The sequence below is a fragment of the Pelobates fuscus genome, chromosome 12, assembly GCF_036172605.1.
Source record: "Pelobates fuscus isolate aPelFus1 chromosome 12, aPelFus1.pri, whole genome shotgun sequence".
NCBI classification, from domain to species: domain Eukaryota; kingdom Metazoa; phylum Chordata; class Amphibia; order Anura; family Pelobatidae; genus Pelobates; species Pelobates fuscus.
Window position 1 is genome coordinate 73,088,819 of NC_086328.1, and position 144,179 is coordinate 73,232,997.

The 144,179-nt window shown below is 41.3% G+C and overlaps 1 protein-coding gene across 1 annotated transcript; it reads right to left on the reverse strand.

The window, feature by feature from the left end:
* Positions 1-17,707: 17,707 nt before the first annotated feature.
* LOC134578343 (serine/threonine-protein kinase D3-like) lies at positions 17,708-104,607 on the reverse strand. The gene is made up of 18 exons (XM_063437329.1): positions 104,278-104,607; positions 58,069-58,207; positions 55,659-55,787; positions 55,040-55,218; positions 54,128-54,314; positions 50,472-50,558; positions 47,381-47,528; positions 46,108-46,219; positions 43,955-44,032; positions 40,646-40,892; positions 37,551-37,579; positions 36,744-36,816; positions 26,027-26,133; positions 25,407-25,568; positions 24,022-24,120; positions 23,426-23,693; positions 21,418-21,503; positions 17,708-18,504 (listed from the first exon to the last, which is right to left on the reverse strand). The coding sequence occupies exons 1-18, from the start codon at positions 104,419-104,421 to the stop codon at positions 18,319-18,321; spliced, it is 2,460 nt and encodes an 819-aa protein (XP_063293399.1). The 5' UTR covers positions 104,422-104,607; the 3' UTR covers positions 17,708-18,318.
* Between the last annotated feature and the right edge of the window lie 39,572 nt (positions 104,608-144,179).

The following is a 144,179-nucleotide window of genomic DNA, read 5'->3' on the forward strand; positions in this document are numbered from 1 at the left end:
AGGAGCATTGCAAAGCCCAAAGGGCATTACCGTGTATTCATAGTGGCCATACCGGGTATTGAAAGCCGTTTTCCATTCATCACCCTGCTGAATTCTCACCAAGTTATAAGCTCCCCTCAGGTCTAACTTGGTAAAAATCTTAGAACCTTTCAGGCGATCAAATAGCTCAGTAATCAGGGGAATCGGATAAGCATTTCTGATTGTTATCTTGTTCAAGCCCCGATAATCGATGCAAGGCCGTAGTGTGCCGTCTTTTTTATCTACGAAAAAGAAACCGGCTCCGGCTGGAGAAGAGGACCTCCTAATAAAGCCTTTGTCTAGATTCTCCTGAATGTACTCCTCTAAGACTAAGTTCTCCTTAGCGGATAGAGGATATACATTACCCCTCGGGGGCATAGTACCAGGCAGGAGATTAATCTTACAATCAAAGGACCTGTGTGGAGGTAAAGTATCAGCCTTCCTCTTATCAAAGACTGCCTTTAAATCCTGATACTGGGAAGGTATCTGTAAATCTGTGGCCTTGTTAGAGTTGCTAGGTGTGTCCACTAGGCACAACGGTGAGACTTTCTGTACACAACCTTTCTGGCAACCCTGACCCCAAGAGACTATCTCACCTTGTTCCCAATCAATAGTAGGGTTATGCTTTTTAAGCCAGGGATACCCCAAAACTATAGGAACTGAAGGGGATGAGATAAGCATGAAAGAAATCTCCTCCTCGAGTAAAATACCAATGGTTAGTTTAACTGGTAAAGTTTCACGAGAAATAACTGGATCTAACAACGGTCTACCATCTATGGCCTCAACGGCCAGGGGAGTCTCCTTTAACTGAGATGGGATAGCATGTTTCTTGACAAAAGTTTGATCAACAAAGCTTTCAGCTGCTCCGGAATCTATTAATGCCATAGCTTTAAGTGCTCCCTTTTCCCAAGTTAAAGAAACCTGTACTAGTAGCCTATGATCCTTGTAATCATATGTAGAGGACAAAATAGAAACACCCAAGGCCTGTCCTCTGGAGAAACTTAGGTGCGAGCGTTTCCCGGACGGTTAGGGCAATTAAGGCGTAGGTGACCTCCTACTCCACAATACATACACCGACCCTCCCTTTTCCTATTTTGTCTTTCATTCTCTGAAAGGTGAGTGTTACCAATCTGCATAGGTTCTGGGAGAGCTAGAATAGTAGATTCAGAATTCTGAAATGCGGGAGTTAGACTTAAGGAAGGTCTATAACCAAAATCACGAGTGTTCTGCCTCTGTCTCATGCGTTCATCTATACGAGAAATAAATGAAATTAATTCCTCTAAATTTTCAGGAAGATCCCTAGTGGCAACCTCGTCTAGGATCGCATCTGACAATCCGTTCAGAAATACGTCCATATAGGCTTGTTCATTCCACTTGACCTCTGCCGCCAAGGATCTGAACTCTAGCGCATAATCCACAAGGGTTAGCCTATGCTGTCTAAGACGTAATAGTGATCTAGCAGCACTGGCCTTTCTCCCTGGAGGATCAAAAGTCCTCCTAAACGTAGTAAGGAATGCATTATAGTTATAGACTACTGGATTATCATTTTCCCACAGAGGGTTAGCCCATCTAAGAGCTTTGTCAATGAGTAGCGATATTATGAATCCAACCTTCGCCCTGTCAGTAGGATAGGCACGGGGTTGTAATTCAAAATGAATTCCTATCTGGTTTAGGAAACCACGACAAGTATCTGGAGCACCGCCATACCGTAAAGGGGAAGTAACACGGGAAGAAATTCCCCCTGTGGCTACCTCTAGGCCTGTGTTAGCAAGAGAGATAGATGGAGTACGAATTTCCTCTGCTTGATTACTCGGATGGGATAGTAATGCCTGCAGCGCCAGAGCCATTTGGTCCATTCTATGGTCCATGGCTTCAAACCTTGAGTCAGGTGAACCAAACTGGGCGTTAGTACCTGCAGGATCCATGGCCCTGTCGTAATGTCAGGATCGGGACAGGGATCCAACATGCAGAGTACGAACAGTAGAGATGTACGTATACCGGACCTTAGAATGGCCGGACTAACGTAAGGAGAAAGCAGAGAATAGTCAGAGACAAGCCGGGGTCGAGGGAACGAGAGGACAGGTAAGCGAGAGACAAGCCGAGGTCAAAGGACACGAGAGGTAAACAGGAACGATAGTACGAGCCGAGTCAAAACCAGATAAAACGATAAACATAAGAGCACTGAGGGACCAGACAAGCTAGAACCACGACAGGGCAATGAACCATTAGCCACATCCCTCTTTTATACCCTGGTTCTCTAAATCATGGCTCCGCCCTTGCCGAGCCCTGATTCGTTGTTCCGAACCAGATTGACAGGTCGGGATGTGATTGCCGCCATGACGTCGGCTCCTGAGCGTCGTGTCATAAAAGGAAGTGGGGTTCTCGCGGCCGGCGTGGGAATGACTATGAGAGCTGTGAGGATTAGATGAATCAGCCCTGCTGAGAGAACGGACGTCGGGAAGTCTAACCTCCTCCGAGGTAGAGACTTCAGGTACCCTGACACATCGTTAATGAAATCTTGGGAAACCGCTGGAGCATTGCACAACCCGAATGGCATCACTAGATATTCATAGTGTCCACTTCTGGTATTAAATGCAGTCTTCCACTTGTGGTTTTCCTTGATTCTCACTAAATTGTAAGCGCTTCTAAGGTCAAGCTTAGTAAACACTTCAGCGCCCTGGAGTCTGTCAAATAATTCAGCAATAAGAGGTAATGGGGTAGGCGTTCTTAATGGTGATTTTGTTCAATGCCCTGTAATCGATACATGGGCGTAACTCACCATCCTTTTTAGATACAAAAAAGGATCCTGCAACAGCAGGCGAGGATGATTTTCGTATATGGCCTTTATTCAGTGAATCTTTAATATATTCCTCCATTACACTACTCTCCTGAAGAGATAGAGCATAGACTGCTCCCTTAGGAGGCATAGCGCCTGGTAGTAAGTTAATGGAACAGTCATATGGTCTGTGAGAAGGTAGAGTATTAGACTGAGTCTTGCTGAATACTTCTTTAATGTCTTGGTATTGTATAGGAATCTCGGGATTTTGAGGTGTACTAGTGGGTAATTCAATAGTGCCCACTCTTTTGGTGACATGCAATTTGCACCTTTCATTACTATCCTTACCCCATTCTAATATTTCCCCATTAGCCCAGTCAATATGAGGGTTATGCTTGCTAAGCCATGGGAATCCTAATATAATAGGTCAAGAAGGAGATGCAATCACCTGAAATGTAATCTCTTCCTTATGTAATGCACCAATGGAAATATTAATGGGTAAGGTTTCATGCGTTATCAATGGTTGTGAGAGTGGTCTCCCATCAATAGCTTCAACAGCTAGGGGTGATAGTCTCTCTTTGATAGGTATAGTATTACCTTTGACAAATTGAACGTCGATGAAGTTTCCAGCAGCACCTGAATCCATCAGGGCTTTGCCCTGAAAAGTTATTTTTGTCAAAGGCAATAGAAATGTCAAGGAGAAACCTATTTTTATTCTTTTCAGAGGACGTTTCCATTACACCTAAGACCTGTCCCCTTAAGGTGCCTAGGTGTGGTAGTTTTCCGCACGTATGGGCCAATTGTTTCTCATATGTCCCTTCCTACCACAGTATAAACATAGGCCTTTTTTTCTCCTATATTGTCTTTCTGCTTCCGACATTCTAGTGACCCCCAACTGCATGGTGTGGTTATATGTATGGGATAATAATAGTAAACAGTTGAGAATTGCCCACTATTTCAATTCTCAGATCCCAAAGATCGTTATCGTGTAAGTGAAATGTATTCCATATAAATAAAATCACAATTTGTTATAAAAATAGATACAATTTATTGTGACAATTTAAATAATAATATGTAACATGCATGATAATAATCAATGAATATTCAGTATAACATGAGTATGCAATACAATATGGTAATGTAAAAACATCTCCTAATGGCTAACACAGTCTTAATTGTCAAGACAATGATTTATGATGGGCTTCACAGAGAGACGAAAGTGAAACTTACACACAGACACAGAGCTTGCAGCTTAAGGCCATAAAACTTTAGCTGACAGTTAGAATAACCCTTTCAATGCTGGTTAGACCTCCTAGGTAATTAAGACCTATTCTCATGTGATTTTAAATAAAATAACATTTATACCAGCTCATTAGTCATTTCCTGGAACCATCCAATAAGAGTGATCTACCATGTTCTATAAGTAGAATTTTAACTTGCCTAAACAGATATTTTATCTTATTTTAGAGCAAATCAATACACCTGGATAAATATCGCGATATGCTAACATGTGATAAATCACATCACTACATCATTATTCTAATTCCATCTGCAGAATGGAATGGTTATAACTATGTACTTCTTATTTAACTAAGATTTCTAAATATCGAAATCTGATCGTGATTTATCCAGTCATATATCATGCTATTAGAACATTTTAATTAATTTAGATTAATTAAATGAAACCAGTATAATTACCAGTTAAAGAGATGTTCTCATCAGATGTTCTCAGGTATTCTCATGAATTTGAATGTCATGGGTCTCTTTCTCTGTTTTCTGACTTAGCCTGCTTCCAACTGCTTCCTCTGCATACCTTTGCATCATTTGCATACCTCTCTCTTCCCTTTGTCTTAACTTTTAAAGGGAAAAATTCTCTGTTCATCACGAGGTGATAGACCAATAGAAAACTGGAGGTGTGGTTACCTTCCAGATAGCAATTTAAGTATTTGGTCTATAAAGGGCAGTCTCGTCCCACTAAACATTCCTATCCAGGAAAGAGTTAACTTTTCCTGGTGGCTATTTTGACGTCATTTACCTTATCTTTATGGTTATTTATAACTTACGTTTTCTGTCAGTTCAAAGAGTTTTTTTTAAGTTTTGTCCAGACTATGTGTCTGGCAAATTCTGCTATCATTTCTAATATGACAGTTATAACTAAGTATGACCCCTAAACTTACAATGGGACGTTATACAATATCAAAAGTAAAATTAAATTATTTAATCTTCTCTGTCACAAATGTCTGGGTTTAGGATTGATTATATTCCATTAGCATTTAGACAGTCTGTCCATCCCCCGTTCTCATCTCTTATCAACAGGTTTGTATATACTAAGCATTCCTTTAGCTCTGGCAAAGTGGTTAGTTTTACAGAAAGGATAGAAATCTTGTGTCTTTTGTTAGCTTGAAGATAACAAAATGGAGTCTGCTCTGTTCAGAATGATTCAGGCAATATACACTTTAATTTCTATCATAGCACAAAATGTCTGCCGATATAAATACCCTGACAATGGGTTCGGGTTCGGACTGTACAGGAATTTCAGGGACAATAGGTCTGGAAAAACGGGGTGCTAAATGCATACTCATGCGTCTGATCTTGTTTCTAGTAGCTTCTCTGGTTCTTAATCTATTATCAATCAGCATGACAAAAGTGATAAATTCATTAAGCTTTTTGGGTAAGTCTTTGGCGGCAATCTCATCTAGCATAGTTTCAGAAAATCCCTTTTTAAATGCAGAGATTAACCCACTATTAGTCCAGTCTACCTCGGAAGCTAGGATACGAAATTCTATGGCATATTCCGAGATAGACCGGTTCCCTTGTCTGATGTGCATCAGGGCAGTAGAGGCGTCATCCTCTCTGCCTAAAGGTTCAAATATAAGTTTGAATTCCGTAAGGAACTCCTGGTAATTGTGTGCCACACTTCTATTACTCTCCCATAACGGATTGGCCCAAGCTAAAGCTTTACCTTTTAATTGATTCATTAGGTAACCAATTTTAGCTCTGTCTGTGGGAAAAGATCCCGGTGAGGCCTCAAAATGATACTCCATTTGGTTAATAAATCCCTGGCGGGGCGGAGCCTAACCACCGAGCCGACCAGACGTGTTGAAAACCAGCTCCTACAACAAGCGACGAAAAAATGGATATAAATCCCAAAAACGGACACGATCTGGAGCCAGAGTGCACTCACCGAGTCAGGGTGACCATGGGGCACCGAACGATCCGACAAACGAGCTTCACTTTGCCCGGGAACCCGAACCACGTATATGGGGCCTATCTGCGACGGAGCCAGGGAGAGGCGACCGCTCTCCTGGTTGGTAAAGCCAGATCTAGACTCCTTCACGCACTCACTTCCATCCCCCCCCCCTCTGGACCGGTGGGGGTTATCCCGGTCCACACTCGACTCCAACGGCACACAGCTGAGCATTTCACATAAGCACGACCGGGACATGCTTACCAGCAGGCCCTCAAAGAGCATAACCAAAATGGCGGCAGGCACAGCAACCCACATGGCGAGTGTGTCACAGTCTCCAGCACCGGGGACTGCACCACTACAGCGACTAGAGGCACTACTGCTCCAACTCTGGGACTCACTCAAAAGGCAGCAGCAAGCAGCTAGCCCCATGTCACCTTCACCTCAGTTGAAGGGTGAGCGGAGCCATGCAAGGCGGGAAACAGAGGGGATACCCTTGGGCACACATTTGCCTCATCAACCCTTCCACGCACAACTTAACCCACCCGGGCCGCAGGCCTTAGGGCGAAGAGCCCGCAAGCATCGCCCACATTGGCGGAGGAAGAAGCAACGCAAGCGACGGACAACGACCTACTCCTCCGTCCCTCCCACAAGTGGAGTAAACCCGGACCCCAGCGGCAACCGAGTTTGTGGCAAGAAGATGCAGGCCTGCACACCAGCCTGGGGCTGGGGAATCACCCTCGCCGACACCCGCACCGCGACGGGGCACAGACGCCCAGCAACAGATGCGCACCGCATACACACCTGCAGAATGGCTCCGAAAACCTGCATGCCAAGAATCGGCATGGGCTGAGGGGGACTGGTTTGTGGACACATAATATACTTAAACTTTACCCCCCTTTTTTCTTACTTTTTACTTTTTAGTTTGAAATCTTTGATGTAGAGGACTGCCTGTCACCTGGCTTTGCACTGCTAGAACTCTCTCCAGTTCACACTACTGTTATGCCATGCATCACTGATAATGAGGGGGATATAACAAGAAGCCTGTTACCTCTTATGTAGCCCTACTTATTGGAAGATATCGAGCACTAAACGCTACAGTTTATTAGCTAGACTAACGTGGGCTCATCTATATGCATGTACCTATCTTAAATGTCTTAGAGGAATGCTGGCAGATACCCGGCAAATACCACTCGTTTTTTCTGCTGTGACTTTACACACTACTTATCTACTATGTACCTAAGTTTTGCATAGCCTAATGTTAATCTCCTATAGTCTATCAGGATAGACGCTGATACTAGCTACAACACGCTTTTGTTACACGATACGTTAACATAATTAAAAAAAGAGGCATCATCACTCAGGAAATGTAATTTCGTAAGCTAACGATGTACGTACCCTTTAATGTAATTCGTTTTTGCATTTCCCTCTCTTTGTTTCTGTACCCCATCTAATATGCTTCAATAAAAGAAAGATTGACAAAAAAAAAATAAATAAATCCCCGGCATTCTTGAATATTACCATCACAATGCAGGCGAGGAGATAGGGAGATAGTAGGTGCCTTTTGTACTATAGCTGGAGGTACACAAGGTGGAGGTGAGGCCGCAGGTTGCAGATGCGCTGTTCGGGTAAGAAGCGTACTGAAGGCCTGGGCAAATTGATCCATGCGGTGATCATTATCCTCCAGTTTCCTTTCACAAGCAGCTATGTGCTTACACAATTCTACAGGATCTATGGCCATGTCGTAATGTCAGGATTACAGAATGATCCAGCACGTAGAATTGTGTAACACAGAGGGCTGATAGGTAACGTATACCGGACCTTAGAATGGCCGGACTAACGTACCAAAGAATAATCAGGAATAGCTGAGGTCAAGGGATACAGAAAGAGACACAACGATAAGAAAAAGCCAGGAGTCAGGGATGCCAGAAAACAGGGAAGTCAAAAACAATGCCAAAGTCAAATAACCAGAATAACCAGAATCAATAACGCGCTCTCGGACAACCACAAGGGAAACCATGACAGGGCACTGAGCAGGATGAGAACTGGGCCTAAATACCCCTACTCTAGATCTGATAGGCTGTAACCGGCCTTTGACCCTAAAGGCAGTTACCTGGTTCCCATTTGCATAATAGCTGCTCAGCATTAACCCTTCTGTGGATTTGGTTGCTGCTCGGCACAACTTTTCCTGTGTGGACAGTAAATGCCATTAACCACATTTTTATAAGCGGATGAATACATGACAGTTTGCTCCTCTACCTCACACTCTTCCAATTTGTGTCCCTGCGAAGCAGAACACTCTACATCCCACCCCTCCACTTCCTACACATCCCCCAACCTCTCCATCAGTCAGGCTAGGGGACAGAGAGATAAGCTGGACAGACCAGTAGTATTCCTGGGCAAGGCACAAATATGCAACAACTTTAATGCTGGAGCATGTAACTACAATGCCTGCAGGTTGTTGCATATTAGCTCCATCTGCATCAGGGCACATAAAGAAAGCCATGTGCCCTTCTAAGCTTTTCCCTAGGAAATGACTGACGGAGGAAAAAACACAGACACCTTAGTTAGCATTTACATACCAATCCCTCCCCTCACCTGGTGCAATATTCGATTTCTGGTTTTGCTGTGGGTTTCTACACCAGGTTAGTAGCACTCCCAACAGGCACTGGCAGTCCTAAAACGTTCTCTCTGCAAAGAACTACTCATCCGCCGTTGACAAGTTGCTAAGGAGAGAGACCACATCAGACTTTATGCTCGGTCCTTTCCACAAACACCCTGTTTCTACATGGCACTCTATCCCTATGGGTAGGGTTACCAACAACACCTCTAAAAAAACGCTTTTGATTATCGATTTGTCAGCTCCTCATTCTCCAGAGTAAGATGAATATAATTAATGTCTTTAAGATTACTACCGATCCATCCGTTTCTCTGGCATACCCATGGCATTCAATGGAGGGAAATTATTTCCTCACCACCAGACTCACGTTTCAGGTCCAGGAGCAGCCCAAAGCTGTTCGTTACATTTGCAGGAACTCTTCACTTGCTGCTTCTGAACACGGTCAGATGCCCCGCAACCATAAACAATTGGTCGAATTTACCAATCAAGGCAGGATCCCTCACCCCACGTAGTATCTTTAGCCACTGCACTGATTTCGGCACTAGGTGCCCCATTGTCCCCTGTCATACAACAGGCCACAAGACATTTGGTATCCCCGAGTATCTCACTTGACCCATTGTCCAGTCAGGCATGCCTCCCCGTTGTGAAGTTGGTACACATCAGTCAAGAACTGGACCAGTTCCTTCAAAGGTGCTGGTACACTTTGGGACCCCCAGTCCCTACTGGGATACCTAAGTTTGCGATGCATATCATTTCACAAAGGAGATCCTGCATTTCCAAGATACACTCACTCCTCCCCGGCAGGCCGGACGATGGCACCATAGTCCTCAACCACTTGCCATAAACAACTTAATCATGGGGAAGCTCTTTCCAGCAGAACGGAACAGCATAGCTATGTTCATTCCCCCACTGACCGAGAACTCTCCTGTTATTAAGTCCATGCAGCAGGTCACTTACCGGCCTTCAGGGAAACTTCTGCCTTTCGAGTTCTATCCTAGTGTAGCAGCCGCCATACTTGGGGGCATCTGTGGACCTGTTAGGCAGTCAAGCATTTTCTCAGATTTCGCATCTTGCATAATCATTAATAAGGGCACGCTTCCTCCTCAAACATTATGCGGTTAACACAGTATTGACATGGATGGCCGCCAAACTACAGTTCTTATAGCATGCAAACACATTGCCGGCATCCATTATATGGCTGCTGACGCTTTGTCCCATCTAACTTTCAGGCATTCTGCAATGTTCATTCCTTCACCAACCAGCTCCCATCCAGAATACCAATATTGCCAGAGTTAACTATGGATTGACTAGATTGTTGACCCACGCACGTCACTGTCACGTAACGCTTTGTCTACCAACACCAAAACAGCCTACGACAGGGCTTTGACTGTGTTTCACAAATTTTGTGGGGAGTTCCACGTTTCAGAGAATTATTCTATCGAGACCATGGTGGCTTTTGCCTCCTTTTGCCATCTAAACCTTAAACTAGCACATAACACTATTAAATTATATCTTACAGGTTTACAGCACCACGTCCTCACTACCTTTCCCAATCACCCACCTTTTCTTTCCACGTACCCCATCAAATCTATCCTCAAAGGCATCAACAAAATACATAGACCTCCAACTACCAATAGATTACCCATAGACGGTACCATATTCAGGAACATGTCAGACTTATTGGACACAAATCTATTTAACACCCTGGCCTGAAGTTGTGGAAGGAGCTTATTGGCCTTTAAAAGGGACTCAACACACCCCCCCCCCCTTCCCTACACTACGGTGATAAGTCTATACGTTCTGCTGCCTAGTATGCTACTGACCGCCATTTTCTGCTGCAAGGAACACGCTGCTCTCAAGTATCAGGGTCATCAGTTCCTAGCCATGCCACTCAGGCTCCGGGTAACAATGCTCACTATCTGACGCGGAAGCCGTGACTGTAGGCTGTCGGCGCCTCCCAGTAACGTCAGTGCAACCCGACCTGGATTCCAGCAATCCATAAGCATCAAGCCTATGCCGGCACGGGTACTCCCCCTTTGACTTACACGCACGGTTATGGCATTCTTATGGTCAGCTCGGCCGGAACACTGGCGGGTTTCTTAAGCACCAATTACGATAAAATTAGCACCATGACAGGCGACCTGAGTCACTCAGGATGGGCCAGGTACCTGAGTAACATGCCCTAAATTTCGTACGCTGCCCTTACAGTATACAGGACAACACTGTATACACTATCATCTCGATGTTAGGCGGTGCAGACACCGAGACTCTATGGCCATATAGAGCCTCGGTGTCCCTGGCTTGACAAATACTGTCTGCAGCCACACACTCACACACATACAGTGGCAAAGGCAGGTCCTGTAAGTTTCGTTTCCCCACACTCGAAGGGAAAATGAAACTCCTACAGCATGAATCATATCTACATACAGCAAGCTGCCGGTCTATTTATACCTGGCTAGAGTTAACCATTTTATATTCATACCTGGCTAGAGTTAACCATTTTAATTCCCGGCCCAGGTGATCTAAACTCTGTGAATAGTACATTTTAGAATGATTTTACTATGTAGAAGTATGTACAATATGTAGACAGGTGTATGTAGAAGTTAAGGTACCTGTCACTTATCTGAATATGCCCAATAGAATAAATCATGGTATTCCTCATACACCTCTCTGACTGGTCCGGTGACTTGATCTCACAATTCAGAGTTATAAGAATAGAGCAACAGGAGGTACCGTATATACTCGAGTATAAGCCGAGTTTTTCAGCACATTTTTTGTGCTGAAAAAACCCAGCTCGGCTTATACTCGAGTCAGTGTCTGTATTATGGCAATTTACATTGCCATAATACAGACTGGGGGCTGGCAGCGAGCGCTTACCTCTCCTGCAGCTCATGTCAGCTCCCTTCTCCTCCGCGCCAGTCCTTTCAGCACCTATGTCAGCTCCCAGTGTAAGTCTCGCGAGAGCCGCGAGGTCATGGTGCGGCTCTCGCGAGACTTACACTGTGAGCTGACAGAGGAGCTGCACGGACCGGTGAGGAGGAGAAGGGAGCTGACAGGAGCTGCAGGAGAGGTAAGTGCTTCCTGCCAGCCCCCTCCCCCACTGAACTGCCAATGCCACTGGACCACCAGGGAGTGAAAGCCCCCCTCCCTGCCATGTATCAAGCAGGGAGGGGGGACGAAAAATTTTTATACAAATATTAATATTAATAATAATAAAAAAATAAAAATAAAAATAAATAATAATTATTAAAAAAAATAATATAACAAAAAAAACTATTAAAATAAAATAATAAAAAAAATAATAAAAATGCCCACCCCCACCAAGGCTCTGCATCACACACTCAAACACTGCATTCATACACACTGCACTCTTACACACACACACTGCACTCTTATACACACACTGCACTCATACACACACACTGCACTCATACACACACTGCACTCATACACACACACTGTAAATAAATATTCAATTAATATAATTTTTTTAGGATCTAATTTTATTTAGAGATTTCCCAGTAGCTGCTGCATTTCTCACCCTAGTCTTATACTCGAGTCAATAAGTTTTCCCACACTGGGGACCTAGGGGGGCACACACCCATTTCACATGAGTAGCTAAGCAAGGCCCCAACATTAGACAACGGGGTCACGTTAGGGCCCCGGGGCGGAGGTTGGGGGACAATATTCCTAGCCATCAAATTGGCGGATACACACACGACCCCTGCATCAAAGAGTAGCCACTCAGCGTATGGGGGGACACCCGGGGTTAGCAGTAACAGCACCCGCTGACACAAGACTATCGCACCCTAGAAGACAGGCAAGACGCCCTAACACGACCACCGAGAAATCTACCCAGGCGCACTCACGCTCCCAAGACCACATCTCTAATCCCGAGACCTTTCAAGAGAGACTACAACGAAGGATCCCACTAGCTCGCAAAGCATACATCTAGCCCCACCAGGCAAAGCCCATACCCAATGGCTACCCATATACCCACATTGCTATCTGTCACAGGTGTGCACTAGAGACTAAGAGGAGGACAGGACACCCGAGACAGACCTAACCCTACCCTGGCTTTAGCATGACGGCCCTAACACCAGTACCACTAGATCAGACGCGGGAGGCTGGGCCTCCCCCCCTCCCCCCCCCTCCTCTCCCTCCCCAACCCATTGGGGCCGAGATGACCGACAAATCTGATATATGGACGTCGGGGTGAACCTAGTAGAGGGGGACGATGCTCCGCAGGACTAGCTGCTCCTCAAACACGACACCACACACACTGACTACCACAACTGGCGGCAACGCCACACTAGACCCCAAGCTGACCATACTGTATATGCTGATACCGACAACCATACATGTTTAACTAATGTTTAGCTGTTGAATTTACTACTGCATTACTCTTTACTAATGCTACGATCCACCTACTGTAGCCATGTTAACCTGCTCTCCTAGGGACCTTTGCGTCCCGTAATTCACTGACGATTATGTTGTTCTTAACCGCTTTCGTATTTGTATAATGATTAACTGGTCCCTATATACACCAGAAACATATTGAGCAGAGCAGCCATCCTCACGTTACATTCACTTGTAAGCCTACCTGCCGTGGATCTGCGTATCCAACACTCCTATCGCTGAAGTAACTTAATTGGAGACCTGCGTGTCCCACCGCTAAAATGTTTGACAGTTTTGTTTACTCCTTTATTTTGTCAACTGACCACAATAAAAAGTGACTTTACAAAAAAAAAAAAAATAAGTTTTCCCAGTTTTTTGGGGTAAAATTAGGGGCCTCGGCTTATATTCGGGTCGGCTTATACTCGAGTATATACGGTATATTTTTTATTATATTTTTAGTAAATGTTTAGCCTATTTTTTGCTATTTTTTTTTAGCCTATGATTTTTTAATATATATACATATATTTTAAATTATAGTGCTTCCATGTTCTGTATAAATTAAATATCATCTGTTATTTTAATACTCACAATACAATATATATGTTTACATTTCTTAAGTATCTGTTATACTCTTATTGGAAAGCCTCTGTATTGATATACCCCTCCTTAGTTTATTTACAACCTGTGTATTCTCTTTATTTGCATATGCCACTTCTGGGCTTTGAACTCATGTCTCTCTAAGTGTTTTTAAATGTTTCAGTGCCTGCCTGCTCTTAGCATGTAGACACTTTGACTGTGTTAAATTTCGTCACTCCCTCCTAGGAGATGACGATTTTTTAATCAGCCCTTTCTCTTGGGCGTCATCCATCAGCGGTATGCATGCGTCCCACTGATACAGGACGCATGCGTTCCATTCAATGTCACGTGATGCGGAAGTGTTCTAGTCGCGCGTCACGTGACTTCTTTTGATTTAATTTGATATATGTTCAATAGCTTAATTTTTCGTTGAAAATGGCCGTATACATCTAGTATTACATACTGCTTTACACCATTATGCTTAAAAGTGACTTTTATTATATGCATTATGTTAATGAGATTGTAATGACGTCATTATGGCGGGAAATTCAAATTCTATCAGTATTATTGTACCCTATATAAACTTATGTATGTCAGGTTATGTTCTTTTTATTATTATTATCTACTTGAAGAAGCCTCTTTAGGTGAAACGCGTTTAGATACTGTTTTTTAATATATATTGTAATAAAGGAATTATTTTGGCTCCAAATATTCTGTTTGCCATATTCCTTTTTATTTTACATTTTATTCATTTTTTCCTGGCTACACTGATATTCAGCACTTAAGAAAGAAGCACAAAGAATCCATAGGTGGGTATTATACCACCCATACGCTTACATCGAGCAGTATAGCCTGCTCTATATATTGTGAGTACATTTTCATCTCTTATTGTTTTATCCATAAAACAGAGAGCACTATATTTTATTTTAAAATTTTCGGCTGGATCGTACCAACGTTGGACTTCTGACTCACACTACATACCTGCTAACCAGCGCCACTTCACACATCCTTGAGTGGGGATTATTCCACTTCACGCACTCAATATCAGAGCTGGATTTTAGCTCTGTAAAGTGTGAGTAATACGAATTACTACTATTTTATTATTTTATTCTGTCTACATACTGTACCATTGGAGTCTTGTTTTTGTTTTCTTTCTGCATATGTTACACTGAACTACAAGTATATATACGTGAAGACCTACTCCATTTTCAAGTACCCTCCATATTTACGTGGATTGTATCATTCTGGACTTCTGATAAGTTTTTGGACTTATATGTATATTTTTCTGAGATTCAGGCGCACCCTTTCTTTTGTCTTGTGTTATTTTTTGTATTCTATCTACTACGAGGGGATTAGAGGGAACTCCCCTTCTCTGTTAAGGTGTGCAGCCGTTTATTGTGTATTATATATTTCTCTGTGGCACCTTAGCGCGGACTCTCCTTGTTTTCTCTCATTGCCGCGCATGAGCCTTAGGTCTCCCCCGCTGGCTGACAGTGGGGGAGGAGCCTGGGTGGAGCCTGACCCAGCATCGAGGTACATTGGTGCTGGATTCAGGTAAGTGGCTGAAGGTGTTTTAACCCCTTCAGCCCCGCTGGAGGGTGGGCGCGAGCGAGGGGAGCTCCTTAAAAACCTATTGTGCCAGGTAAACGGGTTAGTTTTCCTGGCACTATAGGATCCCTTTAAGTGTTGTAGAAAGAAAATCTTTTTTTTCCCATTTTCTTTTCCTGAATGTTCTGTCCAGTGTGTGTTATGCAAGTGTGAGTGTTTCTTAAAGTCACACACGATAATTTTACATAAATAATTCCACCAAGCACAGAAACACCTATATTTGCGGAATAAAGTTTTGTTAGTGGACACCTCTGCCGCCGTTGCCTCAACCACTACAGCAGCCGTCATCACCACTAGTAGTATTCAGCTTTAGGACAGTGGGATTAGCGTTGTGTCCTTTACATCTGATTCAAGAATTGCTTTTTTCTCAGCCTTTTCATGTTGTAATAACTTGTTTAAGCATTATAACGCATTTGTGCTCCCCTGAAAAGCAACTATGGGAGAGCTCAGCAGAATATACTTTGTGGAATCCATTAGAGTCACTATTAAGTGAAGATGTAGAGCAGAGTAGCAGAGAGGTGTCCCCAATATCTGGTCTTGGTAGTGGTGGTATTCCTCTCTTGCAACTGTCATTAGTCTAATACTATCCTTACCTTTTGTGTCACTTTACCCCACTCCCTCTGGCATGTAAGCTCATTGAGCAGGGCCCTTAACCCCTCTGTTCCTGTGTGTCCAACTTGTCTGGTTACAACTACATGTTTGTTTGTCCACCCACTGTAAAGTGCTGCGGAATTTGTTGGCGCTATATAAATAATAACATAATAATATTGAACGTAGTGATGATAATTCTGTGTCCCCATGACTGCAAGCGTAGCACTTTTACATCTGGTTCTGGAGCTAGTTGACTATGACAAGCCAGAGTAATTAGAAGAACAGAGTGTGGATAGGAGATAGCTTTCACATTTGTTAGCTTTTCACAGGCAAGGCTTCTAAACAGGATTAACATACATGTGATATGAAACATTGTCATACACGTAGTATTTGTAGAATGCTGCCGTACTAGTTACATGAGGAAATGCAAATGTTGGCCTAATTTATTCCTGACAGCCACATGGAGCTTTAATCCCTTAAGGACCAAACTTTGAGAATAAAAGGGAATCATGACATGTCACACATGTCATGTGTCCTTAAGGGGTTAAACTATGTAAACAACAAAGCAATGGGAGTTCAGGAATTGGGTAAATAATATTCACATGCTTAGCATATTGTGTCTGATGGGAAATGTGAGAATACATTTTAATCCAGTATCACATGAATGCACATGGCAAGTTTTCAGTCTTTTTTAAAGGGACACTGTAGGTTCCATAACCTCTTTAACTGGTAGAAATGGTTATGATGCCTGGAGTTCATGGGTGAAACAGTTTACTTACAGTTTAACATAAATGCTCTGTCCCGGGAAGCCTGTAGCTGACCCTTAAAGTCGAAATGGCAGATGCTCCGCTTCATGTCATACCAGGGGTGACAAGCAGTGATGGGCTGAGAGTTATCAGCCAATCACTGCAATAATAACAGGTATGAATAGATATGGCATGAGGCAGAGCATAACTCTGTCTTCTATAGATCATATTTGGGGCCTCTCTTGCAGGATGCTGGTGACCAAGCTTATCTTATAATTGGTGAGTAAGCAGTGAAGCAGTTCTTAAATTTGTTTAATATTTCATGGTGGGACTGCACGCGTAACACTAGAAGGTGCTAGTATATAGCAGCATGAGCTTGTAGAGAAGCTAGTCTTGGAAGTTTGCAGGATAGGAGCAGGCTGTTCAAGCTGGTAATGACTGTCGGCAGGGATTGGCAGAGGAGAACTCAGCAAACTCCTTTGTCCATGTAAGCATGTTACATATATTGTTTAAAACAATGGATGTACTCAAATGGGCACTGTAGTTAAAGGAACACTCCAAGCACCATAACTACTACAGTGTACTATAGTGGCTATGCTGCCTGAAGTGCCCTGACATGCCCCTAATGGAAATAGTCAAACCATTTGATAACAGTTTAACAATTTACATGGGGTCAACAGAGCACTGGTTACTTCCCCCACTGAGAGCCAGAAGCTCCAGCATGGAGCTTCATTAGCTTTTTTTGAGCTAAATCCTGCTGTGCAGGTCTTAGCTTATTGGCTAAGAGTCAGCTGATGGTTCTCAACCAATTAGATAAACTCTGCATTACAGGGCTTAGCTCAATGCAGAGAACGTATGGCTACCATGGAGGGGGTGATCTACACCCAGTGGATCCTAGTTAAGTTGCCAAACTGTTGGCAAATGGTTTGACTACTTACATTAGGGAGCACCAGTGAACTCCTGGCTCCGTAACCACTACAGCATGTTGTAGTGTTTCTTTAAACAAATGGTATCAGTCTAAAGATGGAATCCTGAGGTCTATCTTGATTTATACAGTTTATCCAGACAAACATTAAAAAACAAAGCAACAAAAACCAACAGCAAAATTGGTGCAATAAATAGTAATTAACATAACTAGTTTAAATAGTAGACTTAATAGTAGACTAGCAGGCATATTACACGGGATTATACAGCATTTGTTTATTTATAAACATAATTTTATAAAATGTATCACACCATTACATTTTACAGTATGATACAAGGAATAACTGACAAGACATAAATAATCTTAATTTCATTAGTACAAGAACAAAATATATTTTTATTAAGAAAAAATAAAATGTGAATAACAGAGCTGACCAAATACTGATATGACCAACAGTTGAATCATTATCCTTCACCATAGTACATCACATCTTAATTATACCACTGTGGTTTTACCTGCTGAATAACGTCCTGGAATAGTGCTACAGTCAGTTAAATGTCATTACTTTGAAAGATTGTGGTTAAGGATTGGAAGCAAAGAGGCAGATGTGGTTTGTTAGGTGGTAGAGTTATATCACGGTACAAGACTCGCAACAGTCCACATATCCATATAGATTGACATGAGAACACTATCATTTTCTCCTACTTATGCATAATCAATGCATGATCCAGAATCAAGATAGAATATGTAATGGATATAAAATAGTGTGAAACTTGTCTTGTCCACGTAGCTTAGAAGGTGACATTTTCCAAAAGTCTTCTGATGTTACAGTAGAATGCTGTAAAATATATTACCAGTAGTAAACACATTATTTCACCCCTGATCTTCATCTTCTTCTTCAGTTTCATCAAACTGGGGACCCATGACATAGTGTTGTGGGTACACAATACCGCATTCTTCTGCAAATTTTTGCCAACGTGCGTCATCGCTCTCATGGGTAATGTATCTCTGGCCTACCCTTGTCTCCAACTCTCGAAGATCCAGCCAAGTTTGAAAGTCCTTTAATGTGGTAAATAAAGTAGTTTAATAGAAAAACAGTGTAACATTTCATTATTAAAGTAAAACTATAACATATGTTGAAATGCCCATTGAAATAAATGTACACTCTTGCCCGAGCACTGCAGACAACTACCCTAGCCCATTTGTATTCAATTGTTTTCATGCACGGTGTTAGAAACTTCTTAAATTCATGAAAGAAAGTAAATATCTTATGTATGGTTTCTGTAACATACAAACATAGAATGTGACAGCAGATAAGAACCATTCGGCCCATCTAGTCTACCCAATTTTATAAATACTTTCATTAATCCGTGGCCTTATCTTATACCTAGGATAGCCTTATGCCTAAACTCCCTCACTGTTTAACCTGTGCCACTTCAGCTGAAGGCTATTCCCATGCATCCACTAACCTCTCAGTAAAGTAATACTTCCTGAAAATATTTTTAAACAGTACCCCTCTAATTTAAGACTTTTTCTTCTTTAACCCCTTAAGGACTGAGCCAATTGTACAAGTTGTGATCAAAACAAAACAAACAAAACCTGGAATTTGCGCTATATGTCTGTTCAGGCGTAATTCACCTCTTTCATATTATGTGCACCCACATTTATCATATATCAATTTGTTCAGGAGAAACATGGCTTTCATGTTTCACATCAAATATTTGTATATTATACATAATTTAATATGAATAAAATATTTTTTAAAAATGAGAAATTAAGCAATGTTATTTTTTTAATTCTGCATGGCATTTTAACTATGAATGTCACAATACTGTTAGTTGTTACTGCAATAAAGTACACATATTTGTATTCAGCGATGTCTCATGGGTAAAACAGTAACCCCAATGTAGAGGTTTTATGGTGTTTTGGAAAGTTACAGAGTCAAATATAGCACATTTTATTTTTCAGTTTATACACATTGAAATTTGCCAGACTGGTTATGTTGTCTTTGAGACCAAATGGCAGCCCAGGAATGAAAATTACCCCCATGATGGCATACTATTTGCAAAAGTAGACAACCCAAGGTATTACAAATGGGTTATGTCCAGTCTTTTCTAGTAGCCACTTAGTCACAAACACTGGCCAAAGTTAGCGTTCATATTTGTGTGTGAAAAATGCAAAAAACTAAATAAAACGCTAAATTTGGCCAGTGCTTGGCCAGTGCCAACCATGCTGATATTATAGCTGTAATGCAATTTTCAGCCACCATTACGGTGAGATCACTTATCTATTGAGAAGATTTGAACCAATTAGGGATAACTAAGTCAATAGGCAGAAGATGAAGATATGTACAAGTCACATAAGACCACACTAAGCTTAAGATGTTAAAACTATATATTTTATTTTTGCACCCAAAACCACATAAACTCACGGGCATGGCAGTGTATGGAATTCCAATGTGTTGAACATACATTAAGGAAAATAACATATGGACACATATAGGTTATACATGGAATATATGTTATTTTAACCTATATTCCATGTAGAAGGTAGGACTTGTTTTTGGGAGCTCAAGGCTCCATTGTAGATTATAGGGGTTCAAATACCATGCAATAAGTGAATCGCCCCGGCAGATCAGAGGCCTAGTGGACCTCCCTAATTATTAACCTAGTTCCCACACAGTTTATAGATGAGGAAATTATGAAAAAGGCTATTTTAAAAGGACCAGTTTAAGCACCATAACCATATAATCAAAATTAATTTGTCATGGTGTCAGGAGGTCCCTGGTGCTGGCCCACTTTTAAGAATTAAATAATTCACACATGTTTTAACCCCAAAATCTGTGTTTCTGTGCTGAATCTCTCTGCCCCCCGTCCTTCCTTTTGCTAAAAAGCTTCAAAACAAACAATTATGGCTGCCACTGGCTGGCGCTTTCAGCCAATCAGTGGCTGGTCATTCATGTACGTTTATGAAGCTGTTTTAGCTGAGAGCATTAACTGAGCACTCTCAGCTAAACAGCAGCAAACATGAACTCTTTAAACTTCAGTTGTCATGATGTCCAAACTAGTTTCTAGTTTACATTAAGGGAGCCTCTTGTTAAAATTTTTTTTTTTTTTTTTTTTAAAGAAAGTCATTAAGAATGTTGTAATCCAGCACCAAGAATGACTACATTCTAAAGCCATATCCTTTCAAGGTGAGATCGTCAAGTATGATGATCTCTGGTACAAACCAATGCTTCTCAAATGAAAGCATGGTGTACCTATGGCGTATTTACGGCAATTGCCGCAATATGCCATTTCAAAAGAGAAATACCGAGTCCAATGCATCTTTATGGGATGCATCAGTCACATTCAGTAGGGAAGTGCATGGGCAAAAAATTGGGTTCGGAAATTCAGGTAAGTAAAAAAACTTGGCAATTCAGTTTGGTTCGGCACTTCCGAAATCAGAACTTCGGCAATTCGGAACATCTGTAGGGCTCCCTAACCCTACCCTTACCCCTGTCATCATTCACGTAATTTTCCCTCCCTCTCGTTTTGACACTTTTCAGAAATCCAAAGCACTTTGGCATCTCCGAAATTTGGCAATTCGGAAGCATCTGATTGTCCGATTTGCCCGAAATTCATCCGAATTCACATTCGGAAACGAAACGAATTGCACATGTCTAACGTTCAGTATTATTGTGCATGATGAGACTAAACAGGAAGGGTTCCTTTTAAAATAAAATTATCTTAGGGAGGAAAGTGCCCCCAATGGCTGTCTGACAGCAACTCAAGTCATGTTTTTGGCCAAATGGAACGATTGATTTTTTTTCCAGAAATCTGAACAGTAACATTCTAACGTCAAAAATATATTTATTTTACATTTAGAGTATTATTCCTTTAAATAAAATAGAAAATAGTGAGATCTTTATTATCTGTTCAATGTTGCAAGAACCTGTCAGGAAGACAAATATAGAAATACATAGATACGTGCCTGCATCCAGGGATGACTCAATGCTTTGTCAACACTGAACCTTTTTCTGATTTTCACTTGCAGCAAACTGTTGATCAGAGCAATTGCTGAAAACATAAAATAACTTAGATTAATCATATAATCAAATCCATCTTTACTTGAAGAATGCTTTTAATTAATAAATGAATGTGCAGCAAATTAATAATTAAATGTATTTTCCTCATTTTAATATCTAAAGGTAATATGCACAGGAAACAATGCAACATATGCTACACCATAGCTGTAATTATGGTATGCCACAGCTGTACAACCAGCAAATGGTAGGCAGGGAGGTGGAGTAAAACCAGTCGTGGAGGGTCAATTCCTGCTTTACACTATTTCACTTATGTTTTATCAAATGCTGAACAATCATTTTAATATATGTGTTTTACATATACTGTGTGTCTGTGATGCCACAGAATTAAATGAAATTCAAAAGCAAAACCTTACTCTAAACTTATCATCTACCTATTGTTCCTATATCATTTTTGTAATTGTCTCACTTATTGTTAAAGGATCACTATAGTGTCAGGAACACAAACTAGTTTTCCTGACACTATATCATCCTTATGACCCCCCCCACCCCCAGGGTCCCCCTCCCTTGGCTCTGAAGGGGTTAAAACCCCTTCAGTTACTTACCTTAATCCAGCGCCAGGCTCCCTCGGCACTGGTGACCTCTCCTCCCCCGCCGACGTCAGCTCCCAAGTAGAGCGGAATGCGCATTCAAACAGTCCAATGCTTTCCTATGGACATTCTGCACACTGAATGCGATTTTCGCATCCAGCGTTGCAGAAGCACCTCTAGTGGCTGTCAGGAAGACAGTCAATAGAGGCTGGATTAACCCTGCAATGTAAACATAGCAGTTTCTCTGAAGGGTTAAAACCTGGTCGACCTGGCACCCAGACCACTTCATTAAGATGAAGTGGTCTGGGTGACTATAGTGTCCCTTTAAATTTCCCCCCTTTCATAATATTGTAAAAAGGCTGTGGAATAAGTTGGCGCTATATAAATACCAATAATAATAATCATCATCAACAGACCAGAACCAGAAATTATGGCAATAATGGCAGAGTGCAGGGCGGCAGAGGTAAAAATGTAAAAGAATAAAGTATTGCCTTGCTGATCACAGCAAACATATCGGTACACCCGTTTCATGGAGAAACCAAGGTCCAACCGAGCCATGGACATTCCAATGTATATTTAAATTTAAAGGAACACTCTAGTCTGGTGCATTCTGAGTCTCTCCAGCCAATAATAGATCAGTGTTAACTGAGCTGCTGACATGACTCCGCCCCTTTAGCCAATCATTGTCTTCTTATTAACTGTAGCATTTAAAAGCTTTGCTAAGTGTAAAGGATACAAATATTAAAAGGATAGTCATTGCCAGTCAGCTCCTCAGTACATACTAAAAACACATCTAATAAGGAATTTGCTTTGAGAAACGAGGGAGTACAGGTACAGGGTTATGCTGCAGAAAGCTGCAAAACCTTCTTGTTTTTTATTCTAGATAAACGAGCATGAAAATCAGGCCAATATCTATCACTTGAGGTATGATTGGGTATGAATAGAGTGTCCAGTTATCTGCCTTGCAATATTTAGCATGCTGTACAGTCATGTAATGTTTTTGTGGGGAGGGATGCAGGTTACAATATTCAGAACAGAAATACATTTCCCATTCTCATAGGTGGAAATTCCTCTGTTACGTTTGTTCAAGAGTAGTTCTAAACAGTGATAAAATCTTGTGTGGTCGGATAACCTGCCTTTTCCCATCATTCTGGGAAAAGTCCAAACACATAAATGCATCCATTGCTATCCTGTTAAGGTGTAAGGTGGATATTATTCATTGCACACACATAATGGGGACATTTAAATCTGTATCACTGTCTGTGACAGTAACAGATTCTGGTGTGTTATGCCCCATTACAATTTGACAAACAGATTGGGTTTGTTCCTGCCATTGCACACTATTTCACAGCAAAGAACTTCTCACCATCATTTGAAATCTCATTCCATGGGTTCTTTGGGTACATGAAGGCTGCATTTTGGATCTGATCATTAATATCTTCGTCTTCATTGAATGGGAAGGTTCCACTTAGACTGACATAGATAATGACTCCGACCGACCACATGTCAAGAGAACGGTTGTAACCGCTGTTCCGCAGTACTTCAGGGGCTAAGTAAGCAGGAGTCCCAACAACAGACCGACGGAAAGACTTCTCACCAATAATACGAGCAAAACCAAAGTCACAAAGCTTGACCTGTCAGAAGATGGAAATAAAATACATTTTATTTTCATAAAGCTGTATGCTACATCAGGGAGAATCGATGTCCACACTCAAGCAGATGAGTAAAAATTCGAACTTTATTTTGTTTTATAATAAACTTTTAAGTATGGCTTAGTGACAATAACTAGTCCACAGAGGGTGTACAAAGTAGATATTTGTGTATTTTGTGTTGAAAAGAAAACAGATGAGAATAAAAAAGAGAAACCATGAACGTTAGAAAGCATTATAGATGCATTGTAAATAACAACCAAAAGAAACATGTTGATAAACTGAAAAGTAGAATTATTCTGCTTGTCCTTACTTGTGGGAAAGGATCCTCAGTGGCTAGGAGGACATTTTCTGGTTTGAGGTCGCAGTGAACAATATTTTTTGAGTGGAGATGCCGCAGGGCCATTAAAATCTGTACAAAAAAATATGTAATGTTAAATGATATCCATGAGGCCACACCTTTTGCCCCTGGAAATATGAATCTACTAAAAATAAAACCTTTTTAAAGCCCTGCAACTTATAAATAATATAGAATAAACTTCAATTTAGATATTTAGCGAATAAACCACATATCTGCACCTTAAATTACATTTCTTTTTATATTGTGGTTTCACATAGAGAGCACCACCAACTTCAAATCAATAACTTTTTGAGCATAAAATGTTGTGGAAACCGACAAATGTGACTTTGTTTATGTAGCAGAGCTGGATATCTACGTTTGGATTCCCTCTTAGCTGAAAGAAGAGCAATTTAGTTATTATAGCCACTTTCCCCACATCAGACACCACATAATGCTGGGGAGAACAACAATCTTTATTGGAACAGTGCAACCATTATACACAGTCCTCCAGCATGGGTTCTCCAGTCACAATATAGCTGATCCCTCCTTGGCGACTATGCCAAGGGAGGTCACATAGACTAATTAGGTGGCATTCACCACAATGTAGGTGAATTCCAAACATACAGAGTAGTAATATACAATTCATTAAAACAATTAATGCATTCCACGCCATGACTCTACCATCATAAATAAAAGCTCCCTAACTACATTCCTACATACTGGATTCTATAAGTAACACATCGAAAATGGCAAAAAAAATTTTTACACATATTTAACATTGCCAATTAAGTGACTATGTTTTGCAGTTTTGACAAGTGGGTCATACATAGCTTTAAGTTACTGAATGAAAAGCTTACAAGGCTTTGAAAATAGGCTTTTGTTTCGCTTTGTTTTGCTGGTAGAAAAGGTATCTATAATTTATGAAAACGTTTAATACAGTGGTTCTTAAACCCTGGGAAGTGAAACAAATGAATGAGTCCCCGTGTAATGTTAGTGGGTTTTCACTGGTATGGACAGGCTCATCATATTTAATTGGGACTTAGACAACTTCCCAAAATAAGTAATTGACTATAGCAGAATTAACTTCCCAAGTCTTCTTCATACTAGATAACCCTCCTGCTGAGAACGCAAAACACGTTAGGCCAATGTTTAATTTTTTATTTTTTTTACCATATATAATTTGAGTCCCTGACAAAAAAAAAAAGATGAAAAACGAATGCTCTACTAGTATGTCGGTTCTCAGACATGTGCTTATTCCCAGCACTTCACTAGGCTGTGTGCGTTGGTTAATCGCATGATGTGAAACAATGTGTTCACTACTTAATTACACACAAGATAAATAGTAGAACAATGCACACCTGAGTAACAAGGAATCTTGTAATCCTTTCTGGAAGTCGTCCCTTATCACTAGAAAGGATCATCTCTAACATATCGCCATGTAGCTTCTCCATAACCACAAATATACGTTCTGGGGTTTCACACATTGCTTCAAGATCCACCACTCCTTGAAAACGCAGATTCTAAGGGAGAACAGAACAAGTTATACACACTAGAGATCTTTACTACCTGCAAAACATACTGTGTATGACTTTTTTTGCACTCTATTAATCTATGTGTTATATTATATGACCAAGATTCAGTTTAATGATAGACATGTTGTATGATAAGACCTAATAAGCCTATATATAGAAAAAACGTATTTCCTTTCAATCTTGCTACTCCAGTTTATTGTTGTATATTTAGGGATTACCCCCTGCCCCACATCTATTACTTCCAACTTGGTACACTTTTCCTGATATTATTTAGTTAATTTCGTTTCTAGTGAAGTTCTATAAACTGGACAGAAGAAACCATCTGTGTGTTGGCTTTCCCTACAAAGATAATAATAACCTCATCCCATCTCAGTGATGACTATCAGTTTGTTGTCTCTGTGCAGTAGTACTCAGTAAAATGGATTGCATATAATGTTTTATATTACCTGGAGAATCGCCACTTCATTTCTAAGCTGACTCTCTTGTCGACTGGGAAACCTGAGTTTGTCAATAACCTTAATTGCAACATTTCTCCCGGTCTTTCTGTGTTTTCCTGTACAAATAAACATGTTGAAATTTTACCTTAGCTCTGACATTGCTACCACTAACAACATGTTCTCTTTTTATACTGTAACAAGGATTAATTTAAATAAGCCTAGATAGGTATATAGAGAAACACTGCTACAAACCTGGTCAAGCACACATTGTAACTACTGGATCTTGAAATGGGTGAGTGACTTTAAATGGACACTTTAACCACATATTCACTAAAGCTTGCTAACTCACAACAATCTCGAGCAATTAACGATGTCCAGGTTGGACAAAACGAACTAAGTGATAATGGGGAAATGTTCATTTTGCGATATTATTATTATTATTATTATGATATTTATAGAGCGCCGTCAAATTCCGCAGCGCTTTACAATGGGTGGACGAACAGACATGTAGTTGTAACCAGACAAGTTGGACATACAGGAACAGAGGGGTTGAGGGCCCTGCTCAATGAGCTTACATGCTACAGGGAGTGGGGTAAAATGACACAAAAGGCAAGGATAGTATTAGACTAGTGACAGTTGCAGAGGAGGAATCAGTTGGGAGCTATTAACAGTTTAATTTATACGCTTTTATGAAGAAGTGGGTTTTTAAAGGTTTTTTTGAAATTGGAGACTGGGTGAGCATCTAACGGAGGAGGGAAGCGAGTTCCACAGGTGTGAGTATGGACAGAAGATAGACGTAAGTCTTCAGCAGATCGTAAGGGCCTAGACGGGACATAATTGTGTATAAGGGAGGATAGATAGGTGGGAGCAGCATTATGTAGAGATTTGAAAGCAAGAACCAGAATTTTAAATTGAGCTCTATATTTTATAGGAAGCCAATGTAGGGACTGACAGAAGGGTGAGGCATGGGAGGTGTGGGCGGACAGGAAGATGAGCCTCGCCGCCGCATTCATTATGGACTGTAACGGCACAAGTTGGGAGCACGTAAGACCACTGAAAAGCGGATTACAGTAGTCAAGGCGAGAAAAGACAGTGGAATGGACCTTAGTCGCATCTGGCGTTAAGTAGGGGCGGATGCGCGCAATGTTTTTGAGATGGAAATGACAGGATTTGGCAATAGATTGAACATGAGGCTTGAAGGAGAGGTCGGAGTCAAAGAGAACACCTAGGCAGTGAGCCAGCATGGTGGAGCTGATAGTAGCAACGTTGAATTGGAGGGAGACAGACGCAGGAGTAACACTTGAGGGAGGAAAGACCAGCATTTCAGTTTTGGTCAAGTTTAGTTTAAGGAAGTGGGCAGCTATCCAGTTAGAAACAGCAGAGAGGCAGTCAGAGACACTAGTCAAGAGGGACGGGGAGAGATCAGGAGAGGACAGGTAGATTTGCGTGTCATCTGCATAGAAATGATATTGGAAGCCAAAGGAACTAATGAGTTTACCAAGGGAGGCAGTATAGATGGAGAACAGTAGGGGACCAATGACTGAACCTTGGGGGACACCAACAGAGAGGAGTTGGGGAGAAAAAGCAGAGCCAGAGAAAAACACTGACAGAGCACTGGGAGAGGTAGGAGAAGCACCAGGAGAGAGCAATATCTTGTAGACCGATATTGCGGAGGACGAGAAGAAGCTGTTGATGATCAACAGTGTCAAAAGCCGCAGACAGGTCAAGGAGAATTAGGATAGAGTAGTGACCACGAGATTTTGCAGCGAGTAGATCATTGGATACTTTGGTCAGTGAGGTTTCCATAGAGTGCTTAGCGCGGAAACCAGACTGAAGCGGGTCTAGCAGAGAGTTGGACTCGAGGAAGTCTGTCAATCTCGCATACACAATTCTTTCGAGGATCTTGGATACAAAAGGCAGTAGCGAGATAGGACGATAGTTGGATGGGGAGTTAGGGTCAAGATTGGGCTTCTTTAGAATTGGGGTTACAGTTGCATGTTTGAAGGGCGATGGAAATATACCAGAGGAGAGAGAGAGATTGAGAATTTTAGTGAGAGGTGGAGAAAGAGAAGAAGACAGAGTACGGATGAGATGTGAGGGAATTGGATCTAGGGAGCAGGTGGTGGGGCGGGAGGACTGGAGCAGAGCAGAAACCTCTTCCAATGTAGCGGGTGCAAATGAACATAGAACAGCAGAGAGAGTGAAGATATCAGGGTATTCAAGATGGGGACAGAACCTCAGCACCAGGATGAGCTCCAGTTTATATAGATCAATTTTTAAACAGTTTCAACTTAGGGATAACATGTAGTGGTCATGTTTAAAGTTGGTTAAACTTCTTACTAACTAAATACTAGGAGCATTAAAATAATAATAATGCTACTGTTCTACAGACATTTATATTTTTAGATACACATTTTAACACTGAAATATTCCCCAAACCAGAAATTGCGAGAACTGATAAGGGAACTGCACATTTTAAGTCCAAACAGTGGCAGCTGGTGACATTTCAAGTTGGTGGGGTGCCAGAATAGACACATGGATTTGACTCAACTGCTAAATGTTTTTAATCATGAATAGGAATATGTCTATATGGCTCTATTACCTCCAAATATGTGGATGATCTCATAAAAGGAATAAACCATATTGACAGTTTATAATTAATGAGTTAAACAAGTTGGCCATTTTAGGATTACATTAAAATTACAAGTGTAATACAAAATTTAGCCACAAGATGTTGCCAAACGATTACATAAAAAAAAAATTTCACTAGATAGAAATTCTTTAGCAAAATAAAAAAAAAAAAAGATGAGATTTTGGGTTATAAAATATTCTCCTGGGGAGATTCCTCAGGAGAAAATTGTATAACCAAATAAACAAAAAAATGTTTTTAATAAATAAGTGTCCAGCGGCTAGGCTGCTTTAGTCATAACCACCGGCTGTTGTAGTGATGCCTGTTACCATGTGGCTGGGATGCTGGGTTCAGGGCAAGGACTGAGGGGGCTTCTGGTACCTTAATGTAAGGCAGGCACCCAGCGCTTGAAGAGATGCCTGCCTTAGATTCATGTGCAGGGGGAAACTGGGGGACCAAGTGGCAGGCACCGGTGTCTGTGCGGTGACTGCATGTAATCCAGGTGGGGGGAGCGGCAATGTGACCACGTTCCCTTTGGATCTCCAGTAATGGTGGCAGACATGGCTGTAACATGAGGTGCCTGCCGCAGATCAGTCTCTCTGTGCGCGTCCCTATTGTGCTGCCTCACTAAGCTTTTAAGACAAGCACCCGATGTGAGAAGCGGGAGGGAGCCAGCCAGGAAACGCACAGAGGGACAGATAGGGGCAGGCACCTCATGTTACAGCTGTACCTGCCTCCATTATTGGGGACCTAAAAATGTATTTTAGATGCAGCCACTGCCAGCCAGTCCCCAAGGCAGTGTCTGCTATTTCTGGTGGAGGTGAGAGGAGTTGGACATCTGGGGAGAGATGGAGTTGGACACATGGGGAGAGATGGAGCTGTCAAGAGGGAGGGAAGGAGGTAGCAGACACATACCTCACAGTTTAACTGCCCCACTCCACCCCGTGTGGCAACCTACCAATCCTTTCCAGGCTAGTAGGCTGGCCTGTCTACTAAGGGCTACTGTTGTCCGACCTATTGGGCACCCTAATGAACTCCATTAGAAAACATGCAACAGAGGGTTGTAGTCAATGGAGTATATTCGAAGATTGGGCTTGTCACCAGTGGGGTACCTCAGGGATCTGTACTTGGACCCATTCTCTTTAATATTTTTATTAGTGATATTGCAGAAGGTCTTGATGGTAAAGTATGTCTTTTTGCTGATGATACTAAGATATGTATGTGAAGGATTTTCCATGTACTTGCCTGTGGGCCCTCAGTTAAACCCTCTCCCTGCTGTTTAAATACCTGTATCTGTTCGGTTTAAAATGTATAAAAGAAATGTCTGTGTGCAGTAGCGTACACACAACCCATGGGGCCCCGGTGCGAAAACTGATCTGTGCGACCCGTGCGACCGCGGTATGTACGCCAGTGCATGCATAAACACATACACTTAAAGGACCACTACAGACACCCAGATCAAATCAGCTCAATGAAGTGGTCTGGGTGCCAGGTCTCTCTAGTTTTAACCCTGCAGCTGAAAACAGCAGTTTCAGAGAAACTGCTATGTTTCACTGAGGGTTAATCCATCTCTAGTGGCTGTCTCATTGACAGCCGCTAGAGGATTTTCTGCGATTCTCACTGTGAAAATCACAGTGAGAAGACGCTGAACGTCCATAGGAAAGCATTGAGTAATGCTTTCCTATATGGGCGGTTTGAATGCGCGCGTGGCTCTTGCCACGCATGTGCATTCGGAGCTGAGAGGCGGATCGGGACGGAGAGATCCCCAGCGCCAAGGGAGCCCGGCGCTGGAGAAAGGTAAGTGCTTTAGACACACACACACACACACACTCTCATGAACAGACGCACACACTCAGTGACAGACGCACACAAACATACTCAGTAACAGACACACACACTAACACTAACACACTCTAAAACTAACACAATCACTCACACTAACACACTCACTAACACACACACTAACACACACTCACTCACTAACACACTCACTCACTAACACACTCACTCACTCACTAACACACACACAAACTAACACTAACACACACTAACACACTCACTAACACTACACACTCACTAACACTAACACACTCACTAACACTCACACACTCACTAACACAATCACTCACACTAACACACTCACACTAACACACTCACACTAACACACTCACACTAACACACTCACACACTCACACTCACACACTCACACTAACACACTCACACTAACACACTCACACTACCACACTCACACTACCACACTCACACTACCACTAACACACTACCACTAACACACTACCACTAACACACTCACTAACACACTCTCTCACTAACACACACTAACACAAACTAACACTAACACACTCACTAACACTAACACACTCACATTAACACACTCACTAACACACACACTCACTCACTAACACACACTCACTAACACACTCACATTAACACACTCACTAACACTAACACACTCACTAACACACTCACTAACACTAACACACTCACATTAACACACTCACTAACACACACACTCACTCACTCACTAACACTCACACACTCACTAACACACTCACTAACACACTCACTAACACACTCACTAACACTAACACACTCACTTTAACACACTCACTAACACTCACTAACACTCTCACTAACACACTCACTAACACACTCACTAACACTAACACACACACACTCACTAACACACTCACTAACACTAACACACTAACACACCCACTGAACACACACACACGTTTTTTCTGTTTTTTTTTTTTTATTTAATCCCCCCAGCCTTACCTGTGTGAGAGCTGGGGGGATTCCCTGGGGTCCAGTGGTGTTGCTGGTCACCCGGCTGGCACGCGCGCGAGGGAGCACTGTCCCCTGGGTGCTCCCTCTTCAGCTCCCTCGCGCGCCGCGTACTGATACCGGAGCCGGAAGATGACGTCAGCTGAAGAGGGAGCACCCAGGGGACAGTGCTCCCTCGCGCGCCCGCCAGCCGGGTGACAGCAGGGCCAGCCTCGGGGGGCCCGGAGGTGGCCGGCTCCTGGGCCCCCCAGCAGAAGAGGCTGGCCCTGTGGGTACATACCGGGTCGCAGGGGCGGCCGGGCCCCCTGGTGGGCCGGGCCCGGTCGCAGCCGCGACCCCTGCGACCCTGGTATGTACGCCACTGTCTGTGTGTTATGTGTAAAAGGTGACTTTATGTATTTTAAAGTGTTTTATGTCTTTTTGCAACCATGTGCTCAATGGAGTCGGCCTCTAGCCCTGGATAATTGGATTACTTTCCCCTTTGTCTCCAGGATAGAGGCCTCTGTAAAACCTGTTTAAACCAGATTGCCATGCTGCCAGTAAGGGACAAAATATACTTTTACTAACTTTTGAACCCCTGGTCTGATTCATGCCACTTTTTAATATGTTGTTCCCCTGAATGGATTGATTGTGAATATGTAATTTTTATGTGAATGTGATGTATGGTTTTAGAGTTATGAATGGTAGGTAAAAAGTATGTTAAACTGTAAATGTTCTGGCCAGCAGATAATTGAGCTATGTATATTGCTAAAACTCAATTATCTAGCCTGGCCCAGAGGAGGAGTTTTGTGTTGCATAAATTGTGAGTTCTGTGTGCCAGTAAATCAGTCTTGTTCCAGCATTAAGCTTTGGCTCATGTGTGGATTATTTGGCGAGACCAGCAAGTTATTACTCTGTGGATTACTTGGTGATTTTATTTTATGGGAAGAAGGGAATGCTTGACGGAATAACGGATTGTACCGTTACAATGTAACAGGGTTGATGTTCCAGGAGGGATAAGCCAAATGGCAAATAATTTAAGTAAACTAGAAAAATGGTCAGAGTTGTGGCAACTGACATTTAATGTGGATAAGTGCAAGATAATGCATCTTGGACGTAAAAACCCGAGGGCAGAGTACAGAATATTTGATAGAGTCCTAACCTCAACATCTAAGGAAAGGGATTTAGGGGTGATTATTTCTGATGACTTAAAGGTAGGCAGACAATGTAATAGAGCAGCAGGAAATGCTAGCAGAATGCTTGGTTGTATAGGGAGAGGCATTAGCAGTAGAAAGAGGGAAGTGCTCATGCCATTGTACAGAACACTAGTGAGACCTCACTTGGAGTACTGTACACAGTACTGGAGACCGTATCTTCAGAAGGATATTGATACCTTAGAGAGAGTTCAGAGAAGGGCTACTAAACTGTAGGCATGTGCATGGGGAAAATTTTCGGTTCGTTCGGCATTCCGAAATTTGGGACTTCGGCAATTCGGCACGTCAAGACTTCGGCACTTCAGAACTTCGTCAATCGGAACTTGAGCGGCGGGTGGGGGCCTTAAATTGGAATGGGGGGAGGGACCTATTTATCACCCCCCTGGCCCCCACCCCTGAGCGGCGGGTGGGGGCCCTAAATTGGAATAAGGGGGGGGAACCTAATGTTCTCCCCCCCGGCCCCCACCCCTGAGCGGTGGGTGGGGGGCTCTAAATACTAATAAGGGGGGGGGGACCTAATGTCCTCCCCCCTGGCCCCCACCCCTGAGCGGCGGGTGGGGGGCTCTAAATACTAATAAGGGGGGGGACCTAATGTCCTCCCCCTGGCCCCCACCCCTGAGCGGCGGGTGGGGGCCCTAAATACTAATAAGGTAGGGGGACCTAATGTCCTTTTCCTGGCCCCCACACCTGAGCGGCGGGTGGGGGCCCTAAATACTAATAAGGGGGGGACCTAATGTCCTCCCCTCTGGCCCCCACCCCTGAGCGGCGGGTGGGGGCCCTAAATACTAAAAAGGGGGGGAACCTAAGGACCTCCACCCTGGCCCCCACCCCTGAGCGGTGGGTGGGGGCCCTAAATACTACTAAGGGGGGGGACCTAATGTCCTCCCCCCTGGCCCCCACCCCTGAGCGGCGGGTGGGGGCCCTAAATATCAATAGGAGGGGGACCTATTGTCCTCCCCCCGGCCCCCATCCCTGAGTGGCGGGTGGGGGCCCTAAAAAAAAAGTCCCCCCCCCAGGTGACTAGGGGTCCCCAAACCCCTAGTCACCCCCTCCCCCCCAAAATAGTATCCCCCTACCTACCCCCCTCACCCTAAAAATAATGAGGGGGAACCTTTAACTAAGAACCTGTAAAGAAAAAAAAAATAACTTACCATTCAATGTTTAATTTGACTCATAACTCATAACTCTGAGGGAGTTATGAGTCAAATTACACAGCGTGGGAAAATCCCAAAGAACTTTCCCACGCTGTGTAAAATGACACAGAGCACTCTGGTTGGTGGATTTCAAACCAACCAATCAGAGTGCTGTGACAGGTAAATGTAGAGACTTACCTGTCAGTCTCTTCATTTACCCGTCAGAGCACTCTGATTGGATGGCTTAAATGCACCAATCATAGTGCTCTGAGCCTAATTGCAGGGTGGGGCAAGGCTTCATATGCCTTCCCCCACCCTGTAGAGCTCAGTCTGCGCGGAGCCCTCCATGGGTGAAGATGGATTATTTTTTTTTTAGAAGAAAGAAAACATCAAATGGTAAGTTTTGTTTTATTTTCTACAGGTACTTAGTTAAAGGTCCCCCCCTCATTATTTTTAGGGTGAGGGGGGTAGGTAGGGGGTTCATATTTCTTTTTGGGGGGGGAGGGGGTGATTAGGGGTTTGGGGACCCCTAGTCACCTGGGAGGGGGGGTGTTAACCTAGTGTTAACCTAGTAGTGCTTCAACTGTTGTGAGACAAGGAAATGTTCCTTGTTATAACTGTGTCTCTTGTCACTCTATGACCCGGGGGGATGTTATCTATCACCCACATAGTTGTAAAAAGTATCTAATTAGACAACATTTGACTTGCAATTCTGACTTTGTTGTTTATGCATTGAAATGCCCTTGTGGCCTTCTATATGTTCGGCAAACTAGTCAGAAATTTAAGATGAGATTTTCTAAACACAAGTCTACAATTCGGACTGGATTGACTGACATGCCCATTCCGGCACATTTTGTAGAGGCTAGACATGGTGTCTCTCAACGTAGATTCCAGATCTTGGAACAAGTTATGGAATCACCTAGGAGGGGAGACAGGAATAGGAGACTTCTATTACGTGAGGCTTATTGGATACGGGAAATTGACACATTACATCCAAGGGGCTTGAATTATGAATATGACTTATCTATGCTCATCTAAGGAATGATTGTTTTATCTTATTTTGTTTTGAATTGAATTTTCTTGTTTTACAGGATATTTTAGATATTTGGTGCTGGTCTCTTTGACACTCATTTTTCTCTGTTACATGGCATGATACCTTGGTTCCCTCGGGGACTACTAAAATGTGGACACAAATTGTTCTCTCCTTTGCACTGTTATATGTTTAATAGTATAAGTATACACCTTTAATAAAAGTATTTAATTATGGTGTTATCGTGTTTTAGGGTTATACACTGTGATCACTTTATTATATTATCTAGACTATTTGGTCACTTTCTTAATTTTCTTTATGATTTGTGGCACTTGCACTTTATTATTATTGCTTGCACTTTACTTAAGCACACACACAGTATGCTAGTGATCTTAATCGAACTCTAGCATTTAGTATTTGAGAGCTCTATATTTGTATATTAGATACTTTTTCTGTCCTTGTCTTCTCCATATTTAGTATTGATATATACTTCTTGCATGTACAGATCATTTTTTTAATATATATTTTGTGTTTCATGTTGGAAATAATTTTCCTTCTATTTCTCTTTCTTTGTATTTTGCTAGGATAAGCGTTAGATTGTTAAACTTATATTTTTTAGTCCTTAGTGGCTCCTTTTGTACCTATGAGGAGGAGCATTTTTTTTTTAATTTTTTGTATTTTTTTGTATTTATTTATTTTATTTTTTTGTATTTATTTTTCTATTTTTTATTTATTAGTTTATTATTCTTTTATTTTTATTTATATTTTTATTTATTATTATTTTTTTACTTTTTTTTACTATTATTATTATTATTATTTTTTTACTATTATTTATTTACTATTATTATTTTTATTATTTATTTATTTTATTTTTTGTTCTTTTTTTCCCTCCTTTTGGTTGGAGTGATTTAGTATTTATATTGAATCTGCTATGCTTAATTTGTCTTTTAAATTTGACATTGGCATGATTAACCATTATGTGTTTGGTTTATTATATCCTTGTTCATGATGTGCATTATAGATTTTGACCTTAACCTATGGTCTGCGGTAGATTCGTGTGTTTGATCACACGGACGCTCTGGGGAAATACATTATGTAGTACTTCTGCGCTCTGTGCCTTGTGGCACATTGCGCATGCTCCACTATGTTGTCTGTACGATCGAGCACAGAACCATGCTATTTTGGTCCTTATGCCGATCTGTCTTTGGGAGGTTGCTTCGTTTGCGTTCCAGTGACGTCACATGCGGTTCACACACCCGGAAGTGAGCCGCGTTCGGACAGCAGTGGGGATATCTATTATGTATTTATTTTTTGTTATGTTTTATTTATTTATTCTGTTATCCTCTCTCCTCTATTTGGGCACTTATAGGTAAGCTATTCATTTAAACATTTGATTATAAATGATGATCTTGTATGTTGCAATGGGATGTTTATGTATATACATTCTAGACTATTCCTAGCAATTGAACAATTGTATAGTAATTTATGTTTTTTAATTTAGTGATTGATGTATTATTGTTTGTTAAATTTGATATAATGAATATACTATAAAATTTGAAACTTGTTTGTTTTGCAATATTATTTTTTGTATCAATTAACAACTCCTGTTAATTAGTTAATTGAATTATGAACTAATTTCCTGTTTGTCATTTTTTGCTATACAAGCACATTTTTCACCATGTGGTGTCAGCTTGAAAAAGACCTTTATGGTCGAAACGTTGCGTTGCATTTTGTTGCAATAAAACTGCCTGCGGCTTGAATTCGGAGTGCCTGTGATTCTTTCTTCTTTAATAATTATATAGGCCTCTTCCGAATTAACAATATTCCAATATATATTTATTTATTTATAAAATATTTTACCATGAATGATACATTGAGATTTCTCTCGTTTTCAAGTATGTAAAACCAAACTGACTCCACAAAGTAAATTACATACCTCCAAAAACAATTCCAAATTGTCCTGATCCCAGAACATCGTCTGGGAAGATCTGGTACATGTGACTGATGTCCTACAAGAAAACAAATATGCAATACAATAATTATTTTGTAAAGTACATGTGGAATATTAAAGGTCCTCAGCACCTGAGGGGGCCAGAGTTTGAGATTCCTGTTTAAGAACGTACAAGTAAACCCCTCAATGTCAATGTTAAATAGCAACCCAGATAAACGTTGTGCATTTTTTGTTCTGATTCCTCTTGCTATAGTGATATCAGAGACACAACCAATAAGAACTCTCATATAGCGGATGGATTTTAGTTTAAGAAACCAAGCCTTGTACTTTGTAAACATGTACTTTACAGTTTTCTTAGAAAATCCAAAACATAGGGAGAATAGAAAAAAAAAGGAAAGAAACAGGAAAAAAAAAAAAAAAGTTTATTTCTTCATGCACAGATTGGGCGTTTGGTGCATAGACATTTATTTCCTTTATGTAACACTGATGTGGTTTATTATGTAACTGTTCGAAATGTGGTAGAACTTAAATAAAAAAAAAATGAATCTGCCTATGGGCAATTATGTCACTAGCTAGCACCACGCAAGAATTAACAAGCATCCAGCCAGAGGTTTGTGCCAACTGGATGGTTCCTATGCTTTTTGGTGTACCCTCCTAGAGAAATGTAAAAGCCTTCCTCATTTCTGTTAAAACAAAGGTGAACATTCAATATGTATTTTGCTTAAATTTAGCATTTCACTGTACGGGGTCCACATGGCAAGTTGATATGGAATAAAAAAAAGTACTACTTACTAAATTCTGCAGTGTTTCAGGTTTTGTGCCTAAATGGGAGGGGAAAAAAAACACATCAAAAAAGGACCTCCAAGGTTGGTATTCTCTGAGATATTACCTGTGCCACGCGCTACAGTGGAAAGGCAGCGGGAGATTAGAGAGGTCAATGTGGTCAAGAGGTCAAGACTTGGTGCAGGAAGGAGGGTTTGGGGTTTTTAGAGCACTGGGCCAACTTTGCGATTGGGTACAACCTTTATAGTAGTGATGGATTGCACCTAAACAGGAGAGGGTTTGCAGTGCTGGGGTATAGGATGGCTAGACGGTTGGAGGAAATTTTAAACTAGTAGTGGGGGGGAGGGTCATAGCAATCTACAAAATGGAGATAGGATAGAAAGGAGATGGGCTTTAGCACAGTATAAGGGGGGTGGAGACGGGGGGAGGGGCAAGCTCAGAACAGAGAAGCCATGTAATGTTGATAATTCACAAAAAGTACAAGTGACTCATGATATTAAATGTATGCTTACTAATGCAACTAGAGGCATTAGGGGGTAACTAGAGGCAGTAGCAGTAGCATGCACTAAACAATATGATATAATAGGCATAACAGAAACATGATGGGATGAGACACATGACTGGGCAGTTAACTTAAATGGGTACATGTTATTTAGGAAGGATAGGAAAAACAAGAAGGGTGGTGGGGTATGTTTGTATGTCAACCATGATTTAAAGCCAAATCTTAAGCAAGTGGAATGTGATGAGGAAAATGTGGAAGCTTTATGGGTAAATATCTGCTTGGGGGGAAAAGAAGGGAAACCAACTATTGGTTGGGATATGTTATAAACCACCTAATGTTAATATTGACGAGGAACAACCGCTGTTTGAGCAAATGGAGAAAGCTGCAAATCTGGGTAACACTTTAATTATTGGAGATTTTAATTACCCGGACATAAATTGGGACAGAGGGACTAGTAGCTCAGCAAAGGGAATTACGTTTTTAAACTTGTTAAATGACACCTTCATGTCACAACTTGTACAAGCACCTACTAGAATAGACGCTTGTCTGGACCTGGTTTTAACAAACAACGTTGATCTTTTGACCAACATTCAAGTAGGTGAGCACTTGGGAAATAGTGATCACAATATAGTGTCCTTTGAAATAAACTCAAAAAAACAAAAGCACATGGGGTATACTACAACATATAATTTTAAAAAAGCCAATTTCATTAAGTTAAGGGCAGCTTTACAATATATAATATAATAATCAGAACCATGTTAATGTGCAACACAGGTGCAGGAGTGGTGTTACACATGCCAAACGACATATGGCACCATTGATATTTTCTACCAGCTATGGTCACGTGTTCCTGATTAAAAAAACAACGGTCATAAGAATGATATGTAAAAGATATGTAATATTTTCCTCTCATCTTCTTTTTGTTGTTTGAAAGACTTTTGAAAGATTTTTTTTGAACTGCTGTGTTAGTTCTTGATATATTTATTTATGACTTGTACTATTCGCATCACTATATAGAGTTTGATAAGTATTCTGGGGGATTGCTAGTTTTAATGCTTTCTGTTTTCTTCTGAGATGCACCTACAGTTGCAGTTATATTAAAGCTATTTTTTGTTTTCAGTAAACTACGACTCACTTTGGTGAAATGTAATACGACCAAGGGTGTATTAGTAAGGGGCTGTTCCCCCAGGCCCAAGTTATGTTGCTTTCATTTTGGAATAACAGATATAATGAGAGCTTGGCTGAAACTCATTTTCTTGCCTGCAATAAGGCCAGTCTGATTACATGGGTGTTAAATATATATGTATCACAATCCAACAATGCTTTATAAAAATGCTTTGAATTTCCAGTTGATTTCCATGTAGAACCCCATGACCCTGTGGCTGCAAATTAAAAATGCATGTTTGCGGCCATTTCCCCTACCGCAGGTGATGTGGTCCACAAGGAAAATCATACAGGCTGACAGAGTCCAAGCATTGTCGACAATTTCTCACTTACTACAGGTCTGGTCAACAAAAGCCCCTCCACTTCTTCGTTCTACCATGAATCTACAACACCTCCCTGGTTGCTTCAGGGAAAAAAAGGTTTACTTTTCAAAGAGCAAAGAATTGAGCAGTTACGGGTCATTGTCTATACATCAAAACTACTTTATTAAGATGGAGATGTTTCAGTACTTAAAGTGTCCCACACCTCCCAACAGTATGTTGCATGGAATAGGGATGACTTGAGTCATAATGGGTAGGCTTGTCTGGCAAGTCGGCAGACCAGGCCACTGAAGGGGAATATCAGCTTGATATGAAGAATGCCAGGTTGACAGACAACCTCCAGACTGGCCCCATGTGCTCTCTACATGGTTTTAGTGTTCACTGCTGAGCCAAATGTGTCTATTGACTCACTCACTTTATGCGGGATGCCAGGAAATTACCAAAAGCGGGACATTTTGGAGACCTAATGTATCTGATGTTCAGTATGTTCCTATTCTATTGTAAACATGTTACGGTGCTGTTGATATATGGGTGGAAAATTATTTTGTATTTTAAATCAGATGATTACCAAAATGCTTACAAAATGATGTCTCCCAATATTAACAAAATAAATTGGATAGGTTCATGACAGTTCAACTATTTTTTCAATGTGACAAGATTTATTTATTGAAACAATATTTTTAAAGATTCCTCTTCTTTTCAGGTATGTATTGGAGAGCCTCTACATATACAATGATGTATCAGCATTAGGCCAGCAAAAGACCTGTCTTACAATTTTATCAGAAAATGCTTATTTTACCATGTTTATTTTAACAGTTTTAAACCATATGTTATGTTTTATACATTCTTACACTAGCCTAGTCTCCCATTGAGACTATTTCTACATTTAAAGAACAGGAAAACAGGAACAGGAAAACATAATCATGGTATAAAGTGTAAGGAAAACAATCAATAAAATCAAAGAGTTCTAATACATTAATAGACCTGTGTGCAATGCATGGGAAAGCGAGCATCAATGCCAGATCAAGTGACTTATACTAGATGTAGCACTCAATAACTTCTTTCCTGGAATGAATTGTAATTACTGCAAAAATTGAAAAAGTAAGATGGCACCTCACCTGTACCAACAGTATTCTTCGATGTGGGGTTCTCATTCATGCCAAGCCACAGAGCTTGCCGAACCATTTTATACCACACATCCCCTGAGTTATGCCCAGTTTCTTCGGAAGAACGCCTTTCCCCCACATAATATACTAAGGTGTCCGTTAACAACTCAAAGCAGTGAGGCACATCTTCATTTGATTGGAGTCCATTAGCTTTCTTATCAAAAGCCTCAATATGGAGAATATCAGAGAGAGGCAATTCCTGGAATAATAAGTAGTAACATTTAAAGCTGGGTGAAGGTATAATACAAATAGTACTATAGACATGATGTAGAGCCTTTGAGCCTAAAACAAAGCAAATTGTAAATAAGCTAGTGCCCCGCAAAACAGTAAAAAAAATAAAATATGGCATAGACACTTAAAAAAAACTATAACGTTTTAAAAACAAAAATTGGAAAAAAAATTAAACTTATGAGGCTCCTATAATACAAACCTAGCACACTAGAAAATTGGTGTCTAACTATATTTATATATATATATATATATATATAAACATATAAATAACTGATTCAGTGGCACTAAATGTACTGTTAAATTAGATACAAAGTTTATTTAAAAAGTAACCAATAAAACTACAGCATGTATAATCCAGCAACACACTGTAAGGTAAATCAAAGTAACAAGATAAAGGCGCCTCATAGAGGTATAGATATTTGCAATTATTTAGAATAGAGAGTCTATAACAACTGTAAGAGATCCTAGTATACATGTCCACCAGTTGGAGTCTGCAAAAAAGCATATAGACTTTACTAATAGATGCAGAGGCCATACTGAAGATTAAAAAATAAGCAAGAAATAAATGCCCAGAAAACGTGCAGTTATTGCATAAAACAGGTACATTCAACATATCCCCAGATAGCTTAGATCTGAGCGCACATTATGACTGAATGGCGCTCAGATCACATACATACAGTTCAATTGTCATGGAGCCAAAGTCTTTCACATAGTCTTTCGTTATACGAATGGGCTCCATGGCATAGCTATCTGGGGTAACACTGCTCACATAGGGAAAGTACAGAATGACCCGGCTTTCGGGTCTTTGCAGGGGAAAATCAAGCATTTCAACATTGGACCATAGTCACAGGGCAGGAGGCTGGCAATCAGTCTTCTCCAATGCCCAGTGGCGAGGCTGGTTCCGCCACATATACACTGTCAGTAAAACTCACAGCAATCTGTGATATAAACTAGGGGGGGGGAGGGTGAAATCAAAGGGAGAGCAAACCGAATAGGTATCTCCAGGAAATGTACTTCCACAGTGTTTTTAATCCCAGTACCCATACATCTACCAATATGTTTGATAAAAAAAAAAAAAAAAAAAGATTTCCAAGATTCCCAAGAACCCAATATTGTTGCACGCTAGGTGCTTGGGTTTGGATTTTGAGGATTTAAAACCATGGTTTGTCAATACACCAAAGGACTGAACCCAGACCTTCCTAAGCCCAATACCTACTACAGTAAGCAACAGTATAGTGGTTTGTAACCTTTTTTGGAGAGGTAATAAAATTATGTATATTACATTCGATAGATAACCCATTTTTCATTTGTAAAACAAGTTCAATAAGCCATTTTTCCCAATATATTGTGACAGATACTAAAATAAATTCTGCAAAACACAAACACAGTACTTTTCTTAGTGCAAAAGGGGTTTTGACTGCACTGGGGAAAGTCTTTCAACGACAGTAACCACTATTTCTACAACTAATAATACTGCTGCTACTCCTCATCCTTTTGGGGACCAAATACATTAGTTTGGTTATTTATTGGTTATAAGTTTAGATCCAGGGGTTAAGAATCACTGCTGTAGTGGTTATGGTGCTTTGATTGTCCTCATTTATGCCCAATATTTTACCTCAATGTTCTATTTATCTGAAGCAGTGGTAGCATGGACTACTTTGCAATGGATCATAAGTAAATGTGGGTATGTAAAATAAACCGAATAACCAAAACATCACCACATGCTAAAGAAAATACAAGTTCTATAGTATAATACAGTCAGTTAATTTCTTGATCTATTTTTTATTTTATTTTTTTAACAGCAACAATATTCCACAATGATTTCTTTAATATTATTTTATTAAACATATTTCAAAACAGATGAGATTAAGGCAGAATGTCTTAATTGTGACTAACAGTGCATTTTGCTCTCCCTCTCTTCCTTTTCATGGATTTTTTTCTATATTTAGGAGCCAACACTGTCTGTATATATTTGAAATGGAGCATTTCTTTTTTATGAACTATAAACAAAGAGAAATCAATCATGTTCTGTTATTCTGATACAAGAGAAGCAGAGATTTTGCTCCATCTGAAATAAAACAACTGTCTCTTTTTCCGTGAGCTTTCAGATATGTCAAGTGTGACCGGTGTATGCACTGTCACGTGTAAAGTAAAGTATATCGTTTTACTTGCTGCATGTATTACAAAGGTCCAGCTCTTCCAGGGTTAATCACTAAAGTGTGAGCGCTGGAAATTGAAATTTAAAAAGCCAAAATAGCTGAACTGAAAACATGGTAGAATTCCGAGAATTCTCTGATTCGACTAATCTGGCCTGAAATTCAGTTTGTACGTCTAACATGCAATGCAGATGTTTGACAATATTTGTATGATGTTGAGTGGATATGTTTCTTGGGAAACATAGTGCATGGATATCTACAATGCTAATGCAAGCCATTACATCTAGGTTAGAGAGCTCTGCAATTACTTGAAGTATGTCTTTTAGGACAGTAGGAGGTACTCTAAGGCCTATACAGTCACTACAGGCACCTGTATGCATCTGATACTGCGTACAAGGCATGACATAACAAAACAATGGGTAAAAGATTCCATTTAGATAGTCATGCATCCTTTCCCCATACGATATCACGCAATGGTTTCTACTCATGACATTTATTCTTTAAACAACTTAACTGGAATGCTGACTCACTTTGTGATGACAGCGCAGTCGTTATGTTAAGATCCACTATTGTTGTTTATATTTAGCAAACGCCTAGACTCTAGAAGGGCTTACCGAACAGAGCTAAAGGTCTGAGTTAAATAAATACCAGGAAAAAGAATTACAACACAAAATACAGAAAAACAACAAAACATGAAACCTGGCATTTTCATGAAACATAAAACAAATCTATATATATTAACTTGTGAAGTATATGTAGCAATATGTACACAGCAACTTATGCAAGATGTACATCCACCACAGCAAATGATGCAAGATGTAGAACATGGTCAGACTCTGAAGACTTGTGGAGAACTAGCGCTGGTAAATCTTACCTTATAAAACTTTCCACCAGTGTCATTGTGGAACAAAGTGATGCACTTGCTATCCAGTTGCCAATAATGCTTCTTTCTCTGTGAAAACAAACATATTTTGCTTCAGGATATAACACATTACAGTTGACCTATACTCAATCTGAGGCCACAACACAAACAGCGAGTTAATATATAACTAAACTACAACTTATTGCAAATTAAAATCTGAAAGGAAATATTGAGGATAAAAAGCCAAGCTTGGATGATAACAGAGTTGGAGAATGTTTCCAAACGTTGTGCCAACATTTTGCTACTAAATTCACCATGGCATCACCTGTATGTATATTTGCTACCAGTCTGACAACCTACCTGTGGTCTTCTGTGTGCTGGCCACGTCTTCCACTGAGAGCTTGAAGCTCTTGCACAGAGCTTCCATTCTCTATCCTACTGTGCAGGGCCAGTTCATTGTCTGAGAGTGTCAGCTGATCACTCTTGGCACTGCTGTATCCTGCTCCCATACAGTGAGGGGAAAAAGTATTTGATCCCCTGCTGATTTTGAATGTTCGCCCACTGACAAAGAAATGATCAGTCTTTAATTTTAATGGTAGGTGTATTTTTAACAGTGAGAGACAGAATAAAAAAAAAACAAAAAAAAAAAACAGAAAAACGCATGTCAAAAACGTTATAAATTGATTTGCATGTCAATGAGTGAAATAAGTATTTGATCCCCTATCAATCAGCAAGATTTCTGGCTCCCAGGTGTCTTATATACAGGTAAAGGGAGTGCTCCTAATCTCAGCTTGTTACCTGTATAAAATACACCTGTCCAGAGAAGCAATCAATCAATCAGATTCCAAACTCTCCACTATGGCCAAGACCTTAAGGGCTGTCCAAGAATGTCAGGGACAAGATTGTAGACCTACACAAGGCTGGAATGGGCTACAAGACCATCGAAAAGGAGCTTGGTGAGAAGTTACCAACAGTTGGTGCAATTATTCACAAATGGAAGAAGCACAAAATAACTGTCAGTCTTCCTCGGTCTGGTGCTCCATGCAAGATCTCACCTCGTGGAGTTTCAATGATCATGAGAATGGTGAGGAATCAGCCCAGAACTACATAGGAGGATCTTGTTAATAATCTCATGGCAGCTGGTACCATAGTCACCTAGAAAACAATTGGTAACACACTACGCCGTAAAGGATTTGAAAACCTGCAGCACCCGCAAAGTCTTCCTGCTCAAGAAAGCACATGTACAGGCCCGTCAGGTTTGCCAATGAACATCTGAATGATTCAGAGGACAACTGGGTGAAAGTGTTGTGGTCAGATGAGACCAAAATGGAGCTCTTTGGCATCAACTCAACTCGCTGTGTTTGGAGGAGGAGGAATGCTGCCTATGACCCCAAGAACACCATCCCCACTGTCAAACATGGAGGTGGTAACATTATGCTTTGGGGGTGTTTTTCTGCTAAGGGAACAACTGCACTGCATCAAAGGGACGATGGTCATGTACCATCAAATCTTGGGTGAGATCCTCCTCTCAGCCAGGGCACTGAAAATAGGTAGTGGATTGGTATTCCAGCATGACAATGACCCAAAACACACAGCCAAGGCAACAAAGGAGTCGCTCAAGAAGAAGCGCATTAAGGTCCCTAAGTGGCCTAGCCAGTCTCCAGACCTTTATCCCATACAAAATCTGGGGAGGGAGCTGAAGGTTCGAGTTACCAAACGTTAGCCTCGAAACCTTAGTGACTTGGAGAGGATCTACACAGAGGAGTGGGACAAAATCCTTCCTGAGATGTGTGCAAAACTGGTGGCCAACTACAAGAAACGTCTGACCTCTGATTGCCAACAAGGATTTTGTCACCAAGTACTAAGTCAAAGGGGTCAAATACTTATTTCACTAATTGACATGCAAATCAATTTATAACTTTTTTGACATTTAAAATTTAGTTTCTGTTGCCCTAGGGTAAGTTTCATACATTGTGTGTACCAGGTACAATGTAGGCAAGCAACAGAGTAGTTCACGATAGTTTTACACTAAACATATTTTAGAGAACAATTGGGAAAATATATACTTTTAAGGCATTTCAAAACTATTTTCAGTTGTCTGCAAAATAGTACTCAAAACAAGGTTTTATCAGATATCGTAATGTTAGCGAAAACATTTAACTCACCATGTTGTCTTTACTGGTAAAATGGACCAACCACCCTTCCATTAACACACAACTGTTTTTCTTCTTGTTATATCGCACAGACTGAACCACTCTCATAAGAGGAATAAAGTTACTAAAAAGGAAGAAAGACAAAAAATAATTACTTTTCATCACACAGGAGGAAAATGGCCTATCAGTACTGTCATAACAAGATCAGTCAGAGAAACTGCTATATTTACACTAAGGTTAATCCAGCCTCTAGTGGCTGTCTCACTGACAGCCGCTAGAGGCGCTTCCGCGCTTCTCACAGTGAGAAGACGCTGACGTCCATTGGAAAGCATTGAGAAATGCTTTCCTAAGGACTGATTGAATGTGTGCACGGCTCTTGCCCACATGAGCATTCGACGCTGACGTCGCAAGAGGGAGGAGAGATTCCCAGCGCCGAGAGAGCCCGGCGCTGGAAAAAGGTAAGTGCTTAGCCTCTTCAGCTGGCGTGAGGGGGCCATGAGGGTGGGGGGGACCTAAAGACCCTATAGTGCCAGGAAAATGAGTTTGTTTTCCTGGCACTATAGTGGTCCTTTAATGCAAGCACAGGGCAAAGCACCATTGACATTAAGTGTTTACGGTGCCTAGAATAATAATTTACGTATGTTTTCTCCTACAGGTTTTTAAAATGTTTGCCAATGGCTCACAGCTTTAAGTGCTCATATACGCACTCGAGTTAATCTCCCTACACATGACCTTTTTGGTTTTAGCTCCACACCTACACATAAAGTCCAAGGCATGATTTCACAAATCAAGTTTCCAGAGCCTGAACCCAAAATATTTCAGAAAATAGGCAAGACAATGGGCTGATCAATCAAGATGAAGTCAACAAGTTTATTTCCCATGCTGAGCAAGAACAAGGTTTTTATTTTTATGTCAACTGTACAGACTGCTATATAGGTTATATACATGTGTATTATTTCATTGTAGTAGTAAACTTGCTTAACTGTACTTTTAAACAAAAGCTCTCAGGCTAGTTTCAACCAAATTAACATATCAAATGCATTTTAAACTGACTAATAAAAAAAAGGTGTATACTATTTATAAACAGAAATAATTATCTCAACTGCTTTATCAGTAACAGTATCTCTTGAAATAAGAGAATACATGTAAAAGATTGACTGCATAACATGGAGGGCTCTATGGGCACTCAAGGCACCAGAACCACCACAACAAGCTGTAGAGTTTATGGTGCTTGGAGTGTTCCTTTAATGAACGTCACAGAGTGTACTAGAGTTTAGATTCTTACCTGTCAAACATTGGATTGTCACATGGGCAAGCAGGTGTTTCTGGCCCTTTGATTAAAAGGTCCTCTTCTTCATGTACACTTCCACTACTGCTGCTACTTTTTCCAATTTCTGTATCATCCTCTGCCTCAGGATTATATGAGTCTGCATCTGCAATAGGAGGAAACAAGAAAAATATAAAAATAAAGCACACGTGTTTCTAATTCATTTTTAACTATCCTTATCCAGCAATGATTAAGTTATTCATAGGTAATCGTGTTTGTATGCCTATTTATATTGTTTTTCTTTAAAAGGAACAGTTCACTGAATTTGCTTATTTCTTAAATGGACACTATTGTCACCAAAACAACTTTAGCTTAAAGGGAAACTCCAGTGCCAGGAAAACAATCTGTTCTGGCACTGCAGGCCCCTCTCCCTCCCACCTCCCAATCGCGGCTGAAGGGGTGAAAACCCCTTCAGGTCACTTACCCGAGACCCCGCCGATGTCCCTTGGCGGTGGTTTCTTCTCGCCGCCGCTCCTCAGAGTCATTACGTGCATGCCCATTAGAGCCCCCCATAGGAAAGCATTGAAAATAATTTTCAATGCTTTCCTATGGGGAATTGAGCGACGCTGGAGATCCTCACACAGCGTGAGGACGTCCAGCGACGCTCTAGCACAGGTTTTCTGTGCTACAGAGCAGGAACTGCCCTCTAGTGGCTGTCTAGTAGACAGCCACAACCCTTAACACTTGCAGGGTTAAGGGTAGTGGGAGTTGGCACCCAGACCACTCCAATGGGCAGAAGTGGTCTGGGTGCTTGTAGTGTCCCTTTACTTAATCAGTTTTGGTGTATAGATCATATCCCTGCAGTCTTACTGCTCAGTTCTCTGCCATTTAGGAGTTAAATCACTTTGTTTATGCAGCCCTAGTCACACCTCCTTGCATGTGACTTACACAGACTTCCCAAACACTTACTGTAAAGAGTCATTTAAGGATTACACTTCCTTTATTGCAAATTCTGTTTAATTTAGAATTTCTTATCTCCTGCTCCGCTAATCGCATGTTAGACCCAGCTAGAGTATCCTGTATGCAATTCAAATTCAATTTACAGAGCAGGAGATGAAAAGTTTTAAAGTAAATAACATCTGATTGAAAGTAAAACCATTTTTTTTAATGAAGGCTCTGTTAGGCTGCATAAACAGAAATAAAAGTCATTTAACACCTAAATGGCAGAGAATTGAGCAGTGTTTCTCACCAAGTTGCCACAAGTGTAGGAGCCACATGTGGCCTCAGATGCTTTCCAATGCTTCTCAAAAGCTATAGTATAACTCAATGAGATGGAGGGGAGGAATACTCTGACAAATTCACTGGCTGCCTGAAACAGCCAGTGAAGTGTTTCTGCCCCTAGTCTACCGAAAACGGCACTTTACAAGCTGAAGTATTTTATGTGTCTGAAGCGTTCCTTTAATAATTGGCAGACTTGGTTAACTTTGTCCACATATGCATACAAACTGATCAGCAGACTTGAATTCACACAGCGCTTGAACCTGTACAACAGTGCATGGAGCAAACCTGCAAGAGCAACCTTGAACCTCTCTCGAGTGGGCCATACACCCCCCCCTATATTTCCTATGATTCTTCGTTTTTTGTTTTTTTTAATATTCCTTCCCTCATCCACCCCTCGCTCACTACTCTCCCCAGCACAGTGTGCGTGCATGTGTTCTGTGCCAGGAGAATGGTCCAATCATATACTTCTCTATTAAAAGCATTTAACTGGACCACAGAGAGGAAAGCCGCGACATTGGTCAGGACGTGGAAACCAATGAAGGGAGCTTTGTGTGTTGCTGGATTCCAGATTAGGACTTATTTTGTAGGTTACAACAAAAACTGAGAATATGCAGGATGGACAAAAGCGTAGAGAAACCTCAATAGCTTGTCCTTCCGGTTTAGAGGTGTGTGTGTGGGATTAATTATTAATGCCTAATAGGCCATTGCAAATGTAAAAAAAAAAAAAAAAAGTTAATTTACAAATGCTTGAAGAGTGTAAATAAACATAACAACACACAACTGTTTTTCTTCTTGTTATATCGCACCGTCAAACATGGCATGTGCAATTTCTTTTTAAGTTGTTAGAACCTTCGTTACCTAAACTGACTCATTAGTGGTGACAGTTCCAGAACCTAAAAGAACACTCTAAGCACTATAACCAGTACAGCACGCTTTAGCCGTTTATTTTGGCAGGGGTAAACTGGTGCCCTCTCAGGGTGAATAGTCAAATATTTGCAAACCAGGCAATGCAGTACTTTGCTCACTGTCTGAGAGCATTTATCTGACACTCTCAGCCAAAGAGCCGGACTTGTACTGCAGGATTTAGCTCAGAGGAGCTGACGGAAACTCTATTCAGGAGTTTCCAGCTCTCATTGAGCCTTTGACTGGCTTTGGCTACTTACCTTTTGGAGGGCGCCAGGGTACTTCTGGAACAATATTCAGTGTACTGTAGTGGTTATGGTACTTTGTGTGGTCCTTTATTAAATTCTGTGAATCTCCCAGGTTTTTTTATTTATACTCAACTTACATGGGTTCTTCCAAGCAGAAAAAAGCCAGAAAATTGAACATAATTTACTCTTTTTCTTAGAAGACCAAGCACTTTGAATAGAACTGCTCATAGACTGGTCAGGAATGCAAAATAAAAACCCCATATTGCTGCAAAGGGCCATTTACAGTTTTAATTTGTAATTCAATCAAATTCAGCAAAAATCGCAAATGTGCATCAAAGGGTAACTCCAAGCACCATGACCACGCCATTGATTTGAAGTGATCATGGTGTCTAGAGTCTGTATGTGCAGCATTTCACTGCTTCCATTAGCTCCTCTGAGCAAAGCCCTACGCCAGCTTGCTGACTGATCGGGTCAGCAAAGCACTTTCAGCCAATGAGCGTGGCCCTGCATAACTCGACATGGTTCTCTGGCAATGATTCCTTCTGCAGAGAAAGTGGCCATGGGCCACTGACAAATCACAGGTAAGTAGTTTCCAATCCATTATTCAGGGGTTTTACTAATTAATATGGCAAAGGTTATGGTTCTTGGAGTATTCCTTTAGGATATCCAGTATTTACCATCTCCATCCAGGCTTCTGGACACCTCGCCTAAACACTCATCAGGTACTTCTGGCACACAGCGTCGGTGACAATTAAATTGGCAATCTAGAATGAGAATGAATAATTGTGGGGTTACTCTTCATGAAAGTTAAATTTTATCGATACATCCAAGAAATTAAAAATGTTTGCTACTAAATAGAAACAGGTGAGATTAGGTTATTTACCAGTAAATTTACAAGTATATGGGAAAGTGTAACATCAATTCAGTATTCAGTTACTGCATGGTTGCTATACTGCTGTTTTAATTGGGGACTGGAAAAGCTTCCAAAATCTATGTTTTTATTACGTACAAGGTAAAAAGTGCATTAATATAAGCACTAGACAAGTGCGGAAATGCATTCTGTGTATTTTTTATCATATAGCCATGTTTTCATATAGGAAATCTTTGTGTTCATAGGTATTCAAAGCATACATTTTAATACCATTTTTGGTTAAAAGGGAAATTGGAAATAATTATGTAAGTGACTAACAGGACATTGTTCTGAAAATATTTACCTGACACAAGCTTTTGGAAACAGGTAGGTATCTACCCCTTCTGTGCATATCTGTTCCCCACTCCGCACCTTCTCGGATCTGTCCCAAAAACAAAGTGCAGCGGAATAGTTTCGCTATACAATACTTATTTCCCTTTTGTTCGGCTGTCCGTACCCACTCTGTTGGCTTCCCAAACAGAATATGTGTCGTCCCCCTTTTATAAACCCACAAGCACCGACCACCCCTGGCTGTTAACCACAAATGAGCAATTATCTCAAGTGCTTTCCCTGGGTGGTTGCCATTTGTATACCCGAACGCATGCGCTTCAAGGAGTGGAGGCCATTTTGTCTCCCAAACACAGGTAGCGGTACATGGTTGTTGAGTGTATGGAACTCTTTGGAGCCGGAGAAACTTGTACTGATGCTCATTCAACTTCCCGACCAGTTAGGAGAATGTCGTTCGGGAGAAAGGAACTACCGAACAGAGGGACCGTTTGCTCCCTAAAAGCCAGGGGGAGCATTCATCTGTGTTCATACAGGAGCCCCCAAAAGAAGCTTTTACCGCTTTTTCTCTGAAACTGTTTTGGGCTATTCCGGCCGGTCAAAACTTTACCTGAATGGTCATTTCATTCTACCTAAGGGATCTGAGCGCTATTTGAACAACTTGGGGTCTCAGATCCGAGCTATTCGGGGATATGACTTTTGTTGGATTCCTGTACAATTTTTATATGTTTTTGGGGTGTTTAGCATGATTTTGCATTATTTCCTGTGACTGAGAGATAATTGAGTTAGCCTACTTTGGACTCAATTATCTCCTATACACAGAGGCGTCTGTAAAGGACTTGTACCTTTTTCTATGGAGACCCCATGCTGGGGGTCTGTGCATACAAAGCAGAGTGTGTCAGAATAAAGTTCAGTTGACTCCCAGAACTATGTGTCATCTAGTTGCTGGGGGGAAAGGGTTATATTCTTACAGCTTCGAGGAGGATTCAGCAAAGATACCTAGTCGTGGTATTGGAGTTCCGCTACACAAACTATACTCACACAGATCAGGGAGGATAGCAGGGTGAGGCACAGGCATGCAAAGATCTTTTTTGGCAAGTCAGAGACAGGTTGGTATCTTTTTATTACATTTAACATATATGCAAATGTATATATTCTCTAGCCCTTTGACAAGATCCCTTCAACTACAACACTGCACTCCAATGTGTTTTGGAAGAATTATGCAACAAAAACCGCAGCCTCTTAGTTGTTTTGTGAGAAATCTTTTTAGGAAGGAAATGGTCTAAATGTTAATAAGAAGTGGAAAAACACAGAAAGAAAGGACGTTCCAGTACAGAAGGAAACAGAGCAGTTTCAACAGTGAGAGAGAAGGAATTAAAACTGTTATATTCCAGACAAACTATTGTGACAACATATCCATCACACATTGTTATAGAAACATTGTTAAAATGTATACTATGCGAATATGATCATGAGATAAATAGCAATATACTTTCTATTTAATGAATAGAACAGATAAAATGATACAAATGTAAGGTTTATATTGCATATTTCATCACTCCACTTTGAACTTTTTGTTAGAAAAAATATTAGTATGATACCTATTTGAAGCATGGTAAGTAAAGCTAGCACATAAACATATAGTAAACCAGCAATTTAGATTTCTTTTCAGACAAACACAAAAAAATAGATTTTTTTATTTTATTTGTTCATCTGTTATGGAATTTTTTGGGGGAAGGAAAAGCTTTAGACTGTATACAGTGTCCTTTATCTTGCAATATTTCACAAAAGGACTGAAACATTAATATAAAAACAAAAATACCATATTTACTCGAATCTAATGCGCAACTTTTTTGGAACATAAAGTTTCTAAAATTAGAATACGCATTAGATTCGATGGCCATTACATTCGGGGGAAAATTGGAAATTTTGCAGCGAACTACCACGCTCCCTTAGTCTTTATTTCTCCTTCCCACTCTCTCTCTACCTTTTTCTCCCCCCTAACCTCAATTATAACACAGCATTAAGTACAGTTCATGCTAACCATAAGATGACTGAACATGTGGACTACACTTTTCACACCCCTTGTCGGACTGCAAACGTAGACTAAACTATGGGGATTACATTCTCCCCTAAAACCACACTGAAGGGACGCATTTATCTGAAAATTAGATAACTTCCCATCTGGATAACACTGTACGGCACATAATTTGAAAACTGTGTTGAATTCTCATCATAAATTGAAGACTTCACAGTCCCTACCAAGTTTGTCAATACCTTACGAGGCAGCTCAATTTATTTTCAATCTGGATTTCTTAGTTTGTTTTAACTTTCTTTACAAATTAAATTATAACTATCTACACCATCTTTTTTGTTTATTTCACACTGGAATGCTCTATACCTCCATAGCATTTTGTGAAATACCTATATATATGTGTTGACCTGACATTATTATATAATATGTCATTTTATACAACTGGAAATTATTAAAAGAATTTTGAACAAAAAGTCTGTATTTGAGTATACTGTCTACATACAGAAAAAAATAGTTAATTCCCATATTTCTAAACTAAAGCTACTTTGAAAGTGCTATCGCAATCATTATCAAGCTGTGGAATTACTAAATTACTAAATTGTAATAAGTGAAATGGTAGAGCTCACTCACACCTTAACCCCTCCCGGACTGCAAGGAATGGTATGACCCATTAAAACGTCCTTTTCTATTTTAAAGTAGGGACGTAGCTGGGATTCTCAGGATATTTTCAGAGTTTACACAATTGGCTTGTATGCACTAGAAATACATTACATTATTTTAATAGGAGCCCAAGCACATTGACTCCTTTTCTAATGATTTATACCATTGAGAATATTTATGAAAACTTGACAATGTGTATGTTATACTGTATGTTGTAAAAAAAAAAAAAAAGTTAAATATGTGCTATAGTGAGTCCAGATCAGATCTTCACTAAAGAAACATTTTTTCCTTTTTCAATTAAAGATTGCATGCCGGTTTTTGGAAACAATTTTTCTTAAAGGATATTTAACAAAGGTTTTGACAAAGAGCCTAAATGTATTTTGTGTATGTTGCATGAATTAACAAATTAGGGTGATGTGGCACAACATAGTTCTTTCACATACCTTTACATTGCATGCCCTGTCTAAAAAGTCCCTTCAGTAGACGCCTGCAGTGCTGGCATATGGTTGGACGGGTGTAAGAATGGACTTGGAAGGTGTGGGGAACTTTCACTCTATTCATGTCCTGCCAATCCTTCCAAATAGGACGCCCACTGAATGAAGGAACTCGAGGTGGCTTCCTTAGGGTGTACTGTATTAAGAGAGAATGTTGGCACAAATTAAACAGGTTTTCTTATGAGTAAATAAAGGCAAAAAATTGTATCACATTATGAGTTACACAGAAAGTTCTAGTGGTGATTGCAGAATATTCTTAAAGGAACCCTAAAGTTTCAGGAAAACAAACATACACTACTGACACTATAGTGTTAAACCCACTATTTAGGACCCCAGTTCCACTGTCAGAGCAGTGAAAAGATCTTGCTCTGCCTTCGTGGCTGAAATCATCAATCCAATGCTTTTTTATATTTTTTTTATTCATTATTTATTTTCAAAATTATAGGCTGTGATATTAGGAGGGATTGGAAGTCACTACAATGGAAGTTTATATGTACATACATACATACATACACACTCTACTTGTGTTTTGTGTATCCTAATATTACACTAGAATTTCTGACTCTGTGGATCCAGATTCAGAATACCGTTCCCTATTTTATCAACCGATCTGTTTTTAGACGTACTGTCATCTGTATTAATACACTTACAGGAAATCAATTTTGTTGGAATAATCTGGTTGATTTTATTTTTAAATATAGAAAGAGCATTACAATCACGGTTAGTCACAAATCAGGAACACTCAAGTAGTGAAGATCTCAAGATGATGTTTGGGTAGCCATTAATCTACATGTAGTATAAAAAGCAAAAAAAGTCAGGATAAGTGACATCTTTTGGAGTGGCCACTTGAAGGTTTCTCACTTCTAGACTGTGTGCTCCCAGATCTTCCAAACTTCCTCCACCTTGCTGTGTTGTTGATCTTTGTCTTATAATAGAACTTGCTCCTGTAAATGAGCGACTGGAAAGAGATCCCCTTTTTACGCCTCTACAGTTATTTGGGATCTTAAAAGCACAGCGCTTATGATAATTAAGACCGCAGCCTGGAGAAAGATAGAGAAGAAATAATAACATTAATTAGTAATACGACTGTATTTAATCAGTCTTCTTCACCATCAAAATTAGAGTGTGGAAATTTAAATTAATCTATACATACAGCAAGCTCTATTTTTACACACAGTTTTCTAAAATCAGATAATCTCTATGGTCTTCAGTGCTTTAATATAATATCTCATAGATTGTAAGCGCATTCAAACAGAGTCCTCGGTATCACTTGCACATGTAAGTAAAACATGTGCGTCAACCTTGTTTGTATGTCTTCTGAACCATTGTACAGTGTTGCAGAAAATGCTGGCTCTATAAAAAAAAAACATCTTACCATCACAATTATTTTGCAATGTTTACATGATATGGAACATAACTACACCACTGAAAAGGTATAACTGTTCTTATGATCCAAAAGAAAACATGTATATTTGCATACCTTGGCATTTTAGCCCTTGCCTGACGATGCCCCATAGCATTTCTCCACAGTAATCACAAAAGGCTGGGGACTTGTAGGAGTGAACTAGTAAAATGTGAGGGCGTATCGAAAAGTCCAAGGATACAGAAGCTGCAGAATAAAAATAAGCATAGTGATAGTTATACTGAAATTAAATCAACACGTAATAAACGGATTAGAAATACAGGGTAAATACGCATCGGATCACACCGTGCTTAAAAAAAATTTGTTTAGGTTAAAGTAAACGGTATATTTTCAAAGTTATTTAGGTAACTGAAATTGAACAGGTTAAGTTAATAAAACCAAGAATTCTGGACAATTGCCAGGGGAATGAAAACTATAAGCCCAAATAGCACCAATATGCTATGTTCGATAATGACCAACAATGACGCATCTTGGAAGGACCTGTGTGTCCCATAATTTAGACAACAAATGTTTAATTACAGTACAACGAATATAGCGACCTGAGTGCAACAAAGTATTGTTAGGCGAAGGCAAAAATGCACGGTTTACAATGTAATCGAACAAACGATAAACCAGTTTAGGAAAAAAAATAACTATATGCTGAAAGGGACCTGCTAATGTGGGCCTGTGAGCCCGAATGACTGTTCGTCTTCTAAACACTTTTTCGCAAATGTTGTGCTTTGGTTATTGTAACCAAAATGCGTATGGAGACCTGCGAGTCTCAATGTGATTCACTTTCGACAATGCAAACCTAAATAAAAATCATATTTGCAAAAAAAAACTATAAGCCAAAAAACGCCAAATTAAAAAAAAAATAATAATCTCCAACTACTTAGCAAAAGGTATGCGACTGAAGCATATCATTTAGTGAATGTGTTATCAAATCATCGAGTAGAAAGAGGATCCAGGCACTCAACGTATCTTCAATTGTATGTAAGGTTTTTTTGTCAAGAGTGGAGTGCGGTTCGTTTTTCTCTTTTTGAAAACTCAAATCTTCATCTGTCATCAATACGAAAAGTATCTACAGTATTTTGCCAAATGAAGTAGCAGAAACTGATTACCAAACAAATGATGTATCCCTGCTATGTCAGATACTATAAAATATTATTCTTATGAGGCTTTATGAGTCTTAAATAAAAAACTTTAATGTCTTTAAGAATATTTTTAATATTATAATTTAATATTATTTTTATGTTTTCCGCTATTTAACTAATATGCATTCATTAGGTGGAAAAAAAATAGAATCCACACCTCTTTATCCTGCAACTAGGTGCCTGACAATCATTGTTTTAAGTTCTGTCCTTTGTACCTGGCAGTCGACATAGAGAAAGAAAAACCACAGAAGAGGAGAAATTAAACAGTGTTTTTTGTTCCTCCTCATTTGCAATGTGTGTCCTGGACTGATAGTGTAACATACTAATCGGACCTCAATTGAGGAATGACCCCCCCCCCCAAAAATAGCCTTCAACCCTGATAAAGAAATAAAGGTAAATTTGTATTCTTTTATCACTAAAAGACACAGATAATACACTGGGGAGAGAAAACTAGGGAAACTAGGACTTTGTAATGTGTGTCATGCTATAAGCACATCATCCAAGACGAAGAGGACACAGGTATGTACAATATTACTTGGGAACATATAAGGAAGGAGTCACACAAAAGGAAGGTAATCACACATAGCCCTTGGTTTAATTTTTGGATATGCTTTTCAAATTATCACAATGTGTTCGAAACAAAAACGTTTCAAATAATTTACCTACAAAGTCACCATAAAAGTCTACGGGAATTTTTGTAGAGAACTCATTTGAAAAGCATTTCTAAAGAAATGTGACCATTTGAAAAACTTACCAAAAAATATTAAATCATAGCCATAACTGGAACAGAATAATTAAATCCAAATATTGAAATCCATTTGGTTAACTAAGGGACTTACCGGTACCCAGAAACTAAAACCACATTGACTAATACACACTACTTTTATTTATTTTATTTTTTTTTAAATCCTCAGAGCTCAATAAAGCAGTACCTTTAAGAAGCTGTGAACTTGAGATTTGTCCTCAATAATTCGCTGTGATAATATTTAATTGTACTATGCCCTGCATTAATAAGCAAGTGCTTGGGGGAAAAGGGGAAAGGAATAGAGGGGGTCATTATTAGCTCCAGAGGCCAGTTCTGCAACTAATGAAGGGTACGTTCATAGAGCTTAATAAATATTTGTGCAACGTTTAGCAAATTCACTTAAAAAAAAAAAATAAAAAAAAATAACTATTTTAAATATATGAATTTATAGACACAGATATAAGGTGTTTTTAAAAAAAAAAAAATAATTATTCAATAGTATAATCTCTGGGGATCGACCATGTTGTCACATCTTCTGTTGGCTATAATAATGGCATTGTGTTATTATTGCATATTGCATATTGTTTACCTGGTAGGACAACTTCAATGAGGTCTCCTTCGTGAATGGAGTTAGATGAGATGAGATGTTCTAGGATATTTTCCGAGCTCATATTATGACGAAAGAGTTGGATTTTTTCAGAAACACCCAGGAAGCCATATTCTGGGTACTAGAAAAATAATAGTTGACATGTTTTAAATTCTGTAATAGATTTCATTATGCAAAACAGCTGTGTAGAACAGTGAGACAAGTTACAGACAGCAGTTGCATTTGGGGTGATACTAGTGATTTTACTAAAACGATCAAATGAAACAAAAACAATTCAGAATATCTGCTCTACAATCACAATCATTTATATAACTAACATATTCTGCTGTACAATTGGTAAAAAAAAAAAAAAAAAAGAAATAATCCATTCTAGCAATATAAGTTTGACATATAACAGTAGAAGCCCAAATTAGCTGACAATCTAGTAAAACAAAATGGAAGGTTTGTGTTATTCTGAAACTATAAAGTCACTTCCAGACAGACCAGCAGATAATTTTTATTCTGGCAGCATCATGCCCCCAACAGTACCTTACAAAAATAACACAATAGCATTTTTGGGGGGGAGAAAGGAAGAAAGAAAGAAAAAAAACCACACACACAAACAAAATAAATAAAGCCAAAATTGAATAGTATGAGAACAAATGATAGATAAAAAAAATACACCTGTCAAATCATATATGTATTTTGTTTTGTGTCAGGATCACATTTTACTTTGTAAAAGATAAATAACCTCTTTTATAATGTGATAATTTAAGAATCTTTATGAAATACTCATTTTGACTGTTTTGGTATTTCACTGAAAATACAATCAAGTCAAGAGATATATTAAGACAAAGTAGGGGCTGCAGGGGCATGATCTATACAGAGAGAAACTGCTTCATTAAGCTAATGTTTTGATGCCTAAAATATCCCATCAAATATTTTTAAGCTCAGAGTGTCCCTTTAAGAGTCACACGAAGTGTAGTATAAAAGGTTACTGATGTACCAGTATCATGAATTACAGAAATGCACAGTAAGATACGTTAGAGGGGTACACAGTATAATGAATTGCAGGGGTGCTTAGTATGATGAACTAAAGGAGTGCGCAGTATGAGGAGTTGCAGAGGTGACAAGTATTATAAGTTACAGTGGTACACTGTATGACCAGTTACAGGGGTGCACAGTATGATAAGAAACAAGATAGCACAGTATGATGTGTTACAGGGGTGCACTGAATAATAATTGACAGGGGTGCCCAGTATGACAGAGAACACAGGTGCACAATATGATGAGTTACACAGGTGCACAGTATAATGAGCTGAAGGGGTGCCCAGTATGATGCGTTAAGGGGTGCCCTGTATGATGCGTTAAGGGGTGCCCTGTATGATGAGTTACAGGGGTGCACAGTTTGATAATGTGGCGGACCACCGTAGTATCACTACCAAGGATTCCCTTTCCTGTAGTGTTATAGCTCCTTCCAGACGAAGTGGTGAATATAGCTGGTATAGCTTTCCCCAAATACATTAGTTGAGACTTAATGCCTGGAGTAGATCTATTTTTATTTAGTTCAACATGGTCATTTATACACGGACTGCCAGCATGGGGTCCCTATTCATAACACAGTTTGGGAGATAATTAAGTTGAGGCTCACTAAACCAATTATCTGGCAGATACAGAGAGCACAACCAGGGGCGTCTTGAATGCGGGGAAAATGGGGCAGCAAATGGGGCAGCTGCCCCTGGCCCAGACACTTCTGCTGGCCCAAGGCAGCCCTCAACTATTTATGCACAATATAATACGTTAAGGGATGCACAGTATGATGCGTTAAGGGATGCACAGTATGATGCGTTAAGGGGTGCACAGTATGACGCGTTAAGGGGTGCACAGTATGACGCGTTAAGGGGTGCACAGTATGACGCGTTAAGGGGTGCACAGTATGACGCGTTAAGGGGTGCACAGTATGATGCGTTAAGGGGGGGAACAATATGATGTTTAAGGGGTGCACAGTATGATGAGCTGCAGAGTATGTCAAATAAAATCACAGAGAGCCCACTATTATCAGTTACAAGGAGTCCAATCATAATGGAAATAAGAGGAACTGTAAGGGGATGTCACATTCAGCTTTTGTATTGGGAAATAGATGCGCAGCATCTATAGGAAACGGTTTACAATGGGAATAATTACAAAACATAGTTAATCATTTGAGTGCCAGAAGAGCATGTCATTAATTGCCCTCTTGACCAGGCTCAAAGGTTAAAACAAATCTCAGTCCCAGAGAGACATGCAATGTATTACCCACTGGTCACTAAATAGTACTTTCTAAACCAAACACGGTTATAAGACTCAAGCTGGATCTGCTCAAGGGATTTTAAACCATTTAACACTCTAAAGCTCATGTCAACCTTCTAATGCTGATCTACACAGACAGCTTCCCAGTGAGCTCGGTGATATCTTAATCAGTTTTCATGGTTAAAGGAAGAGTCCCTTGTGCACATTTTAATCCTTTATACGCCAGAAGAGTGCCCGATGCACTCCATCGCAAGGCAATGGGTAAAATTGTGGCAACAAAAAGGGTAATAGAGACCGCTGTTACAGAAATATTAATGATAAAGTTAAGTAAAGTAAAGCTAAAATAATTGCACAATTGCCAAGGTTCACTACATTTACCAATACTTATGCTTTCTTTCATATGTACGTTATGACACTCCAACAATAACACTAATATGCTGGTCTATAAACCAATATTTATATTTAAATTTTATTTAATCTTAATTTTATTGTTAAACAGAGGCAACTTCTGGAATAATATGTGGCGATACTGTAGGAGAGGACATGCTGTAATGCCGTTGTGCCCAAAATCTCTTATACACTACAGGCACCAAGACCACTTCAGCTCATAGAAGTGGTCTGGGGCAGTGGCCCAGCACTCTTAACCCTGCAAAGGTAATTATTGCAGTTTTTTTTAATAAACTGCAATAATTACCTATAAGTTACCAAGTCTACCAGACAGCCACTAAAGGGACTTCCTGTCAGGGTACCTGAAGTCTCTACCTCGGAGGAAGTTAGACTTTCTAACGGCCGTCCTCTCAGGGGGGCTGATTCACCCAATCCTCACAGCTCTCATAGCCGTTCACACGCCGGCCGCGATAGCCCCGCTTCCTTTTATGACGCGGCGCTCAGGAGCCGACGTCATGACGGCAATCACATCCCGACCTGTCAATCTAGTTCTGAACAACGAATCAGGGCTCGGCAAGGGCGGAGTCATCAATTAAAGAACCAAGGTATAAAAGAGGGATGTGTGTAATGGTTCATTGCCCTGTCGTGGTTCTAGCTTGTCTGGTCACTCAGTGCTCTTATTACTATTGTCTATTTGGTTCTGACTCGGCTTGTACTTTCGTTCCTGCTTATCTCTCGTATCCTTTGACCTCGGCTCGTCTCTCGCTTACCTGTTCTCTCGTTCCCTCGACCTCGGCTTGTCTCTGACCATTCTTTGCTTTCTCCTTACGTTAGTCCGGCCATTCTAAGGTCCGGTATACGTACCTATCTCCTGTTTGTATTCTGCGTGTTGGATCCCTGTCCCGATCCTGACATTACGGCAGGGCCATGGATCCTGCAGGTACAAACGCTCAGATTGGTTCTCCTGACTCGAGATTTGAAGCCATGGACCATAGAATGGACCAGATGGCTCTAGCGCTGCAAGCATTACTATCCCATCCTAGTAATCAAGCAGAGGAGATGCGTACACTACCCATCTCTCTTGTTAATACAGGCCTAGAGGTAGCCACAGTGGGAGCCTCCTCCCGTGTTACTTCCCCTTTACGGTATGGCGGTTCTCCGGATACCTGTCGAGGTTTCCTAAACCAGATAGGGATTCATTTTGAATTACAACCCCGCGCCTACCCTACAGACAGGGCGAAGGTTGGATTCATAATCTCGCTACTCATTGACAAAGCTCTTAGATGGGCTAACCCTCTGTGGGAAAATGATAATCCAGTAGTCTATAATTATAATGCATTTGTCACTACTTTTAGGAGGACTTTTGATCCTCCAGGAAGAAAGGCCAGTGCAGCTAGACTACTATTACGTCTTAGACAGCATAGCCTAACCCTTGTGGATTATGCGTTAGAGTTCAGATCGTTGGCGGCAGAGGTCAAGTGGAATGAACAAGCTTATATGGACGTATTTCTGAACGGATTATCAGATGAGATCTTAGACGAGGTTGCCACTAGAGATCTTCCTGAAAATTTGGAAGAATTAATTTCATTTATTTCTCGAATAGATGAACGCATGAGACAGAGGCAGAACACTCGAGATAGAAGTCATAGACCTTCCTTAAGACTAGCCCCCGCATTTCAGAATTTTGAATCTACTACTCTAGCTCTCCCAGAACCTATGCAAATTGGTAACACTCGTCTCTCAGAAAGTGAAAGACAATACAGGAGAAGGGAGGGTCTGTGTATGTATTGTGGAGTAGGAGGTCACCTACGCCTAAATTGCCCTAACCGTCCGGGAAATGCTCGCACCTAAGTTTCTCAAGAGGACAGGCCTTGGGTGTTTCTATTTTGTCCTCTACATATGATTACAAGGATCATAGGCTTCTGTTACCTTTCTTTAATTTGGGAAAAGGGAGTACTTAATGCTATGGCATTAATAGATTCTGGAGCAGCTGAAAGCTTTATTGACCAAGCCTTTGTCAAGAACCACTCTATCCCATCTCAGCTAAGGGATACACCCTTGGCCGTTGAGGCCATAGATGGTAGACCATTATCTGATCCTGTTATTTCTCGTGAGACTATACCAGTTAAGTTGACCATTGGTATTTTACATGAGGAGGATATTTCTCTCATGCTTATCTCATCTCCTTCAGTTCCAATAGTCTTGGGGTACCCCTGGCTTAAGAAGCATAACCCTATTATTGATTGGGAACAAGGTGAGATAGTCTCCTGGGGTCAGGGTTGCCAGAAAGGTTGTTTACGGAAAATCTCACCGGTTTGCGTAGTTGACACACCTGGTAACTCTAACCAGCCCACAGATTTACGGATACCATCTCAGTACCTGGATTTAAAGGCAGTCTTTGATAAAAAGAGGGCTGATACTTTACCCCCACACAGGTCCTTTGACTGTAAGATTAGACTCCTGCCTGGTACTATGCCTCCGAGGGGTACTGTATATCCTCTATCCACTAAGGAGAACTTAGTCTTAGAGGAATACATACAGGAGAACTTAGACAAGGGATTTATTAGGAGATCCTCTTCTCCAGCCGGCGCCGGTTTCTTTTTTGTAGATAAAAAAGACGGCACTCTACGGCTTTGCATTGATTATCGGGGCTTGAATAAGATAACGATCAGAAATGCTTATCCTATTCCCTTGATTACTGAGCTATTTGATCGCCTGAAAGGCTCCAAGATTTTTACCAAGTTAGATCTGAGGGGAGCTTATAACTTGGTGAGAATTCAGCAGGGTGATGAATGGAAAACGGCTTTCAATACCCGGTGTGACCACTATGAGTATACGGTAATGCCCTTCGGGCTTTGTAATGCTCCTGCTGTATTCCAGGACCTAATTAATGAGGTTCTTAGGGAATTTCAACATGAATGTGTTATAGTCTATTTGGATGATATACTAATACACTCTAGAGAGCCTGAGACTCACCACAAACAAGTCAGAAGGGTATTGCATAAGCTTCTACAACACGGTTTGTACTGCAAATTGGAGAAGTGTAGCTTTGACCAATCTCAGATAAACTTTCTTGGTTACGTTATTTCTGGAGACGGGTTTAGGATGGACCCGGTTAAACTCCAATCAATCTTAGATTGGCCATTACCCAAGGGACTCAAGGCCATTCAGAGGTTTATCGGATTCTCCAATTATTATAGGCGCTTCATTAAGGGGTACTCGTCTATTATTGCTCCTATTACCAACATGACTAGACAGGGTGCTGATACCAAGACCTGGTCTCCTGAGGCGCTTGTTGCTTTCAGTACTCTCAAGGAACAGTTTGCCTCAGCACCGATATTAGTTCCTCCTGACACCTCTTTGCCTTTTTTACTCGAGGAAGACGCCTCAGAGACAGGTGTAGGCGCTATCTTGTCCCAAAGGCTAGGTTTGAATAAACCGCTGCACCCATGTGGTTTTTTTCCCAAGAAATTGTCTGGGCCTGAAAGCAGATATGATATTGGTGACAGGGAACTATTAGCGGTCATTATGGCTTTAAAGGAGTGGAGACATTTGTTGGAAGGGACTTTACACCCGGTTACTATTTTGACGGATCACAAGAATTTGTCATATATAGGGGAAGCCAAACGCTTGTCCGCCAGGCAGGCTCGTTGGTCCTTGTTCCTCACCCATTTCAACTACGTGCTCACTTATAGACCTGGTTCTAAGAACTCTAAGGCTGATGCATTGTCCCGCCAACATGAACCTTCTACTATGTCTGATATGGTTTTTTCTTCTATAGTTCCCAAGTGTAATATTGTTGCCAACACAAGCATCAAGATTCACTCTCCGTTGCTTGCTGAGATCAAAAAATTACAGCATCTGGCTCCCAGACTTGTTCCTGGGGATCGGTACTTCGTTCCTCCTAAACTCCAACTGGAACTAATGCAGTGTTTTCATAACAGTAAATTTGCCGGACACCCTGGCATACGCAAGTCGTGTTCTCTGATTTCTAAAGATTTCTGGTGGCCTTTGTTACGTAAGGATGTAAAGGACTTCGTTGGGGCATGTGATGTCTGTATGAGGACTAAACAACCTTCCATGTGGGCTTTTGCACCCCCTAGAAATTCCCGAGAAACCATGGTCTTGTTTGGCTATGGACTTCATTGTCGATTTGCCTGTTTCTAAGAAACATACTGTTATCCTCACAGTGATTGACAGGTTTACTAAAATGGCTCATTTTGTACCCCTGCCTAAATTGCCCTCTTCTCCCGAATTGGCTGAGATTTTCGCAAGGGAGATTTTTCGTTTACATGGTATTCCTTCTGAAATTGTTTCTGATAGAGGGTCCCAATTTGTTTCCCGGTTTTGGAGGTCCTTCTGTTCTCAATTTGGCATCAAATTGAATTTTTCCTCTGCCTATCATCCCCAGTCCAACGGAGCTGCCGAACGCACCAACCAAAAGGTTGAACAGTTTTTGCGTTGTTTTGTTTCTGAACACCAGGACGATTGGGTCGATCTGATTCCTTGGGCGGAGTTTGCGCACAACAACCTTGTTTCTACTCGTTCTAGCCCCTTTTTCATGAATTATGACTTCCATCCTTCCGTTCTTCCGTCGGTTTCCCCGTCCCAAGGGATACCGTTGGTTGATGTTCATGTTGCCAATCTGAGGAAGTTGTGAGATCAGACTCGACGAATTCTTCTTCATAATTCCACGGTGTCCAAACACGCTGACAAACGTAGACGGGTCGCTCCGGTGTTTTCCCCGGGTGATAGGTTATGGCTGAGTACCAGAAACATCCGCTTAAAGGTTCCTTCCATGAAATTTGCTCCTCGTTACATAGGCCCTTACAGGGTTCTGTCTCGTATAAACCTGGTTGCGTATCGTCTGGCTCTTCCGCCTGCCCTGCGCATCCCGAACTCCTTTCATGTTTCCTTATTGAAACCTTTGGTTTGTAACAGATTTTCCTCCGCTGTGTCCTCCCCTCGTTCTGTCCAGGTTGAGGGTCAGGAGGAGTATGAGGTCAAGTCCATACTCGATTCTCTCGGGGGAGGGTGCAATATCTTGTTGACTGGAAAGGTTATGGTCCTGAAGAAAGGTCTTGGGTGGTCCAGGAAGATGTGCATGCTCCTCGTCTCCTCAGGGCTTTTCATGCTCGTTTTCCGTCTCGTCCCGGTTCCTTCCGCCCGGTGGGCGTTTCTGAGAGGGGGGGTACTGTCAGGGTACCTGAAGTCTCTACCTCGGAGGAGGTTAGACTTTCTAACGGCCGTCCTCTCAGGGGGGCTGATTCACCCAATCCTCACAGCTCTCATAGCCGTTCACACGCCGGCCGCGATAGTCCCGCTTCCTTTTATGACGCGGCGCTCAGGAGCCGACGTCATGACGGCAATCACATCCCGACCTGTCAATCTAGTTCTGAACAACGAATCAGGGCTCGGCAAGGGCGGAGTCATCAATTAAAGAACCAAGGTATAAAAGAGGGATGTGTGTAATGGTTCATTGCCCTGTCGTGGTTCTAGCTTGTCTGGTCACTCAGTGCTCTTATTACTATTGTCTATTTGGTTCTGACTCGGCTTGTACTTTCGGTCCTGCTTATCTCTCGTATCCTTTGACCTCGGCTCGTCTCTCGCTTACCTGTTCTCTTGTTCCCTCGACCTCGGCTTGTCTCTGACCATTATTTGCTTTCTCATTACGTTAGTCCGGCCATTCTAAGGTCCGGTATACGTACCTATCTCCTGTTTGTATTCTGCGTGTTGGATCCCTGTCCCGATCTTGACACTTCCAGATCATAAGGTGTTTGTTAGGCCCCCTTGACTCAGGGGGAAGCTGTAGGGCCAGGAAATGAGTTTGTTTTCCTAGCACTATATTTTCGCTTTATGTAGTAATCCTAATAAACAGAGATACATACAGAATGGGAGCCAGTACACTAAACTGCTCAAATAGTGCTAATAATGGCAAACAGTTCCACAAAGCAGGAGGGCTTGGGACAGGGCTACCGGGGGAAATGTTTGTGCAGGGGGAGGACAGTCTGCCTTTGCATAGAGCTGGCTGGGGCCACAGTAGATAAGCAAGGAATGACTGCCACTCCTCACGATGCACACAGCTTCTAGTCGCCGTGTCATGACAAACAAACAATGTATATCGGGCCTTAGAATGGCCAGACTTAACGTAAGAGAGATCAAAATAACAAGCCGACCTCGGGGATACAGAATGAGACAATATGAATATACTAGCCAAAGGTCAGGATACCAGAAGTAGGGAAGTCAAAACATAAGCCAAAGTGAAGAAAAAAAAAAGAAAATATTACCAAGAACGTGCTCTCTGACAACCAACAAGTGGAAACCACGACAGGGCACTGAAAAAAGGAATTACAGGGTTTAAATATGCCTCTCAGTGCTGTGATTGGTCAGTACATGGCCTTTGACCCCAAAACGTGCATGCACGTCAACATTGTGATGTCACATGCACACCAGCGCCATCTTTAATGTGGGCAGTATGCCCTTTATCAGTAAAAACGGGATCGAAGCAGCCAGCGTTCCTTAGAATGCCGCACCAGCCGGGATCCGTCTTCTGGGAGGATCGGGCGGCACTCCACCGCGATCCAGGTGAGTTTAACTTTCCCATTACGGCACAACCGCTCTGCTCATGTGTGGCCGTGCCGATCAGGGACTTACTTTTGTCAGAAGTATCGGCGTGACCACATTGATCAGGTGCAGTGGCGTTGATACAAACCCCCTGCACCGTGACAGTACCCCCCACTCGAACCAGGTTTGAGAGGAAACTTGGCATGAAAAGACCGGAGCAGATGACCATCATTAACATCAGCTGAGGGACCCAAGACCTCTCCTCGGGACTATAACCCTTCAAGTCAAATAAATATTGAAGAGAACCATGGGACAACCTGGAATCAACAACAGAACTGACTTTGTACTCCTCCTGACCGTCAACAACCAAAGAAGGAGGAGGAACTGAACGAATAGTGTACCTATTGCAAACCAATGGTTTGAGCAAGGAGACGTGGTATTCGGAATATGAAGATTAGCAGGAAGGGCAAGTAAGTAGGAAACCGAGTTGATCCTACAGAGGACACGATAAGGGCCGATGTATTTGGGTGCAAACTTCATAGAGGATACCTTCAACCTGATCTGTCATGGCGAAAGCGAGACTTTGTCACCAACCTGGTACACTGGTGTGGCACCACGCCACTTGTCAGTCTGACATTTAAAACGAGCAGCAGCAACGGTTAAAGCATCATGAACCTGAGTCCAGGTGTCACGTATGAGATTCAAATGAACATCTAAAAAAGAAATGGCAGTATCGGAAAATGCAGTAGACAAGACCGTAGCATGCCGACCATTAGTAACAAAGAATGCACTGGGAATCATAAGTGGTATTGTTCCTAGCAAACTCAGCCTATGGCAACAAATCAGACCAGTTCTCTTGCATGTTGTTAATGAAACAACATAAGTATTGTTCCAGGGACTAGTTAGCTCTTTCAGCTGCACCGTTAGTCTGTGGATGATAGGACGAGGAGAATGATAACTCTATACCCAATTGTTTGCTGAAAGACCTCCATAAACCTAGATACAAATTGAGAACCCCTATCAGAAACAATATTCAGAGGAATACCATGTAACCTAAATATCTATTTTATGAATATGTGTACGAGTACTTGGGCGGTAGGCAGCTTCTTAAGTGGAATGAAATGCGCCATTTTAGAGAACCGGTCAATGACCATTAGTATGGTGTTAAAACCTTTAGAGACTGGAATTCGACAATAAAGTCCATAGCTAGATTGGACCATGGAACATGAGGTATAGGAAGTGGTTGTAGCAAACCACATTGTTGTCTATGTGGAACTTTGGAAACAGCACAAACAAGGCTCTGAGCAAGAGGAGAACTGGGTCTAAATACCCCTCCTATGGATCCGATTGGCTGTAACTGGCCTTTGACCCCAAAGGCAATTACCAGGTTACCATTTGCATGATTGCTGCTTGGCACAACTTTTCCTGTCACAGTAATGTTGCTCGGCACAACTTTTCCTGTCAGGACAGTAAATGCCATTATCCACATTTTTATGTGCGGATGAATACGTGACAATAACCCATTTTTAGTAGAGTTTGTAAAACTTGTTTAAGATGCCCATGGTGAGTAGAGAGATCAGGAGACTATATGTGTAAATCGTCGAGATACACCAATACAAAAGAATAAATTAATTCTCTAAGCACATTGTTTACAAGATTCCGAAACACAGCTGGGGCATTACATCAGCCAAAATGCATGACTAAATACACGTAATGCCCATTTTTAGTATTGAAAACTGTTTTCCATTCATGTCCCTCCTTTATCCTCAACAAATTATAAGCACTTCTGAAGTCGAACTTGGTAAAAACTTTGGCACCTTGGTGTCTGTCAAATAATTCGAAAATGAGTGGTATAGGATAGGCATTTTTCACAGTGATCTTATTTAATGCCCTGTAGTCGATACAGGGATGCATATCTCATTCTTGCCTGGATACCAGATGGAGAAGAAGATTTATTTTATTTATTTATTATTTATTTATTATTGCCATTTATATAGTGCCAACAGATTCCGTAGCGCTTTACAATATTATGAGAGGGGGATTTAACTATAAATAGGACAATTACAAATAAACTTACAGGAACAATAGGTTGAAGAGGACCCTGCTCAAACGAGCTTACATTCTATAGGAGGTGGGGTGTAAAACACATTAGGACAGGAATTTACAATCAAATAAGGTGGGCTGCCCTTTAGGAGAGGGCAAGAGACAGGTATGTGAGGTAAGGGTTAGTCTTGGAGGCCATAAGCTTTCCTAAAGAGATGGGTTTTAAGGCACTTCTTAAAAGATGCAAGACTAGGGGAGAGTCTGATGGCGGTAGGCAGGCTATTCCATAGGAAGGGAGCCGCCCGTGAGAAGACCTGCAAGCGCGAGTTGGCCGTACGAGTGCGGACAACGGACAGGAGGTGGTCACGGGCAGAGCGGAGAGACCAAGAAGGGACATACCTATGGATCTGTGAGGAGATATAAGAGGGGCTAGAGTTGTTCAGTGCTTTATGGGTGTGAGTTAGTACCTTGAATTGACTCCTATAGCATACAGGAAGCCAATGTAAGGACTGGCAGAGGGGTGAGGTGTGAGAGAAACGACTAGAGAGGAAAATCAATCTAGCAGCAGCATTCATTACAGACTGTAAGGGTGCAGTACGGCTAATGGGAAGACCAATCACGAGAGGGTTACAATAATCCATGCGGGAAATTACTAGAGCATGGACAAGCTCCTTGGTAGTATCTGGTGCAAGAAAGGGGCGGATGCGGGCTATGTTTTTAAGATGGAATCTACAGGATTTGGCAACATGCTGGATGTGAGGCTCAAAGGTGAGACCAGAGTCAAGTATGACGCCAAGACAGCGCGCTTGCAAGGATGGACTGATGTTGGTACCACAAACTTGGAGGGAGAGGGAAAGAGGAGGATCAGTATTAGGAGGAGGAAAGACAAGGAGCTCAGTTTTTGAGAGATTGAGTTTCAGAAAGCGAGATGACATCCAGTCAGAGATGGAAGAAAGGCAAGCAGTGACACGTTGCAGGACGGCAGGGGAGAGGTCCGGGGAGGAGAGATATAGCTGGGTGTCATCAGCGTACAGGTGGTAGTGATATCCAAAAAAGGTAATAAGTTTGCCAAGAGAGGCCGTATAAAGAGAAAATAGAAGGAGACCAAGGACGGAGCCTTGGGGAACTCCAACCGAGACAGGGCAAGGGGAGGAGGTATCATTAGAAAAAGAGACACTGAATGAGCGTTGGGAGAGATAAGAGGAAAACCACGAGAGGACAGAGTCACAGAGACCAAGCGATTGAAGAGTTTGAAGAAGGAGAGCATGATCAATGGTGTCAAAGGCTGCTGAGAGGTCAAGAAGAATTAGTATGGAGTAGTGGCCTTTGGATTTAGCTGCGATTATGTCGTTAGTAACTTTAATAAGGGCAGTCTCTGTAGAGTGGAGAGGGCGGAAGCCAGATTGAAGGGGGTCAAGGAGAGAGTTGGAATTGAGGAAATGAGACACACGGGTAAAGATAAGTCTTTCTAGAAACTTTGAGGAAAAAGGGAGCAGAGATATGGGACGGTAGTTAGAGGGGGTGGATGAGTCGAGGGATGTTTTTTTTAGTATAGGTACTACAGTGGCATGTTTAAGGTCAGCGGGGACGATGCCAGAAGAGAGCGAGCAGTTGAAGATGTGTGTTAGAGAAGGCACGAGACAAGTGGAGAGAGATCTAATAAGGTGAGATGGGACAGGATCGAGCGGGCAAGTGGTGGGGCGAGAGGAGCAAAGAAGAGCAGCCACCTCTTGGTCAGTAGCTGGGGAGAATGTCTGAAGGGTAGGAAAGGCATGATCTATGTGTGATTGAGAAACAGAAAGGCAAGGAGGGGAGAATTCTTTCCTTAGCTGTTCAATCTTGTCAGTGAAGTAACATGCAAAGTTATCAGCAGTAAGGTTAGTTTTGGGGGTGGCCACAGCAGGGCGAAGAAGAGAATTAAAGGTGTGAAAGAGACGCCTGGGGTTGCGGGAACATGAACTAATGAGAGCGGAAAAATAGGACTGTTTGGCAAGGGCAAGGGCTGCACTGTATGAACACAATATGAATCTCTAATGGAGAAAGTCTGCCTGAGTGCGGGACTTCCTCCAGGAGCGTTCAGCACAACGGGAGCATCTTTGATTGTAAATTCCTGTCCTAATGTGTTTTACACCCCACCTCCTATAGAATGTAAGCTCGTTTGAGCAGGGTCCTCTTCAACCTATTGTTCCTGTGAATGCCATGGTTGGGGGCGGGTCCTCCTCGAGGTGCTTGTTTGGAGTGGCGCTGCAGTGTTCAAGGCAGATGTAAGAGTAGAGTTATATATGGAGATGGCCTGTGAAGGACAGGAGAGGGAAGGGATGGACAGCAGTTGTGAATCAATGTCAGCTGACAACTGTTGGAGATCAAGATCTGCGTATGTGACCTCCATTCCTCCATGATTTTGCTTTCTTAAGGGGATAAGGTATATACACCACCCTTAGCGGGTATCGTACCAGGAAGCAAATCAATGGAGCAATTGTAAGACCTGTGAGGAGGTAAAACATCAGTATGCACTCTGTTAAACACTTCTTTAACCTCCAAATAAGGGACAGGAACCTCAGTAGAAAGAGGAGCAGTATTAGGTACATTTACCGTGCCCAATCTCTTAGAAACAGGTAGAATACACTTATGTCTAAATTCACCAATCCGTTCTAGTATCTCTCCCTTAACCTAATCAATATGCTTGAGAAGCCATGAGAAACAAAGAATTATGGGACAAGAAGGAGACAAAATAACTTGGAAGGTGATGTGTTCGTTGTGTAAAGCCCCTACTGTTAAGGTGAGAGGTAAGGTTTCCTGTGTGACCAGAGGTTGTATCCATGGCCTCAGCGGCCAAAAGGTGTGTTTTTTTTCTTTGAGCGGCACTACATGGTTGGCAACACACAGTTGGTCTCTAAGGTTCTCAGCTGCACCAGGATCAACCAAAGCATCACACGAGAAATGTACATTATTGCTTTGGGTGAAAACAGAAAGCATATACCTATTATGAGGCATACCAGGGGACATATACATCACACCTAAGGCTGGTCCCTGGACAGTTCTTAGGTGCGCAAGTTTTCCGGCCAAATAGCCGGAATAGCTTTTTTCCACAGTATAAACAGAGTCCTTCGTTTCTCCTATATAGTTTTTCAGCCTCGGATAGTCTCATCACCCCTAATTGCATGAGTTCAGGAGGGGGAGATGGAGCAGGTAAAATAGGAGTGGAGAAACCAGGAGCAAGAGACAAATTAGAATGTCTAGCTCTATTTCTGGTTCTGTCCCTATCTCTTAGACCAGGGATGTCGAACATGCGGCCCCCCAGATGTTGCTGAACTACAACTCCCATGATTCCCTGGCTATCTGTTTCATTGAAAGAATCATGGGAGTTGTAGTTCAGCAACATCTGGGGGGCCGTATGTTCGACATCCCTGTCTTAGACGGTTATCAATATGCATCATGTAAGTGATGTACTCATTACGTTTTTCTGGCAATTCTTACGCAGCAGTCTAATCAAGTACTGCATCAGGCAGGCCTTCAGAAAAGGCAGTGATTAAACCGTTATTAGTCAAGTCAACCTCTGAAGCAAGGGTACGAAATTCAATGGCGTACTCTGCAACAGACCTATTGCCTTGTTTTATACGCATTAATGCTTTGGCAGCGTTTTCGCCTTACCCATTGGCTCAAAGGTCAGTTTAAACTCAGCAAGGAATTCTTTGTAGTCATAAGCAATTGACTTATTGGTCTCCCATAGAGGATTGGCCCAAGTTAGGGCCTTACCTGTTAATTGGTTAATTAAATAACCTATTTTGGATCTTTCAGAAGGAAACAATCCAGGAGATGCCTCAAAGTGATATTCTACTTTATTAGGGAATCCACAACACTCCGCCAGTAATGCAGCCCCGGCCCGCGCGGTGTAACCACCGGGGCCTCATTTGAAGGGCTCGTCAGGTGGCCCATGCTGTTAGGTCCACATGATGCTATGTAATTCCAGGGACCCCGGTCAGGGCTTTACCAGCGAGACTGGGCCCCCTCTGATGATGTCAGAGGCTGGGAGGAAGTGACTGCCCCGGACACTTCCTTCCAGCAACCACTGGGAGCCGGGCGGAAGAAGGGAGAGGGAGTCAGAGTGGGAACTCTGACTCCCATCAGCCTGAGCAACCACTGGACCCAGGGAAAGGTATGTGAGTGTATGTTTGTATGTGAATGTGTGTGTGTCTGTCTGTGTGTCTGTAGTATGTGTCTGTGTGTGTGTGTGTATGTCTGTCTGTGTGTATGCATGTATGTGTCTGTAGTATGTGTCTGTGTGTGTGTATGTATGCATTTGTGTGTGTTTGTATGTATGTGTGTGTGTGTGTGTGTGTGTGTGTGTCTACATGTGTATACTGTTTGCATGTGTGGGGGGAGAGGGTAACGTATGGGAGGGGAGAATAGACATATGGGAGGAGGGTGGTGGAGTGGGGGGTTGACGTACAGAGGAGGGGGGCAGAGCAATTTTAGCACCAGGGCCCTGTGGTTTCTAGTTACGCCCCTGCATGCAGCACAAACATTGCATACATACAGGCAGCACACACACACTATGACAAAAAAAGAAGAGACTACACTTGGGATAATTCACTAAACTTGGAATATTTGCAAAATAAATACAAATGTCAAAATAGGAGCACAATATGATTGTTCTAACTAAAGCAAGTTAGAGAATATTTCTAGTTCAGCAATTTTTGCCTTAATTTTTTCATTCAGAAATTAATTTAGGAAAATAAGTTTAGCAAAAAGTCCAGTCAATGTGCACGGCTCTAGGCAAGGGCCCCCAATTTTTGTAACTAATATTATTTTGTGTCAGGACAAGTAAATTGTTATGATGGACAAGTAGATTGGGCTACTACTTTAGTCCCTTGGACAATAAGATTTTTTTTTTTTAATTCCAAACCCCTGCTTCTACAATATTTCTAATCTTATTTATTTGTTTGTCTGTCATTTCATTGAAACTCCAGCACAAGCAGGTGATATACAAGTACAAGCCTTGTAGCACTGTTTATCTGCCGCAGTCTGCAGTTTCCAACTATTTAACCATTAAAACTGCTTATGGGAACAGACATCTTCATGCAAGAAATACAAATTGCACGTGTGAGAAGATATATTGAGGATCCTCTGATATCACCCGATAACCCGCCATTTTGAACTCTTGCAGATGCAAAAGAGCAGAGCAGTGATGCACACTGGAGATAAACATAATAAAACTAAGGAGGAACAACATCAGGTAAGTATCTTTCTTATTAGACCTCTCCAGCCAACAGCATGCAATCTGACATTTCACCTTCAGGATTTTTGCAAAGACCCAATAATCGTCAGTGCCATTTTAAGACAAAACGGTGCCATTCAGGAATACCTAACATAATACAATTTAAGATTTTGTTTTCCTTTCATTCATTCACTTGCACAAATATATGCAGCTACCCTTTTCGAGTCAATATCTGACATACCAATTTTATAACAATAAGTGAATGAGTTACTAAAATCTGAATACAAATTTTAGTGCCTCATTTACATTGTAATATAGAACAACAGATACAAAATAATAATAATAATAATAATAACTCAACAACCTGGAAAACATCAAGATTCTGCTACTCACTATATTGTTTTTTCGCAAAACTATGCATTGTAGCAAAGTAAAAGCCAAATGGCAGAATTGAACATAAAATGAATGATCAGAAAAAAAACAAAACCACACATACATATACTGTATTTTAAATATTTTGCATAATGTGTATTAAAATTAGTTAATTCTATCTTTAAATATCCCTTTAACAACACAGTAAACACTTTTTGATGAACACATTAAATATTAAAGTATTCTATTAACATAACCAGTAGAGATGTCGCGAACATAAAATTTTACGTTCGCGAACGGCGAACGCGAACTTCCGCAAATGTTCGCGAACGGGCGAACCGGGCGAACCACCATAGACTTCAATAGGCAGGCGAATTTTAAAACCCACAGGGACTCTTTCTGGCCACAATAGTGATGGAAAAGTTGTTTCAAGGGGACTAACACCTGGACTGTGGCATGCCGGAGGGGGATCCATGGCAAAACTCCCATGGAAAATTACATAGTTCATGCAGAGTCTGGTTTTAATCCATAAAGGGCATAAATCACCTAACATTCCTAAATTGTTTGGAATAACGTGCTTTAAAACATCAGGAATGATGTTGTATCGATCAGGTAGTGTAAGGGTTACGCCCGCTTCACAGTGACAGACCAAACTCCCCGTTTAACGCACCGCAAACAACCGCAAACAGTCCATTTGCACAACCGCAAACTCCCCATTTGCACAAGGTTGGATACCAAGCTAGCCATGTCACGTTCCTTGTCCTCACTGATGTCATTGAAGGTCTCTTCCACCACCCAGCCACGTACAACACCAAGGGTCCCCGAAAGGTGACAACAAGCCCCTGTATTTTTTTTTTTTTTAAATGTACACTACTATTACACCAGATATGACTTGCACTGGCGTGACACTGTGCCCTGGCAGGCCCTGAAACGCACACATGTGGAGGAAACTGACTGCTATTATTTCACAGTCAAAAAAGTTTTTTTTTTTTTTAAATGCAAGCTATTGTGACACCAGATATGAGTGGTGGCACTGGGCAAGTGGGCACAGTATACGCTGTGAGCCTGACACACACGCTGGCAGGCAGGCAACTGCAATTAGATTACACAGAAAAAAAAAAAAAAGCAGACTGATGTTCTAGCCCTAAAAATGGCCTTTTGGGGTGCTGTCCTTACAGCAGAGATCAGATGAGTCCTTCAGGACTGTAGTGGACACTGAATACACTAGCCTAGCTATCAATTTCCTTATTAAATCAGCAGCAGCACACGGTCCCTCCTCTCACTAAGAATGCAGCTTCAGAATGAATCTAAAATGGATGCTGTCCAGGAGGTGGGAGGGTCTAGGAGGGAGGGTCTGCTGCTGATTGGCTGGAATGTGTCTGCTGACTGTGAGGTACAGGGTCAAAGTTTACTCAATGATGACGAATAGGGGTGGACCGAACATTGCATATGTTCGCCGTCCGTGGGGAACGCGAACAAGCTATGTTCGCCAGGAACTATTCGCTGGCGAACCGTTCGGGACATCTCTAATAACCAGTACAGCATACTGTAGTAGTTATGGTGCCAAGAATCATCGTCCTCCCCCTCTTCAATATAAGGAGTCAAGCCGTACCATAACCACTACATTGTGATATAATGTTATGTTGCTTGGGGTATTCCTTTAATGTTTTAATCTGGTATTTTTTTTATTTTTTTTTTATCAAGATGTTCTGCTGAGGGTATTATAAAAACATTGATGCCATTGGCCTAATTTGGGCCCTGCACATATGCAAATGTCATTATTATTCATACTGTATAATAATATGCAGGTAGACAGGTTCTGCAGGTACAGTCATGCTGTGATAATCTGTAAAATTGAGGAGGTAAAACGGATGGATGGATGCAATATGCCAGCTATTTCAGCAGGGGCTCAGCTGCACACATCACTGACCTCAAACCAGCAGCGTATAAACAGAAATACTATTTGTGTCATAAAGTTGAAAGTCAGAACATGCACATTTCATTAACTCCTTCTTGACTAAGCTTGTTCCATTAGCAAATATAGCATGGTAGGTATGTGCAAGTACATAAATAGCAATTTTATGCACATTTTTCGGAGATACCTGAAAATATTGTATCCTTTACTTTGAAATATTTCAATTGGTGTTGTAAATATTAGTATGGAAGAAGAAACACCATATTGTCACATACAGTAATCGCAACAAAAAGATATTGTATTTACTCGAATCTAATGCGCCATCGAATCTAATATGCACCTCAATTTTTTTAAACCTGGAAGCTGAAAAATGTTTTTGCTTATGAATGTAATGTGCATTTATACAAGAAGATACTACTATGCAACGTTGTGCTACAATGAAAATGAAACGGTTTATTGCCATATACCATAGTAACATTGACGGTGTTTCAATTTTAGTGTTATATGTCAAGTCTATTTTTGGTTAAACTCTCTTTCAGGAACAAAATTTGCCTGTGTGAATTCACCGAAATAAAATTTGCCTGTGTGAATTTGTCCGTTCCAATTCGTCCATTTCAATTAATCTGTTTGAATTCACCAGTTTTAATTAACCTGTGTGAATCCCCCAAAATGAAATTCTCTGGAAATTTTCTAATTTTGCCCCGAATGTAATACACCATCGAATCTAATGCTACTTCAAATTTTGGAAACTTTATTTTCAAAAAAAGGTACATCAGATTCAAATAAATACTTACATTATATAGATATATATATTAGGGCGCAAACTGCTTGCGAATATTTGTAATAACTAATGACAATTCTAGGAATTAGACTTCCTAAATATGCAATCGGAAAGCTGTATTCCTGGCACTATTATTATTATTATTATTATTTATAAGGTGCCAGTAAATTCAGTAGCACTGTATGGGATAGCTCCCTCCGCCTCCCCCTTCCTCCCCCTCCCCAAGTCAGTGAATAAAGGGTTAAAAAACCCTTTTAGTTTCTTTATCCCAGCACTGAGGTCCCTCGACGCGGGGTCATGGCCGCACATGCATTAGACCTCCCCATAGGGAAGCATTAAATCAGTGGGATCTCCTCGTGCAGAGTGAGAGGACGACCAGCATCAGTTACCGGACCAAAGGTCCGTAAGGATTCAGAAGGCCCTCTAGTGGCTGTGTGACAGACAGCCACCGGAGGCAGACTTAGTGCTGCAATGTAAACATTGCAGTTTCTCTAAGTGCAATAGGGACACTGTACCCAGACCAGTTCAATGAACTGAAGTCGTCTGGGTGCCCAAAGTGTCCCTTTAATATATACAGCTGACTTGCCGTACAGAGAGTTTTGATTTTCTCACCTTTTTTCTGTATGGTTGCACTAAATTTGCATACAGTGTTAAGAGAGAACATGTAACAGGGCCACCGGTCCATGCACATTTCTTTACATTGTCCATTTGCTTGCAGTTCTTTATTTTTGTCACTTGCTTACAGACCTGCTAATATATTTTCATGTATGTGGCCGTAGTTATTAAGGCAAAAAATTTAGCTATTTTTGAACAAAGTGTGAAATAAGCAGAAATCACCACAGAAACTAGTAGAAAGTCTCTAAACATTTATGTGGTGATTTATCAAGGCAAAACTGGTGCTATTCTGGGGGTGCCAAATAAGGACTTATTCACTTTCGCTGGAAAAATAAAGAAAGAAATAAACAAAGATCTCCCTTACTTAGAAAACATCTTCTAATTATACCAGGTTTGTCATGTGCTCAGAGTAAGGTAATGTACCCAATTATTAATGTATATTGCAAACAGCAAAAGTACAAGTCAGCAATTAACTTGCATAAACAGATGTCTAAGTAAATATTTAGAAATATGACTGTCATATTCCCGGTAGAGAACACACCCCAGTGATCATTATCAGGTGTTTCCATTGCTTGTGTAACGCCACCCAAGTCAGAATGCACTTGTTTTAGAACTAACCCTCTTTTACCTACCGGGTGACATTTTTCTTGTCTGCTAATTTCTCAAACATTCAGCACTTCCTGACATTTTTTAACAAATTCCTCTAGTCTAGAACAATTGCAGAGGTAAAACTGCTAGAGATATGGTATTCATTGTTAAAATAAATCCACCTACTTCTAAAGTTTCCCCAATAAATTCGAACAATCTGGGCTATGCCAGTCCATATTTAGGTTAATCCTGCTCCGGTATTTAGTCTTGTGTTTTTCAGCTAGTTTGAACTAATCAAATTCCGTTTAATCTATGCCCGAAAGGAATCGATTTGTCCAGGATTTATCTAGGGAGACGTATTAATGGAATAAGACTCCACAGGTAAATCCGATAAATTATTTCGTTTGGGAATATATTAAAAAGAATTCGAGTCATGGCAACCTGGCGCCTAGGATTTGTCGACCCCTGTACTAAACAGCAACAACTATTTAGTACCAGGTTTCTAAAATATACAGCGTGTGTGGAGTCGGGTGGCGAGGGAAAAACGTATCTTCATGCTCTGGCAGCAAAGCTCCCTCACATGCCCTGTGTTGATGTCAGGTGCTGGGATATGGTGTCATTCCGGCTAGCATCACTAAAGGGTACGCTTGGGAGCAGTGCTGGATGATCAGGAAGATCAGAGCTGTGGCACTCAGTTTCTAATGTCATAGAGTGAGTGACAAGTGGTTGTCTTGCTCACGGTCACCTTTCTTTTTTTTTTACCTACTGTGGAGTGCAATAGATGCCTATACAGTTTTCATTAGTCTGCAAGACTCTCTGCAAGGTTCTGCTACCATCACAGCCATATTACAAAGTATAGGAAATTGGAAAGGGATTGAGAATAGGCATTAGGTGAAAAGAAGGGTTTTATTCAACAAACAATCAAATGAAGTGCAGAGAATTGACAAAGGAATTGCACCAGATAAAATATCCAAGCTAGAAAAATAATTAATGGTTTAGTAGAAAAATGCCAAAAGAGAGATAAAAAACGTGTGGCATAAAAACACTTTTCATATCATCGCACATTAAAAATAAATGTTCTTCACATGATAATAAGTATAAAAAGGAAGCACATATCTAAATATACTTTCACACTTTGGATAACCACAGTTTCCGGAAGTTTGTCTGAAAGCTCTTTTCCAAAGCACAACTAATCCTCAAACCAAATTGCATGAAGTGAAACCACAGAATCACCACAGTGATTCATCAACTTGCATCCCTTCACTGAAATCTAGCCATATCAACGATAAACCCATTGATTAAAGACAAGATTATCCTAAATCTAAATACATGTTTTAAAAAAAAAAAAAAAAAAAAAAAAAGAGCTTTCATAAATAATTTTTGCACTTGGTGGGGAAAAACACTTCCCTTTAGTTTCTTGAATAGTTAAACCATTGATCAATTTTCTTTGATAAATAGGATTCAATAAGCAGGTGATGTGGGTTTAGTAACAGAACCAATAATAAGGTTTATTTATTAAAAGGAGTCTATGCTAAAAAGATATTCTTCACCTTGCCATACCAATTCATACTAGGCATAGTAACAGGCTAGAGCACTGGTATGGCATGAGGCAGAGTGTAACTCTTGGTTGCCAGGGTGCAGACTACCATGGGCCAAGCATTTCTGGTTAAAGGTGAGAAAACCATTTAGCATTCATGTGGAACACTTTGATTATGGTCCCCAGACACCATAACCACTTACATATATTGAAGTGGTTGTAGCACCTACAGCGTCTGTTTAAAAGAAACACTCCAAGCACCATGCGTTTTAACAGTTATGTTGCAAGAAGTGCTCTGCTCCTTTCCCCTCCCCTCAAAAAACTAGCGTAACTGCTTAAGAACACTTTGATTTCTGACCTGGAATCCGCAGGGTGCTGCCAGCCTCCACTACCTCAGCCAGAAGCTCTCTTCAGTGCTGGGTTTAGCTTACTGGCGGTAGGGCTTAGATCAGGAGACCAAATAAAAGCTAATAACAGGAGCTTCCAGCTCTCTCACTGAGGTAGTGAAGGTGTGGAGCATTGTTCAGAGGACCCCAAGGTAAGAAAGCAAACCATTCTGAAATAGTTTGACTACTTTCAATAGCAAAGTCATGTTTCTGATTAAATGAGTGAAGTTTGGGAGTCAGTCCAAAGATTCTGCCATGCACTGACTCTTAAAGTAATTTATGGTATGTGGACTATATGCCCAAAGTTTAGTGAAATATGAATAAATAATAAAATAAGATTGTAGGAATCCCTGAACAGCAATATGTAGGAGTTGCTTATTTATTCCACATTTATGTGCATCTCATATTCCTGTGCATCCCAGGTTTCAAATAAATGTATACTATTTTATTTTTTTAAGCAAAAAGTGAGAAAGTTAAAGGGTGGCTTTCTAGAGAGATTTAACATGGCACCAAGTTCAAAAATACTACAACGTTCCTCTTATTTTATACTGCTGTCAGCAATTGGTGTGTCTGAAATCTCCCCACTCACTTAGCCGGCTGCTACATTCAGCACTACTATACAAAATTGTCATTCTATTCCTTCTCATAAAAGGGACACTGCTATGTTACAAATTAATACAGCCGTGTGGCCTCCTCATAACTTCTCTGCTCCATTAGCTTAGCATGGATGTTCTCTCAGATAATAGACTGCTTCTTAGAGAAGCACAGTGCTTACACAGCAATTGCCATACTGTGCCAGCAATGCTTGTCATAGATGAGCTTGGAGGGTGCAATAGTATATTATAAAAGTGTCAATTTCTCTTCAAATAGGCACTTTTTCAATGTGCGAAAGCGGGGGCACTGTGTTAATCCCTAAAGTATTTCAGTAAGGAGTGTTTCTTAAACGCAAACGTTCACTTCTCTGGAGCAGTCAGTTCCTCAACCGCTCAGCCCTCTAAATGATAAGGTAAGTAATGGCATTTATATCGAGCGGCTCCAACTTATTCCACAGCACTTTACAATAATAAAGTATGAGAAGGATAGGAGTTCTTTGAAAAGGGATTTGGGTACATTGGTGACAGGGCAGCCAAGAGGCAGACAACATTTAATGCAAATTTTATACATTCTGGGATGAGGAACACTCAACTTGAGCCGTAAATGGTACATAGGTAAAACAATAAAGAAGAAGGATTTTGGAACAATTATTGACATTGCACATTGTTACATAGTCGGTCAGTCAGCAGTAGCTAGAGCCACTAAGGTATTGCTATGCATAAACAGGGTATTAACTCTCCCGTTGGATGTTCGTACTCTCTTGGTCATTCGATGGATAACCCAAACAAGAATCAAATACTCCTGTATCTGATTTAGCAGCTTGTAGAGCTCTAGCGGCTGGATGGCTTAAGACTGCCCCTCCCAAGATATGAGATGTTACCACAAAAATTGAAAAAAATCTATGGATCGACGAACTGTTCTCAAACTGCTCTTCCTTTTCCACAGTTTGGGATCCTTAGAGGGATTACGTTATGACCAAAAGTTAGGGACCTGACTGGCTTATGGGTCAGTATTCCCATATCACGGCACTTCTCCTCCTCCCCCAATTCTTCCCCCCCTTTCTGCTTCATTTCTTGTTATTCTTCCTACAGTTTCATACATTTAAAAGTAAAACCATTTTGCAGATGTTAGCGAATGTTCAGTGTCAAAGAGCATTACAGTGAGCAATGTACCTTTTTCCACTGATATGTATAATTGTTTTGTGTAAGGTTGATGTATATGATTGTCTTTGTGTTTATTATAAACCGCATATTCCTTGCTTATCACTTTAAAGTAAAGATTTGTTTAAATTTATTTTTTTAAAAGGGGTGTATTAATTCACCATATGAAAATACAATTTTTCCTCGTATAACTCAGTAGTAGGATCCCATGCTGAATATGTGATGCAATTTTGGGACCCGATTTAAATATTTAAAAAAATAAAATAAATTAAGGTTCCAGAAAAAAAGTATTGTAGGGTTACTCCAAAAAAATTTAAAATAATAATAATAAAAACAGCATTATAATAAGACATAGTTTAAGATACAGTAAAGCCCTTGCTGGTATGTTCCCACTCTCCAAAAAAAATAAAATAATATATAAGATCACTTGATCCAGGACCAAGGACAACACTTCCCAGCAGCCCAATCCTCTTGGGGTTATGTCACTTCTCATTGTGCGGATGTCACTTGTCATAGTGTGGGAGAGCCCTCCCTCAACAACTCTTGATCTGGACTGACCCGGGCTGGCTGATGACACTTTCAGAGGTGGAGATTTACCTCCAGCAATAAAGAGCATTTTCTCTATATGTTCAGCGTTTCATAATGAAATGCTGCAAATACAGACTTCAACCACCATGATTACTTCATGGTGCAAATTCCATAGCGCTGTACAATGGGTGGACTAAGACACGTATTTGTAACCAGATGAGTTGGACACACAGGAATAGATGGATTGAGGGCCTTGCTCAATGATCTTACATGCTAGAGGGAGTGGGGTATAGTGACATGCTAGAGGGAGTAGGGTAGAAAAGTAGGTTGCTAGGATAGTGTTCATTGAGGGCTTAGTGTTTTGTTTTGATAACAGTTGCAGAAGAGGAATCAGGGTGCCAGGAGGGAAAGCTGTTCACAGTTTAATTGATATGCTTTAACGAAACAGTACGTTTTCAAAGATTTTTTTGAAGGAGTGAAGACTGAGTGAAAGTCTAACAGAGAGGGGAAAAGCGTTCCATAGGAATGGTGCAGCCCTAGTATCTTTAAGGCATGCAACAGAGATAGGATTAATCATTTTAGGAAGGTTTTAGTTCTGAATAAACCATAGAAATCATTAACTTGTTGACTTCCAAAACAAGGTATGTCAGAAGAGATAAAATAACATTATACAAATATATAAAGAGCCAGTGACGTTTAATTAGGGCCGGTGCAAGGATTTTTGCTGCCCTAGGCAAAAAAAAATTACTCCACCTCTCCCTCCCTCCCCCCCACGCTATGTTCTGCCCACCATGTGACATCACCCATATGATCTACCATATGGGCCAATGCCAGTTCTGCACAAAGTGTCTTTTATCTGAAAAGGCAGTGTTCAAAAAAAGGCTATAGACACAAGAACAACTTAATTAAGCTGTAGTGGTTCTGGTGACTATAGTGGCCCTTTAATGTGAGGTTAGAGATTAGTGCCACTAATAATATACTGGATTGCCTACTTACCACCAGATGAGGACAAGAGGATGATGATGGGCTCAGGCTGCAGTCTGGCTCAACTGATCTGGTGTAGAAGAGGATCTCTGGAGACTGTTTGTAACAGTGCTCACAAAAATCAAAGTAGAGGAAACAGCTCCATTTTTTGGGGCCCCTTACACAGCTCAAGGTCTGGGCCCTCCAGGGCCTGACCATAAGTATGCCTACAAGGCCCGCCCATAAGTCCACCTACATGGTCCACCCATGAGTTCGCTCACAGGGAGTGGAGTGTATGTGTTATTGTAGAAGATGTAATGTGTGTTCTTATAGAATGTAGTGTATAGGGATACCAATTTGTGTAAGGGATGTAGCGTGTGTATCGGGTATACAGTGTGTTTGTGTGTAAGGAATGCATTGTGTGTTGTGCGTTTCTGGGTGTGTAAGGGATGCATTGTGTGTCTGTAAGGGGTGTATTGAGTGCGTGTAAGAGATGCACTTTGTTTCTGTGTGTGTAGGTGATGCATTGTGCGTTTCTGTGTATGTGTAAAAGAGGATTTGTGCGGTAGGCTAGGAGCTGAGAGGGGAGCAGCTGTTTGTTTTATTTTTTTATAATGCTTTACCCTCCTGTCAATTAGTGGTCTCCCCTCCTGTCCCTCAGTGCTATCCCCTCCCCTCCTTTCCCTTGGTGTTCTCCCTTTCCCCACTTTCCCTTAGTGATATCCCCTCCCCTCCAGTCCATTAGTGCTCTCCCCACCTGTCCCTTAGTGATCTCCCTTGCCCCCTGTCCCTTAGTGCTCTGCCCACCCATCGCTCAGAGCTCCCCTCTCCTGTCCCTTAGTGCTCTCACCTACTTTCCTGTCCCTTAGTGATCTCCCCTACCCCTCTGTCCCTTAGTGATCTCTCCACCCCTCCCTCCCTTAGAGATATCCCCTCCATTCTTAGAGCTCTCCCCTGCACCCTGTCCCTTAGTGATTTCTCCCCTCTCTTCCCTGTCCCTCAGTTTTCCACTCCCCTCCCTGTCCCTTATTGGTCTCCCCCCCCCCTCTTAGTGGTCCTCTCCACTCCCCCAACCCCTTAGTGGTCCTCCATCACCTCCCCCTCTTAGTGGTCCTCCCTCTCCTCCCCTTCCCCACCCCTTAGTGGTCCTCCCACCTTCCTCTTAGTGATCCTACCTCTCCTCCTCTCTCCCCTCCCCACCCCCACTTAGTGGTCCTCCCTCTCCCCCATGCTCTCCCCTCTTAGTGTTATCCCTACCTCCCTGTTGTGCCTCCTATCTAGCTTTGTAGCGTGGCCAGGAGGCGTGGACCGTGGTACTGGGGCTTCTGTTTCCTGTACCCGACCAGACTGACAGAAAGTGCTCACTGAGTGAGCTCTTCCTGTCAGTCCGGCCAGTGGCCGGGTACAGGAAACAGAATCTCCTGTACCGTGGTCCACGCCGCCCAGCCACGCTACATTGAGTGACTGGCAGGATGGAGCGCTGTGCGCTTCCCTCCTGCTGGGTCACCTAAATCTGGCACCCCCCAGGCCGGTGTGCCCTTGGAGACTGCCTAAGTCGCCAGCCCTGAGTTGAATGCACATGTACAGCTTAGCACACATCACCTATTTTGTGGGTAAATTTGCATGGTAATAGAAACCGAATCTTGAAACACAGTATAATTTAAAACAAGTAATGAAAAATATGTAAAAATTTTAAAAATGGGAGGACTAAGAAGGAGAAAGAAAAATATCAGTAAAAAAAAAAAAACAACAAAAACAAAACAGAGAAGCGATAGTGACAATTTAAAAATTCCAGAGTGACAACATGCCTCGTATGTTAATGAAGAAATTGGAACTTCCTTGGTTAGGTAAAGCAAAATAATAATTTCCTGCTAAATAGATATAATGCACTTTGTTACGCTATGTGGTTAGATATCATCTCTGCTTAAACTTTTGACTAGGGTAAGATACAGGAAAACCAAAAAAGGATTCTTTTGTGGTTTCAAAATTAAATGTATAAAATGAAAGAGAGAAACCAAACGGAAATCAACATGCATATATTTATTTTAGTATATGTGTGTATAATGTAGACACACACACGTAAGGCAGATTTTTCCCCCCAAGAATCGACTATTGGAATATGTATATAAACAATGTTTTGCCATTTAGCTTTGATTAAACTATGGTTGCCAGAATGTTCAACTGATGCGTCTTTTGCAAACAAAGCTCCAAAGAGATCTGTCAATTCAGACAAGCATAAAAATACTATATATGCAAAAGCTTGCATTTACTTATGAGGCAATAAGCGCAAACACCACAAAGAAATATACGTTACCTTGCATACATACACAAATTCACTCACCCTCATAAATTTCAACCTGCACATGGAAACATCCACCAAGTATGAATGCATCCATTCATTCGTAAACATGGCCCAAAGGGAAATCTATTAGATGTACACTCCAATATTTCTTCCATGATTATCCTGCAAATATGCACCCTCTCACCAGGAAACACACACCAAACACGGGCCTATTAATCTACTTATATTCAAACATGCACTCCTATCATCAGATTCTTATTGTAGCTGCTGAGCTTTCACCCTACATGAGCCAACGGAAAACTGGTAGGACCACCTGCAACAGAGATTAGGGGTGCTGTTAGAATACTAAAGTTGTCGTTCACTTCCTGTGGCTAACTGGGAGGTATCTGCCTACCTTCCAAGTGTCCCTGTTTATGAGAGAGATAGTCCCTATTTTGAACCCAAATCCTTCTGTCCCTCTTTTCTATTTCTATGAAATAGAAAAGATGTAAAGGTCCGTCTTTGTCCAATTGAAATGCTGGGAGGTGTGCACCTGGCATAACCATGGGGACGTCACATTATGCAATGTCTGTTGCATAGTGAAAGGAAGCCCCGTCCAACAGATGAACCTTAACCACCAGGTGCCCACGGATGTTTGATTGAGCATGTGCAGACCAAAGGAGTCTGTTTCTGGAAGACAGAGCTAGTGATGACTTTCACAGTCATAATGAGTTTGTGACAGAATAGTAGGGAAAAAGACTAAGGATGGGAACAAGCTATTCATATAAATAAATATTTTGAATATTCAAAAAGTGTCAGATGGGGCAGCTGAGAGTGGACACTTGAGGAAAGGGCAGTGAAATTAGACTAGTGTGTGTTTTTAGTCAGGGCCGGACTGGGGATACAAAGCAGCCCTGGAAAAAAATGTTAAGCCAGCCCCATAAGTCACTGCACCATATATTGTTGCATGTAATATTTAAGGCTATGTCTTACCACCCCAGATGACAGATGATTGAGTAATATATATATTATATATATAGCTTTTTCTAATATAAAATTTTGGTCCTTTCAGAGTAAAACGTTTAATTATACAGTAAGCATACTCACATGCAGACACTGACATCTCAATGACACACACAAGATCATTCATACACAGCCTCATAGACAAACAATCTCACTGATGTACATCAGCTCATTGACATAAAAACACAAGCTCACTCACTAGCAGGCACACACACACGCAAGCAAGCTCACTCACTAGCAGACGCGCGCGCACACACACACACACACACACACACAGCTTAATGTAGTGGTACTGGTGTCTATAGCATGTCCCTACAGGCTTTTCAACATAAACACTGACTTTTCAGAGAAAAGGCAGTGTTTACATTGCTTCAAAGTGACACCGCTAGTGACAGTCACTCAGACGGTTACTAGAGGTGCTTCCTGTGTCAGTGCACCTACATTCAGGGCCTCCACACTCTGGAGGCGCTGAACGTTCCCCATAGAGATACATTGATTCAATGCATCTCTATGAGGAGATGCTGATTGGTGTAGTGTTTTGCAGCCAATCCTATGGCAAAGCATTGATGATCTTAGCCATAGAGGCAGGGCCAGTCAAGGGGAGACCAGCACGCTGCGTGGGGGGAAAAAAGGTGAGCAAAAAAACTATTTTTAAACACACATATACACCATGACAGACACAGAAACACACATATACCATGACAGATACACACCATGACAGACCATGACACACACACACACATACCATGACACACACCCCATGACGGACAGACACACACACACACCATGAGAGACAGACACACACACACACCATGAGAGACAGACACACACACACACCATGAGAGACAGACACACACACACACCATGAGAGACAGACACACACACACACCATGAGAGACAGACACACACACACACCATGAGAGACAGACACACACACACACCATGAGAGACAGACACACACACACACACCATGAGAGACAGACACACACACACACACCATGAGAGACAGACACACACACACACACCATGAGAGACAGACACACACACACCATGAGAGACAGACACACACACCATGACAGAGAGACAGACACACACACACCATGACAGAGAGACAGACACACACACACCATGACAGAGAGACAGACACACACACACTATGACAGAGAGACAGACACACACACACCATGACAGAGAGACAGACACACACACACTATGACAGAGAGACAGACACACACACACCATGACAGAGAGACAGACACACACACACCATGACAGACAGACAGACACACACACCATGACAGACAGACAGACACACACACCATGACAGACAGACAGACACACACACCATGACAGACAGACAGACACACACACCATGACAGACAGACAGACACACACACCATGACAGACAGACAGACAGACACACACCATGACACAGACAGACACACACCATGACACAGACAGACACACACACCATACAGACAGACACACACACCATACAGACAGACACACACACCATACAGACAGACACACCATAAAGACACACACACCATACAGACAGACACACACACACACACACCATACAGACAGACACACACACCATACAGACAGACACACACACCATACAGACACACACACACCATGACAGACACACACACACCATGACAGACACACACACACCATGACAGACACACACACACCATGACAGACACACACACCATGACAGACACACACACCATGACAGACACACACACCATGACAGACACACACACCATGACAGACACACACACCATGACAGACAGACAGACACACACACACCATACAGACAGACACACACACACCATACAAACACACACACCATGACAGACAGACACCATGACACAGACACGCACCATGACACAGACAGACACACACCATGACACAGACAGACCATAACAGACAGACAGACACACACCATGACACAGACAGACACCATGACACAGACAGACACACACACACACCATACAGACAGACACCATGACACAGACAGACAGACACCATGACACAGACAGACCATAACAGACAGATACACCATAACACACATTGCTACTACCTGCCATTGGGTCGTGCAGTGCAGACGGCTGTCTGTGCTGGCGGCCGCTGGGGGACTTGTGCTGGAGTCTGGCGGCCGCTGGGGGACTTGTGCTGGTGGCTGCTGGGGGAGCTGCGCTGGCTCTGCTCTCCCTCCCTCGCGCGCTGCTGCATGAGACTGCAGTCTCATTAAGCTGCGCGCTGGGGAGCAGAGACAGCGCAGCTCCCCCAGCGGCCGCCAGCAGACCCAGGTGTCTGCCCGGCCCCAGGTGCCGACGGCCCACCGGGAAATTTCCCGGTATCCCGGTGGGCCAGTCCGGCCCTGTTTTTAGATGAATCACAGATCAGAAGTTTTGGCAATTCATTGATTAGTTCAAATAAGGAATGAATCAAATGGCGTACAAACGAAATTATCAAAAGATGCATAACAAATTAATCAAATAAGTTCATTCAATTTTTTAAAGGGACGCTATAAGTACCCAGACCTCTTCATCTAATTGAGGAGGTCTGGTTGCAGTAAACTTGTCCCCTTAACCCTGCAAGTGAAAACATCACAGTTCAAGACAGCCACTACAGGAGCTTCCCGGATTTTCACGGAGTTTAATTACATAAGGCACAGCATGAGGACATCCACACATTTCAAAATCCCCATGGGAGAGCAATGATTCAATTCTTTCCTGTGGGGAAACCCTAATTCGTGAGCACTTGGTACTTCATCAGAGTATTGTCACGGAAGGAGGAGAAAGAACCAATGCAGAGGGGCCTTGACACTGGAATTGTTTAACCCGGATTTAATGAGATTGTGATGGATCGCCTGACCCCCCTGATTTGTTTTGTTACATTGCTAGAGTGAAATGTATTTTGTAGGTTATTCAAGTTAAATTCTGTACTGTAAGTGACCACCTGATGTTGGAGCCAGCAAGTCTACACTTGTAATTGCATGTTATTTACTACAGCTAAGGCCTGTGTTAATGTAATCAGAGATTGCTCTGAAGGGACAGTGGGCTCAGATATCTACTTGGCCAATCAAGATAACCTTTCGTTGTCAGGATGGACTTACACAGGGGAGGGAAGAACTAGTAATGAATCACTTGGGAATCAATGCTTTCCTTTGTGTTCTGTTTGCCCAGCCTAGTATTCCCATTGGTGTAAATGCTTGTGCAATTTTTATTTACTGAATGTTGGGATCTATGTAAGCTGGATGTTTCTACAATAAACTGTATGAGTTCTTTTGAGTTGCCAAGAAGTCCATTGTCCTCTACAGAGTAATAACTAATAAGAGTATTGCCAGAGGACTAGATAGATAGAATATCCTATAGCAACCAGATACCAGTGCAGTATATCCTGCATTGCCAGTGGATCCGCTACCAAAGCAGAGTCATAGTATTTAGTGGAGCACTTAGTAGGGCAGGTTAGGTAAATGAAACAGACGGACGATATTGTGCCGGAACTAGTACATCTTCAATGCCTGAGACGCCAGGGCGTAGAAAAAAGTGTTTTTTAACCCTTTATACACCTGAGTTGCAGGACACCTAATAAGTTAGGAGCATCGTTAGTAATAGTTTTGTATCCTTTAATTCCTCAGTGGCTGTAAAATGAGATTTTTTTTGACAGTTAAATGGGATAAATTTTGCAATGCTGAATAGGGCACATGTTCATTCATATTTCCCGTCTTCCTTGTCCAATCCTGAAACAGGATAGCCAAAGACAGATTTACCATTATGCAGAGTAAGCACCTGATCATAAGGGGGCGCCTGTTTTCAGCACTTATAATGTGCCTTGTTGAGCTTGAATAGGCTGGTGTGGAGAGATAAATACAAGGAGCCTTGGCCAGTATCCTCTGTAGTCCAATCAGCCTTTATAGCAGAGCTGCAGTAACAATTATAGAGGGTGTAAAACTAATTGCTGTCCCAGCTCCTCCAGTGTCTGTGTGTGAGACTGGACAGGAAGTGGGAGGGATCACTTCCCATTTGCCCACTAGTAACCTCTCATACATTATGTGGCTTGTAGGAAGAGCAAAGGAAGCACTGAGTGATACACACAGTGTATAACCAATCATGAAGCTCTAATGTGATCAGAAGACACCGGATTGCAAGTACTTTAAATAACCCCTTAAACTACAACACCCAAACCTTAAAATTAACCATTTGCCTTAAAGGGTTACTCCAACCACTATGAATACTTAATTGATTTGATGCTTGAAACCCTGCACATACGGAGATATTAGTAATTGTGTGGTGGGGGCTAGTTGAACCCCCAGCAAATGTGACATTGGCAGCCTGGAACACAGTTACGGGTTGCCTAATTTCAAATTTGTGCATAAATTACATCTGTTATCGTAGACAACAACTAGATCCCCCCTCCCACCCTTCTTCCCTGTGAGGCGATCCCTCCCACCTTCCTTCATCGCACTTTTGTTTTGTTTTTTTTAAACCCTCTACTCCCCTCACAAAGTTTGTAGATTGCGCTCTGAGCCAGCAAAATGGTGGACCCATCGGCATCAGGAGTGGGCGGGGAAGAGCAGTGCCGGAACTTTACTCCTTTCAGAGTGATCTACCGGGGGCCAAACAATGAAACAGCCACACAGGCACTATAGTGTCAGAAATACACTATAACAACAGGGTAAATAATACACAGATCTTCCTGATGATACAGACAAATTAATGACAAAAAAAGGAAAAATAAAACATACAAACAGAAAATCAGGTGTGATCAGCCAGATATTTTAATACATCAGCCAGCCAGATATTTCAATAAATCTAGCTGTTTTCCATAGAAACAGATAATCTTGTAGGGTCCTAAAGTTAAACACCAAAACTTTATTCCATTAGTTAGATCAGCTTTTTGTTTTATTACTGATAACCTGAAAAAATATCTATTTCCACGAGGGGGGCTGAGAAGGATTCCATTGAATAATTAGGTGCTACATCTAATGTTTCTTTCTTTAGAGCTGCAGTAAGAATTTGTATGGAAGAGAGAGAAAGTGAAAAATTTAAAAAAATCCTCTATCCATGGGGTAAAAAAATCCTTTATCCATGGGGTGCTGGGAAGGTGGGATAGAAAAAAACCAAATACCTAATTTTGGCCAGTGCTATGCCTAGCTTATATCCATCTGTTATGGTAGAGGGATAAATTCATGTCCAATATGTGCCAATGTAACAATTATACACCAGGTATTAATTGTATTGTGTCACACTGTAAATTATTGCATAGTGTGGCATTTGACCTTGCCATGCCAGATTAAAAAACCCGATCTTCCTGTTGAAATCACAAGCAGTTCATGTTATCTGTGAATTTGTTGCAAAGATTCCTTGCATTCAAGAACCCAAGAGCTAAATATACAAACTAGCAGTGCTATTCAATGTTATTGACATGGAATTCCATGGCTCCATTCCCTATGGACTACAGAAATGTTCTCTCTCTCTTGTATCATCAATCAGGGATCCTTCTTAATTGCCACTAAACAATCAAACAAGGACTTCTTAAAGTGAACTCAGTGGAAGTAGTTGGGGCTTGTGCTATATGCCTAAAAAACAAAGACCAAACGCAGGGTCTGTTAGCCAGTCACCCATGTTTAAACTTACAGGAACACTTTAAAGTTTAATCCACACAATTCACTGAATAACACCACATGGGTAATGCCTCGACAGATCAAATCATTAGGGTGTGAATTAAAAGGAATCTAAAATCTGACGAAACTGAAAAAATTTATTTTTGCGCAAGTCTATTATACATTACTATGCAAATGTTTTAAGCAATTGTTTACAAAATGTAAAAATAATGCTTTCAAAACACAGAAATGTTAATTAATTTTTTTGATCAATTAATAAAATGCAAAGGGAACAAACAGAAGAAAAATCTGAAGAAAATCAATATTTAGTGTCACCACCCTTTGCCTTAAAACCCCCCATCAATTTCAGGTACACGTGCACAAACTAAGGGATTTTACAGGCATATAGTCAGCTGCATGATTAAACAATTTTACCAAATAGGTGCTAATGATCATCAATTAGACAAACCATTAAGTGAATAAAAACACACCTGTGTAGGAGGTGAAATTTCGAGTCAAACACAGGTTCCCACATGTGCTGTCCAAGCACTTCTGAAGATGCTCAGAAAAAAACAGGCAACGGTAGAGGCAGTGGTCGACCAAGGAAACAGTGCGACATGTGAAATGCACATCATGCGTACTTCCCTGATCTCTGCATAAACATTTCTGCCAGGGATTAAATGTAGAAAAAGAAGCAAATGAGGCTGTATAAATCTACAAAATAACTATGGTTAGTTCTCCCAATTCAATATTTGATCCAACACTATCCAGATTCATAAAGAAGTGTATTACCGGTCCTCGGAATAGCCAGACTTGACACTAATAAGTAAGAATATAACAAGGGAATAGTCGGACGATACCAGGAATCAGACAGAATGGAGAGACAAGCCATACTAGAGATTAGGAGAGCTATGACTAATCTATGTCAAAACCAGAATGTATCACAACCACAGGGAACATACTATTGGGATTACCAGGGAAATTTATATAGTGATTGATACCATGGTTCCTTCTTGTGTAATCCAGAATTTGTGCATTTGCCATCACCGTCATAAATGACGCCAAATTGTGTGGGTTAGAAGACAAGTAGAAGTTTGTGTGACAAATACTACCCTGGGCAGGGACCATTGGGTTCCGCGGATACTGTTTGCATGTGGGTTGGTCAAGGCAACCCCCTGAAAATGTGGTCGCATGGGGTATTTTTAGGCTTTGGAGGAGGGCCATGGCAACTTCATGGGGAACTCCCTTTCTATGCTCCCCAGTCCCCTCTTCTGTCCAAGTCACCTTGTGCTTAATGGAGGCCCACATGCAATGGATTACATTGCTATTTTAACAGATTGGGTGCTCGGGGACAAGCTATTTTGGGATACCACATGTGTGGGGAAGTTACTACTGTTTTCCACATGTTTTTGGCGATTTTTCATATATCTTTGGGGGAATAATTGTATTAAGCCCAGTGTGCCTGGGAGTTAATGGTTGATCTAATTTACTCCCAGACACAGAGATGCCTGGGTGGGATTACCATTGTTCTGTGGAGGACCCAATGCTGGCGGTCTGTATATAAATGTGAGCAGTTGGATCAAACAAAGTGCCTTTTGTTTTCACCCTTCATAAAGTCTTGGCTGATGTTTGGGTGAGCTACTATGAGTGGTTATAATCACTGAAGGGGTCGTGCTGGAAAAGGAGGGATATTACATAGAAACATAGAATGTCACGGCAGATAAGAACCATTCGGCCAATCTAGTCTGCCCAACTTTATAAATAATTTCATTAGTCCCTGGCCTTATCTTATAGTTAGGATAGCCTTATGCCTATACCACGCATGCTTAAACTCCTTTACTGTGTTAACCTTTTCCACTTCAGCTGGAAGACTATTCCATGCATCCACTACCCTCTCAGTAAAGCAATACTTCCTGATATTTTTAAACCTTTGCCCCTCTAATTTAAGACTGTCCTCTTGTTGTGGTAATTTTTCTTCTTTTAAATATGGTCTCCTTCTTTACCATGTTGATTCCCTTTATGTATTTAAATGTTTCTATCATATCCCCCAGTCTCGTCTTTCCTCCAAGCTATACATGTTCAGATCCTTTAACCTTTCCTTGCAATCCATGAACCAGTTAGTAGCCCTTCTCTGAACTCTCTCTAAAGTATCAATATCTTTCTGGAGATACGGTCTCTAATACCGCGTACAATACTCCAAGTGAGGTCTCACTAGTGTTCTGTATAATGGCATGAGCACTAGACATGTGCAATTCGTTTCGTTCCGAATGTGAATTCGGATGAATTTCGGGCAATTCGGACATTCGGACACTTCCGAATCTCCGAATAGCTGAATTGCCGAATTGCCAAAGTTCCAAAATTGCCGTATTTCCAAAGTGTCGAAGTTCCAAAGCACAGTATTGCCGAAGTACTAATATACCTACCCAGTGGAAGAATGAAGAATGTTACACTGTATACAAGTTTAAATAAAAAGTATACAAACATAGCCAGGATTCAGCTGTAAGCATTTGCAACACTTACAACAATCAAGTAACATACATTCATATAAAATGTAAGTTACTTAGCCAGTCAATGGAATGACAGGAATGAATAAGTAGATAGCTCCCTAATACCGTGGGAATTAGGGAGTTATCTACTAAAAGGCTGAAAGACCTAATTTACTTGGTATTAAATTATGCCCCTACTCGCTATACTACAAGTAGGGGCATGTCTAGTAAACAGTGAGCAGCCTGTGGGACTTATTGCTCCCTTCATGTTAGGACAGAGCTCCATTACAGTTTGCATAAATTTTGATGTTAGAATGACGCAAATATGAGAAGGTTCTACATGTCACAGGTATCTGTGGCAGCAGGGCAGTCTTTAATATTGATTGGGCCCTGGGAAAAGCATTTGCTTGGGCTCCCTGAAACCTGTCCCCCCTTCCCAGGCGTGCAATCACGTCCTCCACCCCAACGCAGTGGCGGACCTAAAATAGATAGGTGCAATATTTTTTTTTGGCCTCCCTATCGCACTGGTGATTAAAAGGTAGATCCCCATCTGTCGTGAAACTCCAGCAATGCATTGACAGCTGGGGCTCTAACATTTACCCATGTTTGGAGGTTTGTATTTAGCACTAAGCTGTTTTTTGTATTTGAATGTAAACAGGTTTTTGTATGGAATATGTTTGTATGTGGTGTTGGCGTACTCGCAAGCCTGTATTTAAGTGTTGTTTTTTGAATGCTGGGGTGTGTTTACATATAATTTTGGTGTGCAACACAGACGTTTGTTTGTACGTAGTGTTGGAGTTTGAATGCAGGGTTGTATTTGTATGTAGTATTAGTGTTGCACATATATACACACACAGATTTTATATATATATATATATATATATATATATATATATATATTTACAGACACATATAGAGACACACAAACAGACATACTGACACGTACATACTGACATATGGACACACACACACAGACCTACTGACACACACATATGTAATCTTTTCACTTCAAAGCCCCCCTCCAGTTACCTACCTTAACTGGGGTACAGTGTGCTGGCTTAGGTGTTTAGGGACTGGCTCTCTTTGCTCAGTCCCCCTCCTCGCTGCCACCTGGCTCACCCTACCTCCCGTGCAGCGGGACGAAATGACTCGCGGACGTCATTTCCTCCCAGGCTGCCGCTATGCAAGGGGCCCGGTTGTGCTGTTAAGGGGTCACAGCACCCGACCGGGCCCCTGCTGAAACATGCTCACTGGGTGGCCATAAGTGTATAGTATGTAGAGTATGTGCCCCGGTGCAGCTGCAATACCAGCACCGCGGGCCCATGGGTTGGGGGGGAATTTTTTTTATGCAGGCTATGGGTGGCGGGGCCACGGGGCTGCTGCTTTGTGTCCCCCAGGAGTAACTGGGACCGGGGAAGCTGCCCCGCGTTAAAGACTTCCCTGTGTGGCAGACCATTCAGTAAGATACTAGAGTGTCACTGCAAAGGCTGTCCTTTCCCCTTCGAAGTATCTCATGCAGCGCAGTAGTAAGGGATTATAGCTCACAGGATAGCAGTAGAATACAGCCGTGTTATAGCCTCGCCCCCCATGCATTAAAGTAGAATTAATGCTGGGAGAAGAACTGATTTTAATAAGCTCAGCACAGTCATTTATACACAGACCCCCAGCTGGGGTTCCTTTTAATAGAACAATGATCCCACCCTGGTGCCTCGGTGTCTGGAAGATACCAGAGTTGCTGCTCGCTTAAGAAATTATCTCCCGGATACAGAGAGCACAACACAAAAAACACAGCAAAAACATAATAAAACATACAGGAACCCCCACACAGTATACATCCCTGGATAGCCCTGATCCAAGCGCCCATGTTGCCCAAATAGCGCCCTGGATCCAAGACGATATGACAAAATGCCAGCGGGGAGCTCCTGAGAAATAAGGGGCATTGCTCCTGGATCCCACAGAGCGATTGTGGCACATAGTCTGAGGCACCGTCACTCCAAAAACGCTCTTATGGTTGCAAGGGATATGGGAGAAAACCAGGATAAACGTTAGCCAGGAGCTGAGGCGAGCCTCGGCCGGACCAGAAGAGTTGTGTCCCGCTGAAGTCTTTGCGACTTCTGGGGAAAATTACACTCTTAGTCCGTTGGCCTGGATAGGAAGATAAAGTGAGCCAGGGGTAGTGACAATAGTCTTTTGATGACAATATGGGTAATAAAACAAGTGACAAACATGATGATGTTGTTCCTGGAATGGGCACAAGTGACTGAACATTCTGTCACACTAACCTTACACCTACCTGCCAAGTACTTTACAAAACTATGTTTAACCCCTTAAGGACCAAACTTCTGGAATAAAATGGAATCATGACGTGTCAGACATGTCATGTGTCCTTAAGGGGTTAAAGGGAAACTCCAGGCACCCAGACAACTTCAGCTAAGTCTCCCTATTGCACTTAGTGCTGCAATGTAAAACATTGCAGTTCCAGAGAACTGCAATGTTTACATTGCAGCTCTAAGTCTGCCCCCAGTGGCTGTCTGCCAGACGGCCACTGGGGGCGCTTCCGGAATCCTAACAGGCTTTTGGTCCGTTATCGGACGGTGGAAGTCCTCACAGACCTCCAGCCTCAGATTTTCCCCATAGGAAAGCATTAAATAATGCTTTCCTATGGGAAGGTCTAATGAGCACACGCGCCCATTGCCGCGCATGCGCATTAGGTCTCCCCCGCCAGCTGACCTCGGCCAGGGAGTTGTGTGGGTGGAGCCTGACCAGGTGCCGAGGGACATCAGCGATGGATAAAAGGTAAGTGGCTGAAGTGGTTTTAATTCCTTCAGCACTGCGGGATGGGGGGCCGGAGGGAGGGGGGCACTCCAGGATTCTCCAGTGCCAGAAAAACGGTTTTGTTTTCCTGGCACTATAGAGGCCCTTTAAGTGTACCAAGAACTGATGTAGTTTTGCAAGTAAAGGGTAGCCAAACATTTTGATTTGATCTAGATTTTTCTTTACTCACTTTGCATATTGTTAATTAATAATTAACTATTAACATTCCTTTTTATAAAAGTATTCTTAGTTTGCAGCATTTTTTCACACCTGCCTAAAACTTTTCTACTTTAGAGAATGTACGTCGAGGGCCAGTGTGTGTGTGTCTTTGTCATGTATCAACATCAAAATATGAGCAAGATGCTAACAAAGCTGAATATCGGATCTGGAACTGAAACACAAGCATGTGGAAATACATTGTCTGCCTTTCAACAGATACACAGTACCTGTACAGCCCAAGCTATTTACCAATGACAGCCCAAGACAGAAATAGGGGAAAGGAGGAGGGAAGATGCACAAGACGTACTATGCTTTAACTCACAATTTCATATTCTATGCAGGATGTTCAAAGATGAAAGATGCAAGGACTGTTATCAGAAACGTTAGGACCCATAACAACGTTAAAAAGGAATCTGTGCCTTGACAGGATTGTTAAAGAAACACTATAATGTTAGGAGAGCAAAAAAAAAAAAAAAAAAAAAAAAAAAAAGTCACAAGAGTATTCTGAGAACGGAGAGCAACTGAAATAGCCTGCCCTTCAGTGGGTCCCCGCTCAGAACTCAAGCTGGTTTAGCTCATCAGCCCAACAAGGCTGGAACGATCATCTGGGGTTGCTGTGTCTCTCATGCAGAGAGAACTTGCTGGTATTTGGGATCTGGACTGCCTGTATGGGTGGGACCTGTCTGATATGTTTCAGAGATGTTCTCTCTGTAATGAGCTAAAATCAGCTTGAGATCAGAGCGGGGACCCACTGAAGGGCAGGCTATTTCAGTTGCTGCCCGTCTCAGTATTCTCTTGAGCAATGTTTTTTGCTCACTATAATGTTAGGAATACAAAACTTTATTACTAACAAATTTGTGCCCCTCTGCCTCCGCTGCCCCACCACTTCCCCATCAAGAAAGGGTGAAAACTTACCTGATTCCAGCACTGATCTCCGTGCACAAAATTTAAAAAGAAAAACTGAGAAAATTAACAGACAAACCCTAATATTCACTGTACTGTCAAAGTAATATTATTTCTGCCCCAAGAGATCTTTGGTTATGGTGCTTGGACTGGCCCTTCAAAATTATTGAATGGTTTCACTATGGGTTTTGCGCCTATTTTCAGTTTTATATTTCACAATTATAAACCCATGGCATTGCTGCAAAGCACAGTTGCTGATACTCCAGCTCTGTTTTTGTAAAAGTTGCTAAGCACTGTTTATGCTTTCATTTGTCACCAAATAAGTTAATTTACACAATTATTTTTTTCTTTTAGTGAGTTAATCATTTGTCTTTTTTTTTCTGTATGTTTAATTATTGGAATTTTAATTCATTTTATAGGTAGCTGTGGTAACATCTTAGAGTGGAATGAGTGGAATGCAAACTTGTCTTGTGTAGAGCATTTATGTTTTTTGTTTTTTTTAAAGTGGTTTTATCAGAGTTCATATAGATGTTCAAACAGCTACTAGATGCATACTTGCAAAAACAGAATATTCAAGGATATAATCTTTCAATGTAGGATAATAACTGCTTGATCCAATGATAAATCTGACTGCCATTCTGGGGTCAAGAAGGATTTTTTTTCCTAGCTTGTTGCAAAATTGTGCTTCAAACTGTTTTTTTTTTTGCCTTCTTTTGGATCAACAGCGAAAAACAAATGTGAGGAAGGCTGAACTTGATGGACGCAAGTCTCTTTTCAGCTATGTAACTATGTAACTATCATTTTGAAAGGAAATGTATTTCGTTTTTTCATTGAAGTGCATGTATACAGTTATAAATACTTGTACTTAGCAGTAGTATGCAAGTCGGACAGTGTTTAAAAACACAGTCCATCTCTATGGTCTACCCAGCTTCTGTGCAAAAAGTGAAGCAGGGAAGACCACAGCCACTGCCAACGTTCAAACACTGTCTGACACAAGGTGCATGTATGTGGCTGAAGGATCCTAACAAACACTAACGGTAGGGATTATTATTTTTACATATACTTTTTTTTAAGTCTATTTAGTTTCACAACTTTATGAAAGGATTATTACATTCAAAATAGTTTTGAGGTTACAGGCAAGACGAGACACAGTCTTCAAGCAGACAGTGTGTAAACAAGGATAAGCCAAAGTCAAGGGCATAAAGAAAAGCAAAGCAGCAAGAAACAGGGCAAAATATCAGGTAACAGAGATTGCAAAAGGCAAGTAATGGAGTGGAGTCACAACCAGAAAACAAGAGTGACAAGTGGAAGCAAAGACCACGAAAAGGCAAGGAAAGGAGCGTTGTATGCTCTTAAAAAGATGCTCTTAGTACCACAATAACTTAACTTAATTAAGAAGTTTTGGTGTGAGGATCATGCCATTGCAGTCACAGCCGGGGAAATGAGGCTACTTGTGCATAGTGATGTCCCGAACAGTTCGCTGGCGAATAGTTCCCGGCGAACATAGCTTGTTCGCGTTCGCCACGGATGGCGAACATATGCGATGTTCGGTCCGCCCCCTATTCGTCATCATTGAGTAAACTTTGACCCTGTACCTCACAGTCAGCAGACACATTCCAGCCAATCAGCAGCAGACCCTCCCTCCCAGACCCTCCCACGTCCTAGACAGCATACAATTTAGATTAATTCTGAAGCTGCAGAAGTGTGTTATATTTGAGCATGCTAGGCTGAACGTGCGTATATCATGGCTAGTTGCACTGAGGGTATGAGTATATAGCAGTACATTGTTGTGAAAGATGGCTGTCATGTTTAGGGTGTAGCTTGCACGTCAGAGGCGGCTCTCTAATTAGGCAGTTTAGGCGACCGCCTAAGGCCTCGCGCTGGCTGGGGCCTCGCGGCCGCCTAAACCACCTGTGGGCAGACTGTGTCAGGTCCTCGGTCAATGACCGAGGACCTGACACCAGAAGGGGGCCCGGCAGCTTGCCTGGTATGCCGCCGGGTGCGAAGCCCCTCCTGGCTGCCCGGCCAGCCACCGCAGACACCGGTCTGCAGCTCCGCAGTGAGCAGAGCTGCAGACCATGTGTCTCGCGAAAACAGGCCAATCAGAGCGTTGCTGCGGGTTACCACGGCAACGCCCTGATGGTCTCGCGAGATTACATGGTCTGCAGCTCTGGGGAGCTGCAGACCGGGAGCAGTGGCCACCGGACCACCAGGGAGCCCACTGAACCACCAGGGACTAAATGTAGGCTCTCTCACCCCCCACCACCCTCAGCCTCACCACCCTCCCTACCACCCTCACCACCCTCCTCACCACCCTCAGCCTCACCACCCTCCCCACCACCCTCAGCCTCCTCCCCACCACCCTCAGCCTCACCACCCTCCCCACCACCCTCAGCCTCCCTACAGCCCTCAGCCTCAAAACCCTCCCCACCCTCAGCCTCACCACCCTCAGGCTCCCTACCACCTTCAGCCTCATCACCCTCCCCACCACCCTCAGCACCAGCACCCCCCACCACCCTCCCCATCACCCTCAGCCTCCCTACAGCCCTCAGCCTCACCACCCTCCCCACCCTCACCACCCTCAGGCTCCCTACCACCTTCAGCCTCACCACCCTCCCCACCACCCAACCCTCAGCCTCAGTACCCCCACCACCCTCAGCCTCCCCAATGCCCTCAGCCTCACCACCTCACCACCCTCTGCCTCACCACCCCACCAGCCTCAGCACCCCTTTTAAGTTTCATGTGTCATTTCAATCACCATGTGTCCCACTACTGTAAAGACCCCAAGTTTATACTGTGCTAATTGAGTAAGGCAAGATTTTTGAGAAGTTATAGAGTCAAAGTACAGACAAGCCAATTTCAGGATCCAAAGTTCCACCAATTGATTTAGGAACTTCATGTCATTTTGGGGGCAAAACATCGGCCTGCAACTGCACTTTAACCCCAACATGGCACCACATTTGCAATAAAGATGACTTAGGCTATTTAACATGGGACATTTTAAATCTTTTCAAGATTACCTTTTTTTATTTTTACAAATATACAGAATTTTGTGAGCTTCAAGTTTTGTTTGTTCTACTACATCAAAGACCCAAGTACAGTAATATCCATCATAAATACCTTTTCCAGTTCTTTTGCAGAACTTACAATGTCAAAAAACAAAAACAACCTGATTTTGACATAAAGCTTAGTTCAGTTCCCAGAAATGCTTTTTGAAGAAGTAACATTTATCTGAGTCAACATACCGACCAATGTCAAACATGCATGCTAGATCTATCTAACCCTTACTAACTAATTTACTTTCTAAATGACAAAACTAGCATTGTAACCAAAAACAGTTTAGTTATGAAGTGCTTGTCTCAGTGGGAGACTTTTTTTTTTTGTATGTTCACTGCTAGATGGAATAAAAACTCACTTCCATAATATTCTACCAATCTATGGCTCACACACGAAGTATGGGAGATGAAGTTCCAAGACATGGTAGGCATGCTGTTCGGCACCCATGCTCTGAATAAAAAAAATTACTATTTGTGGCAAACAGCGTTTCCTCCAGCTACGAGTGGAATTAAGCAGAGATGCTCATCCGGAGTATTAGAGCTCCACTTCAACATTCATACACCATATAACTAGAATGTTTTTCTATTTGCCTATTAAACTGCCTCCACTGGATTCCATTCTATCCAGAACAGTGATACAAGCACATTTTTTGAGGTTTAATTGACAAGTTACAGGTTTTATTTTCTACCCAATAAAATAAACAGGCTTGTACAATTTCTGACCAATACTGACCTATTAAATTAAAAAAAAAAAAAAAAAAAAAAAAGTGTACAACGCTCAGCTTAATTTCTATGTTTGAGCAAGAAACGGCAAGTTTCTAAATACTTTGGCTCAAACTGGGCCATTGGCAGGAAATCTTCATGCCCATGTGTAATAATTATTTTTATTTGCATAAACTTGATTCAGCAGATCGTTTTTCATCTCCTGCGTCTATTAACATAATTTTCTTCTCAATTACTTGTTGTTAAATAACCCAATGAATAACTGTAAAGCGCTGCAGAAGATGGTCATCCTACAAATTAGATATTTGCAGGAGAAATTCTGGGATACTTGTTCAAATTGTTAAAATCTGCATAACACTAGTAACTTTGATTGACCGTTATAAACAGATGGTGCATGAATGCCTTTTAAAATTATATACAGTCTTATCTTACTGCTATTTCCAGTACTTTGGTAACAACCAAGCTGCCTAAACCCAGTTGAACAACCGTTATAAATGCTAGAATTTACAATAGGGACCAATCAAGTAGTAAATAAACAAGTCTTGCACCTTCATCAGGACAAAATGTTAATGAAGGTGTGACCACAATTTTTGCAAAAGCAATAACATTTTCTTTACTAGACCAAACTTTATTATGTTCATAAAGTAAATTATGTCGTTTATGTTTAGTGATGGTTTTACTACAATGGTTTTACTAACTTTTTAATGAGCACGTGTCATTAAGAAAATGACTGAGCAGCAAACTGATTAATCTGTGCCAGTATTAATGGAAACCTACAGCATCGGTGTTATAGAAGGCACTCATGACCTATATATACTCTGTAGTGCAGCCATCAATCCTGGAGCTTGAGCCAATGTGTTTTATGTGCTATGACATCGCTGGGGAAGCCTGTTGTAGCTGTGGCGAATATGAACGTACATCAAGCACATTGTAGGTTAAGACCTGGGTTCCTGTGATATTTTGTTTTTAGATACTGCTATATGTGCATCATTTTGAATATTCATTCTTCTAGTCAAACGTATTCAAAAGGGAAACTGAAGCACTTGTGGGCCTACAAATAAAGCACACTACTTGGATGCAACACAGTTATTTTAAACTGATGCTATTTATACGGACATTCAAATATTTAATATGAATAATTCCTGCTCACCTTCTTCTCCACAAGGTCCACTGCCAATTTTTTCACATTCCCAAAGACAGCATCACTTGAATTAAGATTATAGACCTCACGAGATAGGCCTATCTGGAGTCTGATGGTAATCAACTTTCCCTGCATTTCTTTACCCAAAGTCATTGTAAAAAAACTTTCCAATCCACAGCAAAATTTGATGTTTCGTCTTCTAAATGACCGGCTGGATTGTTACTCTGTAAATTCCATCCACGATTCCTAGCTGCAAACAAGTACTTAACCAATAGATTTAAAATTATTTTTCCTTATTATGAACTCAAAATTAAAAGTAACTGAACGTGTTCTTCCATTAACGGTCTTAAATACATCCAATCGATTCTTCGGTAGAATAAAAAAACAAAAAAACATTTATATTAATTATAAATAAAAAATATTGCGAATTGACTGTAAGTTTAAGTCAGAAATCAATCATCAGGATACATTTCCAAATATGGTCTTTTAAATTCTCAAAATATATATTTGTTATTGAATGTCAAAACTAATGTGTGTTCACAACAGTCCATGTTCCGTTAATGGCTGACATTAACAAAAAAATATTTCAGCAAAATATTGTCCTTGGTTTATGAATATAAAATAATGCATAATGTCTTTAGTATAATGATTTTCTGCGTCCAGGAGTTTAAAAATGCAAAGCAATAAGATTTTTAACTGATAATTACAAATATTTAACCAAACCGTTAACTTGAGTTGAAATCCAGTGAAGGTACTTGTTAACCATGAAGTTGTTCTTTAAAAAAAAACTAAAAAAAAAAAATAAAAAAAAACAACAACTTTCTTTTACAACTCAAACTGTTCTTTAGAGTATGTATGCAGACTTGTCATAATGCAATTGTTTCAATGGATGCATGTACGTCTAACAAGGTTCCATTTTGAATAGGTAGTATTCTTTTACTGCCTGCTTAATTGCATTTCCTGTTTAAAAAAAAAAAAAAAAAAAGGAATTAGAAGATGAAAAGAATTATTGTATAGCTAAACAGATCTTCGATTATTAATTCTGAATGCCAGGAACAGTATTCATGTAAGCATATATAAAATATAAGGTCAAGGTAATTGTGTAAACAAAAGCATAACTTAAAAAAAACTACATAAAAAAATACACACACTTAAAAAAATATTTATGGCATAACAATAACAATTTAAATACAAACTATGATAAATAAATCGTGTAGCTTGTGCTTCTCAAAACAAATTGTACTCTATTCTGCTAAGGGTTAAAATTCACAAGTTTTTCATGGCTAAGGCTTTTCTGGCATTTCTGAAATGTTTTGTTCCAAAATAATTAAAACACTTTCCCTTTAAGTAAAATGTATTTTACCATGAAGGATACATTGAGATTTCTCTTGATTTCAAGTATGTCCTTGGTCCACAAAACATTGCATTGTTACAATATTACAATTTATTTTTAGATAATACAATGTTTACATACACATATATATATATATATATATATATATATATATATATATATATACACACACATATACACACACACACACACACATATATATACATATACATACATACATACACACACACCCCTACACTTTAACACATAATGGGTAATAAACAGAGTCAACCATGACAGGTGCATTCTGTGCTGAGGTATGTTGCCCTAATTCTCTTAAAAGATTAAGATTGGAGAGCAAAAAAACAGGTCGCAAGAGAATACGGAGAACGGGCAGCAGCTGAAATAGCCTGCCCTTCGGTGGGTCCCCGCTCAGATCTCAAGCTGGTTTTAGCTCATCTTGTGCCATTACAGAGAGAACATCTCTGAAACATATCAGACTCGTCCCACCCATCCGGGCAGTCCAGATCCGAAATGCCAGCAAGTTCCCTCTGCACAAGAGAAACAGCAACCCCAGACGTGCTGAGCGGGGACCCACTGAAGGGCAGGCTATTTCAGCTGCTGCCCGTTCTCAGTATTCTCTTGCGCACTGTTTTTTGCTCTCTAAAAGATTAAGATTGAAAAAAGATTTGACTGTGTCTATGAGGTTATTCCATAATTGCAGTGCTCTGTAGGACTATGAGGATCGAGCCACTTTATTTTTGTATTGCAATATGCTAAATAAAGTGTTGGTACTGGATCGGAGGTTATAGGAGGTGGGAACAGTTGGGGAAAGAATTCTGCTCAGGTAGGGAGGGAGCTTCCCCGAGAAGCTCTTATGCACAAGGCTGGAAAGATGAAGAGTGCATCGGGATTTCATCGACATCCATTTTAGCTCGTTTACTCTTTGAACATGTCACAATGCTGGGTCAAGCAACTACATTCTAGAATAAAGCGGAAAAACGAATTATATAACATATTACGTTTATAAAGATGGGATTGCAATGCAGGTGCATACACTACATCCCCATAATCAATAATGTCATTAGCATTTGTTGCACTGTTTCCACACTATAGGGCTTAAGCAGGATTTGTTTCTGTACAGGGCACCTAGTTTTGGATAAAGGTTTGAAGAGATTTTTTTAATTGTGAAGGCCAAAGGATAGAGTGGGGTCTAGCAACATAGCTAGATATTTGAAAGAACAGACTGCGGTCAGTAGAATTTGTTCTGATACATAGTTGTTGATTTTGTAGTTTATGTATTATAGGTACATTTCCAAACATCATTGTGACAGTTTTGTCAGTGTTTAGGAAGAGTTTGTTATCCGCTATCCACTTTCTACCTCTAGTCTTGGAGCACAGCCTCAAGCTGCGGTAGATTGAGTTTACTAGAGTAGATTACAGTGTCATCTGCATGTGTACAGTTGAGGCTTTGCAGACGTTAGGCAGATCATTTATAATTAATGTGAATAGTAGGGGGCCGAGTATAGAGCCTTGAGGAACATCACACGTGACCGGGAAGAGAGAGGTACTATCAGAAATGGTCAAATATTGCGATCGGTCTGATACATATGATTGAAATCAAGTTAGCGGACGATCACCAATGCCTGAGTGTAAGTTTTTCTGAAAAAATGCCATGGTCTACTGTGTCAAATCAAGGAAAATAGCTTCAGTTAAGTCTCCTTGTTCCATGCCAAGACATACCATTTTCATTTTTCACTGATTGATTTACTTGGCCAATATTACTTTTGGCTAAGGAAAAAAAATAGTGGCCCCTAACCATCGAACCATTGAGAACAACATTTGCAAAACAAGACAACTTGGGCCTTTTAGTAATTGGTATTTTAAGTTTTTTTCTTGGCTATTTCATCACTAATTTCTGCCTAATTTTTTGGTAAATATTTATTTTTTTGCACACATAATAAACTTTAATAATTACTGTCACAGGCATGGTGTCATCTTCCACAATTACTGTCACAGGCATGGTGTCATCTTCCACATCAAAGATCTCATATTTGTATTCTGCTGCATCTCCCAAATACAGCAATAGCTGACAAGTATACCTTTGTCGCATACTTTTGGACCTTATAAAGTCACATTTGAGACATACACTAACTTTCATATGCTTCTTTGGATGTTTCCCAGATAGGAAATTTGTTGAAGTGACAGGCAGCATTGCTGAAGCTCTATGCTTTCATATTGCAATAGGCCCAAGAAGCCTGATGATTGTTTTGCCATTATCAGTGTATGGCCAGACAGGCACAGATATCCTCCCTTGTCTGGCTGAGCATCATAAGAATATGGTCCATAACATCTAAAATTCCACATGTAGCAATACTGTATTTAATCTGTGCCCTGATTATCAACTAGAGAGGCTCAAATGTTTCCTAGGCCCACTGTACATAAATGGGCATATTTCTGCCATATTTCCAGTTCACGTAGGCCCCGTGAGACCCATATGGTGGATTCTTGTAACACAGTAAAGGAGTTTAAGCATGCGTGGGATAGGCATAAGGCTATCCTAACTATAAGATAAGGCCAGAGACTAATGAAAGTATTTAGAAAATTGGGCAGACTAGATGGGCCGAATGGTTCTTATCTGCCGTCACATTCTATGTTTCTATGTTTCTTGGGCCTCCTGATCTATAGCATAGCCTCTCCTAGAGGATTTCTCTGTGCCTCAGATTGTTTGTAAAGACTTTTTTTATACCAGTTTTTATATGGAAATGGTTTTATACATAGCTTTAAAAAAGTATTTCTACAGACCGTGGAGAAACCCCATCATGCAAGACTCTCCAGGGTCGGAAAAAAACTTGTTTTGAGTCCATGGGATACGCAATAGACAAAGCCTGAAACCCACAGTCGTCATAGTTTGTAACGAATGCTGTGATTAGACAAAATTTGACAGAGGAGCACCTTCTTTTGTCAACGTTAGGCTTTACCGTAAGACTAAGTAGTCCCTCCTCTGTCTTATAACTTTGGATTGCATTGGAACTTTAGTGAAATTCCAACGCAGTCTTAATCAGTATTTAATAAAGATCACATCTTTATTAAATACTGAAAAGTGAGAGTTTTGCTTTAAAGTTCTCCTGTTTAAGAGTTAACATTTCTAAGGTAATTCAGGGCCAAGGAGACTTATAAAATTCTCACTAATTCTGACTATTTTATCATTTTTTATTTTGTCGATTTAGTTATTTGGGGTGGTTGGTAACTGGTGGAAAAATTGGGGAGTTTAGGTTTAAGATAGTTACGGATTTAAAAAAAAAAAAAAAAAAAAAAAAAGGGTTACACCAGCACTTAAAAATAAATGTTATAACCCGACAACCTACACCCCCGAGGGAGAAGACCTGACCGGCTGCGTGCTATCCAGGACATACCTGTCAAGCTAGGGGACACTTTACCTGCCTGCAGTCCGCATACTACCCATGACGGCACAGTAATAAAAAGTTCTAGCTCAATTTTTGATTTTGTTTTTGTTTATAGATATAGGCTTTACTTAAATATGATTTAATGGCTCTCTATCATACACTTTCTATAATACACTGATAGGGCCTTACATACACCGCCCTTGACACACACAATAGCCCATCACAGAAAGCTCTAAGCCAATAACCGACACTCACAACTCTTCAGAAGTCATAGTATTAACCCTCTCTCATCCGACACTTGCTGCTGTACCATCCACTTACACTGTCAGAACAGAGGAGCAAAGATCTCTACCACGCTCCAAAGTAAGGAGCCACTCAACCCTCCTAGAGGGGAACTTATGCCACAGCCCTTACATCCGGTTCCTTATGCTACAACTGAAACACACAAAAAAAAGTTCCACATGCCTACCACTTAGTGTCAACAACGAGAGAGACCCTGTACTTGCATGTATGAAAACTATGTTTTTTATTTTTGCACTTTAATACGTGGAACAAAAAAAAAAGAATTTAAAATAAAAATACATTTTATTTAAAAAAAAATATTAATGCCCTATTGGCATTATTCTTTATACCCAGCATTGATTTGTATTCCTTATTCTGCTGGGCCCACAGCATCAAGACATGGTTGCCCTAGCACTGCCCATTACACAGATGGGTACCCCCCTGATAATCTGAGGACAAATATTCCCTCTTTACCAGTAAATAGTATGTCTTCGTTCATAATTTGAATTAATGAGCTGCAAATATTTAAGAAAGTCTCCAGACAAGAGATCTGCAGCTTTTGCAAACTGTTTTTAGATTATAATTAAATATATGCATGTTTTCATTGGGGGTATATGTACGAAACAGTGATTTTTTTTGTTTTGTTTAGCAGTAGAGTGTCCATTTAAGAAGGTATTTGATCATGAATAGCCTACTTGCTCACAAGACTGTACTATAATTGTATTCCCTGGTACTATGCCACGCAGGATTAGAGTCTCTCTACAGAGAGAATCAGATCATGGGGGAATACATTCAAGCGGTTTTACAAGAGTTCTGGGCTGGGTAATGTTAATTATGTGCATATTCATATACATAGAATGTTATTCAATGGCTGGAAATGGCAGTTGACATTCTTAGCCAATGAATGGCAATGGGTTTGGCACCTACAGCCCTGCAGAGACCAGATGCACATCAGCAGGAAAGTAAGAAGACTCTGCATCTGGCAGGGATCTAGGTTGGAGGATGCCCCATTACTGGGGGAAAGGGCCACGGTAACTCACAAAGTGTGCCGAGTGGTCCAAAGGTTTTGTCCCCCTATCCTGTTGGCATGATTAGAGGATCAACTTGTGGCAACATTTGTTATGCCTTTTATTACCTTATTAGCAGGGCTGTCTTTAACGCGGGGCAGCTGCCCCGGGCCCTATTACTCCTGGGAAGCACAAAGCAGCTGCCCCATGGGCCCATTGCCTGGAACAATTAGAAGGGGCTCTTTGGGGTATCGCTGAACAAGGGCCCCTTAAGAGCACGTCCAAATCATGCTTACATTCAAATGCACAAATTTTGCTCACAAATACAACCCTGCAAGAATGACCAAATGGTAGATCCCCAGCTGGCATAACATTATGGGAGTTGAACGACAGACGGGAATCTATCTTTTCACCACTCTTGCTCTAGAGTGGAGAGGCAAACAAAATGTTGTTGTACCAAGGTCCTCTCTACATTAGTTCTTGATTGGGTGCAGGGTGTGATCATGTGCCAGAGAGTGGGAGGGTGGTGAGGGGAGGGGTGGGAAGAGGAGCAGCAGGCCCAAGAAAATGCTCCCACAGAGTCCAATCAATATTAAAAACAGTCCTGATTATTACACATCCAGTGCAGAACAGTGTGTTGGTAAAATGATGGAGCTAGGGAACAGTAGCTTCCTCTGATCTTGCCACATTTCTAATGTCTAGACCCCAAATTAACTAGAGGGAAGTGCATTGTGGCTTTTTCCATTCCCCATATCATATTGCCAGGTAAAAACAGTGGACCAAATGACCCTTTATATGCAAAATGAAGCCCAAAACTCCCACAAGCCTCTGCCTGAGAGTGCTTGCATCATGCATGCATTCTAACTCCACTTACAAAACATGCCAACCTCCTCTAGCAGCATGCCAGAAGGATACACAACCCCCGGTACTAACTGACAATTAAGTCATTATCTCCCCCAATACATTGTACAGCAAATTTGGTTGGCAAATAAAATATCCTTACGAGTTGGAAAAAGAAATGGGCCTACTTAATAAAAAAAATACTTTGGCATTATGTGTGCATGCCATAGTCAGTCACAGGTCTAACTGCATATTCACTGCAGTAGGGCAAAGGGAAAGAGGTTAGGACCTTAGAGGAATAGTGCATGCAGGGGGTGGAGGGGATTTGACGATTTAGCAGATATCCCTCCCTTTTTGTTCAGCACAGACTTGAACAAAACATCTTGTGGACAAACAATGCATGAGCTCGAATAGCCAAATCATACACTACTCAATGACCTGTATTACAGTTAATTGAGAATTGTATGAATGGTAAGTGATAAGACCACAGCCCCTCACTTCAACTTTGAAATCTAATTCAAAGGCAGGAAGCCCTCCCAGCTAAAATATGCCTGCAGTGACAGGCAATTTAACCCTAAAGAACTTACGAAAGTTGCAATTACTTAGCTCTATGGGGTTTATGTATAATTATGTATATTATGTATTGTATATTTTATTTTTATTTTTTTAAATAACACCAGGACTGGGAAAATGTGTTTTAGGAGAGGAACAAATCAGATAGGTTGTGTGAACAGGAGGGAACTAGAGGTTAACGAGGGAGTAATCAAGTAAACATGTGCAATTCATTTAGTTCTGAATCAAATTTCATCCGAATTCTACAATTCGGAAGCGTTTGAATTTCCAAATTGACTGAAACAGGAACAAAAGCAAAGGAATTCCGAATTAATCAAAACAAATGATATCTAATCCAATCGATTTCCTTAAGATAGCAAATTAGAGATGTATGTATTAAGTAGCTGAAACAGCAAAATTTATAAAAAAGGTATTTTCTTAATTTTGCTCACTCAGCAGTTTAGCAGATGCCTCCCTAAATTGTTACCCTTATGTGGGATTGCCATAGTTATGATTACCAAATCCGGAAGCTGTTTCACAGGTTACTTTGTAATTTGGTAAGTATCCTTATGGCAATCCCACGTGATGATAGGAATTTTAGGGAGCTATAAACTAAACAGCTCAAAACGAAAATAAGAAAAGGGAGTTCATTTTTGATCTATCAGCTGTTTAGTAGATAGCTCCCTAATTTGAAATGCTGTTTATCACATACATTCTATATACATAAAGTTTATACATATAGGACATGCATTTAAAATACATTTATGTGACTGCCATATTTAAAGGCACCATATTAGGGGTCAGTAGATAACTCCCTGTTTTGGTATCCTTAAATATGGCAAAAGAATGTATGTGCTACATGTATATAGAATGTATACGGTGCATGTATAGAATGTATGTGATATACATAGGATAGCAAATTAGGAAGCCATCTGCTAAACAGCTCAAATATCAAAATTGTAAAAAGTCATGTGTGGAATTTTAGTCTTTCAACTGTTTAGAAGATAGCTCCCTAATTTGGAACCCTTATGTGGCATTACCATTTTGAAGGTTTCCAAATTAGGGAGCTATTTTTGTTCCGAAAATCGACAATTTCCAAGTTTCGGACGAACTGAAATAAAAAAAACAACTAATCGAAACAAACTTTTCACCCTTGCACATCCCTATAATCAAGTAATTTATTTAGCCTTTGTTTGCACTACACTCAGCCAAGTCTATGCACCACCCATCACTCAGAACATCTCTTTTCCAAACCCTGAGCATCAAACACCTTCTTTAATATTAGTGACCCATTCTTCATTCAAATGAAAGTATATGCTTAAAACACTTTCATTAGAGAGTCTTCCCCATTGTCAAAAGGATCCCCTCTGCAAGGTTATGCCACTGCAGTATAATAATTATTGTGGGCAACAGTCTAAAGTCTGACATGTATAATGCCTCTTTTCCAAACACCAAGTACATACATTTTCAAATCTGTTACCCAGAGGAGATTGCTCTAAAAATTCTCTCTGTACATGGGCTCTGACAGACATGCTTGTAGGGGGCACAAGATAAAATAGTGTGTATGGTGGCAGGGTTGGCACTCCCCCATCCTGCCACAACCTTTCTATTGTATATTTTCTATTCAACCGCAAGAAACTAACTTATTTTTAGTGTTCTGGGCATTTCTCTGACACATTACACTGATAAGTGTACACCGCTGCAAAACTTACTGATACCATGAAAACACAAACTCTCATGGACTTCTGGTTTTGTTTTGTTTTTTTTGTTTTTTTATGTATAAATTAAGTTGAGGATTATTGAATAAAGTCCCAATGCCCATCTCAGCTTTTTACAGGGTTTTGTTTACTCAGAGAAATAAATAGCAGCAAAAAGCAGGGCTGTATTTGAATATTAACAACAGTGAGGCAATTAGTTACTAAATATGTTACTCATTACTGAATATTTAAACGGACTTGCACTGTTTATATATGATATATAAATCCAGAAGCAGACAGATAATAGTCTGAGAATGAGGGATACAGTCTTTTGTCTGATATAACATGTGGTTTATATAAAAGTCTACATTTTTCCTTGTATAAAACCAGCTATCCCATTTATCTCAGGTTATAAGATCCTGCTGCGATGTGTGTCTATTTGAGATTGAACAGCAAATGGTATATGGTGAAAAAAATATATATATATGTTTTTTAATATAAAGTGAAAGAACTGTAAAATAAAACTGTGTAAATCATTTATTTTAAACATTTCTATTAAAAAAGGTGTATTTTTATTAAGGTTAGTGAGGGTTTATATTTAAAGGAGCAACAAACTGTCAAAGAGGGGGAGCAAGAGTTTGGGATTTTCGAGGAGGTAGGCTGGTAACAGTGAAAGAGATAGACACGTTCTGCTAGAATGGTACGATACACATCAAGGGGAGATTGGAAGAGAACACAGGGATAGTGGAAGAGAGTGTAAAAGATCACAGGGAGAGAGTTACAGGTAAAGAGAGAGAGCATACGAAGAATTGAAGAGACGGCATAGGGAGAGTTGGAGAAAAGAAGAGAGTTGATAACATAACTGATAGTTAAAAAAACAATTATGAAAAAAAAATTATGAACTTTTTAAAAAGAAAAATGAAAAAAGTGAGAAAATAAACGGAGTCAGGAACAATAACTGTCTACACACCATACATTGTGGTTTCTGAACATACCTCTCAATGCAGCGCTAAGACACCTTGGACTAGACACAAGTTAAAATCTTCGGTCTCCTGTGAATGTTTCTGTCCAAACCTCTTGCTGCCTGTTTCCTCCCTCACATCGATTTTTTTTTTTTCTGTGCATGACTTTCAGAGACAGGAAATTCTGCTCTGTCTTAAATGCCCCGCCCCTCCTCCTGCATTCTTGTCGGTTGCTTTTATTTACAACACAGAGCGATTAGGTAGGTAGATAGATAGATAGAAACCCATAACATAATCAAGTGACTTTTTCTTAAAATTCCTTTGGTTCACTTCACACTATTATTTCAGATTATAGTGCTAATTTTCTATTTGTATGTCCACAAGTCTTGATAAATTCCATTCATTTCCCACAAATGTCTCAACTTCAAACTCCAATCCCACCATTCCAATTTTGCTCCACCCCGGGAACTGTCCTGAACCAGCACAGCGCAAGCACGTCATTAGACATGCTTGTGCGGTGCTTACACGTACTTCTGACCTCTGTGTATTCCTTCTGAGGTGCATTCACCCCAGGTTGACATTCCCCGTTTGTGGGCAGCCCTGCCCCATTTCTGGGCATGATCACCCAATTTTGGACCAGGACCGGCCTTAAGCCTTTAGGTGCCCTGTGCGAAAAATCTACACTGCGCCCCTCCCTGGTCGTATGTAGTATGGGAAATCGGTCTGCGCCTGCGTTTTTGTGGTGGAATCTCGGTAAAAATAAACTTAGTAGGCCGAGATTACCACGTGGCATGTGTACGTGCATATGCTGACGTATCGATCAGTTGGTTGCACGAGGCAAGATACGATCAGTAGTGTACGGAGCATGTGCAAGAATACAGGATGTAGTATTCCCCTCCTCCATTGTGCTGGACAAGCCATGCGGTCAAGCAGGAAGTTAATTCTTATTTGTATTGATTGGTTAAGAGAATGTGCGGGTGGAGCTTAATATGGGAGGAGTTATGTGCCTATATAAGGAGCCTGCACTATTGTCCGGGACTCAGAACTTGTGGTATTTTGGTGACGCTAGTCCCTCTGAGTCCCGATCGGTGAGCCAATAAAGAATCTCTTCCTTCCTGAAGAAACCTGTGTCCATCTCTCTGTGCTTCGCTTCCGTCAGTTTCTCCGGTATCATTTTTATATTTGTTATGGGTGTATTGACTATGTGTGATATTTGTGATTGGTATTTAATTCAGCTTAATAAACAGTGCATGTAGGCCAAATGTGTGAATGCAGGTGTGTATTTTTGCAGTGTCGCATGTGCACAGTCCCACAGTCAGACACACAGTTGGATGGATACAGTTATACACACAGGCCGTCAAATACAGCCACATGCACACAATTCAAGGCACATAGTCACACACACACAGTCACACACACAGTTACAGGGAGTCAGTCACACACGGTTACAGACAGTCACACACAGTTACAGACAGTCACACACAGTCACAGGCAGACAGTCACACAAACAGTTACAGGAAGCCACACAGTCACAAGCAGAAAGTTACACACACGGTTACAGGCAAACAGTCACATACAGTTACAGACAGAGAGTCACACATTCAGTCACAGGCAGACCGTCACACATGCATACACAGTCACACACAGACTTACAGGCAGAAGTCACACACAGTCACAGGCAGGCAGTCACACACTCAGTCACAGACAGACAGTCACACACTCAGTCACAGATAGATATTCAGACAATAACAGGCAGACAGTCTTACACACACACACACACACACACAGTTACCTCTTTCTATCAAAGGTACTGGGGAAAGAAGTGGAGGCAGTGCAGTTCCTGGTGTTCCCTAGTTGTTGGGGAAGCCTGGACTACTTCCTGCTTCGATCTTAGGGCAGCGGGTACCAGCCACAGTTAGCTCCACCCCTGTTGTCCGATTAGCCCCGTCCACCACGTAATTAAGCTCTGCCCCTACATCCCTGGGTTTTTAAACTCTCTATCAACGGGCCCTGCATGTGAGCTATCACACCCTTAAGGCCGGCCCTGTTTTGGACTCTCCAGAACTCTAAAGCACTTTAGCTTCATACATAGACACTGGAGGAGCTGGGATATAACTGGGTTTTACACTCTCTATAACTGTTCTTTCAGTTCTGCTTGTCAAGATCCAGCGGGCGGCTGCGAGGGGAGGCTGCAGTCCGCTCGCGGCACTCACCCTCCAGCCGTCCGCGGTCCCCTTCCTGGCGTACGCTCGGCGGGCGGCATCCTCCCAGCCACAGATGCCGCCCGCGTCTTCCTCTACGTCCCCCAGCGGCAGCATGCATGACGCTGCACGCTGGGAGACCGTCCAATTTATTAAACGCCGGGGTCAGCCACCTGACCCGGCGTTAAAGGCACAGTGCCTCAATCACAGTGGGAGGTCTAGATATCTCCCATGTGTGATTGTTAATTCTGATTGGAAATTATCCAATCAGAATTAACCTTATGATTTAAATACTTACCTTTCCTGTTCCTCCCTGCCCTGTTGTGGTCTTTGCTTGCTTGCATTGCTACTGAACTTGTGTTTCTGGTTACGTACTCTCTGGCTTGTTTATCTGACTTTGTGACTTTCTCCTACCCTTTGACCCCGGCTTGTTTCTCGTTATTCTGTCTTCTGGTTCCCCTTACTCAGCTTGTCTCCTGACTATTCTTTGTGTGCTTAGCCCGGCTACTCTAAGGTCCGGTACTGCACCTTTTCTGTATGTGTGTTAGCGTGTTTGGTTCCCGGAATCGTGACATTGCTATTAAGCATAGGAGACTTCTCCAATACAGGAGACTATATTGGCCAAGACTCCTAGTACTGATCTCAACTCACCAGCCCACCAAAGCTCCAAAAAGTGCTGTATGTAGGTGGCCTCTACAAGACTAGCGACTGTAGGTAGTGCCTACTCTACCAAATGGGAAATTCTGACCCAGCTTAGTTTGACCAGTTACGCTCGGTTTGAGAATATAGTATAAATTATTCATCAAAGGGGATAATTAAAAATCTGAATATTTGTAACTTGAATTCATTTATGCTCTTGCTGGCTCCATATATTGTGTATTCTTTGTTTTTTACCCCTTAAGGACCAAACTTCTGGAATAAAGGGGAATCATGACATGTCACACATGTCATGTGTCCTTAAGGGGTTAAAGGAACACTATAGTCACCTAAATTACTTTAGCTAAATAAAGCAGTTTTAGTGTATAGATCATTCTCCTGCAATTTCACTGCTCAATTCACTGTCATTTAGGAGTTACATCACTTTGTTTCTGTTTATGCAGCCCTAGCCACACCTCCCCTGGCTATGATTGACAGAGCTTGCATGAAAAAAAAAAAACTGGTTTCACTTTCAAACAGATGTAATTTACCTTAAATAATTGTATCTCAATCTCTAAATTGAACTTTAATCACATACAGGAGGCTCTTGTAGGGTCTAGCAAGCTATTAACATAGCAGGGGATAAGAAAATCTTAATTAAACAGAACTTGCAATAAAGAAAGCCTAAATAGGGCTCTCTTTACAGGAAGTGTTTATGGAAGGCTGTGCAAGTCACATGCAGGGAGGTGTGACTGGGGTTTATAAACAAAGGGATTTAACTCCTAAATGGCAGAGGATTGAGCAGTGAGGCTGCAGGGGCATGTTCTATACACCAAAACTGCTTCATTAAGCTAAAGTTGTTCAGGTGACTATAGTGTCCCTTTAAGGAAGTCTATGGATATAAATCTTCCTCAGTTCCCATAAAGAATACAGTTGTCTCTCACATGCATATACCTGGTTGCTAATTACTATAAATATTTGTCAATCATAACACTATAAACCTACGTTTTGCTATGTGCACCAGTTCTGTATACATATTATTGCTTTAGATAAACCTGGTATTCCTTTGTGTTGCTCTAATACCACATTTTATACAAACAATACGCACTTTTCTTTAGATAAGGGTTTTTCTGGATGAGCAATAATTGGATTTTCCTGTAACCTTTCTTTCTCTTCCTTCCTACGCATTTCCTTTAACTTCTACAAATAAACAAGGGAGAGTTTAGAGCACAGAACCATGGGCACAATATTTCATGATCCACTAGCTCCTAACATTCACCTTAACATGTTCAAAGCCTGTCTGTGCTCATTTACATGTCAATCGGAGAACTCTGATTTCTGGAGTTGCTATGCCCAAGAAGGATATTCTAAGGCCTGAAAGCCTGTGAAATGCATAACAGTAAATTTTGTATATATATATATATTTCATAACATGAAGCCGCTTTTATTTATTTATTTTTATTTTTTAGGGAACTCTACTTTAATTTATATGTCATGTGTTGTGTTGATGAAATTGTGCTGTATGTTTATTTCAGTACTTTAATAAACATGTAAAAATTGGTACCTTATGCCACCTGCGGGAGTTCCTTCTCTCATATAAAAATATATTATTCCACAGTCAAAAATGTGAGAAAAAGTGAAAATTCACTGTGCAGTTTTAAACTTCAACAAGGCAAATGCAAATTGTGAAAACATTTTTGTTACTGGATCAAATATATATAATAATTAAAGTAGTTATTGTAGTTGTTCTGGTGTCTACAGCATGTCTCTGCAGTCTTAGTACTGTAAACACTGCCTTTTCAGGTGCCCAGTAACACCTCTAATGGTAGTCACTGAGACAGCCACTAGAGGTGCTTCCTTTGTCAGCATCGCTGACGTTTGTATGCAGCTTTCAGCATTGCCACGTTCTGCATGGAGACACTGAACGTTACCAATAGAGATGCATTAAATAAATGCATCTCTATGAGAAGATGCTGATTGGCACAGCACAGCATTTTGCTATGCATGCGCAATAGCCTCCAAATGTTTTCTTATGGGAAAGCATTGGATTTGCTGAGATCATCAAGGTTCATGATCTCAGCAATGGAGGAGGGGCTAGCCACGGTGAGGCAAAAAAGGTGAGTAAAATCACCTTTTTGAAACGATCAGAGTGGGGTCAGTTACCTAAACAGCCACACCAGCACTATAGTGTTAGGAATACATGTTTGACACTATAGTGTTCCTTTGACAATGACAATATTTTATAGAACTTCCAAAGCCATTTGGAGTTCTTCACCTATTTACTTAAAGGAACACTATAGTCACCTAAATTACTTTAGCTAACTAAAGCAGTTTTAGTGTATAGATCATTCCCCTGCAATTTTTACTGCTTAATTCACTGTCATTTAGGAGTTAAATCACTTTGTTTCTGTTTATGAAGCCCTAGCCACACCTCCCCTGGCTATGATTGACAGAGCCTGCATGAAAAAAAACTGGTTTCACTTTCAAACAGATGTAATTTACCTTAAATAATTGTTTCTCAATCTCTAAATTTAACTTTAATCACATACAGGAGGCTCTTGCAGGGTCTAGCAAGCTATTAACATAGCAGGGGATAAGAAAATCTTAATTAAACAGAACTTGCAATAAAGAAAGCCTAAATAGGGCTCTCTTTACAGGAAGTGTTTATGGAAGGCTGTGCAAGTCACATGCAGGGAGGTGTGACTAGGGTTAATAAACAAAGGGATTTAACTCCTAAATGGCAGATGATTGAGCAGTGAGGCTGCAGGGGCATGTTCTATACACTAAAACTGCTTCATTAAGCTAAAGTTGTTCAGGTGACTATAGTGTCCTTTTAAAAACTAAAGTGGACCTTTTAAGTGCGTTATAGGTTCACGCTTGGCAGCATATCGGTATGAAAACGGAGTGAAATGTCATTCAGTTCCCATATTCAGGGCCGCCATCAGGGCATGACAACCGTGACAATTGTCATGGGCCCGGCAGCCCTGGGGGGCCCAGCCGCCGGGCCCCACGTGTATCAGCGGAACTGCCGCCGGTGCATCTGCACCGGGGCCCACACGCTGATGGGGCCCATCAGGTGGCCCAAGCATTTAGGGCCACCCAATGGGCCCTATTATCTTCAGGGGCCCGGTCAGCGCTGTAATAGCGTGACTAGGCCCCTTTAAAAAGGGAAAGCCGGAAAGCAAGTGCTGCTGGGAGGAAGTGACGTCCAGTCACTTCCTCCCAGTTTACTCCACGCAGGAAGGAGGAGAGAAAGGCCGCGAGGAGAGGCAGCCAACTCACATCATCCCCAGCCACCCTCCTGTGACGAAATGGTAAGGAAGAGGAGGGTGGCTGAAAATGAGGTGTGTGTATGTGTGCCAGTGTATGTATGCCAGTGTATGTATGTATGTATGCCAGTGTATGTATGTATGCCAGTGTATGTATGTATGTATGCCAGTGTATGTATGCCAGTGTATGTGTATATGCCAGTGTATGTATGTATGCCAGTGTATATATGCCAGTGTATGTATGCCAGTGTATGTATATATGTATGCCAGTGTATGTGTGTATGCCAGTGTATGTGTATATGCCAGTGTATGTATGCCAGTATATGTATGTATGTATGCCAGTGTATGTGTGTATGCCAGTGTATGTATGCCAGTGTATGTATGTATGTATGCCAGTGTATGTATGTATGCCAGTGTATGTGTATATGCCAGTGTATGTATGTATGTATGTATGCCAGTGTATGTATGTATGTGTGTATGCCAGTGTATGTGTGTATGCCAGTATATGCGTGCCAGTGTATGTGTGTATGCCAGTGTATGTATGTATGTATGTATGCCAGTGTATGTGTGTGTATGCCAGTGTATGTGTGTGTATGCCAGTGTATGTGTGTATGCCAGTGTATGTATGTATGTATGCCAGTGTATGTGTGTGTATGCCAGTGTATGTGTGTATGCCAGTGTGTGTATGTATGTATGTATGCCAGTGTATGTGTGTATGCCAGTGTATATATGTATGTATGCCAGTGTATGTGTGTATGTGTTTATGCCAATGTATATATGTATGTATGCCAGTGTATGTATATATGTATGCCAGTGTATGTATGTATGCCAGCCATGGTATGTATGCCAGTGTATGTATGTATGTATGTATGTATGCCAGTGTGTGTCTGTATGTATGCCAGTGTGTGAGTATGTATGTATGCCTGTCAGTATGTATGTATGTATATATGTATAAATCAGTATGCAGTATGTGTATGTATATGTATGTTTGTCAGTATGTATGTCTGCATGTACATGTGTGTGTGTGTCAGTATCTCCCTATGCATGTGTGTATGTCTGTTTCAGTATTTGTATCTGTTAGTGTGTTTATATTCCTGTGCGGTATTTGGAGGCGGGCCCTCTGGGCGGGCTTGAAGGGGGGCCCAGACCTTGAGCTGTGTTAGGGGCCCCAAAATTTCTGATGGCGGCCCTGCCTATATTCCTCTGGTAAGTGAAAGATGTACTTACTAGAGGAATATTACAGCAACCACAGCACATGCTCTGTAAAAGCTAAATCCCTAAGCATTGTTAGAATGAAGGTAGCACAATGTATAGAAAGAATGTTATGTGCCTACATTTTATTTAAATATGTGTATATCATATGACAGATATAGCTTTAAGCATCTTGGAATTTCTTCCTGATTATCCCTAAAATTTCCTTTAACTTTGATTAATGGCATTTCCATTGTAATGTATAATAGGCTGATTTATTTTCATCCAAGACTGTCTGGATTTTTAAACATGGGAATACCTTGCTTAACAGTTATGTGCATTTGTATTTTTAAGAATGGCTATATTTAGATGTCCCATAATTTAGTCAGAAAGGGAATACAAAAGCACCTATGACAAAATGGTGGCAGACTTGCTCCCACTTGTGATATAGCAAGCAGGGAAATGAAGAAGGTATAAATCAGTTTATACCATCCCCATGTACCTGCTCACCATGCCGTAAGTAGCGGCATGCCTGCTGTCCAGTAAGGTACCCAACTATTTAAAATCTGGTTAGTAGACACATTAGCCCCGATGGTGTAGCTAATATGTCTAAGAAGTATAAAGTAAATGAGAGAAACATGGTGTCCCTACCTAGGTCCCCCCAGTTGGGCCCTATGTATACATAATGCATGGCCATTAAGTGCAAGACTTCAAAATAAAGTGGCCCACTAATTATTAACTATTTGCCCCAAGGTCTGCTTACGCTGCAAGTAGACCCTGTGCCGGGCAGCTAAAAGTTGATTTTGGAATCCCACTCCCATCAAAAAATGGATGAGCCTTTAAAATAATGGGGAGTGGGGGATATCACTGCCCTCTTCAATGAGACTATTAATAAAAATAAAATAAAAATGAGGATGAGGGATCTGATAAAAAACAAAACTGTTTAGTCTGAGAAATATACATCTTTATTGTTCTTACTGTAAAAAACCCTTCCCTCTGTCATATCCGTGACCTCGCCCCTCTCCCCCCATTGTAAGGAATAAACCATTTTAGATTGGTGGGACTTGACTCCATTATCTCTCCCGAGCTAAGCTTTGCAGTGGGCTAGTGCATTGTCAGCGAGGATCTCATCCAATGAGGTAAGCCCTACATTGCTAGGTAAAAAGTTAAGCCATCTTAATATGGTTTGATTCCATACAATGGAGTGTGTGCCAGACCACTCCTGTCACCATAACCACTTGGGCGTGGTTCAGGGTTCATATCAAACCATTTTAAACATGATATTAAACAGATGGCCACTGCCCGGAGACTCTTGTTGTTTTTGACTGTTGTTTGACTCTAGCAACTATGTAGCAATTTACCAATTGACACTATTCAATTACATGAAATATGCTTACATCTTATTATACAATTTAGCTCTAAATTATGATAAACACTATCAGTTAATTAAGTACTAATACATTTAAGGTCTTGTTTTTTTTTTATATATACTTGTACTTAGGTTTTTGTTTTGTATAACAGTAAGTTTTTAGGTAAAACAACCCCCTATTTCTTTAAAATTTTAAGAAGATACTAAAGCAGAGCTGAGGCCTAGGAGAAAAGAAAGCTTAGTTCTAGTTGTGGGCAAATTAACACAGGCAATCCAGAACAATCATTGTAGGCTGCGTGATTGACATCTCAGAGGGGCAGGCCTAGAATTGAGTGGGTTCTAAAGTACTCTATGTACCAGTCACTTTATGCTACTTTATGTTTTATTCACAAATACTGGTGGTGTAATAATATGTACACATGTGAAACACCTTACTACATGTTCATTAAAACAGATAGACTTACCAGGAAACAAAAACTAAATTGTTACAATATAGGTTTCACTTTTCTATTATAATTATCCAAAGGAAGTAATAGTCTTTGAATGTTTACTTCCTTTTGTGTCTGACAGTATACTTTAGCTATCCAGATTTTGCTCAAGAACAATAATTGATAATCAATTTAAAAGCATCTGTGAACATGTGAACCCCTTATCCTATACTAGGGATCTGCAACCTATAGCACACACAGACAGGTCCCAGGCTAACCTGCCTTGATTTCGATGGGACATTTCCTGTGACGGTAGTCACCATGACCAGGAACGTCAGACAGATTATTTATGTAGGTCAATGGACTGTTCTCATGTTTTAGTCACCCTGTGCCCATTATAGGTGCAGGGTGTGTGTTAAATATTTAGTGTCAAATGTTTTGTCTGCTCTCCTGTACTGCTGAGGTGTTCTACCAACTGGGTGAATTTGGCTATGGAGCCTGTGTAGTGCCCTCTGTTGGTAGCAACAGCAATATGCACAACCTCAATGGCAAGGCTGGTTAAAGGCAATAGACATGCAGGCAGAGGTAGATACCTGCCTGGGAGAAGGGCTGCAGCGGAATAGGTAGAGGGGACGATGCCTGCCTGGAAGCAGTGCTGCAGTGTAATAGGCAGAGGGACGATACCTGCCTGGAAGCAGGGCTGCAGTGTAATAGGCAGAGGGGACGATACCTGCCTGGAAGCAGTGCTGCAGTGTAATAGGCAGAGGGGACGATACCTGCCTGGAAGCAGGGCTGCAGTGTAATAGGCAGAGGGAACGATGCCTGCCTGGAAGTAGGGTTGCAGTGTTATAGGCAGAGGGGACGATGCCTGCCTGGAAGTAGGGTTGCAGTGTAATAGGCAGAGGGGACGATACCTGCCTGGAAGCAGGGCTGCAGTGTAATAGGCAGAGGGGACGATGCCTGCCTGGAAGTAGGGTTGCAGTGTTATAGGCAGAGGGGACGATGCCTGCCTGGAAGTAGGGTTGCAGTGTAATAGGCAGAGGGGACGATACCTGCCTGGAAGCAGGGTTGCAGTGTAATAGGCAGAGGGGACGATACCTGTCTGGAAGGAGAACTGCAGCCTGGTCGGGTAGAAAAGATCCAGAAGGACCCCAGTCAAGCTGCGGCGACTGGGGCAGAAGCACTTTAGGTTTCCCAGTTCAAGTTAGGGAGCGAGATTGGTAGAGGTACCCAGCCTTGGTTCAGGGAGCTCTGTCCCATTCCCTTTTTCAAGGTTCCGCCATCTTGACTTCTATGGTGTTCCGCTTTTTGGGAGCAGATGCGCTTGTTCATCATTAGACTTGCTCCCATACATGACATATGCTAGGTCTCATTTCAGAAATGCCTTCTGTGTGTCCATCTTGTGGCTGTAGGGAGAATATACTTTGGTGTTTCCCTCTGGATCCACCAATTTACAAAGTTCAGGCTCACTTGGAATTGGAAATGCCTGATCAGATGTAGAGATAAATGTGGTTTGAACCCAGGGCCGGCCTTAGGGGTGTGCGAGCTGTGCGCCATGGACCAGGGGGCGCCATGTGGCCGACACAGCTCGCACATGGCCGGGTGACAGGAGTGCAGGGGAGCTAAAACAGGTACCCAGATGGAGGATTTCATTATTCTCCACCTGGATCTATAAAAAGAAAAAAGTTGCGAGGCAGAGGCGGGGCTAATACCTACCCAAAGCCCCTGGTAACTGCTGCACAGGAAGAGGGAAGAAGGAAGGAGTCCCTTCTTCCCTAACAACCAACTGCATCCACTCCCCCTTCCAGCCATAACGGAAAGATGTAAGTCTGTGTGTGTGTGTGTGTGTGTGACTGCCTGCCTGTGTGTGTGTGTGACTGTCTGTCTGTGTGACTGCCTGCGTGTGTGTGTGTGACTGTCTGTCTGACTGCCTGTGTGTGGCTGTTTGCCTGTGTGTGTGTGTGTGCGAGACTGTCTGTCTGACTGTCTGCCTAGGTGTGTGTGACTCTCTGTCTGTGTGACTGCCTCCCCGTTTGTGACTGTCTGCCTGTGTGTGTGTGACTGTCTGCCTTCCTGTGTGTGTGACTTTCTGCCTGTGTGTGACAGTCTGCCTGTGTGTGACTGTAAATGTGTGTGATTGTAACTGTGTGTGACTCCAATTGTGTGTGTCGCTGTAGCTGTGCCGTTGTATTTAGTAGGTGCCTATTGAATAAACAACAGTAAATGCAGGACTCTGTGGAAATTATTAGTATTTTGTACTTGAATATATTATACAAAGTGGCAATATTCTGAAGAAAATGTATCAGCTAATTGTATCCTTTCTTACCATATAGTGGTATGAAAAATATAGAGTAGCTGAATAGATGATCTAGTAGAGGTATTATTAATTCAATAAACCAATACACTAGAAGATATAGTAAGTAGAAATACAAAGTATCTCACTGTGGTAGAAGTTAAAAGTGCTGCATTAATCATATCATGTGACCGACAGGTTGCTTTAAAATATAGAAGATTTTATTTGCATTAATACACTGTCTAAACACATTCACATTTCAATAAGATAATAATTATTGGTTTATTGAATTAATAATACCTCTACAAGATCATCTATTCAGCTACTCTATATTTTTCATACCACTATATGGTAAGAAAGGATACAATTAGCTGATACATTTTCTTCAGAATATTGCCACTTTGTATAATATATTCAAGTACAAAATACCTTTCCACAGAGTCCTGCATTTACTGTTGTTTATTCAATAGGCACTTAATGTTTATTCTTTTAACCGCAGGTGGCGGCTACTTTTTGCAGTGACACAGTGGTTAAGGTATCCATACTAGGTCTCAGCATTCAACTGTGGTAGTTACTCACCAGTGTATACTGGGGTTTATCGACTAAGTGAACTTGTGCCGTTGTGTTTGCCTGTGCCTGTATGTGTGACTATCTGCCTTTAACTGAGCGTGTGTGTGCCTATCAGCGTGCGTGAGTGTCTGCATACCTGTAACCGAGTGTGTATGACTGTCTGCTTGTAATGGAGTATGTGTGACTGTCTGCTTGTGACTGTGTGTGTGACTGTGTGCCTGTAACTGTTTGTGATTGTGTGCCTGTAACTGTGTGTGACTGTCTGCCTTTAACTGTGTGTTTTGCTCTGTGACTGTCTGCCTGTAACTAAGCATGTGTGACTGTCTGCCTGTAACTGTGTGTGTGTGTGTGTGTGACTGTCTGCCTGTAACTGAGTGTGTGTGTCTGACTGTCTGCTTGTAACTGTTTGTGTGACTGTCTGCCTGGGCCTGTGTGTGTGACTGTATACAGGCAACTTGGTGGGGGTCGCCGTGAAGACTTTTCGCACAGGGCGCCTAATGTCCTAAGGCTGGTCCTGTCTGAACCTGACATAGTTATACACCCAGTCTCCACTCACCGTACCACAAGGTATAAACATATATTTATGCTCACTCCTTGGACAAAGGTAAGCAAAGTTATGGTTATTACTAATGCTATAGTGTTCTACTTACTCGGGTGCTTCAGTCATGAGCCAAAGGCCTGTAGTAGGCAGGGGCCTAGCAACTGAGCAGTATTGGGCCAGTTGGGGAGATGAGTAGATCTCCCTAACTAGATAACAAGTGCACAATAGTAGCAGAGTCCCATTTACCAAATTAGCTTCTTACCCTGCTGGCCCAGAAGTGCTACAGTAACCATTGCCTTGCACAGACTACTTCCTGGGTGAAATGCTCTCTCTCTCTCTCTCTCTCTCTCTCTCTCTCTCTATATATATATATATATATATATATATATTTATATGGAGAGAGGCAGAGACAGGATCTGACATTATAGCCCCACCTTCTCCACAAACAGAACAGCACTTCAAGGGAACTTCTGAAATGTGTGCTGTGAGGAAGGAGGGGAGGCAGCAGGATGCCAGCAAGCCATACATAGCAAAGGATGAAGGCAAGGGAAGAGGGACATGGTATAGGGAGACATAAAATGGGATGGAAGGCTAGAGAAAAAATGGGATTAGTAGAGGAATGAGCGGCACTAAGGACTGGTAAAGAGAGAGAGAGACAAGCAAGGGAAACTAAAGAGAGAGAGAAGTAGGGCCTGTAATCAAAGAGAGACAGACAAGTGGGTAGGTGAATTGTTGCAATAGGGAGGATTGAATTACAGAAAAGAAAAAAAATCTAATAAATAGGATCTGTTACTGTTATAAAGATATAATCTTTATGAAATACTGTTAAAGACTGCATTGGAAATTCAATGAAATTCCAACTCAATCCAAAGATACCATAAGACAAAGTAAGGTCTACTTTGTCTTATGGTAAAGCCTGGGGTTGATAAATGTTGACAAAAGGCTGAGCTCAACTGTTAACTTTTTCCATTCCCAGCAACCGTTACAAATGACGGTTGGGATTCTCGCAGGATCCTTGGTAGACCTCGGTGTTGTATTCTTGCACATGTGCAGCTGAAGCACCAGGACCAGGAGTAAAAGCATTGTTAATATGGCAACAGCCGTGAGGGACAGCATAAAGGTAAGTACAAATCTGCTTCCTTGCACCCCACGGCCACCAGACTCACACCAGATCTGTCAATTTTGGAGGGGTCTTTGTGAAATATGCAAAGAACCCAGAAATTAAAAGTTCTACTTCAAACGCATACTCTGAGCACAGCACTTCGTAGTGGTAATGGAGCTGAAAGTAGCTCTTTAAAATATTTCCCTGACTTGACGCATACTGTTTTACCTTAAAGCGGCACTGTCATGGCCGAATCCCGTTTTTTTTTAACCCCCCTCCCGCTTCCACTACATCTAACTGACCCCCTAGTCACCTAGTCACCCAGTCATATTACCTATTTATTCATCTTTATTTTCTGCCCCGATCTATATTCAGGGCGCCGCCATCTTTGTGTGACAGACTGTGAGATTCCCGCACATGCCCAGTGAAACACCTGGACATGCGAACGGGAATTTCATCTATTCATTCATTCATCAGAAAGCCGAATGAATGAATAGAAAAAATCAGACGAACAAACTAACACTGTGTATTAGTGTTCGTTTGTTCGTTCGGTTTATTACAAGGAGGGAGCTACCGGCTTGCAGCTCCCTCCTTGTAATATGTAAAGATAGAAGCGTCAGGGAGCAGTGCTCCCCACCACTTCATAAGCCCCCCAGGTCCCCCTCTTACTCTATGTGGGTCAATATGACCCCCATAATAGCACAAGGGAGATTAAAATGCCAGTGGCTGCTCACTGTTTAAAAAATAACCTACTTAATAACAATAAGTTGGGGAGGACCTACTGTCCTCCCCCCGGCCCACACCCCTAAAAAGTGGGTGGGGGCCCTATATAAGAATGGGGGGGGACTACTGTCCTCCCCCCAGCCCCCATCCCTGAACGGTGGGTGGGGGCCCTATATAAGAATGGTGGGGGAGACCTACTGCCCTCCCCCCGCCCCCACCCCTGAGCGGTGGGTGGTGGCCCTAGAAAAACAATAAGGGGAGACCTACTGTCCTCCCCCCTGGCCCCCTCCCCTGAGCGGTGGGTGGGGGCCCTAAAAAACAGTAAGGGGGGACCTACTGTCCTCCCCCGGCCCCCACCCCTGAGCGGTGGGTGGGGACCCTAATAAACAATAAGGGGGGGACCTACTGTCCTCCCCCCCCCACCCTTGAGCGGTGGGTGGGGGCCCTAGAAAAACAAAAAGGGGGGACCTACTGTCCTCCCCCCCGGCCCCCACCCCTGAGCGGTGGGTGGGGGCCCTAATAAACAGTAAGGGGGGGACCTACTGTCCCCACTGGCCCCCACCCCTGAGCGGCGTGTGGGGGACCTAACTAAAAATCCCCCCCCAATCAAGGTGACTAGGGGTCCCAAGCCCCTAGTCACCGCCCCCCACCCAAATGAGGGCCCCCACCCACCGCTCAGGGGTGGGGGCCGGGGGGGAAGACAGTAGGTCCCCCCCTTATTGGTTTTTAGGGCCCCCACCCACCACTTAGGGGTGGGGGCCGGGGGGAGGACAGGAGGTCCCCCCCTTATCCTTATTTATGGCCCCCACCCGCCGCGCAGGGGTGGGGGCGTGGGGTGGACAATAGGTCCCCCCCCCATTGTGATTTATAGCCCCCACCGACCGCGCAGGGGTGGGGGTCTGGGGGAGGGGAGGACAGTAGCCCCCCCATTGTCATTTAGGCCCCCCACCCGTCGCCTATGGGTGGGGGCCGGGGGGGAGGACAAATGGTCCCCCCTAATTGTTATTTAGGGGGCCCCCAACCGCCCGCGCAGGGGAGGGAAGGGGGGCGGTTAGTAGTTTTTTTGTTTTTTTTTTAAACAGTGAGCAGCCACAGGCTGCTCACTGTTTACTAGACATGCCCCTACTCGCGGTATAGCGAGTAGGGGCTGAATTTACTAATACTAAGTAATCTTTACTTAGTATTAGTAAATGTGGCTGAAAGACCAATTTAGGTATTTCAGCCTTTTAGTAGATAGCTCCCTGATACCGTGGGAATTAGGGAGTTATCTACTAAGCGGCTGCAAGATGCAGCCTCGGCAATGAATAGGATCGGAGTTTCATTCATTCGAATGAAATTGCGATCCGAACAAAGTACCGAATTGCATCCTAACACGAATGGAGAAACAGTGCTCATTCTGTTAGGATGCAATTCGGCAGTTTTGCCGGCGTTCTGTCTAAGTGACAGGACGTTCGGCAATACTGACAGGAAGCATTGTGGGAACAGGGAGGAAAGCTAGGGATCATGGGAAAATTGCTCTGACCAGCGGAAATGAAGCACACTTTGCTCCTCCGCTGGTCTGAGCTGGTCAAGCGCAGGAATCCTCCATAAGACAAAGAGTCCCTACTTTGTCTTATGATTTTAAATAAAACTAAAGAAGACAGGAAGAAAATAAGAACAGATCCTGAGAGAGGGGGGGAAGAGGAAGAGATTGAGGAAAGGTAAGTTCGGCATGACAGTGCCGCTTTAAAAAAAACACCACTCCATTAAGACACATGCAACACACTATTGCATTTAGACACAGTCCACACTTACACACCACTGTTTTTACAAGCTCAGACTGACAGTCTGCATTTACGCATATTGGTGTAACATAAAAATATATATTTGTATTCACACACCTGCAAATACATTCCTAAATACACAGTGACACTCTACAAAAATACTCCTATGTTCACATATACACAAATCATACATATACAAAAAATGCATTCAAACACACACTGCACACATATACATTCACAGAGTCGGCAATTAGAAGTAAATTTCAAATTTAAGGACAAAGTACCCAAACTGGAAGCATACAGTTGCAAGAAAAAGTATGTGAACCCTTTGGAATGATATGGATTTCTGCACAAATTGGTCATAAAATGTGATCTGATCATCATCTAGGTCACAACAATAGACAATCACAGTCTGCTTAAACTAATAACACACAAATAATGAAATGTTGCCATGTTTTTATTGAACACACCATGTAAACATTCACAGTGCAGGTGGAAAAAGTATGTGAACCCTTGGATTTAATAACTGGTTGAACCTCCTTTGGAAGCAATAACTTCAACCAAACGTTTCCTATAGTTGCAGATCAGAAGTGCACAACGGTCAGAAGTAATTCTTGACCATTCCACTTTACAGAACTGTTTCAGTTCAGCAATATTCTTGGGATGTCTGGTGTGAATCGCTTTCTTGAGGTCATGCCACAGCATCTCAATCGGGTTGAGGTCAGGACTCTGACTGGGCCACTTCAGAAGGCGTATTTTCTTCTGTTTAAGCCATTCTGTTGTTGCTTTACTTCTATGCTTTGGGTCATTGTCCTGTTGCAACACCCATCTTCTGTTGAGCTTCAGCTGGTAGACAGTTGACCTTAAGTTCTCCTGCAAAATGTCTTCATAAACTTGGGAATTCATTTTTCCTTCGATGATAGCAATCACTCCAGGCCCTGACGCAGCAAAGCAGCCCCAAACCATGATGCCCCCACCACCATACTTCACAGTTGGGATGAGGTTTTGATGTTGGTGTGCTGTGCCTCTTTTTTTGCCACACATAGTGTTGTGTGTTTCTTCCAAACAACTCAACTTTGGTTTCATCAGTCCACAGAATATTTTGCCAGTACTGCTGTGGAACATCCAGGTGCTCTTGTGCAAACTGTAAACATGCAGCAATGTTTTGTTTGGACAGCAGTGGCTTCCTCTGTGGTATCCTCCCATGAAATCCATTCTTGTTTAGTGTTTTACGTATTGTAGATTTGCTAACAGGGATGTTAGCATTTGCCAGTGACTTATGTAAGTCTTTAGCTGACACTCTAGGATTCTTCTTCACCTCATTGAGCAGTCTGCGCTGTGCTCTTGCAGTCATCTTTACAGGACGGCCACTCCTAGGGAGAGTAGCAACAGTGCTGAGCTTCCTCCATTTATAGACAATTTGTCTTACTGTGGACTGATGAACAGCAAGGCTTTTGGAGATACTTTTATAACCCTTTCCAGCTTTATGCAAGTCAACAATTCTTAATCATAGGTCTTCTGAGAGCTCTTTTGTGCGAGGCATCAATCACATCAGGCAATGCTTCTTGTGAAAAGCAAACCCAGAACTGGTGTGTGTTTTTTATAGGGCAGGGCAGCTGTAACCAACACCTCCAATCTCATCTCATTGATTGGACTTCATTTGGCTGACATCTCACTCCAATTAGCTCTTGGAGATGTCATTAGTCTAGGGGTTCACATAATTTTTTCACCTGCACTGTGAATGTTTACATGGTGTGTTCAATAAAAACATGGCAACATTTCCTTCTTTGTGTGTTATTAGTTTAAGCAGACTGTGATTGTCTATTGTTGTGACTTAGATGATGATCAGATCACATTTTATGACTAATTTGTGCAGAAATCCATATCATTCCAAAGGGTTCACATACTTTTTCTTGCAACTGTAGCTGACTTGGAGAATGTTTCTAGTTAAGCTATTTTATCCTTAACCCCTTAACCCCTTAACCCCTTGTGTGACATGTCATGATTCCCTTTTATTCCAGAGGTTTGGTCCTTACGGGGTTAAAGGACTACTATAGTTCCAGGAAAACAAACTTGTTTTCCTGACTCTATAGGGTCTTTGGGTCCCCCCCCCCCCACCCACAGGGTCCCACTCCCCCCGGGCTGAAGGGGTTAAACACTTACCTTTCTCCAGCGCCGGGCTCCCTCGGTGCTGGGGACTCTCCTCCCTCTTCTGACGTCATCCATCGAATGCGCATTGCGCGGCAAGAGCCGTGCGCGCATTCAATCAGTCCATAGGAAAGCATTTCTCAATGCTTTCCTATGGATGGCAGCGTCTTCTCACTGTGAAAATTACAGTGAGAAGCGCGGAAGCGCCTCTAGCGGCTGTCAATGAGACAGCCACTAGAGGGTGGATGAACCCTAATGTAAACATAGCAGTTTCTCTGAAACTGCTATATTTACAGCTGAAGGGTTAACACTAGAGGCACCCAGACCACTTAATTGAGCTGAAGTGGTCTGGGTGCCTATAGTGGTTCTTTAAAGGGGTACTATAGTCACCAGAACAACTACAGCTTAATAAACACAATATTTTACTTGTACTGGAAAACTGTTTTGATATTTCTTCTGTCTCTATGTCGATATACATATTTGTACCGCTTTGTTACCATGTCTGAAGCACCAATAAAATGTAACTTTGAAAAAATTAAATGGGGAATGACCATAAATACAGGGTTATTCACTAAAATGACAATTTAAAGTGAATTTCAAAATTAAGGTCAAAGTAACCAAACTGGAAAATTTCTCTACGTGAGCCATATTTTTAGTTCCGCTACTCTGGCCTTAAACTAATAACCTCGATATAGTCTAAATGCATGTGAAACTGTATGTTATTAATTATTAATTTCTTTTGTCACCTGGTGTTAATAATTACTTTTTAACCATATTAATATACATTTTATCTGAGTATACCAAGTTTTTTTTTTTTCTGGTTTTATCTTTTATAAACTAATGCCATCTGTTCTTCTTATCTCTCGAGTTTTGCTTTGCTTTTTTAATTCAAAAATCTCTGTTATCAAATTCAGTCTACATTTTATGCACAATTTTGATCGAAAACATTTATTAGTAACTGATAAATAAAAATGCCTCTTTTATAAAAGCAGAAACATTTAGCTCTACGGAGAGTGCAGCTGCTTATTTTTCTGAAATATGTCTTAGAAACTCACAGGTGGGATTGATTTAATCAGATTTTATGTTGTATTCAAAATGTATCATAGCAGTATTTACTTTGTTATGTCTTACTGACATTATACTGAGAACACATTCTGGTTTGTTGTGTACCAAAAGGTCATTTTAGGATAGGAAATATTTGATGTGTTTACTGTGCTGGAGGGAAATCATACTCTGATGTAACTACTTTTTTTTACATTGCCAACTAAATGATAACCCACTGCTCACACATCAAACTGTGCTTTATGAAAAGTGATACTACTGAAACGATTTGACTGCATAGAACCTTAAAGGAACACTATAGTCACCCAAGCCACATCATCTACTATAGAGCCACTAGAGGCTCTTCCTGCAATGTCACATAGTTTGACTCAGTGAAACAACGCTGGATGTCCTCACGCTTTACATGAGGAAGTCCAGCTATCAGGATAGTCTGATTCCCAACACGCGGAAACCTAAGTAACCAAATAAGGAAATACCTGAAACGTATTACTGGACGTTAGAGTGGCCGTGTTTCATGTAAAAACTTGAATAAAAAGGACAAGCCGAGGTCAGAAGAACAGAGAGGCGATAAATTGTGAGACAAGCCAAAATGTCAATGAGAATATAAGTCCGAATAGTCAAGGTACAAGCCAACATTAAAAAACACAGAAGAATCAATAGATAAATGCGCTCTCGGATTACCCGGGATGGGAACCACAACAGGACACAGAACAAATGCCTAACTAAAGTTTAAATTGCCCTAAGAGGACTGTGATTCACTATTGGCGATCACATGATGTTGGAATGTGCATGTGTGATGTACACATGATGGCGCACACACATCCACATAATAGTCACAGACAGAGCCTTTAAATGGCTCCAATGAGCAGCGGTCGGGTTTCAGTTACCATGCCAGATGCGAGCGCTGCTGATGGGGTGAAGACTGCTGCGGCAGACACTGTATCCCAACCAGCCGTGTGGGAACGTACCAAGAGCAAACGCGACTCCTGGCTGACGTGACACCATCATGTTGAAAAACCTGTAGGAAAGCATTGAATTAATTCTCTCCGATAGGGAAGGCCTAATGTGCAAGCACCGCTCAACTCACTGAGCCCAACCCAGTGCTGAGGGACCGCTGCATTGGAATCAGGTAATTGTTTAAATGGTTATTAACCCTTTATTTGCAGCAGAGGAGGGCGAGGGAGGGTTGGAGAAGAGGAACACTGAAGTGTTAGGAATACAGCTTTGTATTCCTAACACTATAATTTTCCTCTAAGCGACACCACAAACCTGGCAAAAGCTGAAAAATTCCATTAAGGTAATGTAGAGGAAATATTCCAACCACACATTTATAATATAAATGAAAAAATCTTTTGGCACAAGGCTTAAGCTTAGATTCATTGATGGTACACAGATAAAGGGGTTGTAATTAAAAACAAACTACATATACTCTTTTGGACCGGCATGATAGAATACACTTAGAAAGACATATAAGCTGTCCATCAAGAATGAAATATATCTCAGGCATCTATTCAACTTTAATAGTGGAATTTCCATAGAAACGCATTGCAATGTTCTCCAACTGCATTCATTATTTTATCGGTTTAATAATAAATAATCTGATGTTATAATATTGCTGATAGCTGAGATTGTGTAGAATATTGGAGACTATTAGGAGTTTCCTTTGTTCTTTGTGGTCTCACAATAAAGAGAATCCTATTTTTTATAGGCCGAGATGAAAATGACCTTGGTATCTTCTTTCCAATTCCTCTTTAGAATTATGGGAATCACAAAAAGGATGTAAGTCTCGACAGAATAATATCCTACTTCTGATACACCCAGAGTTCCCACTTGCCAAAATCTTGATGAAGGTGTGTCTGCCACTTAAAGGACCACTATAGGCACCCAGACCACTTCATCTCAATAGTAGTAACCATGCAATTTAAATCAATGCAGTTTTATAGTATTTCCATTGCAGGGTTAGCACACCTCTAGTGGCTGTCTATTGCAAAAATACTGACAAAGCAAATACCAGTATTTTTCTCTGACTGGGGAACTTTCTGCAATATCGGCACGTGTGCCGTAGAAGAAGAGACACAGATGGGGGTGGCATAGAAGGAGAGCCATTGAGAGAGTGGTGTAGAAGCAGATATATTGGAGTGACATAGAAGGAGAGACACTGATGAGGGTGGCATAGAAGGAGAGAGATATAGGGGTGGAATAGAAGAAGAGATACAGATAGTGTGGCATAGAACAAGAGACACTTATGGGGTGGCATGGAAGGAGAGACACAGATATTGGTTTGTATAGGAGGTGCAACACTCTTCTGTGTCTCTCCTTCTATGCCACCCCCATATTTAATCCTAAGGTGTGTTTTTTTTACTAAACAGTTGCTTGTAGTGTAATAATAAAAAAAGAAATAAAATAATTGTAATATTCATGCCATAAATAGCCATAAATGTCACTGTAGCAGAAGTAGAGAATTTTACAAATCAGCTACTTTGATATTAACTTTGTAGTCTGGTTTTCAATTTTGTACACTTAAATTTTTAGGATATTGAATAAAACACATGGGTTTATTCACTAAGCTGTATGATGTAGTGCATTAAAATCCTAATTAATTAAAAATCTCCTATTCGGCATAGGCACAGCTTGACTATTTTAATGTAAATTTAGCAATTCGGATTGTAAGTAGGATTGTTTAGTGATTTATGGAATTTTCCTCTTGCGAATGTATTTTTCTTTCCTCTTATGTCCCTCCATGTGATGTTACGTATTGTGATGTCATGTCCTGTGATGTCACAAATATATATAATAAATTATCAAAATTAGCATAATAAAAGAAAGGTGGCAACCATACTGATGTGAAGAACAAACCATGAAGATGCCACAGCTGACTGGATCCAGAACTATATAGACTTATTGACACTTACAAGACAAGCACAAGGAACTGCATGACAGGATTAGAAACAAACTAATACGTTTTGGACTTACCAGGTCTTACTCATAATCAGTGAGTAAAGACTATTCACGTTAAATATACATTTTTATAATTAGTTCCATCTTCTTCAATTCAAAATGACATATGTTTTGGTAATGCATTCCTCATTATATTCAAATGTGCAAATTCCCTCCCTTTTATGTCATATTTATATTGTTTTCCACAGCTGCAGTGGATCGTAAAAAACAAATGTGATGTACCTGATATTGTGGTTTTTAATTGGAAAAAAACCCTAACAACTCTTTTTGATAAAAGAGACAAATATCTTGGTATTATTTCTGTATTCTCACAGGTCTTGCAATGAGAGCATGTATAGAATCAGTTATAATTGTGGTTGTCTAACCAAATGTTATCATTGTTTTCATTCCCTATCATGTAAGAAGCTAATGGGTTTGTTTTAGATTAGATGATCTTTAAAGGTCAGTTTTGGTTTTCCTTAATATTTATTCATTTGTAGACGGGTGAGGAGGCAGCATACTGCCTGACTTTGTGGGCATTTTCTGTTTTGTCTGTGTGATTAAATGTATGTAACCCCTGGCCTTTCCTGTTGCTTTTTGGATTTCCCCTCTCCCCTGCGATAAAAGAGCCAATTAGATTTCCACATATTGCTAGAGCCATACTCTGTTGCTGAATAGGGGTGTCAACTGCACCATCTCCTTAAGTTTCACCATGCTCCTGGGGGGCATCTGATGTACATCACATACATCTACACAAGGGACCCAGTGTCACGGTTATATGACCCAACAGCAACATATATACATAAAATGTATATAGGAACTTCAGAGAGAGCCAAAGTCAAGGGGAGCCATAAATATCAATAATTAAAGCCAAAGATCAATGAAGACAGAAAAACAGAATAGAAACATAGAAACATAGAATGTGACGGCAGATAAGAACCAATCAGCCCATCTAGTCTGCCCAATTTTCTAAATACTTTCATTAGTCCCTGGCCTTATCTTATAGTTAGGATAGCCTTATGCCTATCCCACGCATGCTTAAACTCCTTTACTGTGTTAACCTCTACCACTTCAGCTGGAAGGCTATTCCATGCATCCACTACCCTCTCAGTAAAGTAATACTTCCTGATATTATTTTTAAACCTTTGACCCTCTAATTTAAGACTATGTCCTCTTGTTGTGGTAGTTTTTCTTCTTTTAAATATAGTCTCCTCCTTTACTGTGTTGATTCCCTTTATGTATTGAAATGTTTCTATCATATCCCCCCTGTCTCGTCTTTCCTCCAAGCTATACATGTTAATATCCTTTAACCTTTCCTGGTAAGTTTTATCCTGCAATCCATGAACCAGTTTAGTAGACCTTCTCTAAACTCTCTCTAAGGTATCAATATCCTTTTGAAGATACGGTCTCCAGTACTGCGTACAATACTCCAAGTGAGGTCTCACCAGTGTTCTGTACAATGGCATGAGCACTTCCCTCTTTCTACTGCTAATACCTCTCCCTATACAACCAAGCATTCTGCTAGCATTTCCTGCTGCTCTATTACATTGTCTGCCTACCTTTAAGTCATCAGAAATAATCACCCCTAAATCCCTTTCCTCAGATGTTGAGGTTAGGACTCTATCAAATATTCTGTACTCTGCCCTTGGGTTTTTACGTCCAAGATGCATTATCTTGCACTTATCCACATTAAATGTCAGTTGCCACAACTCTGACCATTTTTCTAGTTTACCTAAATCATTAGCCATTTGGCTTATCCCTCCTGGAACATCAACCCTGTTACATATCTTAGTATCATCAGCAAAAATACATACCTTACAATCAAGACCTTCTGCAATATCACTAATAAAAATATTAAAGCGAATGGGTCCAAGTACAGATCCCTGAGGTACCCCACTGGTGACAAACCCAAGCTTCGAATATACTCCATTGACTACAACCCTCTGTTGCCTGTCACTCAGCCACTGCCTTACCCATTCAACAATATTGGAATCCAAACTTAAAGATTGCAGTTTATTGATAAGCCTTCTATATGCAACAGTGTCAAAAGCCTTACTGAAATCTAGGTAAGCAATGTCTACTGCACCACCCTGATCTATAATTTTAGTTACCCAATCAAAAAAATCAATAAGATTAGTTCTAAACTCTATAATTTTGCCATAGTGGATTGGCCCAGCTAATTGCTTTATCAGTTAGTAAGTTTATCATAAAACATACTTTAGCCCTATCAGTAGAATATGACCTAGGTGATAACTCAAAATGAATACCTACTTGACTAAGAAATCCCAGACAAGCAGAAGGATCACCTCCATAGTGTAAAGCAGTGGTAAGGTTAGTAGAAGTACCCTGGGTGGATGTTTTCGCTCCTGCAGCTATAGGGCTCAGAGATTGGGTATGTCCCGCAGGTTGCATATTAGCTGATGTGTAATTTGTGTTTCCAGGCTTAGACAAACTGATCCATTCTGTGATCAAGATCATTCAGACAGGCATCATGCATCATGAGTGATTAACTTGGGATTCACACCTGCAAGGTCCAAGGCCCTGTTTTAATGTCATGGTTATTACCCAACAAGCAAAATCTAAACGGTCCTTAGAGTGGCCAGCTGAACGTATATAAATAAATGATAGATTGTAATGTCAGAAATAGCCAAGGTTAGGGGGAGCCAGAAATTATAATAATGAAAATCAAAGCCAGGTCAAGGAAGCCAGAAAAACAGAAAAGTCAGAAAATAGCCGGGTCAAATACCAAAAAGACAATACACAGAAATATAAACACACTCTTGGGACACTCAGGAACCACAACAGGCCACTGTGATAATGGCAACCTATGCTTTTATAGGTTTGAGGACGTTGACGTAGTAATTACGCAACCAAAACATAAGAGAGCGTTGATAATTAAGGTAATGTGTTTCACTGACATCATGACTTTGGCACGTGTGCACTGCGTCATAAAAAGGTCCTTGTGCACAGTGGCTGGTGTCAGAGAGGGTGGAGGATCATTCAGAGTTTGAAGACATGGCGGTCCACAAGGTCAGGGAGGCACAAGTACAGGATTCCTCACACCCAGCTCTTCCAAAGCATATCTGTGTCTATTGGGTTGTTGCATAAAGAAACGATTCAGTTCCAGGTCATTTCTTATTCTTCTTCCCAAATCGTTTTAGGGTATCCTTGGTTGCTTTTACACAATCCCACTTTTAATTGGGCGTCAGGTCAAGTAGAATCATGGAGTACCAAATGTCAAGAGTCTTGTATCACCAAAGTAACTCCCTTGAATTCTATTAACATACCAACAGCTCCTGCTTTGTCTACAGTTATACCTCCTCAGTACATGTCTTTAAGATCGATATTTGACAAAAGAGAATCTGAGAAGTTACCACTCCATAGACCGTAGGATTGTACGATCGATCTACCACCTGGTTCTATACCTCCCAAGGGGAGAGTGTATCCTTTGTCTCCCCAAGAGAACCTTGGCATGGTTGAGTACATCAAAGAATCATTACAGAAAGGGTTTATTAGGAGATCCTCTTCTCCAGCCGGGGCAGGCTTCTTTTTCGTATCTAAGAAAGAAGGTGGTTTAAGATCATGTATTGATTACAGGAGTCTTAATAAGATCACAATCAAAAATGTCTATCCCATTCCATTGATAACGGAATTGTTTGATTGACTTAAACAGGCTACAGTTTTTACTAAACTGGATCTACGGGGTGCCTAAAATCTAGTACGTATTAGAGAGCGTCATGAGTGGAAGACTGCCTTTAACACCAGGAGTGGTCACCATGAGTACACCGTGATGCCCTTTTGTCTCTGTAATGCCCCAGAAGTGTTTCAGGATTTTATCAATGATGTCTTAAGGGAGTACATACACATGTTTGCAATAGTGTACCTGGACGACATATTGATATATTCATGGAGGGGTAGGTGGAATATCAGTACTTGCAATTGTAGTATGTGGCTGCTGAAACTTCCCAAAAACCAGAGTCTCTTCTTTTCTGGTGGTACGATGGATGTAGGTAGTAGGATCAGGGAGCAGCGCCTGTGAAGGAATTCCCACGCTCAGAGCGATATGGAGGAGGGAAGGAAAAATACATGGATATAGTGTAATATATTGAGATCTTAAATGATGGTAAATGAAGGGAAAGGAATTGCACTTACAATTTTCTGGAGCCTATACTCAGCTCCAGATACGTGCGCCTGGACGGTACAATCCCCACCTATGGATATGTAGATGGTCCTTGGATGTCCTCAAAAAGGGGGTCTCCATTGGTAGCAGGGTATATCTCCTTTCCAATGGCAGTAGGCCAGTATTCGAATAATTGGTGATATATATAAAGGATAAAAACACAAAATAGTGCTCTCTGGATAATACAAAATAAAATGATTTAAAAAATGGAGGTATACGCACAAGTGAAGAGCAAATAGGATATTCCTCAATATATGTAGGCGTAGGTAGTATGATCCCCACCAATGATATCTTGAGTCCTCCAATTGGGGTGTTGGAGAGAGTAAAATTAATTATATTATAAAATAAAATAGAATAAAAAGGATAGGCTTGGAGGCTCCAATAGCATAAATGAACTATCTTTATTGGAGAATAAAAAAATAGTAACATAAAACAGCTTTAAACAACACTAACACGTTTCTCCTGCAAAGAGGCTTTATCACTTTGATGCTATTGGAGCCTCCAAGTCTATTCTTTTTATTCACTCACAACAGACATGATTTGTGTCAACATTCTGAATATTACATGAACCTATATTTATCTACTCCTGCATTAACCCCAAGCCATGCCGTATTTGCCCTTTAACCCGATGCATTCAAATTATGGAACTGAAGCTACCACAATCAGAACTTGAGTAGAGCTGTTATGGGTCCTGTTCTTTCAGTACATGATAGTAATTTGAAGAACTTTGTACATCTATTACTCTGAGCACTGCACACAGCCTATCAGTATAACTGGGGCCTCCAAATGTTACCTCAGTTGACAGAGTGGAACCCCAGGTATCAATTGATATTTCCAACTGGTACCTTAGTACCGAACTGAATGATGGCATTAAAGGAACACTATAGGGTCAGGAACACAAACATGTATACTGGATTCCCCTAAATATAGTAAAATCTTACCTTTATTCCAGTCAGCTGGTGCTGGCTCTGCTCTAATCTACCTTGTCGGCTGACATCATCATTTTTTTTTACATAATCTCAGACAAGGAGGTGGGCCAGGGCGGTGCCAAATGCTACCTTGGTCAATCAACCTCTCTTCATAGAGCTGCATTGAAGAAGTGTCCATGCAGAGGGTGGAAACACTGAATGTCAGTGATGCACACTGTGCAGTATTACCCTATGAAGTACCTCAATTAGCCATCTGCTAAAAAGAAAAGAAAAGAAAGTGTTTACTGTAAAAATCCTGCAGGGACTGACTATACTCACCAGAACAACTAAATTAAGCTGTAGTTGTTCTGGTGACTATAGTGTCCTTTTAAATGCCAAATATTCCTTAAAGGGATACTAGCTGTGCTTAATAATGTGACCATTATATATATATAATAATTTGTGCGCCTCGTATAATTATCATGCTGCTAGTGATAGCTTAATTGCACATATTTTGTAATGATTTATACATTACTTAGTTACATAGTTAGGTTTTTGTTGATGATCCATCTGTGAAGCAGATTTAGCACTTTTTAGGGGTTTCTCAATTTCTAGGTCATTTCTTGGAAATATCCCCACACATCAAACATTGTTTTATTAGCTTTAAATGTTAACATTTAGGATTATATTATTGTATCCCATATTAAAGATATGTATTTGAAAAATAGCTTGCAAAACTGTCTTTTTAGTTTTTAACCATTGTTTTCATTGTTGTCCACAAAAAAGAAAAATAACAAAATATGTAATAGCTTCTTGCTTCAAACTTTATGAAGACTACGTGCAATGAGTATTTCAGAAAGGGAATATTTAACTACGTTTGGCAATCTTTATTTATACCACTTCACAAATTTTATGAATATAGCAGAAAGGCCTGTATTAAACCAGTTATAAATTTAATCTATAAAATTATCATATAAGAGGTTAAAGTAGAGCATTTTTAAAAATGTATCTGTTAAAGAAATACCAAATGAATCAGTTGTGTATAGATTTTGTCACTGCTCGGTTCACTTCTATTTTCTCTGAATATGTTTCTGCTCTGCTCCAGTCCTCTCACCCAACCACCTGTTCCCTTGATCCTATTCCCTCCGCAGTTTGTCTCCTTCTCTTGCTCTGCCGCTCACTAAAATGTTTCATCTCTCCCTCTCCTTTGGCACTATATGGGTTTTTCCAGGAAGCCGCCCGCATTTGCCTCTAGAAAACAGATCTCAAACTCTAGCTCCCAAACTCAAGTTGATGGTCTACAGCTCCCAAAATTCTTTGAATGCAACAGATGGCCTGGTAATCACAAGAGTTGTAGTTCAATAACATGTGTGGAACCATAGTCTGAGATTTTTGCTCTAGAGTATTTAAAGGGGAACCACCATTTCACATAATTTCTAATATTGTGCTTACTTATACCTATATTTAACAAATATTTATTTTTGAGGTGTATGAAATTAAATATAAAAATCCATTTATTTTTATCCTGCAACTGTGTGCCTCCATCTTACCACTCTGTCAATAATTGTTATAAGCTTTCCTTTCCATCTGGACATTAACATGAGACCCACAAGAGTCTTTGTAACAATATGGACCCCTGGAGCATCCTCTCTTCCAGTTGTATCATCCAGAAGGGATCATGCTGAGACCGGGGTCATGTCACTGACTATATCTCCCCCAGGATGCTAGTCTCAGTAGGGGCATCTTCATAAAGTGAGGCAGAATCATTGGAATATGGAAAAAGGCAGTGGGGTTGTTGCCAGGGTCACACATATACCCACTGGAGCAGGCCCCTAGTAGGCAGGTATCCACCCATCTGCCTGGTCTATTTCTCCCAAGTAGGTATTACCCCTATGCCTGTCCTCCTTCTAGGCAGTTATCATCTCCTCTGCCTTAACGTCCCTGGACACCGGCTTTACAAAGAAGCTTATGAATAATGCGATTAGCTCAGTGATTAACTCATCTGGCAGATTGGAAGTCACTGTGGCAGCCCTTCCCAGGAAGGGACATTAAACTCTGAGGAACACTTCCTCCTTCAAGGTCCCCAGTAACAGTGAATAGTGCAGCCAGAAAGTAAGTACAAAAACTCTGCTACTGGAAGAACCACACCGGACACACAGATTCTAATGAAACTCTACATAATACTTTATTCCAGGGGTAGGCAACCTTTTAGCAGCACTGTGCCGATATAGGATTGTGATGTCCCGTAGCGTGCCGATCCTCAGGCCCGTCGCTACCAGGCAAGCTAACCAAGCAATTGCTTGGGGCCCCGAGCTGGCCTGGGCCCCCAAGCAGGGCCGGCCATTTCTATAAGGCTGCAGCCGCCTGAGCGCTCTATAGAGAGCCTCAGGCAGCTGCAGCACTGCCTCTCTCGTCATCTCCCCTTCCCTGTAGCGTGGCCGAGCTCCTCTTCCTACTGTCAGTCCGGCTGGTACCACGCGGTACAGGAGATTTAGTTTCCTGTTCCCGGA

Excerpts from the sequence above, each read along its gene's own strand:
- LOC134578343 (XM_063437329.1), bottom strand. The coding sequence starts at position 104,421 with ATGACTTTGGGTAAAGAAATGCAGGGAAAGTTGATTACCATCAGACTC. Across the intron at positions 40,893-43,954 it reads CTGGTGGAAAGTTTTATAAG|GAATTGCCTCTCTCTGATAT; the intron begins GTAAGATTTACC and ends TTATTATTCCAG. Across the intron at positions 26,134-36,743 it reads ATTTGGAATTGTTTTTGGAG|GAAAACACAGAAAGACCGGG; the intron begins GTATGTAATTTA and ends TTATTTGTACAG.